At 48.6% G+C, this 137,873-nt stretch overlaps 13 protein-coding genes across 17 annotated transcripts in view; 5 read left to right on the top strand and 8 right to left on the bottom strand.

The window, feature by feature from the left end:
- Window positions 1–4,151: 4,151 nt before the first annotated feature.
- slx9 (SLX9 ribosome biogenesis factor) lies at window positions 4,152–8,497 on the bottom strand. Its single transcript, XM_080519887.1, has 6 exons — window positions 8,260–8,497; window positions 7,275–7,392; window positions 5,526–5,594; window positions 5,029–5,209; window positions 4,811–4,873; window positions 4,152–4,729 (listed from the first exon to the last, which is right to left on the bottom strand). Exons 1-6 carry the CDS (start codon window positions 8,464–8,466, stop codon window positions 4,603–4,605), a joined length of 765 nt encoding a protein of 254 aa, XP_080376013.1. The 5' UTR covers window positions 8,467–8,497; the 3' UTR covers window positions 4,152–4,602.
- Window positions 8,498–9,223: 726 nt separating this feature from the next.
- Window positions 9,224–19,106, bottom strand: LOC308147771 (1-phosphatidylinositol 4,5-bisphosphate phosphodiesterase delta-4-like; the record flags this gene model as incomplete). Its single annotated transcript, XM_080520104.1, has 15 exons — window positions 9,224–11,091; window positions 11,486–11,635; window positions 12,194–12,326; window positions 12,401–12,579; window positions 12,835–12,951; window positions 13,030–13,186; window positions 14,751–14,918; window positions 15,368–15,520; window positions 16,164–16,308; window positions 16,985–17,186; window positions 17,749–17,980; window positions 18,063–18,192; window positions 18,500–18,728; window positions 18,798–18,956; window positions 19,082–19,106. The coding sequence occupies 15 exons, from the start codon at window positions 19,104–19,106 to the stop codon at window positions 10,982–10,984; spliced, it is 2,289 nt and encodes a 762-aa protein (XP_080376230.1). The 3' UTR covers window positions 9,224–10,981.
- Window positions 19,107–27,044: 7,938 nt separating this feature from the next.
- LOC308147616 (ankyrin repeat domain-containing protein SOWAHC-like) lies at window positions 27,045–29,394 on the top strand. Its single transcript, XM_080519866.1, has one exon. The coding sequence runs from the start codon at window positions 27,192–27,194 to the stop codon at window positions 28,794–28,796; it is 1,605 nt and encodes a 534-aa protein (XP_080375992.1). The 5' UTR covers window positions 27,045–27,191; the 3' UTR covers window positions 28,797–29,394.
- Window positions 29,395–29,405: 11 nt separating this feature from the next.
- Window positions 29,406–38,532, bottom strand: dhrsx (dehydrogenase/reductase (SDR family) X-linked). 3 transcript variants are annotated; one of them, XM_080519880.1, is made up of 7 exons: window positions 38,401–38,532; window positions 32,194–32,301; window positions 32,041–32,109; window positions 31,089–31,190; window positions 30,771–30,978; window positions 30,490–30,685; window positions 29,521–29,853 (listed from the first exon to the last, which is right to left on the bottom strand). In XM_080519880.1, exons 1-7 carry the CDS (start codon window positions 38,510–38,512, stop codon window positions 29,671–29,673), a joined length of 978 nt encoding a protein of 325 aa, XP_080376006.1. In that variant the 5' UTR covers window positions 38,513–38,532; the 3' UTR covers window positions 29,521–29,670. The 3 variants fall into 3 exon arrangements, with proteins under 3 accessions (XP_080376007.1, XP_080376006.1, XP_080376005.1); XM_080519879.1 differs by having other exon boundaries at window positions 30,490–30,697; XM_080519881.1 differs by lacking the exon at window positions 30,490–30,685 and having other exon boundaries at window positions 29,406–29,853.
- On the bottom strand, window positions 33,325–35,519 carry LOC308147614 (E3 SUMO-protein ligase ZBED1-like). The gene has a single exon (XM_080519864.1). The coding sequence runs from the start codon at window positions 35,469–35,471 to the stop codon at window positions 33,453–33,455; it is 2,019 nt and encodes a 672-aa protein (XP_080375990.1). The 5' UTR covers window positions 35,472–35,519; the 3' UTR covers window positions 33,325–33,452.
- Window positions 38,533–48,623: 10,091 nt separating the features above from the next.
- Window positions 48,624–61,002, top strand: cd99 (CD99 molecule). Of its 2 annotated transcripts, XM_080519888.1 has the most exons (13): window positions 48,629–48,775; window positions 50,782–50,814; window positions 50,906–50,953; window positions 51,865–51,903; window positions 52,040–52,084; window positions 52,215–52,253; window positions 52,388–52,441; window positions 53,198–53,302; window positions 54,709–54,765; window positions 54,836–54,856; window positions 58,901–59,017; window positions 59,107–59,154; window positions 59,253–61,002. In XM_080519888.1, exons 1-13 carry the CDS (start codon window positions 48,715–48,717, stop codon window positions 59,279–59,281), a joined length of 696 nt encoding a protein of 231 aa, XP_080376014.1. In that variant the 5' UTR covers window positions 48,629–48,714; the 3' UTR covers window positions 59,282–61,002. The 2 variants fall into 2 exon arrangements, with proteins under 2 accessions (XP_080376015.1, XP_080376014.1); XM_080519889.1 differs by lacking the exons at window positions 58,901–59,017; window positions 59,107–59,154; window positions 59,253–61,002 and adding an exon at window positions 56,232–56,627 and having other exon boundaries at window positions 48,624–48,775.
- A 269-nt stretch (window positions 61,003–61,271) lies between these two features.
- On the bottom strand, window positions 61,272–73,418 carry LOC308147613 (uncharacterized protein). Its single transcript, XM_080519863.1, has 10 exons — window positions 73,284–73,418; window positions 71,730–71,875; window positions 71,520–71,601; window positions 71,013–71,148; window positions 70,731–70,933; window positions 70,519–70,655; window positions 69,743–69,884; window positions 69,367–69,648; window positions 62,071–67,036; window positions 61,272–61,949 (listed from the first exon to the last, which is right to left on the bottom strand). Exons 1-10 carry the CDS (start codon window positions 73,392–73,394, stop codon window positions 61,945–61,947), a joined length of 6,210 nt encoding a protein of 2,069 aa, XP_080375989.1. The 5' UTR covers window positions 73,395–73,418; the 3' UTR covers window positions 61,272–61,944.
- A 402-nt stretch (window positions 73,419–73,820) lies between these two features.
- cbsa (cystathionine beta-synthase a) lies at window positions 73,821–81,281 on the bottom strand. Its single transcript, XM_080519865.1, has 14 exons — window positions 81,150–81,281; window positions 78,021–78,298; window positions 77,819–77,925; window positions 77,132–77,266; window positions 76,940–77,019; window positions 76,639–76,843; window positions 76,458–76,549; window positions 76,230–76,355; window positions 75,595–75,679; window positions 75,402–75,507; window positions 75,104–75,316; window positions 74,908–75,016; window positions 74,658–74,742; window positions 73,821–74,541 (listed from the first exon to the last, which is right to left on the bottom strand). Exons 2-14 carry the CDS (start codon window positions 78,287–78,289, stop codon window positions 74,411–74,413), a joined length of 1,743 nt encoding a protein of 580 aa, XP_080375991.1. The 5' UTR covers window positions 78,290–78,298; window positions 81,150–81,281; the 3' UTR covers window positions 73,821–74,410.
- Window positions 81,282–82,922: 1,641 nt separating this feature from the next.
- LOC308147626 (splicing factor U2AF 35 kDa subunit-like) lies at window positions 82,923–87,033 on the bottom strand. Its single transcript, XM_080519890.1, has 8 exons — window positions 86,984–87,033; window positions 86,068–86,155; window positions 85,779–85,845; window positions 84,423–84,472; window positions 84,207–84,305; window positions 83,654–83,787; window positions 83,358–83,450; window positions 82,923–83,257 (listed from the first exon to the last, which is right to left on the bottom strand). Exons 1-8 carry the CDS (start codon window positions 87,025–87,027, stop codon window positions 83,146–83,148), a joined length of 687 nt encoding a protein of 228 aa, XP_080376016.1. The 5' UTR covers window positions 87,028–87,033; the 3' UTR covers window positions 82,923–83,145.
- A 758-nt stretch (window positions 87,034–87,791) lies between these two features.
- acp2 (acid phosphatase 2, lysosomal) lies at window positions 87,792–94,456 on the bottom strand. The gene is made up of 12 exons (XM_080519612.1): window positions 94,321–94,456; window positions 92,900–92,995; window positions 91,954–92,040; window positions 91,815–91,875; window positions 91,653–91,744; window positions 91,471–91,569; window positions 91,260–91,349; window positions 89,938–90,021; window positions 89,810–89,858; window positions 89,628–89,716; window positions 89,252–89,534; window positions 87,792–88,524 (listed from the first exon to the last, which is right to left on the bottom strand). Exons 1-12 carry the CDS (start codon window positions 94,411–94,413, stop codon window positions 88,376–88,378), a joined length of 1,272 nt encoding a protein of 423 aa, XP_080375738.1. The 5' UTR covers window positions 94,414–94,456; the 3' UTR covers window positions 87,792–88,375.
- Window positions 94,457–96,801: 2,345 nt separating this feature from the next.
- On the top strand, window positions 96,802–106,262 carry LOC308147726 (insulin receptor substrate 2-like). 2 transcript variants are annotated; one of them, XM_080520043.1, is made up of 3 exons: window positions 96,802–99,546; window positions 99,646–100,148; window positions 105,133–106,262. In XM_080520043.1, exons 1-3 carry the CDS (start codon window positions 96,923–96,925, stop codon window positions 105,135–105,137), a joined length of 3,132 nt encoding a protein of 1,043 aa, XP_080376169.1. In that variant the 5' UTR covers window positions 96,802–96,922; the 3' UTR covers window positions 105,138–106,262. The 2 variants fall into 2 exon arrangements, with proteins under 2 accessions (XP_080376169.1, XP_080376168.1); XM_080520042.1 differs by lacking the exon at window positions 105,133–106,262 and having other exon boundaries at window positions 99,646–100,361.
- An 11,940-nt stretch (window positions 106,263–118,202) lies between these two features.
- On the top strand, window positions 118,203–122,120 carry lig4 (ligase IV, DNA, ATP-dependent). Its single transcript, XM_080519968.1, has 3 exons — window positions 118,203–118,316; window positions 119,029–121,099; window positions 121,289–122,120. The coding sequence occupies exons 2-3, from the start codon at window positions 119,037–119,039 to the stop codon at window positions 121,950–121,952; spliced, it is 2,727 nt and encodes a 908-aa protein (XP_080376094.1). The 5' UTR covers window positions 118,203–118,316; window positions 119,029–119,036; the 3' UTR covers window positions 121,953–122,120.
- Window positions 122,121–124,737: 2,617 nt separating this feature from the next.
- LOC308147413 (NALCN channel auxiliary factor 1-like) overlaps window positions 124,738–137,873 on the top strand; it is a 16,045-nt gene continuing 2,909 nt past the window's right edge. Inside the window, exons 1-3 of the mRNA XM_080519545.1 lie at window positions 124,738–125,887; window positions 136,944–137,118; window positions 137,577–137,873. The exon at window positions 137,577–137,873 is cut by the window's right edge and continues 2,909 nt beyond it. Coding sequence (XP_080375671.1) covers window positions 125,177–125,887; window positions 136,944–137,118; window positions 137,577–137,873 — 1,183 coding nt within the window. The 5' untranslated portion in view covers window positions 124,738–125,176. The remainder of the gene's footprint in view (window positions 125,888–136,943; window positions 137,119–137,576) is intronic.

Raw genomic sequence — 137,873 nt, forward strand, 5'->3', positions numbered from 1 at the left:
GCATCACACTGAACACCGTGGAGCACGGTGGAGGAAGCATCACACTGAACACCGTGGAGCACGGTGGAGGCAGCATCACACTGAACACCGTGGAGCACGGTGGAGGAAGCATCACACTGAACACCGTGGAGCACGGTGGAGGAAGCATCACACTGAACACCGTGGAGCACGGTGGAGGAAGCATCACACTGAACACCGTGGAGCACGGTGGAGGAAGCATCACACTGAACACCGTGGAGCACGGTGGAGGAAGCATCACACTGAACACCGTGGAGCACGGTGGAGGAAGCATCACACTGAACACCGTGGAGCACGGTGGAGGAAGCATCACACTGAACACTGTGGAGCACGGTGGAGGAAGCATCACACTGAACACCGTGGAGCACGGTGGAGGAAGCATCACACTGAACACCGTGGAGCACGGTGGAGGAAGCATCACACTGAACACCGTGGAGCACGGTGGAGGAAGCATCACACTGAACACCGTGGAGCACGGTGGAGGAAGCATCACACTGAACACCGTGGAGCACGGTGGAGGAAGCATCACTCTGAACACCGTGGAGCACGGTGGAGGAAGCATCACACTGAACACCGTGGAGCACGGTGGAGGAAGCATCACACTGAACACCGTGGAGCACGGTGGAGGAAGCATCACACTGAACACCGTGGAGCACGGTGGAGGAAGCATCACACTGAACACCGTGGAGCACGGTGGAGGAAGCATCACACTGAACACCGTGGAGCACGGTGGAGGAAGCATCACACTGAACACCGTGGAGCACGGTGGAGGAAGCATCACACTGAACACCGTGGAGCACGGTGGAGGAAGCATCACACTGAACACCGTGGAGCACGGTGGAGGAAGCATCACACTGAACACCGTGGAGCACGGTGGAGGAAGCATCACACTGAACACCGTGGAGCACGGTGGAGGAAGCATCACACTGAACACCGTGGAGCACGGTGGAGGAAGCATCACACTGAACACCGTGGAGCACGGTGGAGGAAGCATCACACTGAACACCGTGGAGCACGGTGGAGGAAGCATCACACTGAACACCGTGGAGCACGGTGGAGGAAGCATCACACTGAACACCGTGGAGCACGGTGGAGGAAGCATCACACTGAACACCGTGGAGCACGGTGGAGGAAGCATCACACTGAACACCGTGGAGCACGGTGGAGGAAGCATCACACTGAACACCGTGGAGCACGGTGGAGGAAGCATCACACTGAACACCGTGGAGCACGGTGGAGGAAGCATCACACTGAACACCGTGGAGCACGGTGGAGGAAGCATCACACTGAACACCGTGGAGCACGGTGGAGGAAGCATCACACTGAACACCGTGGAGCACGGTGGAGGAAGCATCACACTGAACACCGTGGAGCACGGTGGAGGAAGCATCACACTGAACACCGTGGAGCACGGTGGAGGAAGCATCACACTGAACACCGTGGAGCACGGTGGAGGAAGCATCACACTGAACACTGTGGAGCACGGTGGAGGAAGCATCACACTGAACACCGTGGAGCACGGTGGAGGAAGCATCACACTGAACACCGTGGAGCACGGTGGAGGAAGCATCACACTGAACACCGTGGAGCACGGTGGAGGAAGCATCACACTGAACACCGTGGAGCACGGTGGAGGAAGCATCACACTGAACACCGTGGAGCACGGTGGAGGAAGCATCACACTGAACACCGTGGAGCACGGTGGAGGAAGCATCACACTGAACACTGTGGAGCACGGTGGAGGAAGCATCACACTGAACACTGTGGAGCACGGTGGAGGAAGCATCACACTGAACACTGTGGAGCACGGTGGAGGAAGCATCACACTGAACACCGTGGAGCACGGTGGAGGAAGCATCACACTGAACACCGTGGAGCACGGTGGAGGAAGCATCACACTGAACACTGTGGAGCACGGTGGAGGAAGCATCACACTGAACACTGTGGAGCACGGTGGAGGAAGCATCACACTGAACACCGTGGAGCACGGTGGAGGAAGCATCACACTGAACACCGTGGAGCACGGTGGAGGAAGCATCACACTGAACACCGTGGAGCACGGTGGAGGAAGCATCACACTGAACACCGTGGAGCACGGTGGAGGAAGCATCACACTGAACACCGTGGAGCACGGTGGAGGAAGCATCACACTGAACACTGTGGAGCACGGTGGAGGAAGCATCACACTGAACACCGTGGAGCACGGTGGAGGAAGCATCACACTGAACACCGTGGAGCACGGTGGAGGAAGCATCACACTGAACACCGTGGAGCACGGTGGAGGAAGCATCACACTGAACACCGTGGAGCACGGTGGAGGAAGCATCACACTGAACACCGTGGAGCACGGTGGAGGAAGCATCACACTGAACACCGTGGAGCACGGTGGAGGAAGCATCACACTGAACACCGTGGAGCACGGTGGAGGAAGCATCACACTGAACACCGTGGAGCACGGTGGAGGAAGCATCACACTGAACACCGTGGAGCACGGTGGAGGAAGCATCACACTGAACACCGTGGAGCACGGTGGAGGAAGCATCACACTGAACACCGTGGAGCACGGTGGAGGAAGCATCACACTGAACACCGTGGAGCACGGTGGAGGAAGCATCACACTGAACACTGTGGAGCACGGTGGAGGAAGCATCACACTGAACACCGTGGAGCACGGTGGAGGAAGCATCACACTGAACACCGTGGAGCACGGTGGAGGAAGCATCACACTGAACACCGTGGAGCACGGTGGAGGAAGCATCACACTGAACACCGTGGAGCACGGTGGAGGAAGCATCACACTGAACACCGTGGAGCACGGTGGAGGAAGCATCACACTGAACACCGTGGAGCACGGTGGAGGAAGCATCACACTGAACACTGTGGAGCACGGTGGAGGAAGCATCACACTGAACACTGTGGAGCACGGTGGAGGAAGCATCACACTGAACACTGTGGAGCACGGTGGAGGAAGCATCACACTGAACACCGTGGAGCACGGTGGAGGAAGCATCACACTGAACACTGTGGAGCACGGTGGAGGAAGCATCACACTGAACACTGTGGAGCACGGTGGAGGAAGCATCACACTGAACACTGTGGAGCACGGTGGAGGAAGCATCACACTGAACACCGTGGAGCACGGTGGAGGAAGCATCACACTGAACACTGTGGAGCACGGTGGAGGAAGCATCACACTGAACACCGTGGAGCACGGTGGAGGAAGCATCACACTGAACACCGTGGAGCACGGTGGAGGAAGCATCACACTGAACACCGTGGAGCACGGTGGAGGAAGCATCACACTGAACACTGTGGAGCACGGTGGAGGAAGCATCACACTGAACACCGTGGAGCACGGTGGAGGAAGCATCACACTGAACACCGTGGAGCACGGTGGAGGAAGCATCACACTGAACACCGTGGAGCACGGTGGAGGAAGCATCACACTGAACACTGTGGAGCACGGTGGAGGAAGCATCACACTGAACACCGTGGAGCACGGTGGAGGAAGCATCACACTGAACACTGTGGAACACGGTGGAGGAAGCATCATGCTTCTCCTCTCCATCCAGTCTACCATCATTCCTACCTACTTGGTTCCTACCCATCATTTCCTACTTGGTTCCAAGCTGCTTAAATTCGACCGCCTTTCCTTACCATGTGGTTCCTTACCATGATCCCTACTTCTGTGTTCTACCCGTTTGGTTCCTGCCTGTAAAAACCTGTTGAAAACAATGAATGTGCGTCCCATTGTGACGGCCCGCCACACACAGCCCCATGAACTAAATGTGGAACGTGACAAAGCGTGTCTGTTGGAAGTCTCTGCAGAAGACGGAGAACACGGTGAGCCGAGGACCAGTCGGCGTTCCGCAGTGAGAACCGAGCTGCGTCAGGGGGAACGTCCGGCGTTCTGCAAAAAAAAACCCAACCTGCTAACAAAGAGAGCTGATGACTTTAATTTGACACTGAGCATCTCATCAATTATTCATCGGCACTAATGGCTGACGGAACACCGGCAGTATTGATCAGGTTCTCCCTCCACCGCCCAACTCTGGTTCTTCACCTCCTCTCTGGTTCCTCTGCTGAGCTTTCATGGACTCGTCGAGTGAAAGAGCCTGTAGGAAACCAGCGGGGTTCTTCACATCGTGAACTTTAATCTGAATCGGCACACGACCCGTCACACGGTACAAGTTTGATCAAACTCAAAAGAAAAAATATCCAAACCTAATTTGCCTTTAAAGGCGATAAATCAGTCCGTTTATGATTGAGAATTTGAGTCTCTAAAGAATCTAAAGTCTCTAGAATATATATAAAACATCTCCAGAGATCAGACGTTCTTCTACCGGTCGTCAGATTCAAGGCCTTGAGAGCCGATCGATTCCTCCGCAGGGAATCATTCTTCTTCGTCCACACCGAGAGACGAGAACGTTCGGTTAGTGTGGAAGCGTCCGGAGCTCCTTCTCCTCCGAGGACCGTCCCTTCACCTCCGGCAGGAAGTGGGCGGAGCAGGAAGTGGGCTCCTGGCGGGAGTTTGGCTCGTCGCGCTCGCTCGTGTTTCGCTGGGCGGCAGACTCCGACGGACCGCTAGCTGGGCCTGTGCTCTTCCTCCTGCCTCATCCTCTTCCTCAGCTGCTCGCCGATGTCCAGCAGGGGGTTGGTTGTCGTGGACAGCGTCTTCAGGGAGTCGGAGAAGAGGCTGCGCTCCGCTTCCCTGCGGGTACAGCAGAGTTGGCGTTACGCGGCGCGAGCGCTACGATGCAAGGCGCGGCGGGGAAAAAAAAAATCGGCTTACAGTAGTGTCCGTTTCTGGGCGGGCTTCATCTGGCTGAAGTCGGTGGGCGTGGCTCTCTTCACCCTGACAGGACGACAAACCAAACAGTGGAGGTGAGCGAAGGAACGTGAAGCTCGGCAAACTTGTTTCAACGCCAATTCGTAGCGTCATTTTGGGATCCGTTTTGGCATTCTGACTTCTGGGCGTCACGTTGGACCTCCTCCCTCCTCCTCACTCACGGTTTGGTTTTCCTGCTCTTGCGGCGAGCGGTGGGCCCCCCAGCGGCGGCGGCGGGGGCGATCAGCTGACAGAGCTCGGGCAGGGCGTCGGCCAGCGGCCGCATGTCACCGACCACCGGCGTGGCTCGTCTCTGAGCCTCCGCCCGCTGCCTCTCCTTGGTCTGGATGATGGTGCCGATCTCTGTAGGGGCAGAGGGTCAGACCCGCGTTTTAATTCTCGCCCGCCGTCACTTCCTGTCCCGTTCCTGGAAACCGCCGGCCTCCGTTACAGCGGCGCAGACACACGTCGGCCATTAAGCGCTAATTATACACCGCCGGCGGAGTCGAGTTTCCGCCACTTCGTCTGGATTATTGGACGCGAGACGGCGGGGCGGCGTTAGAATTACACTCAATGGGGAGGAACCGACGGCCGCGTTCTGCGCCGGAACCGTGCGGAACCTCCAGCCAGGCTGCGTCTGAATCGGGTGGAGAGAATAAGAGGAAGAACATAAACTCACTGCTGAGCCAGCGATCCCTCCTCTCCTTCATCTTCTCCTTCTTCGACTTGGTTTTCTTCTCTTCAGGGTCTGTCGACACACATTTTGTTGGGAAAACAAAATCAACAACAGTGTTCATGATTTCTGAGGCCTCGTTTACGTTCCATTTCCACGGAAACCACAGAAAGACGCTGAAAACGATCTGGTGTCGCTTGGTTTTGTAATAAAACCACACATACATGCACAGAAGAGCTTAGTTTCCCCCGCTTCCATGGAGACGGAATCAAAGAGTTTTCAAAAAGTTGCGCACCCCCTCCCCCCCCACCTGCATGGAGACAAAGTTAGAAAACATTCAAACAGCTGCACCCCCCCCCCCCCCACGTTTCCATGGAGATGGAGTGTTTTCAAAAAGTAGCATTTTCGGCCATTTCTATTAAGATGGGAGTTTGAATGTTTTCAAAAACTTGCATTCCCCCACCCCCGTTTCCATGGAAATGGAGCGTTGCATTTTTCTCCGTTTTCCTGAAGATGGAGTTCGAGTGTTTTCAAACCCACCCCCCCTCCCCCACCTCCACCCCTGTTTAAGGAGTTAAGTTACGTCTTCGCCCCGTTTCCACAGATCTGCACCGCTTTCAAAAAGTTCAGCGTTTTCGCTTGAAGTCGTTAAAAGTGTGAGCGGGGCGTAAAACCCTCCACAGTCAGACGTCGTTATCCACCGGGGCCGAGGCCACCAGGTCCATCAGGGGGAGGAACCGGGAAAAAATTTGCTTGTTTGTTGTTTTTATTAATTAAAAAAAAAAATGTCAACATTTGAAAACAGAAAATATCCTTGATGGGTTTTCGTTCGGTTTATTGATTAGAAAGGAGATGGAATGTGTCAGAGGGTGCAGGAAGGTGAGGAGGATGTAATCGCAGCTATCTGCCGCCCGTCTCGCACTGGAAAGACGACGCCCCACACACACACACACACACACACACACACACACACACACACACACACACACACACACACACACACACACACACACACACACACACACACACACACACAGAAACCTGAGCCCCCCCTGCAGACCTCAGCACATCACTGGTTGTTCTCTGCGCGGTGGAAGATAGAAATCAGCCTGTCTGAACATTGCAGATAAGATTTGAACACCAGTCAACACGTTAACCGTCCACTCCGCTGCTCCACCGCGCCGCCAAACCACACCCACGGCGCCCCCCCCCCCCCCCCACAGAGGAACTCTTACTGACGGGGGTTCTGCAACCTTCGTAAACCAAAGGAGACGTCGTCGTCATTTGACGCCAGAGATTTGAGTTCCACAGGTCGTCGTCACTCTTAAAATTAAATCGACACAAATGTTAACGCGAGATTAAAATTAAAAAAAAGAAAAAAGAATGAAAATGCTCTGACCTTGTGTAGAGTGGAAGTGTCGTGTCACACCGACAAAGCTGTATGCGCCACCAAGTGGTCGTATCAGGAAGTACACCACCCTTCAATGCAGGGTTGAACTATTGAGGCAACTTTTTGAAAATGCGCCGTCTCTGTGGAAACGAGGAAAACGGCTTTCCTTGAACCCACTGGTCATGAGCAATCGGGGGGTGTAGTAATTAGTTCAACGCCATCTTTAACTTTTTTGTTGTGGTCCGTTTTCACTTGGAACGTAGTCACAGAAATGCAAAAGTTGACACTCCCAAAACAAAGCTTCCCTTCCGTTTAGGCAAAACGCAGCGCGATAAATAATTTGAAGGGTTTCCAGGACTCCCTACCTTTCTTCACGGCAGGTTGAACATCTGGAGCGTCAAACTTCAGGGTTTGGACCAGAGCTTCTGGAGTGATCCTGGTTCCTGCAAAGATCCCCGAGGGCAAGGAGATTCCCGTCAGGGCCTGTGGAAATAATAAGCAAAAATTACAATTATATCTTTCTTTAACTTTCCACTACTACGACCGTTTAATTAGGGCTGGGCAATATATCGAATATACTCAATGTATGACGGACGGTTCTCTGTGAGATATAGAAAACTACTATGTTGTGGATATTCCAGTGTCACTATCTTTTAGCAGCGTCATACTAGTGTGATTGCATGCATCAAAAGTGTTGATTTCTGGCTAAAGCAAAATACCAACATATATAATTTGCGCATTGTGATATGGCATAAGAATATTGAAATATTGATAAAAGGGCACATGGCCCCGCCGTACTCTGAAGGTACAAAATTAAATCTGGATATTGAAAACGCGTGTCGTTTGTGAGAAACCAAACCAGGTGAAAATGTGCTGGAGACACACTGAGTTCTGGTTATTTAGATCGTGGAAATATTGTCAATAGAAATTAATGGAGGGGAGGATCCTCATCCAAGATGGCTGCCACAATGCTACATGAGCTACTGCAGTTAATAGTGTATAATGAATGAGCTTATGTCTTTGTACATATATGTCTGTGTCTATGTCCCACACACACACACACACACACACACACACACACACACACACACTCACACACACTGAATGACTACAGAATCTCTACACAGTATCCTTGTATGTTTAATTTCTTTCAATGTGTCCATGTTTGGGTTGCTTCTCACGAGACAGTCAGCACTGGACAGTCACCAGAGGAAGTCGGTCACGCATTAACAGGGGAACAACTTAATTCGAAACACCGCAGCTTTTTAAGATCCATCGCGTTTGGGCGAGTTAGTGGACGTCAACGAGATGCCAATGACTATTTTGGACTAGTTTGGAGAAATCGCTGACCTGCGGAGCTCCGTCCAGAGCCTGGCTCGTATCTCCGGTGCCTCCGGGAGCCCCTCCGCCGCTTCCCGGAGCCCCTCCGCCGCCGCTCGGAGCTCCAGCGGACAATCCCGGAGGCTTCGCGCCGCTCCCAGAGAGGCCGTCCGGGCTGAGCAGCTTCACCGCGTCCTGGTGGAGCTTCTGCCGGACGCGTTTAATCTTCCCCACCATGTTGACGTGGTTCAATCACAGTCGCACTGCACGTGTGTATCGGAGAAGAGAGAAAGCACCAGGAGCCGAGAAACTTCCGGTTGTAAGCGGGACACTTCCGGTTGTGAGTGCCACACTTCCGGTTAGCTGCCAAGCAGCGAAACACACAAGAATCAAATTGCACGGATCACCAGCCACAATATTTCTAAACTGTTGCTATTTTAATGTAAATGCTCCATTCCGGAATTATTTAATTTAACTTTATTTAATTTTATTATTGTTTGTGTACCTTTGACGCCCCCTAGCGTTTGGTTTGTATATCGTTCTCTACAGGAGTTTGTATTTTGTATTCAATAAAAAAAACCACCAAAAAAAAAAACCTACACAACAACAACACAATGTTGGTATAGTTCACGAGACAGGTCTTGGTCTTTTGGCTCAGTGAAAACGGGGAAATGCAACTTTTTAAAAACACTCGGGGGGGGGGGGGGGGGGGGGGGGGGGGGGGGAATATAACTTTTAAAAGTCGTCCAACTCTGTTTCCATGAAAATGCAGGAAAGCGCAACTTTTTTAAGATGCTACGACTCCATCTTCATGAAAACAATCAACTTTTTTTTTTATTTAAGAAGTCATACAAATTCTTATAGAATCAACCAAAAAGCATTAACACCAAAAATACTCATCAAGTATTATTTTAGTGATTTATACCGAAAGGTGAAAAAAAACAACCCACAGAGCTAAAAAGGAAGTGAAGCCGAGGTCTTTATTTGGGTTGGATGTGGCAAATGGATATAAGCTCAAATCTATTATAAAACAAAGAGCCGTATGAAGACAACAACGTGCCAGACTGTACAGCACACATCAGTGCGGATACAAAAATATAGCGTATCAAAACACATTGACACAGATGGGTAATAGAATCTGTACAGATCACAGAAATCCACCAAACATAAGCAAAAACTACACAGCGACAAAGAGGAGATTCAGAAACAGGTCAAGTCTGATGACGTTTTTTCACATTTCTCTACAGAAAACATTTGAAAGGGAGGAACTTTAAAGCTTTTTCAGGCCCCGTGTACAATGTTTTTAAATGAAATGGGGAACTTTTATAGCGTTCAGAGTCACTGTAGGCGCAACCTTTTTGGAAAAATGCTACGACTCAGTCTTCGTGGGAAACAAAGCTTTTTGAAAAAGCTTGAAAATGCAACTTTTCTGAAATGCTGCTGTAGTAAATAGTTGTTCTGCACATGCTCAGTAGATGGACGATAACAAGTAAACGAGGCCTGAGCTGAAGACAGCCTGGAAGAAACAGCTGGATTACACATCTGCTGAGATCAGACGACAGCAGTCTCTAAAACTCAGGATTATTGTAGATCGGAAGATTTTAACCAACAAATCAATCGATTAATAAGATAACACTGTTTATAAGTTTTACATATTTACCAAAACTGTTACATTTATGAGCCATTTTAGCTTTTCTGACTCTTTTATTTATTTTTATTTAAGAGTAACTTAAAAAGTTTGAGATAGGAGTGACAATATAAACACATAAAATGATTATGAACATAGAATTCAGTGAAAGCAACATGGAACCATGACAGTAGACCGTAGAACCAGAACCTCTTCACTTCCTCTTCCTCTTGATTCTGATTTTATTCTTGGAGTCCTGAAAGTTGTCTGATTTCTGAACGTTAAGAATTCCCAATTTTTTCAAGACTTTTTTCCACGAACAGTTGTAATTTCGAACTCAGGAGTCTGACGTTTTTACCCCTGAATTCTGATTTTTTTATTTTCCCAGAAATTCTGACTTCCTCCCGGAATTCTGACTTTGTTATGGAATTCCAACTTTCTCCGGGAATGTTCTGACTTCCTCCTGGAATTCTGATTTTGTTATAGAATTCTGACTTTCTCCTGGCATTTTCCAACCTTTTCCTGGAATTCTGACATCCTCTTGAAATCCTTACTTTCTTCTGGAATTCTGACTTCATCCTGGATTTCTGACTTCACCCTGGAATTCTGACCTTCTCCTGCAATAATGACTTTTTCCTGAAACTCTGACTTTCTCCTGGAATTATGACTTTCTCCTGGAATTCCAACTTTGTTGTGGAATTCCAACTTTTTTGCTGGAATTTTCCCGACTTTTTCCTGGGCTTCCAACATCCGCCTGAAATCCTGACTTCCTCTTGGCAGTCTGACTTCATCCTGGATTTCTGATTTTAATCTGGACTTCTGAATCTCTCCTGGAATTCTGACTCATGTTAGTTTCATTTGGTCCTCTGCTCCTGGTTCTCTGCTGGATTCCCGAAGGAGGAAAATCTGTGGTTGTTCAGGTTCCGTGGGAACGTTCGGAGGCGAATTCCGACACGAGGAGCGGCTTGCTGAGGAAATACTGACAGACGCATGCGGGGAAACATCTGGTGGCACGTTCTCCTCGTTCCCGCTCGGGAAACACGAGGAGCCACTTAACATTTGGCCGAGTACGAATTCACATGGAATACGGAACATGAAACACTCCGTGAGGGACTGGGAGCGTTCTTAAGGATGTTCTGGAAGTTTCTCCAGCTCGGTTATCCTGATGTGAACAAACAGAGAAGAAGGATGAATGCTGGTTCCGTCTCTGGACAGCAGGTGGATGTGACGATAACCTGAGAAGAAAAGAAACCAGCGGGATCAGCGACTTCTCACCAACTTAGAGACGGAATGAAGGCAACGTTTCCATGGCAACCATTTCGAGTGAAGCGCGCAAGACCTTCAAAGTGTTTGGGTTGAGCGTTTCTGTTCGCACGACACACGGTGCTCCCTGGCCACCTTTCGAAAATGCTAAAAGGGCAACTTTTTGAAAATGCTCCAGCCCCGTCTCCGTGGAAACGGGAGACATTCGAACTTTTCAAAAATGCACACTTGCTATGAAAACAGGGGGGAAAAACAGAAACTTCCCCAAAACACTCAACACAACTTTTTAGAAAAAATGCCCCATCTCTGTACAAACAGGAGGTAAACGCAACTTTTTGAAAACGCTTCCACTCTATCCGGCCTCACCTTGCTGCACGCAGCTCAGGGGAAGCGTGAACTGCCCCACAAAGTCGTTCTTGGAGGTCTTGTCGTAATCCTCCACCACGAAGCGCACCATGGCGAGCTCGGGAGTGTGGACGGTGAAGCGCAGCGTGTCGTACCACACCGGGTTGAACCCTGTGCACAGAGGAGGAGCCCTCAGCCTGGAGAACGTCTGAAGAGGATCACAGTGGATCTGAAGGGGTCTGAGATGATCTGAGGTGGATCTGAGGAGAACCCAAGTGGATCTGGATGGATCTGAGGTGGATCTGAAGAGGATCTAAGTGGATCTGAGGTGGATCTCAGTGGATCTGAAGAGGATCTGGATGGATCTAAGTGGATATAAAGAATCTGGTGGATCGCAATGGATCTGAAGATGATCCGGGTGGATCTAAGTGGGTCTGAAGAGGATCTGGTGGATCTTAATGGATCTGAGGTGGATCTTAAAAAGATCTTAGTGGATCTGAAAAGAATCTGAGTTGGACCTGAAGAGGATCTCAGTGGATCTGAGCTGGATCTTAAAAAGATCTTAGTGGATCTGAGGTGGGTCTGAAAAGAATCTGAAGTGGATCTCAGTGGATCTTAGTGGATCTGAGGTGGATCTGAAAAGGGTCTGGGTGGATCTTAGTGGATCTGAGGTGGATCTGAAAAGGATCTTAGTGGATCTGAGTAAATCTGGGTGAACATGAAGCGTACCGTTGTTCTCAATGTATCTGGTCTCCTGCTTGGCCTGGTCCAGAGGAACCCCATGGATCTCCACCCTGACCTGAGGGTCCACGATGGAGTCCTCCTTGATGTTGACTTTGGGCAGCTGCTGGCCGCTGATCACCTTCACCACAGACACCCAGTATGAGCGAGCTCACTGATGGACGGACACGTGCGGCGCCCCCTGCCGGCGAGTACCTGTACGGTGAGCACGACGGGCCGGTGGCCGTCCCGCCGCTGCGGCGTCTCGGGGTCGAACCTCTTCTCCGAGTCCGTCATGAAGCCCGGCTTCAGCACGTAGCCACAGCAGCCGTTCTGCCGGAAGAGGCCGTCGTTCAGGTCCATGCCCTCCCCCGCCGTCTGGAAGTTCAGAGCCACTGGACAGAAAACACATTCTTATTATCGTTTCGCTGAAATATTCTATTATTGTTTTCTATGTTTACGCGGAGGCAGAAGCCAGGCGTTCTCTCATGTCTCCATGGAGATGGATTGTTTCCAAAAAGTCACGTTTTCACCTCATTTCCTTGGAGACGGAGCTTTTTTTTTTTTTGGGTGAAAACGAAAATCCAAAAGGCGACAAAAACTTTACGGTTTCTGCTCAACAGCGCCATGTGAGCGAGCGACGCCCTCACCGATTTGGCAGCCGGCGTTCCACATCTCCTGCGGGTTGAAGTTGGAGGAGTCTGTCCGGAAGCCCGTGGGGTAAACTCTGGTGAGCTGCCTGGAGTTGTGATGGAGGAAGTCCGCTCCTGCGCGGAAGGAGGAGACGGTGAAGGCACCGCATCCGAGAAGACGGTGGCGTGGGGGGGGGGGACGCTCGGACTCACCGGCCTCTCGCAGGTGCTTGCGAGCTTTGTTCTCGGTGAAGGACGCCACCTCGTAGAACTTGGAGTGGATGCGGGCGTGCTTGAAGCTGCTGAAGTGGACGCTTTTGCAGTAAACCACGCAGGCCGACAGCTCCTTGGACAGACGCTGCTTCGACTTCTGCGAGGAGGGAGAAGGAGGAATAATCCCGACCACCTCGGGACACTGGTTTGAGTAAAAGTGCTTTTGGCGCCTGTTCACGTTTGCCTTTTAGGGCTCGCCGCTTGTGATCGGCTCACACGAAACGCACGATAACGCCAGATGGAAAGGAAATAGTTCACACCTGACAACACCAACTGCAACCCGTGCTACATGCTACATGCTAAAGAGTTTTGGGGCTCACACACCAGCGATGCTACATGCTAAAGAGTTTCAGGTCTCACGCACCAGTGTTGCGACATGCTACATGCTAAAGCGTTTCAGGTCTCACACACCAGTGATGCTACGTGCTAATCATGACTAAAGTGTGACTTATACACTCATTAACAGCGAGCTCAGTCCCTCGTCCAAGAGTACAATACAACAATACAATCTACTCTCCACTCTGTATTCTGTGAACTGTAAGTAGCGTTGACGCAGAGATCCTGCGGCGATGGTTTGTGACAACACATAACCTTTGCTTTTTGTTTGTGTATTAGGTATGAATGACACTTTATAGCATTTAGCAAGTACTCGTATTGGTACTCTGTATCAACAAGTAGCTTAAGGTTAGTACTCATACTTCTACTCGTCTTTTAAAAAAAGTGGCGCCGGTGCATCCCAGGTGCAGATGATATAAATACCGTAGCGTTGTATTTCCCCTCCATATATCAGCTGTGGAGCCGCCTGCAGACGGAGGCAGACCTCAGGTGTAAGTGATCCGGCAGGTCGGAGCAGGAACGTTGCCACGGTGGCTCCCGTCGGGGCTCCAGCCAAAGCCGTGACGGGCTGCGGAGCCCCAGCGGGTCTCACATGGCCATCAATAAACATGAGCTGCCACATGGTGAACGCGCCGCCCCGGAGAGGAGATATGGGACCGTTTTTTTTTCTCATGAAAATGCCGCCGGTCGACGGTGTGTCGGTGTCCCCGAACGCCTCGGTCCGTCAGCGGTGTAAACAGATCACTGGATCTAACACCCAGTGTCGGCCTCCCGCCCTTCAATCTGCTCCATTTTGCATGAGCTTTCACAGAAAGTTTCCGCAATCGGTTGAACGGAGCCGCCGTCTGAAAACGCAGACTTCAGGTCGTGGAGGTGAAACGCTTCTCGGCCTCGGGCTTACGCCACAAATGCGTTTCCATTTAAGAAAACTTTTGCGTTTACGCAGCAATGTACTGAAAATGACGTCTGCTTACAGTCCAAGAAGAATATGGACTGGTCATCTTGACTTTCCGCCCGTCTACACCGCAATGCAGTTGGAGAACTTTCACAAAGTTCCACCTTGGAAACCATTTTCCCAAAAAGTAGCATTTTCAGTGGCGCTCTGCAACCGGACGCCCATCCTGATGCGTTTTGAAAGCAGTTTAGCAGGAATTAGACTGGGTCAGACGTCAGGACGTCGCAGACTGCAATCAGAGTAATGACTGATTGGACTCAATCAGACGGAGTGTATTTATTTTTGGGTTAATCCCCCCCGCGTCTCGTCCACACGTTCTAATCCACTTCCTGACCGGCCTGAGCCGATCCCCCTCTGGCGACGCACCCACCTTCAGCCGGCGGCGGACGCTCTCCCGGTGCAGGTTGTCTTCGTCCATGTCGGCCCCCTCGTCATCGTCGCTCATCTCCCCGCTGAGCGCCTCCTCCACCGCCCCGTTCAGACCCTCCTCCAGACCGCCCATCTTCTTGGCCTTCACCAGGATCTTACCCTTCAGCTCCTGCAGATCGTTGGGTCGCAAGTGAAAACACGCGGATTTAGCATTTTGATGTTTCCCTCATTTTGGCTTCAGAGAAGTTTTGAAAACAATGTCTGTTTCCATGTAAACGTCAGAACCACTGAAGACGAAGTAGTTAGCATGGTCGCTTCGGTTGTTCTTGTAATGAAACCACACACATGAGTAGAGAGAGAAATACGCACTAAAACTTAACAATGGGATTACGCAGTTTTCGAAAAGTAGTCAGAGTCACAGTATCTTCAGTAAGTTGCATTTTCAGCAACGAACACCCATAACCTTTGTTTTCACTTAAGAACGTCGTGTAAACGGGGCCTTAACAAACATCTGGAGACATAAAACATCTCGAAAACAGCATTCTGCTCCAATTACAAGACGCTTTGTGGAAATGTGGTAAGTTGCCGGACGTGGCACCGCGCGGCTCCTCGGCTGACCTCAGGTGAAGGCAGTCTGACGGGGGCTTTGCCCTCCAGCGTGCTCTTCAGCAGCTTGTCTCCCAGGATGAGGTTCAGGTGCTGGGCCATGACTCTCTGCTGCTCCACGTTGCAGTGGTTCTCGATGGACAGGATCACCGGGTACTCGGAAACCTGCGGGCGGGGCAGAGACAGTCTGTAACCGGATACCAGGGAGCATTATCGGAGGAAACTAATACACCTTGTGGACGGCACCTGGCCCAACGGGCAGGACGTGGGCGCGGCGTGGTGCATCGCGAACTGAAAGAGACTATAGAGGTCTGCACGGTGTACTGAAGGACCAGGGACTCACAGAGACCTACAGCTCTGTCCCCGCATTTGAGACAAAACATAATCTTTTTGTCTGAAACGGTCGATGGAAGACTGAAGCACTGCATGAAGGAAGAAATAAGCACCAATACCGTTGTAGCTTTCAAAATATCCGCCTCCATATGGCCACTGCGACAACACATCATCAGCAGGGTAAAACTATCCTGTCTGACGACGGCGTCACGCAGCTCACGTTCCCTATTAGGAGGTGAACAATCCAACGCTTGGTGGATTCTGCTTCACAATAACATGTAGCCGCGAAGCCGGCGTGGCGCTAAAGCTTCAATCTGAGGCCCCGTTCATAGTACGTTTTTAAGTGAAATACGAAAACTCCTATCACTGTTGTCGTGTAAACAGACCCCCGAAATGCTGCGTACTTTGTACATTTTCACTAGAGTTCTCCTCTTGACAGCTTAAGACCTCTTCGGTCCCCGGACTCTTGGGCTACCTTGAAGGCGTAGTTTCCCACGGCGCTGACTACGTCCTTGAAGAGGATCTTGGAGGTGAAGGTGTGTCCGTGGTAGACGATGGGTTCGCCGTTGGCGCCGTCCCAGCAGTCCACCTCCACACAGCGGCAGCCCCGAGTCAGCGCTCTGAACCGGAGATCATCTGTTAATGCTCGCCGATTAATCACCTCAACACTTCCTCCGGGTCTTTACTGGTGACAGGTGTTGGATTAACGTGACGAGGGGTCACCCAGGATCATTCCAGGTCGGGAAACCTCTGCCAGCTTTGCCGTTTAACACTCTCAATATTCAGAACCTTCATATTAGTTCAACACAAAAACCAGAGTCATGGAATTTTAAAATGACCACTTAGAATGATACCTGTTAGCTCGAGTTTCTCTCAGCCGTTTTAGCTATTTTAGTGAATTTTGTAGCCGTTTTGAGGAAATGCAACTAGATTAAACCATAGATATAAAACACTAGATGCCTCACGGCACCGCCTGTGACATGCCTACAGCGCCGCCATCTTGGGGAGGTCTCCCACTCATGCTAAACAAATAGAATTTTAAGCAAGTTCTATCCATTCTAGCCATTTTTAGCAAGTTCACTTGTTTTAGAGCAATTCTTAACCATTTTTGGCTAATTTTCTTGCTTTTTTTAAAGCCAAATTTTAGCCATTCCTATCTATTTTAGCGGTTCCGGCAATTTTTAAGCTAATGTTAGCTGTTTGGGCCATTTATTTATTGCAATTCTAGCTACTTGCACCATGTAGCGACTGCACCCGGTGGTTCCGGCCCAGTGAAGGTGGTTGAGAAAGGTCTACCTGATGTAGCCCTCCACGCTGCTCTGCCCTCTCAGCTGGTCCTCCATCAGGTAGGTGTTGTGGGACGAGGAGATGAAGTAGTGGCACAGCGGCTGGCTCATGTCCTGGAAGACGGGCCTCCTCTGGGGGTTGAAGATAGAGCCCTCAGCCGAGCCCAGGTACATCAGGAAGCCGTCGAATGTCATGGCGTCCAGCAGCTTGGCTGGAGGGAGACAGAAGAGACTCGCAATGCAGCAATACCACTTCCTTAAGTTTGAGTAATAACCTCCAGGTACTTGCTGATACCGAGTACCAACATGAATGCTAACCTTTAGCTACTTCTCGATTCCTTGTACAGATATGAATACTAACATTTAGCTACTTGCTGATTCTTGGAACCAATATGAATATTAAGCTCTTGCTACTTTCCCATACTGAGTACAGATATGACACGTACTTAATAACTTAATACTTAATAAATGCCAGAAAGCCTCATTTATACTATATACGCAAATGATGTGCAATGCCGTGAGCAACCTCTGCACATCCGTTCATGTTTCCCCAGTTTCTTTTTCGTGGATGGCTGGTGCACGCTGATGAGGTTTAATTCTTGCTCAATCCCCTCTCCTCACATAGACGGTAGCCTGTGATTTGGAAATCTGCGCAAAACATACCTACGAGTGACATAATACCCACCGGATCGTATTGGGAATTGGGAACCGAAGACACCAGGTTCGGTATACGCGCAACCCTGGAAGATCGCATCCAGACGACGTTCTCCTCACCCGTGTCGGAAGGTTCGTATCTCCGGATGAGCTGCTCGGCTCTCTGCTGGACGTCGCCGCCCTCCAGCTGCTCCTCCCGTAGGAAGTCCTCCAGGTCGCTCTGCGACAGCTTCTGGCCGTCCGACGAGAACTCCTGGAAGACTCGCAGCACGTCCTCCCGCTGGGTCAGCATCTTGTAGAAGAGCACGAACTCGTCGTCCTCCAGCGTTCCCGACTGGGACTTGTCGGCCATCTGCAGAAGGAGAAGGTCGTCATGTTCAGGGCGGCGCTAATCTGGCGCCGCCGGCCACCGCGACCGTGCGCCACAGCCTGACCGTGAAGAGACGGTGGGCGTGGTGCTCGTTCATGTCCACGTTCATCATCTTCAGGAGGTCTCGCACTTCCTTGAAGTTCATCCTGCCGTCGTTGTTCTTATCGGCCTTCTTGAACCAGTCTCCGATCCACCTGGTTCCACGTTTAGGAATGAAGACGAAGGAGAACAGACTGCGGCTCCACAGCCCGTAGATATGACACGAAAATCAACATTTGATCTTGTTTTAATTAGCTTGTTCTCTTGTGTCCTCCCATTGTTAATATTTATGGAGTATTGTTCTCTACGTGTGTGGTTTCGTTACAAAAACAATCTAACATCCTTTTTCAAAAACGTACAATGTTATACGATAAATAATTTCCCAAAACGAAAACGCAAAAGTGATGCGTCTTCACTGAAAACGTTGTCGCGGTAACGGGGCCTATGATCACAGGAGGATACTGGTCCAGTTTCTCCCTCTCCCCCATGTTCTCCAGGTTCTCCATCAGCTTCTTCATGCCGTGGATCCAGGACCGGGCCTCCTCCTCAGACTCGGCCACCAGGTCCAGGTTGGCCCGCCGTCCTCTGAAGACCAGCGTGAAGCAGCGCTCGGCCGGGAACTCGTCGGCGATGCTGAGGAGGACCTCGCTCTGGTGACCTTCTCTGATGGCCTCCACGTCGCTCACGGAAACTGCACAGACACGGAGAACGTGTGAGGAGGGGGCAGTTTTGGGTTTCTGGCCGGTGGGGTTCCGCTTACAGGTGGAGTGGGCGTTGCCGGCTTTCTTGGACTTGTACCAGATCGTCATGAAGTCGTCCTGCAGCTTGAAATATCGCTGCTTCTTCCAGGTCCGAGACTTGATCTTCCTCATCACGGTTCCCACCAGCATGGACTGGAGGTTATCGTCCCCCTCGATCCCTGCACAGAACCAGAGAACCATATGGAGAACCACAGGGAGATTATGGCACAAACATAAAATCTGTAAAGATGAATCCCCTGGGTCATGACGTGAGGTGGGAACAAGACGTTTGGAGGAAACTTACGGACGCCACTTCCTGTGAAAGCCATCGTTCTTGTCACACGGAAATCTGGAAAACCAGCAGGCCAGAGAAAGTCGATGAAGTTTTTACGTCTTTAAACCAAATCAAAATAATCTGCACCATAAAAATTGTAATAGTTCATTGAAAATAAAAAATTGGCACAAACGAACATTTAGTTTGGAGTAAAAGTTACGAAAACACTTAGATTTTTTTCTTGTAATTTGATTGTCGATCTGCCATCTTTGTTCCTCACATTGGCAGAAATTGAGATACTTCAGCTATTTCTACACACTGCCCTTAGACCTGGTCTGTGGCTCCAAAGACTCAGTTCATGACTGTAATGACTCAGTCCATGGCTCTAAAGACTCAGTCCATGTCTTGAAAGATTCAGTCTGAGGCTTTAAAGAATCAGTCAAAGGCTCTAAAGAATCAGTCAATAGTTCTAAAGAGTTGGTCCGTGTCTTGAAAGATTCAGTCTGTGGCTCTAAAGACTCAGTCAATGTCTTTAAAGTCTTAGTCAATGTCTCTAAAGACTCGGTCTTTGGCTCTAAAGACACAGTGTGAGGCTCTAAAGACTCAGTTAATAGTTCTAAAGACTTGGTCCATGTCTTGAAAGACTCAGTCTGTGGCTCTAAAGACTCAGCCAATGTCTTTAAAGTTTTAGTCAATGGCTCTAAAGACTCAGTGTGAGGCTCTAAAGCAGGGGTCTCAAACTCCAGTTCTCGAGGGCCGCAGCCCTGCACGATTTGCATGTCTCCCTGCTTCCACACAGCTGATTGCAATGAGCAGCTCGTTATCTGGCTTTGTGCTGAACTTGGTGATGAACCATCAGGACATTCAGGGGAGGGAGACGTGGAAAACGTCCAGGGCTGCGGCCCTCGGGGATCTGAGTTTGAGACCCCTGCTCTAAAGACTCGGTCTTTGGCTCTGAAGACTCAGTTAATAGTTCTAAAGACTCGGTCCATGTCTTGAATGATTCAGTCTATGGCTCTAAAGACTCAGTCAATGTCTTTAAAGTCTTAGTCAATGATTCCAAAGACTCAGTCCATAGCCTGAAAGACTCAGTCAATGACTCTAAAGACTCAGTCACTGACTCTAAAGACTCAGTCCATAGCTTGAAAGACTCAGTCGATGTGCTTCCACCCAAAATGTGGCTGTGAAAACACAAAAGCTTCCCGAAATGAAAACGCAACAACGGTGTGTTTTCACTTGAAGCGTTGTCATGGGAACGCCGCTATCCTTCCACGGTCTCCGATGATTGTCTGTGTGGACAAAATTAAGACGCGTCTCATGACGTATTCTAACTTTTTTAGAACGGCGGGCTCTCCTCCTGTGTTCCGGCTGATCTCAGGCTGAATAGCTGCTCTCTCTTGTTTTCACTGCGTTTTGTCCAGCCGGCACATTTTGTCCCGTCCCGGTTGATCCTTCTAATCCAGCATTGTCAGAAACAGCGCTGCTAACTCATCAGCATTAAGATTTACCGCTTTTATTTACAGAAACACCTCAACAGAGAGAGAGAGAGAGAGAGAGAGAGAGAGAGAGAGAGAGAGAGAGAGAGAGAGAGAACATGAACTAACTAAAATAGTTATATTAGATTCCATTTACGCGACAATGTTTCAAGCAAAAACACATTGTGTTTATGTGATTGTTTCACAAAAGTTGCATTTCCTCCATTTCACACAGAGACGGAGCGTTTTCAAAAAGTCATTATTTTTATCAATTCCCACAGAGATAGTCGGAGTGTTTTGAAAAAGTTGCATTTTCCAACCAAGAAAGATTCTCCTCGACAAGAAGCATGAAATAAAGCCAAAGGATAAAAAAGGTGAAAAAAATTGTACCTGTGATGAATGAATACAACCTCAATTTTTGTTTGTATAGCAATTTCTTTTTCAAACACCTTATTTTCTTAATTTCAGAGAATTTACAGGCTTTGTGGCTCCATTTAATGGAAAATCTGGAAAACTGCTCTTTTGGTCACAAAGGTTACAGATCCCTGATATACAATGATGATCGTATGAGGTCCATATTCTAAAGACAACCAGTCAAAAATGGAGATAATTGGGAGGAATTAAAAAAAAAAGAAGATCATCTTTAAGAGTGAATCTGAAGACCTGAGAAAGATTACCGGGAGTTAAACCTGCAATAGAAAAGCAGGGGCTCATCAGAGGAACCAGGAGAAGCTGGAAGAATGGAACGACATGGAGAACCTGATGAGAAACATCTGAGAGAGAGAGAGAGAGAAGAAGAAGAAGAGGAGGAGGAGGATGAGAGAAGGAGTGAAGATCTGACCTGCTGCAGGATCATCGCCGCGTCTCACTGCCTCCTGCAGAGTGTCTGGACGCACTGAGTATTGGAACCCCGGTCTGAACCCTCTGCCTCACTGAGAGAGAGGGAGAGAGAGGGAGAGAGAGAGAGAGGGAGGTCTGAACCCTCTGCCTCACTGAGAGAGAGGGAGAGAGAGAGGGAGGTCTGAACCCTCTGCCTCACTGAGAGAGAGAGAGAGAGAGAGAGAGAGAGAGAGAGAGAGAGAGAGAGAGAGAGAGAGAGAGAGAGAGAGAGAGAGAGAGAGAGAGAGTGCGACTTTGCCCCTGAGCAGGGAGATGGAGTGTTTTCAAAAAGTTGTGTTTTTCCATTGTCATGTGAATGGACCCCAAACAAACTTTCGCGTTTTCACTTGAAATGGTTGCCGTGGAAACGGGGCCTCGAGCCCATTAATACAGCAGGTTCCAGACCGATGAGGGACAATATAAAATGCGTTCCCCACGTGATGGGGGTCTGTGTGTGTGTGTGTGAGAGAAAGAGAGAGACCATATGACCCAGAGATCTTCCTCCTCCTCCTCCTCCTCCTCCTCCTCCTCCTCCTCCTCCTCCTCCTCCTCCTCCTCCTCCTCCTCTTCACCTTCACTCCGTCACCGAGGCCGTTTCAACCTGAGAGCTCGCACACGTTCAGGAGTGTTGAGCTCCGCCTGCTCAGGTTCACATCAATAATCCAGGGTGGCGGCTCGCTTTCAGATTAGATTACACTGCCAGCCAGACTGACTGTGACCTCGGGCCAGGACTACATTACCCAGCAGCCACTGCGGCTGTCGCCAAAACACAACCATCCAGGATTATGCTCTCGTCTCTTGAAAATCCACAAAAAAACATTCGTAGCTCGCTTGCTTGTCCACGTAGCAACACAACAAATACCTCATTTAATCTTCAAGTTTGTTTTACATGGGGAAAAAATGAGATTAACTCATAAAAATCCACATTAATGACTAAGACATGAATACAAAGTGCTCATTTATAGATTTTCAATAAAGCATTAACCCTTATTGTCTTTCCATTTAGCCTTCATTCACCGGTAATTCATTCAGGAGTGATGTATTTTTTGAGTGTGTGTGATATTTTTCTTCTCCTCCTGAGACTGATACTGTATGAATGAGGTAGTGGTGCAGAGTCCCGGAGGACCTCCCTCCTCTTTTCCAGCAGAAACGTGATCTCAGGAGGGTTTGGGACAGCTGCACTTCGTCTGTCCTCCTGTGAGGACAAGACATGGACGTGAGAGCTTCTGTTGCTGCGTCCTCGCACAGCAGGAACAAGACCTACGTCTACCTGTGGACGTCCCAGCAGTTCCAGGTACACTCTGAACTTCACAGGGCATTGGAGCAGAGGCTGGAACTAAACGTGTGTGTGTGTGTGTGTGTGTGTGTGTGTGTGTGTGTGTGTGTGTGTGTGTGTGTGTGTGTGTGTGTGTGTGTGTGTGTGTGTGTGTGTGTGTGTGTGTGTGTGTGTGTGTGTGCAGCAGGAGCAGGTGGAGTGGGACGACCTGAACAAACTCCTACAGCAGCGAGGCTTCAAGTCCGTCAACTTCACCGACCCGGTCGAGAATAAAAATCTCCCAGGTAGGAAAGAATCCACGCGTCGTTTTCGCGGTTTGTTTTTTTTGTTTTGTTTGTTTGTTTGTTTCTTCAAACAGTTGTGCGTTCCCCTGTTTCCAAGGAAATGAGGTTGAAGCGTTTTCTAAAGAAAATGTTGGTTTTTCTCCAGCTTCAAAAGTTGTGTTTTCCTCCATTTCAATGGAGACAGGAGCATTTTCAAAAAGTTGCTTTTTCAGTTAACAGTGTCGCGTAATAATCCGAATAAAAAATAAATAAAAAAACATTTTCCAGAAGAAAATGCAAATGTGAAAGCTGAAGATTAATTAAAGCTGATCTCCTTAGAACATTAATAACATATAAAATTCCCCATTAATTTTAACATGAATAATATAGAAACGATCCCAGTTGAAATGAGGACAGACTGGATGTGAATCACCAGTTGTTTTTCAATGCAGAAAGTGACATTAAACTGAAAAAAACCAACAATAAAACATTCAAAAGTCTGACCAAATGATGCACGCATCATTAGAAAACAGCTGCGTCCAAATATATATTTGAAATAAGTTGTCTCTTTCCTTCTTACTAGATATATTTATGTGGCTACACATTGGACAAAAAGAGCATAAAGAAATATTGTATTCCCATTTTAACTTCAGAAGTATGGCTTTAGCTCTGTTCAGTGGCAGTGTTAGCAGATGGTCTAAAAATGGGTCCAAGATAAGAAAGTGTTTATGGGATCAGAACACATCCACTTCACAAATTAAGTTGTATCGTGACATACCAACATGTTTTGTCATTGATGAAGAACTGATCTCCTACGCTGTCAGATTTGGTCCTCTTGGATAAGAAGTCGTGCGGTGAACTCCGGGGGACGTTGAGGACGGTGCTGAGCGACTGTGAGAGGAGACAGGCTGTGATCCAGGAGCTGGTCCAGTGCAACAGGCAGCTGAAGTGAGACACAACACTCGTCAAACACTCATGAAGAACCCCTGACAGAGTGCTGAAACACCCCAAAAAACACTTCTGAAACACCCCTAAAACACCCTGAAGAACACTTCAAAGACACCCATGAAACACCCCAAAGAACACTTCTGAAACACCCATGAAACACCCCTAAAATACCCTGAAGAACACTTCTGAAACACCCATGAAACACCCCAAAGAACACTTCTGAAACATCCATGAAACACCCCTAAAATACCCTGAAGAACACTTCAAAGACACCCATGAAACACCCCAAAGAACACTTCTGAAACACCCATGAAACACCCCTAAAACACCCTGAAGAACACTTCAAAGACACCCATGAAACACCCTGAAGAACACTTCAAAGACACCCATGAAACACCCCAAAGAACACTTCTGAAACACCCATGAAACACCCCTAAAATACCCTGAAGAACACTTCTGAAACACCCATGAAACACCCCAAAGAACACTTCTGAAACATCCATGAAACACCCCTAAAATACCCTGAAGAACACTTCAAAGACACCCATGAAACACCCCAAAGAACACTTCTGAAACACCCATGAAACACCCCTAAAACACCCTGAAGAACACTTCAAAGACACCCATGAAACACCCCAAAGAACACTTCTGACACACCCTGGAACACTCCTCAAAGAATCTTGAAACACTCCTGAAAGAATCTTGAAAGAATCCTGAAACTCCTAAAAGAATCCTAAAACACTCTTAAAACACTCCTGAAGAATCTTGAAACGCTCCTGAAACAATCTTGATAGACTCCTGAAAGAGTGTGTGTGTGTTTCAGAGAGCAGGTCCAGCACCACATGGGCCGAGCTGTTCGTCAGACTCTGAAGGTCACAGACCTGCAGGTTCTCCTGGACCAGGTGAAGACCCAAATCCAGGACCTGGAGGACCGCTTCCTGTGCAGAACCATGGAGAACCAGGTCCAAACCCAGCAGCTGCAGCAGGAGAAGGAGGAGGTCCAGGTAGGAGGTCTGAGGAGGTGAGAGAGTTTGTGTTGGCGTTGAAGAAGACGTCTTAACTTTCCTCTCAGAGACGAAGTGAGGTTCTGCAGCAGAAGCTGCGAGAGCAGAAACAGGAAGCGGCTCGGCTCCGCAGGAAGCTCCACTTCGTCGTCAGAGAAGAAGAGTCCAGAAAGACCCGACAGGCCAGGACCTTCCAGAAGGTCTGCAGGAGGGGAGTCCACCAGAGTCCTGCAGACCAGCAGTAAGAACCAAGCTCTCAATCCTCAGCAGCATCAGTCCCTGGGGGCAGAACCACATTCTCCCGATGTTCTCTTGCGTTTGCAGGATTCTGAATGTGATGGACTTCTATGAGGTGAAGCTGGCTCGGGTTCTGGATGAACTCAGGTAGGACCCGTGAAACCAAGTGTCTCAGAAGGTGTTTAGAACGTCTCGACCTACGGTCTCTCTGGTTCCAGGTCAGGATCTGATGGAGGAGGAGTGAAGGAGACCGTTGTCAAGGTGACGGTTCCCCACCTTCATGATCAGGTTCTCCAGGGAACTGTGGCTCCTTCTCGGGTTCACCAGGACCAGCAGCAACACAGCAGGTCTGACAAGGGCTGGGAAGACCAGGAGGTCCAAACAAGGTGTGTTTCTGTCCCCAATATGAGTCAATCTCTTCCTGAGATAGTAATCTGAGATGGAAAAAGTGTTTTTTCTCTCCTCCTGGTCTCAAGTTCTCCTCATATTCTCCTCGTGGTCTCCTCAGATCTTCGGAGGGCGTCAGGGAGCAGAGCTCAGAAACCATGAAGAACCTGAGAGAACTGCTGGACCTGGGTAACCTGTAGAACCTGTATAACCTTTGCTTGTCCTCCTCGGAGCTCCGCCTTCACTTCTGTCTCTGTGTGTCAGCTGCTGCTGATGAGGAGGTCCACCAGGAGGACCACCAGCAGGACCACCAGCAGGACCACCAGCAGGACCACCAGCAGGACCACCAGGAGGACTTGCTGGTCTCCTGCTTGGAGCGCCACCTGGAGGATGAAGAACTCCAGAGGTGAGCTTCTTCATCTCATCTCCACCTGGTTCCTCAGAACTTCTGCTCACTGTGTGCCCACCTCCTCCTCCATCTTCTTCCTGTATCGTCCTCCTCTTCCTCATCTTCTTCCTGTATCGTCCTCCTCTTCCTCCTCTTCCTTCTTCTTCTCAGCATCATCGTGAAGCTGAAGCAGCACCAGGAGTTCTTCCCCAGGTTCTACACACTGATGAAGGAGATCCTCAACACACTCGGTAACACACACACACATCCACACCGACACACACATACACCCTAACACACTTGGTAACACACTTGGTTGCCACAGTAACAGAGGATACTCATGCTGCCGATGTTGGTAAGGATGTTAAGAACGCTAATGTCACTAAGGATGCAAACGCTACTCATGTTGCTAAAGATGCTAATGCTACCATTGATATTTGTTTCCTACAGTTTGTCAAATCTATTAAGTGTGTGTGTGTGTGTGTGTGTGTGTGTGTGTGTGTGTGTGTGTGTGTGTGTGTGTGTGTGTGTGTGTGTGTGTGTGTGTGCGTGTGTGCGTGTGTGTGTGTGTGTGTGTGTGTGTGTGTGTGTGTGTGTGTGTGTGTGTGTGTTCCAGGTGTGAGTCAGCTGGACGACATCCTTCCTGCTCTGAAGAGTTTGACTCAAACTTCTCACTGAAACTTTGTTCTTTGCGTTCATATAATTAGAAGAAAGCAAACAAAAGTGACATACAGCAACACACACATACGAGTGTATCGTGACACACACATAATACCATAGTGACAAACACAAAGCAACAGACACACATAAACATAACAACACACACACACACCCTCACATTTACTTACACGCCCACAATCATGCACTAACATAAAGTAACACACACACTTGTGTCTTAAACATAGGTTTTTCTTTCTTTATGACGTCATATAAATAAAGCTTATTTGAATATAATCTCTTGTTACATGTGTGTGGTTATGTCTGACGTGAAAACGTCATCAGGTATCGTAGTTTCAACTACTTTGTTTTAAATAAATCGCCACCGTCCCCCGTCCTCAATTAAATGGTACATTCCGAGATTACATTTTTGAGCCGTTACCTTGGTGACGGTGTTCTCGCCACCCCCCCTCCGTCCTGAGTTGAATGGTACAGTCCTGCGTGCTGAGCCGTTGGCATGGTGACGGTGAACGCTCGAAGTGGATCGGGCAGACTCGGCAGAGTTCGGAGGAGCGAGACCAGCACCGGGAGCACTTTGAGCCGCGTCCCGGTCTCTGCGGGGCGACATGGAGTTCTCCCAGGACGTCCTGGTGGACTTCCTGCTGCGGGGCGGGGGGAAAGTCTCCAACTCGGCTCTGCTGGAGCACTTTAAGCCGCTGTTCCCGCGGGATCCGCATGGCAGGGCGTCAATGCGGGACACGTTTAAAAAGTGCGTGGACAGCGTGGCCGTGGTCCGGACTGAGGGCGGAGTGAGGTACGTGTGTCTGAAGAAGCGGTTCCGACCTCCCGTGGAGGAGAACCGGACCGGAAGTGACCCAGAAAAGAGTGTTAAAGGGGAGACGGCCTCGTGCGCGAGCCCAGGTGACGACGCGGCGCGGACGCCTCGAGCCGCCGCACCTGGATCAGATTCCGGAAGTGACGCGCAGGTGTGTGTTCCGCATGCCTCCACCTGTGCGTCGGAGAAAGTGTGTGAGGAGCAGCGCCAGATGGGGAACCGAGAGAGTTCCAGACACTCGGACCGGCGGTCCAGGAAGGAGGTGGTGGTCCTGAGGCCCCCTGACATACCAGACATACCCGTCATCGCCGTGATCCAGGCGTCGCCGCTCCCCGCTGAGGAGACCGTCTTCAACCTGCCCGGACCTGTTCAGACCGGAACAACCCCACCTGGGGCCTCTGGGCGCGGGCTCACCTGCGGAGAGCGGGGAGCGGCGGACTCCGGGGACGATGCGGCGGACTCCGGGGACGAGGCCCACCTGGACGCCGGGGACCTGAGCGGCGAGGACTCCCCGAAAGGCAGCCGCAGACACTTCATCCAGGTCATGATGAGCCGCTCCCCCGACGTGAGGCGCAGCATGGTCCTCCGGAACTGGGACCCGGAGGGCCTGCGCGGCGAGGACGCCGGCGACTCCGCCTCCCTGGCGTCCTCGCTGGAGGAGGAGCGCGCCGCCGTCACCCTGGACCCGGTGGAGCACGAGTGGATGATGTGCGCGTCGGACGGCGAGTGGCGCAGCCTGCAGCGCCTGCTGGAGGGCGATCCCGGCCTGGTGCTGAAGAAGGACTTCGTCACGGGCTTCACCTGCCTGCACTGGGCCGCCAAGCACGGGAAGCCCGAGCTCATCGCGCTGATCGTCAACTTCGCCCGGCAGCACGGCGTCCCCCTCGGCGTGGACGTCCGCTCCAGCTCGGGCTACACGCCGCTGCACGTGGCCGCCATGCACCACCACATGGAGGTGGTGAAGCTGCTGGTGGGCGCCTACAGCGCCGACGTGGAGGCCCGGGACTACAGCGGCAGGAAGGCCTGCCAGTACCTGAAGGACGGCGTGAGCGGGGACATCCAGGACATCGTCGGGGTCTACCAGAGCGCCAAAGACCGGAAGAAGACGCTCCGGGACGACGACGACGACGGCGGGCGCTGGAGGCTGTCCAAGGTCCTGCAGTCCAACCTGAAGCCCCTCAGGATGCCTCAGGCGGGGGACTCTGTGGACGGAGAGGGAGACGGACCCGTCCTCCGGAGGAGGGCGTCCCTCAGCAGGATGTATCCCAGGCTGCAGAAGCTTCGGAACAGGACGTCGCAGCTGCTCCACAGCGCCACCTTCCACGGAAGAGACGACCTGGAGGCCTCCAGGAAAGGTTCCTTCCGCTTCCGACCCAAGACCAATTTCTTTGGGTGAGGAGACGACGGCGGAACGTTCCAGACTTCTGGTCGTTTGGGAATCGAACCGATTCCGCGACGAGATAGAAAAACTACAAACTCTGGTTTCTTTGTGTTTCGGGTTTTCGGACTTTTTGTCTCTTTGAACTAATCAAAGCGTCTTAATCAAAATGTAAAAACTTTACTTTTGGTGATTCAATCATGATCAACGGCACTTTTCTTTCAGATTCAGGCTCCGTTTCCACGACAACCGACAAATGTTTTGTTTTCATTTCTGAAAAATTTCACATTTAAACGGCATCAATGCGTGTTTCCATGGAAACGACCAAAACACCCGTTTTCAGTGGCTCCGAGCGCCGTTGTCGCGTAAACAAACCCTCAAAACACCGCGAACGTCGTCGTGTAAACGTAGCCTTCAAATGGACAGGCTACGGAAACATTTATGGCGATAATGTCAAAACAATAAATTTGTTATTTACCTTTCGAGTACGGTCGCCATCTTTTCGCGGTTTAATCTCCGCGATGAGATTAACGTGGATTGTTAACGTGGACTGGGTAGACTGCTACCAACACACACCAGGGAATACAGGAGTCTTGTAATAAACACTTTTATTTTGGCTTTCTTTGACATTCCTTCAAAACAAAACACCGAAGGCACTTTTATTTTGAAAAACTTCCACGTGTTTAAAATAACACACGGATTGAAAAAAGGACGGAGGGGAATGTTTGTGGGATCAGTTCGCCTTCAAACCGCTGGTTTTTCCTCGTCGATTCCGCAAACGGAGGCAGCTTGTTCGGTGGCGCTGCCACGCTAACGTTAGCGCGATAGCGGCTTTATCCCAGGATGGATGACTTCACATTGGATCTCTGGGGGGAGGGGGGGGGGGGGGTGTTCAGGCCTCCTGCAGCCCACAGAGCTGGCAGCTCTTCTTCCACAGCTCGGCCTGCAGCTCCGCGTCGTAGGACAGCGGGGACGACGGCCTCCTCTCCCCGTTGTACAGGTAGCAGGCGCCCACGCCCTCCATCTCCGCGGAGACGGCGGCCAAGATGGAGATGGACGCTCCTTCAGCCGGAGTCTTGAGAACCGGAGACAAACGGACGAGGAGCTGGTGAGTAATAGCTGAGGGACATGTGAGAGACACTTGGAAAACAGGTGAAGAACATATGAAGGAACCATGAGGAACGTGTGAGGAACAGGTGAAAAACACTCAGAAAAATAGGTGAGGAACATGAACAAGTGAGGAACACATGAGGAACATTTGAAGAACAGGTGAGGAACATGTGAAGAACATCTAAGGAACACATGAACAGTTGAAGAACACATGCGGAACAAGTGAAAAACATGAACATGTGAGAAACATGTAAGGAACACATGAGGAACAGTTGAAAAACACATGAGGAACATGTAAGGAACATCTAAAGAACACATGCGGAACAAGTGAAAAACATGAACATGTGAGAAACATGTAAGGAACACATGAACAGTTGAAAAACACATGAGGAACATGTGAAGAACACTTGAGGAACATCTAAAGAACAGTTGAACACATGAGGAACATCTAACGAACAGTTGAACACATGAGGAACATCTAAGAACAGTTGAACACATGAGGAACATGTAAGGAACACATGAGGAACATCTAAAGAACACATGAGGAACATCTAAAGAACGCATGCGGAACACGTGGGGAACGTTGTGTTCCTGGACGCACCCTGAACAGGACCTTGGCCACGGGTTTCTTCAGGGCCTGGGCGAGGCTCCACAGGTTGTCGTAGAGCGCCGTGTCCACCATGCCGGGGTCGACGGCGCTGACGGAGACGGAGAACCCCCCCGAGGTCAGCTGCTCCTGGAGGCGGTAGGTGAAGAGCACCAGGGCCAGTTTGCTCTGAGCGTAGGCCCCGTGGGAGCTGTAGCAGGCCCTGGACACCGGGACACGGAGGTCACACAGCGGTCCCCTGAAAGAACGTCTGACCCGGCCCTCCGACCCCTCACCTCCGGTTCAGGTCGTCCATGTTGATGACGCCGGCGTAGTGCGTGGCGGAGGACATGTTGACGATCCTGGAGCTCCGCCCAGGACGTCCCGACTTCTTCAGGTCGTCCAGCAGCAGGTTGGTGAGCAGGAAGTGACCCAGGTAGTTGAGGCAGAAGTGGAACTCAAAGCCGTCCTCAGTCTGGAGCTCGGGAACCAGCATGGTGCCCGCTGGTGGACGGGAGGCGTCACTGCAGTGAGCAGTGTGTGTGTGTGTGTGTGTGTGTGTGTGTGTGTGTGTGTGTGTGTGTGTGTGTGTGTGTGTGTGTGTGGCAGCTCACCGTTGTTCACCAGTACATGCAGTGGTAAACGCCTGGACTTGAATTTCTGCACAAACTGTCGCACCGACTTCAGAGAGGTCAGATCCAGGAAGACGAACTCCACTGGAACAAAAATAAGATTTAAAAAATAAATTAAAAAAAGCCAAAGTGTCCAAAACAGCTAAAAACACTTGGAAAAGTAAAAGAAATTTAAAAAAAAGGCAAAGTACCCAAAACAGTTAAAAACACTTGGAAAAGTAAAAAATAAATAAATAAATAAAAAAGCCAAAGTGTCCAAAACAGCTAAAAACACTTGGAAAAGTAAAAAAAAAAAAAAAAAAAGAAATAAAAAAGCCAAAGTGTCCAAAACAGTTAAAAACACTTGGAAAAGTAAAAGAAATTAAAAAAAAAAGCCAAAGTACCCAAAACAGTTAAAAACACTTGGAAAAGTAAAAAAAAAAGAAATAAAAAAGCCTAAGTGTCCAAAACAGTTAAAAACACTTGGAAAAGTAAAAAAAAAAAAAGCATTAAGCTGTTCTTCTAATTTTAGATTTTGTGGCTCCAGACATCATGACAGTCACGATGCTAACAGGCTAACAAGCTAACACCAAGGTCTTCAATACAACTCAATTCACATATTTCTGACTAAAGTTAGTCTAAACAGAAAAAAGTATTTTTTTAAATTGAAATTTGAAGCTGCTGCTTTATAATTTTGTACAGAAAAGTTTTAATATCTGTATTTTACATAAAATTTGTTTTTGTCTCATTCAAGAATAATTTACAAGTTAAATTGTGTTTAGTGGTGTGTGTGATTGAAGGATTAAATAGTTTTTAGAAGATAAAACCGGTTTTAAAGGTCAATTCCAGTCTGAATCATTTCTCTCGAGTCAGACCGAAACTAGAGATTATTAATCCTTAATCTGACTTTCTGAGCCTTGCCGTCTGCGTTTAATCCAGTTTGGGGACAGATTACCTTTCCCCTCCGCGTCCTCCTGGCGGATCTTCCCCACGGCGGCGGCGCCCTCTTCTGGCTCGTTCCCGGCTGAACATGACGCAGAATCACACCGACTTTAATCCCGGAGCTCCTTCAACATGTCGGCCAGACTCTCCGAAACACGGGTCCTACCTATGATAACATGCATGCCCAGGTGGGCCAGGCTCCGCGCCGTCTCAAAGCCCATCCCTCTGGTGCCCCCCGTCACTATGGCAACCCTGCCACTCTGCCTGGGCAGGACTGTGGAGCAGACAGGGAGCACATGACAAGTGTGTTTCCAGGAAGTGGACAAATATCAGGGGGGAGTCAAATTAGCGCGACACGCCAGGTGTGATTATCCGACTCACATTTTAACTGAGTCTCAAAATTTCAAGTGGAAACTGTTTATCCCCCCCGTTGTTGCAGAAAAGTTTTGCGTTTGCACAGCGTTTCAACTGAAAATGCGTCGTCACTGTGTTTTCGCTTTGAAAAAGTTCCGCGTTCAAGCTGCAACATTTCAAGTGAAAACTTTTAGAAAAATTGGCCGTGGCTGGTACGTAGCAGGAGCTGCGTTTCAGAAAAGTTTAGCTTTCCACCCGTTTCCACGGAGATGTGCTGTTTTCTAAAAGTTGATATTTAATGATTCCACCGAGCAATTTCAAAAAGTTGTTTCCATGGAGAAGGATCATCTTCAAAAAGTTGCATGTTTTCACGAAGATAGAGCATTTTCAAAAAGTTGTGTTTTCACAGATAGCACATTTTCAAAAAGTTGCATGTTTTTTACGCATTTTCAAAAAGTTGTATGTTTTCACAAAGATAGAGCATTTTCAAAAGTTGCATGTTTTCACAAATAGCACATTTTCAAAAAGTTGCATGGTTTTTTTTACGCATTTTCAAAACGTTGCATGTTCTCACGGAGATACAGCATTTTCAAAAAGTTACATTTGCATGGAAACGAAGCGCTTTGAAAGATGTGTTTCCGTGCGGATAGAGCTCTTTTCAAAAACTTTCCAAACCCCCCCCTCCTTTTGCATCCCGACTCAACCGCTTCTAGATTTGAGGTTAAATTCAAATATTTTGGGAGGAACTCCAAAATTAAATGAGACAAAAAAACCACACAGGAGAAAAAGAGTTTTTTTTTTCCGAGAACAATGTTTATATGTTTGTTTTTAAAAGTGTTACCTCAGGGGTGTCAAACAGACGGCCTGTGAAAGTAACTTCAGTTCCTGATTTGACCTCTCGAGGTCACATTGTCTACTCCTAGAGTGAGGCTGAACCTTGGGAAACATGCTGAAGGTTTCATGTCGTGGAGACGGAAAGAATCATTCAAATGAAATTTGACACCCCTGGACTGAAAAGTCGTACCGTTCGTACGGCTGAATATTTGTCCCATAAAGTCAACAAAGCAGCCGTCAGTCCAGAGGAGGGACCCCGTCCGCCTCGTCCCCGCACGGCTCGGGCTCGTAGTAGCTGCGCAAGTTCTCGTACAGGAAGACCTGCTGGTCCACCAGGGCCGGGGCGATCCGGTTCCTCTTCCCGCACAGGGCGGCGCCCGAGGAGCTGAACAACCGGTGGCAAGGAGCGCTGGTGGCGGGGATGCACCAGTACTTCTGCAGAACCTTGGAGAAGGTGGGGAACAAGGGCGTGTGGCTGGACCACCAGAGCAGAGGGTCTTCGTTCAGACCCAGAACCCTCTGGGACTTGTAGTTGCTCAGCTCCTCCACCACCTGGGCGTGCAGCTCCTCTTGGCCCTGGTCTGCGTCCGACTGGCAGAAGATGGCGGCCAGCGGGTTCTCCTGGGTGCTGCTGGCCGGAGCGTCTCTCTGCAGGGCTTGCTTCTTGCTGAGCGGCTCGTCGGACACCAAGGAGAACTCGTCCAGACAGGGCCGCTCCGAAATCTGCTTCTCGAGGATCGCCTTGGTCTCCTCAATGACGGCGATCTCCACCTTTGAGCGCTCCTGAGTGGACAGGAACGGGAGCTTCTTGTACCGGGGATCCAAGAAGGTGGCGATGTTGAGGAAGGTGGAGATCTCTTGGGACAGCTGGGAGTCCTGCGAGTAGGTGCTGAACAGGACCCTGGAGATCACCTCCTTGGTCATGCTGATCTCCTTCAGGTCCTGTTCTTTGACTTTCAGGGTGGTGCTCAGGAGCATGTGGAGCACCGGTTTCACCATGCTGATGGTGGGGTACCTGCAGGAGCTCATCATGGTTACCACGGCCTTGAAGGGCTTCAGGACTTCAATCAGAGCGTCCAGCAAGGCCCAGTCGGCCCCGTCGAAGCTGAACCGCTGGCTGCTGGGACTCTCCATGAGCGTGGCCGTGACGGCGACCTGCTGCTCTTTGAGTTTCTGTAGCATGGCTAGCGTGAGCAGCCAGGACCGCCCGCGGTCCGTGATCAGCGAGCTCGGACTCAGGCCGTACTGCTTCTGCTTTTCCCTCAGAACGTACACCGCCGTCTCCAGGAAGTGATCCACCAGTTTGCGGCAACACCCCAAAAAGCCGTCGACCCTGGGCAGCTGGAAGGCTTCGTCCATGGCGCGGTTGATGGTGTGTCCGAGGCAAGGCATTTTGACCGAGAGCTCCAGCAGCGAGCAGGCTTTGACGATGTCCTCTGAACCGTTGGTGGTGGCGCCACTGACTTTGTGAGTGATACCCCACTCCACGAAAGCCTCGTACATGGCTCTGGTGATGTTCTCCGCCGTGTTCTCCTCCTGCACTTCGAAGGTCTTAAGGCACCGGTTGGTCAGGGAGAATCCGGACGCGCCGTTGTAGTTGACGGAGTGGAGCGAGAGCGAGATGTAGGTTCTGCTCTGGGTTTGGCTCTGCCACAGGTCAGTGGTGACGCCGCAGTTCGCGACCGCCGTGAGCTCGCCGAAAACCACGTCCCTGGTGCGACAGTACATCTGAGGAACCATCTTGATTGCGAGGTCGTTTTTGCTCGGGGGCGAGTATCCCGGGTCGACGGCGCTCATCAGGTTCCTGAAGGTCGGTTCTTCCACTATGGAAACGGGATACAGTCCCTCACAGACGAAGTTGATGACGGCCATCGTCAGGTCGTTGTGTCGCCGGTTCTCGTAATCTAAACACGGCCTCGGGTTCAATTCCTGCGGCTGCTGCTGGGGACCGACGGGCTCCGTCTTGATCCTGGAGTACGTCGTGGCGAACACCTCGCGCATCTGGTCCGTGTTGCTTTTCACCAGCTCGCCGAACTCGACGGGATGGTTCTTCTCCAAGTGGTACGACAGGTTGGAGGTGTTGCCGGAGTACGCGATTTGGCTCATGCATACACGGCAGTATATCCGCTTCCAGTGTAAAATGCAGCCGTCGGCATCTGTGTCGAAGCCAAAATACTTCCACACTTTGCTTTTTGCCCGTGGGTGTGCGACTAGATTGAGGCCGGCGCAAGAAGGTCCTGAACTTTTACCCTCCATGGCTGTTTGGGTGGCGTCCCTTACTGGGAACCTAACGAGAATAGTGAAATAAACATTTCAGGATGATCACAACATGAGAGACACTCGGAGACGGGGTTTTGACATCCTCCAGTCTTGTTACAACACAAACGTCACAGGAGTGAGAAACCGCGACGTTGTAGCCGGCCATCAGGAACATTTAGAAAACTGCCTCAGGATCATTGCCGTTTTTAATTCTCAAAGACTGACTTGGGGCCTGTTTCCATGGCAACGATTTGACGTGAAGATGCAAAACTTTTGTTTACCATGACAACGGAGTCACTGAAAGCGCAACTTTTCCAAAACGGCTTGTGGCCGGACATGCTATCGAGATCCGTTTTCAGTGTTTCTGCCGTTGCCGTGTAAACAGACATCGTTTTCAGAGCGTGTAAACACAAAACATTTCTGAAACATTTTGTTTTTAGTCCCAGAATTTAGTCTTTATTTGAAACATTTAGTCTTTAGTCTCAACATTAAGTCTTTAGTCTCAACATTAAGTCTTTAGTCTCAACATTTCGTCTTTAATCTCAACATTAAGTCTTTAGTCTCAATATTTAGTCCCTTACTCACAACATTAAGTCTTTAGTATGAACATTTAGTTTTTAGTCTCAACATTTAGTCTTTAGTCTGAAGATTTAGTCTGTAGTCTCAACATTTCGTCTTTAGTCTCAACATTTAGTCCTTAGTCTCAGCATCAAGTCTTTAGTCTCAACATTTAGTCTTTAGTCTCAGCATTAAGTCTTTAGTCTCAATATTAAGTCTTTAGTTAACATCAAACTCACCTGCAGGTATTAGTTTTCCATCTTGATGCTACATGGTTCCTCTATAAACGCTTCTTAAACTAAATATAAACATAAATATAAATTAGAAATATAAATATAAATATAAATATAAATATAGTCAAAGTGCATCACATTAAGTCCCTGAAACAGTTTGTTTTCCACACTTGAAGAGGAACGTTCCAGCATGAGAGCTGTGATCCGTCCAAATCCAGGTTGAAGTGGGAAAACCCGCTTTCACAGTCACAGGCTCTTGTGTTTTCACACAGTTGGATATTCCAAGCGGGGAAAAACCGGCTGGAGTTTGAGTTTGTGAATCCAATTAGCCTTAAGCGCCAACATTCTTTGAGCGATTCCGAGTGTAAATCTTAAATCTCCGCGTCCACACACAGTCTTCTTTTGTCCTTCTGCCGTCACATGTCTCACGGCTTTTCTCCCAGATCCACGTCTCCAGTGCTTTTACTCTGTTTTGCCTTTAGTCTTTTTAGTTTCAACAACTTGTTTTTAGTCTCAATGTTTTGTCTTTAGTCTTTTTCCTCTCAACGTTTTGTCTTTAGTCTTTTTAGTCTAAACATTTTGTCTTTAGTCTTCATTCTCTCCATGTTTTGTCTTTAGTCTTTTTACGCTCAATGTTTTTAGTCTCAACAATTTGTTTTTACTCTTTTTAGTGTCAAAATGTTGTCTTTAGTCTTTTTAGTCTTAGCATTTTGTCTTTAGTCTTTTTTCTCTCAACATTTTGTCTTTAGTCTTTTTAGTCTAAACATTTTGTTTTTAGTCTTTTTTCGTCTAAACAGTTTGTCTTTAGTCTTTTTAGTGTTAACATTTTGTCTTTAGTCTTTTTAGTCTAAACAGTTTGTCTTTAGTATTTTTAGTCTAAACAATTTGTCTTTAGTCTTTTTAGTGTTAACATTTTGTCTTTAGTCTTTATTCTCTCAACGTTTTGTCTCGATAATGAAAGATAAACACACAACATGAATTCAGGATAAAAAACAAGCTGTTATGTTCCAGAAAGTAAACGTGACGAGTCCATGAAGTCAAAGGGGTTAACCTCAGCATAAAGACACACACACACACACACACACATATATATATATATATATATATATATATATATATATATATATATATATATATATATATATATATATATATATATATATATATATATATATATATATATATATATATATATATAAAATGACAGATGCTTTTTAAGATCGATTCACATCTTTCTTCAGGCTCATGATTGTTGAAGTTCTGGTCTGATGAAGAGTCTGATTTTATTCACATTCACACTGATTAATAACATTCATTAAACTGTGATTACAAGTTCCACTTTGATTCCATGTCAATTACACATCATTATGCATCAATTATACATTATTTACCCATTAATAACACTGTTTGCATGTGAATTACACATTAATTACATGTTACTCAGACTGTTAATCACATTAATATGCGTTAATTTAATTACAGAGGAAACTAACGTTCAGGTGACAGGTGTGATAAGGACAGTGTCTCTCTCTCTCTCTCTCTGACAGAGAGAGAGAGACACACACAGTGACACTGTGTGTGTGTGTGTGTGTCTCTCTCTCTGTCATTGTCTCTCTCTCTCTGTCACTGTGTGTGTCTCTCTCTCTCTCTCTCTCTCTGTCACTGTCTGTCTTGCTCTCTCTCTCTCCGTCACTGTGTCTGTGTGTGTTACTGTCTCTCGCTCTCTCTCCGTCACTGTCTCTCTCTCTCTCTCTGTCACTGTGTCTCTCTTGCTCTCTCTCTGTCACTGTCTCTCTCTCTCTCTCTGTCACTGTGTCTCTCTTGCTCTCTCTCACTCTCTCTGTCACTGACTCTCTCTCTCTCTCTCTCTCTGTCACTGTGTCTCTCTTGCTCTCCCTCTCTGTCACTGTGTCTCTCTTGCTCTCTCTCGCTTTCTCTGTCACTCTCTCTCTCTCTCTGTCACTGTCTCTCTCTTGCTCTCTCTCGCTCTCTCTGTCACTGTCTCTCTCTCTCTCTCTGTCACTGTGTCTCTCTCTCTGTCACTCTCTCTCTCTGTCACTCTCTCTCTCTCTCTCTCTGCCACTGTCTCTCTCTCTCTCTCTCTCTCTCTTTGTCATCCCCCCATCCCTCCATACCTGGCAGGGTGAAGGACTTGTTGAAGACCTGGTACAGAAGCACCTTGATGCCGCACATGTAGAGTCTGAGCAGCGGAACCAGAACAGTGCCCAGATCCGACCAGCGCCACATCCTCCTGCTTCCTCCGTGGTGTCCCCGCGTAAAGCGTCCGGCCGCCCCGCGCGCACCGGATATATATCACAAAGTTCCGCCCGCGTGACGCGGGATCACGGCAGGCAGATTATTCCGGATTAAAAGTATACAAATGCTCAAGTGTTTATTTTCTCCCCGAGGCTGTGAAACACTGCTCGGCTGTGTTTTTACATCTGTAGGTCATTTTAATTCGTGACAGAATAATAATCATTTCATTTGAGAGGACACGCAGAAGAGAATCCTCACATCATAGTGGAAATTCACAAAAAATCCCCCTCCGTCATTACAAAGGACACATTAAGAAACAAACAACAACGTTCCTATGACCACAATAACATTGATTCCACTGTCAACAGCACAAAAACAACTCAAAGGAATCTGAAAGTATAACCAAAAAATAAAACTGCCTTTACAAGTACAGAGGATGTAGAGTCATTATAGAGGATGTAGAGTCATTATAGAGGATGTAGAGTCAATGCAGAGGATGTAGATTCATAGAGGATGTAGAGTCAATACGGAGGATGTAGAGTCAATATAGAGGATGTAGAGTCAATACAGAGGATGTAGAGTCATTATAGAGGATGTAGAGTCAATACGGAGGGTATAGAGTCAATACGGAGGGTGTAGAGTCAATACAGAGGCTGTAGAGTCATTATAGAGGATGTAGAGTCAATACGGAGGATATAGTCAATACGGAGGGTGTAGAGTCAATACGGAGGGTGTAGAGTCAATACAGAGGATGTCGAGTCAATACAGAGGGTGTAGAGTCAATATAGAGGATATAGAGTCATTATAGAGGATGTAAAGTCAATATAGAGGATGTAGAGTCAATATAGAGGTTGTAGAGTCAAAACAGAGGATGTAGAGTCAATACAGAGGTTGTAGAGTCAATACAGAGGATGTAGAGTCAATATAGAGAATGTAAAGTCAATACAGAGGATGTAAAGTCAGGACACTGAACTTCTGAAACCCATATTGAACTTTTCTTCAAATCGGATTAGAGCCGGCAGTGAAACCGAAGCACCAGGACAACGAGGCTTTATCGTGTTGAACTCCGGTCCTCGAGGGCTGCAGCCCTGCATGATTTGCATGTGTCCCTGCTTCCACACAGCTGATTGTAACGAGCAGCTCGTTTTCTGGCCTTGTGCTGAACTTGGTGACGAAGCATCAGGACATTCAGTGGAGGGAGACGTGCAAAACGTGCAGAGCTTCGGCCCTCCAGGATCTGAGTTTGACACCCCTGCTTTATAGTGAAGATATGACAGTGAGATGTGGAATCGTCACACGTCGTCTCACATCCACATCATCTGCAGAACTGATCAAATCTTGTGGTGTATTTTAACCCCCAGCATTAAATTAAATTGTAAAATTAACTCAAACAAATCGATTTTTAAAGCTTTTTTTTTGCCTTAATTGAGAAACGAATGGACAAGAATGGCAGAAAACTTAAAACGCATTCATTATACATGTCTTTCAGGGTCCAACTGTGTCTTCTGGGACACAATTGGACATGCAAAGCCACAACTAAAGCGCTTTTTATGAATATCTAGGACGTCACGGACGTCTTGTCTGAAAGTCATATGAACATCAATGGAAAAAAAAAAGAAAAAAAAAAAAAGTGCCACTCCACTGGGAATCAAATCGACATTAACAAGAGACCCCCCCCAAAAAGTTTTTTACAAATCATGTTTTAAAGGGGGGCTCCTGTTTCATTAAGGGGGGCTGAGCCACCCTCCTGTAGTTCGCACCCTGATCCTACGTTTTCAACAATTTTGGTACAAATCATGACCAAAAAAAAAAAAAAAGAGCCAAAAAAAAATTCTGTTATTTTCTGAAAATGTGTATTTATTTAAAAATGAACTGAATTTCAGAAAAGTTTCGCCTTTACATGGCAACGTTTTCAAAAAGAATGTTTGCTTATGTGGGAAATGGCAGAAACACGGAAAACGACGTCGTCGGCATGCCAGGCCACAAGTTGGCGCTGGTGGTTGCTTTTACAACGACGCCCCACACACACACACACACACACACACACACACATAAACATTAGCAATGGGAGGACGCAAACGTTTTCACCAGTTATCTGTTGATTTGGATGAGACCAGACTGAAGATCAATCGGTTCCAACTGGATTCTCCGCCTCGGTTTTGAAGCGGTCTTCTGCATCGCGTGACATTTCATGTGGCCTCTTTCCGTTTGAGAAAATCTGCCGACGTTTTGGAAAATAAGGTCAAGCTCTTAGATTTGTTACGCATGTTTACCAGTTGATCTTTCCTGCAGCAGAAGCAGGAGCGTTCTGAAGTTGGTCCATGTGTTGTTTCGGAAAAGTTTCCGGTTTACACGACAACGTTTCCAGTGAAAACGCATTGGGGTTTTTTTTGGAAGTGTTTCAGGTTTACGTGACGTTTACAGTGAAAACGCGTTTTGTTTCAGAAAAGTTTCCGGTTTACACGACAACGTTTTAAGTGTAAACGCGTTGTTTTTGTTTTGGAAATGTTTCATGTTTACGCAACAACGTTTTAAGTGTAAATGAATTGTTTTTGTTTGGGAAATGTTTCATGTTTACAGGACGTTTGCAGTGAAAACACATTGTTTTTGTTTTGGAAAAGTTTCATGTTTACACAACAACATTTCCAGTGAAAACGCATTGTTTTTGTTTTGGAAAAGTTTCATGTTTACACAACAACATTTCCAGTGAAAATGCATTGTTTTTGTTTTGGAAAAGTTTCATGTTTACACAACATTTCCAGTGAAAACGCATTGTTTTTGTTTTGGAAAAGTTTCATGTTTACACAACAACATTTCCAGTGAAAATGCATTGTTTTTGTTTTGGAAAAGTTTCATGTTTACACAACATTTCCAGTGAAAACAAATAGTTTTTGTTTTGGAAAAGTTTCATGTTTACACAACAACATTTCCAGTGAAAACGCATTGTTTTTGTTTTGGAAAAGTTTCATGTTTACACAACAACATTTCCAGTGAAAACGCATTGTTTTTGTTTTGGAAAAGTTTCATGTTTACACAACAACATTTCCAGTGAAAACGCATTGTTTTTGTTTTGGAAAAGTTTCATGTTTACACAACATTTCCAGTGAAAACACATTGTTTTTGTTTTGGAAAAGTTTCATGTTTACACAACAACGTTTTAAGCATAAATGCATTGCTTTTGTTTTGGGAATGTTTCATGTTTACATGACGTTTCCAGTGAAAATGTATTTTTGTGTCATACGTTTCATGTTTACACAACAACATTTCCAGTGGAAACACTTAGTTTTGTGTATTTGTTTTGGAAAGGTTTCGTGTTTACACAAAAAGAATTTCCAATGAAAACACATTGTTTTGGTTTTGGAAAAGTTTCATGCTACACAATAACATTTCCAGTGAAAACGCGTTTTGTTTCAGAAAAGCTTCAGGTTTACATGACAACGCTTTAAGTGGAAACTAATTGTTTTTGTTTTGGAAATGTGTCATGTTTACGTGACGTTTCCAGTGAAAACGCATTTTTGTTCCATATGTTTCATGTTTACACGACAACTTTTCAGTGAAAACACAGTTTTGTGTATTTGTTTCGGAAAAGTTTTATGTTTACAGGACAACGTTTCCAGTGAAAATGCATCGTTTTGTGTTTTCGTTTTGTAAAATGTTCACGTTTCCATGACAACATTTCCAGTGAAAACAAATTGTTTTTGTTTTGGAATAGTTTCATGTTTACACGACGTTACCAGTGAAAACGACGTTCTAGTTGACGGACGACCAAGATGGATCGTTATTACTGTTGTTACTCAACTCAAGACAAACGCGTGACCGTTTCCAGAAAGTGTTGTTTTCACCTAAGCGTTTTCAAAAAGTTCCACCATTTGGAGCTGTTCGCATAAGTTGCGTTTTCAGTTTTTCGGTGAGATTCCAGCGCAGACTGTTAATTGTCAACAACAAAAACACAATAAAAGATCTAATCTACTAAACAGCAACACTACGAACGAGGGTGTGCGTGTGTGTGTGTGTGTGTGTGTGTGTGTGGGGGGGGGGGGGGGGGGGGTGTAATGACCATGAGTGTCCACCAGGTGGCTGGAACTTTTTGACTGACTGAAGCGGAGTGTCTGCTTACAGTGTGTGTGTGTGTGTGTGTGTGTGTGTGTGTGTGTGTGTGTGTGTGTGTGTGTGTGTGTGTGTGCGCACGTGTGTGTGACACACTGGGTGTGGCTCGTGCTCGCACACGTGTTCACACTGTGTTTATTCACCAACCAACCGGAGCGTCTTTTTGTTCTTTACACCTCCAGAAACCTTTTGAAAGTTTTTTTTTTTCCTTCCATAAACTGCGAAGAAATACAACAAACACGTGTTTACGACTTCTTCTGACCCCGATTCGGTTCTTGATGATTAATTTGTTCAAAACAGTTTTCATTTTTTTATTTAGTTTTGTTCCTGGCAGAGGTGGAATACAATCTCTGTGTTGACAAACTAATGGATTAAACGCTGTTTTGTTCACGTTGTACAGTTATTTATTTATTTATTTATTTCAGCTCACAGAGAAATAAATGGTAAATCGTGTTGCTCATCTTTTACATTCCTCAGGTTGAAAACTGTTGTAAAATGTCTCTCCAGCTACAGTTTGTAAAAGTTCATGCTGCAAACCGTCGGATAAGAAATAATCATGTGCAGCTGTGCTCGTCTTGACTTTTATTGATGCAGCAGCAGCCTCAGACCAAACATCTCCTCTGCTTGGTGTTACGGTGTGACGGTGTGACGGTGTGGCGGTGTGGCGGTGTGACGGTATGACGGTGAGGCGAGTCCCGGCTTTTATACGCCACGCGTGCTGTAAAACTTGTCTTGAAGAATGTCTTGACAATTGAGAAACGAGGAGCCGCCCTGAGAAATATTTGTTTTCACACGAGCCAAACACCTTATATCACCTCGGACTTTAAATGCAACCTAATGTGTCATTTTTTATCGGCGGAATAACATTTTGGGTGTCCGTTTACACGGGCTCCATGTAAACGGACACCCAAAATGTTATTCTCCCGATAATTTGATAATTTTTGATAATTTAGTAACTTTTGAGTAATTACTCAATTACTCTAGGAGTTATTAATGACTAAATGACCATTTACGTCCATTAGTAATTCCAATTTTTCATAAATTATTTCCAGTAATCTATTACTTGCTACTGCAATGGATCTATTACTCAGTGATTTTCAAAGATAATAACCAACCATGAATCTCAACATATAGCGTGTTTGGTTCATGTGAAAACAAATATTTCTCAGGGCGGTTCCTGGTTTCGTCTTGGAAGCCACTGATTGTTACGTGTGCTTGTTTTTGTGACAAGTTTTACAGCACGCGTGGCGTTTAAAAGCCGGGACTCGCCTCACCGTCACACCGCCACACCGCCACACCACCTCACCGTCACACCGTCACACCGCCACACCGTCACACCGTCACACCGTCACACCGCCACACCGCCACACCGTCACACCGCCACACCGCCACACCGCCTCACCGTCACACCGCCACACCGCCTCACCGTCACACCGCCACACCGCCACACCGTCACACCGCCACACCGTCACACCGTCACACCGCCACACGTCACACCGCCACATCGTCACACCTTCACACCGTCACACCGTCACACCGCCACACCGTCACACCGCCACACCGTCACACCGCCACACCGTCACACCGCCACACCGTCTCACCGCCACACCGTCACACCGCCACACGTCACACCGCCTCACCGCCACACCGTCACACCGCCACACCGTCACACCGCCACACCGCCACACCGCCTCACCGTCACACCGCCACACCGCCTCACCGTCACACCGCCACACCGCCACACCGTCACACCGCCACACCGTCACACCGCCACACGTCACACCGCCACATCGTCACACCTTCACACCGTCACACCGTCACACCGCCACACCGTCACACCGCCACACCGTCACACCGCCACACCGTCACACCGCCACACCGTCTCACCGCCACACCGTCACACCGCCACACGTCACACCGCCTCACCGCCACACCGTCACACCGCCACACCGTCACACCGCCACACCGTCTCACCGCCACACCGTCACACCGCCACACCGTCACACCGTCACACCGCCACACCGCCACACGTCACACCGTCACACCGCCACACCGTCACACCGCCACACCGTCACACCTTCACACCGTCACACCGCCACACGTCACACCGCCACACCGTCACACCGCCTCACCGCCACACCGCCACACGTCACACCGTCACACCGCCACACCGTCACACCGCCTCACCGCCACACCGTCACACCGCCACACGTCACACCGCCTCACCGCCACACCGTCACACCGCCTCACCGCCTCACCGTATTTCTCTTTCCCAAATTTAGAGACTAAAAATGTATCATCTTTAAAGACACTGTGTGTGTGTGTGTGTGTGTGTGTGTGTGTGTGTGTGTGTGTGTGTGTGTGTGTGTGTGTGTGTGTGTGTGTGTGTGTCGTAAAAACTTGTCACAAAAACAAGCACACGTAACAATCAGTGGCTTCCAAGACGAAACCAGGAGCCGCCCTGAGAAATATTTGTTTTCACACGAACCAAACACGCTATATGTTGAGATTCATGGTTGGTTATTATCTTTGAAAATCACTGAGTAATAGATCCATTGCAGTAGCAAGTAATAGATTACTGGAAATAATTTATGAAAAATTGGAATTACTAATGGACGTAAATGGTCATTTAGTCATTAATAACTCCTAGAGTAATTGAGTAATTACTCAAAAGTTACTAAATTATCAAAAATTATCAAATTATCGGGAGAATAACATTTTGGGTGTCCGTTTACATGGAGCCCGTGTAAACGGACACCCAAAATGTTATTCCGCCGATAAAAAATGACACATTAGGTTGCATTTAAAGTCCGAGGTGATATAAGGTGTTTGGCTCGTGTGAAAACAAATATTTCTCAGGGCGGCTCCTCGTTTCTCAATTGTCAAGACATTCTTCAAGACAAGTTTTACAGCACGCGTGGCGTATAAAAGCCGGGACTCGCCTCACCGTCATACCGCCACACCGCCACACCGTCACACCGTCACACCGTCACACCGCCACACCGCCACACCGCCACACCGCCACACCGTCACACCGTCACACCGCCACACCGTCACACCGCCACACCGTCACACCGCCACACCGTCACACCGCCACACCGCCACACCGTCACACTGTCACACCGCCACACCGTCACACCGTCACACCGCCACACCGTCACACCGTCACACCGTCACACCGCGACACCGTCACACCACCTCACGCCACACCGCGACACCGTCACACCGCCTCACGCCACACCGCCACACCGTCACACCGTCACACCGTCACACCGCCACACCGTCACACCGCCACACCGTCACACCGTCACACCGCCACACCGTCACACCGCCACACCACGTCTGCAGAGGAGACGTTTGGTCTGAAGGTGTTGCTGCTGCTGCTGCTGGTTGCCGGCACTGTGCCGGGAACAGGTGAGCGAGATTTGTGTTCAGGATTTATACCGACTTATAGTGTTTTATCAAGAAGGTGTGTGTTAGTAAGAGATCAAGCTCTCACTGTGTCCTTCAAAGTAAAATCTGTACAAATCTACTCTCTATGTATGTGATGAATGAAAATCCTGACGTCTGTCTTGGTCATGTGACTCTCTGACGGCCTGATTCATGCTTTAATATAGAAATGTACGTTGATCCAAAGCTCGTCGACTGATTGATCAGATTGACTTACTTTGAGATGTATCCAGTTCAGGGACCTCCGGGAATGCCGGGACAACTGGGACTTCAGAGAGCGGAGAGATCGGCGAGACTGGAGATACAAGGCAGATCTTCTCTTTTTACTCACTCATTCACATCAGTGTAGAGAGAGAGAGATGTTTGTCTATTGTCTGCATAGCAATGGAATTTAATAGTGTTTCCTGATACGATTCCAGACAAGGAAGTATAATGTGAAGGGTGTAGGTCCGAAGACAGAACCCTGAGGAACCCCGTGTTGAAAACACCTGGCTCAAGAGGTTTAATAGCAGCAACCTTAAAGGGCTGTGGGGCATAATCTGTTACTAAAGAGGAATTAATGAAGTATCTGTGGAGGGTTTAAAGGACAATATCCAACTATTGGAACTGGATTCTGAACCTTGGTTGATATTCAGAAAGTGACTTAGTTTCTCGTCCTACAGATGGAGGCATGGCAGATTCCAGCGTGGCTTTCGGTGATCGTCCAGGTGAACTAGTCTTCTCTATACTCTGGATGGATGGATGGATGGATGGATGGATGGATGGAGGTCCATTAAAGGTCCAATATTATGCAAAGGAAGGAAGGTTTGTCATCTCCATCCAATTTTTAGCAAACGTGTGTTCACACAGACAATCCAGAGGTTTTTCCCTTCATGACATCACAAGGGGAAATAACCACTCACTCTGCTAGTGGGTACTGACTTTGACCCTCCCACAGGTAGAACAAAAAAAAAGGATAGATATTACATATATTCTGAATGAATTCAGTACAATATGAAAAACCGTAGGAGTTAGCTAGCATTAGCAATAGATAAATCAAAGGTAAACTTTAGCGTAAACTACCGGGAAGCCGCGTAACCCTAATTTAAATTTAGCGTCACTCACAAATCGAGCAGGAGTATTACTGTATTAAAATTACACCAGAAGTAGATGTTTAGTCTTGATATGAATCAATTCCCTCTTGGTGAGTAAAGATACTTCTAGTATTTTCACATCTACATTCTGTCCCTTTGTGTCTCTATATATTGAGATGTGTTGAATCAGTTGCTTTGATGTGGACTAACGGCGAGATCACGGGATGTTGCAGCGGTTGCCGGCGCTGCGATTTGCTTTACCGCTGTTCCTGATGCCCGTCATGGCGGTGTTCTCCGTCTCGCCCACAGGCTGCAGCGGCGGCGTGAGGCAGAAGCTGGACGAGGGGCTGAGGCAGCTCCTGTGTGGCACATCCAAGTGAGGGGGAATCAAACCATCACGTCTGATGTGTTGCTCCAAACCACGTTCACCGTGGGGGGGGGGGGGGGGGGGCTTCATCTTAAAAGCATCAATAAAAGTCAAGACGAGCACAGCTGCGCATGATTATTTCTTATCCGACGGTTTGCAGCATGAACTTTTACAAACTGTAGCTGGAGAGACATTTTACAAGTTTTGAACCTGAGGAATGTAAAAGATGAGCAACACGATTTACCATTTATTTCTCTGTGAGCTGAAATAAATAAATAAATATTGCTATTGTTATTTTTTACTTGAGTGAAACAAATTTTGTTTTCACCCATATTTATTTCTCTTTTCCAAAATTTAGAGACTAAAAATGTATCGTCTTTAAAGACAGTGTGTGTGTGTGTGTGTGTGTGTGTGTGTGTGTGTGTGTGTGTGTGTGTGTGTGTGTGTGTGTGTGTGTGTGTGTGTGTGTGTGTGTGTGTGTGTGATGGTTACCATGGAGCCCTTCGTTTTATTTGGCTGGACGCAATAAAGAGGTCAGACAGCTGATTGGACACTAGAGGGCGCTCGAGCTCCATCGGGTAGGAGACGTTGGGTCATTCGAGGGCTGAACGCTTCATAAAGTCTCTGATCCAGTTTGAGCTTCAGATATAACCTGGAAAAAGATTCAGTCAAACCTTGAAACTGGAACTTTCAAACATGGACAACGTGAACAAAACACCGTTCAATCCTTCAGTTTGTCAACACAGACATCGTATTCCACAAAATCAATCAAAATTAAAATTGTTCTGAACAAAGAACCGAATCGGGGTCAGAAGAAGTCGTAAACACGTGTTTGTTGTAGTTCTTCGCAGTTTATGGAAGGAGAAAAAAAAAACTTTCAAAAGGTTCCTGGAGGTGTAAAGAACAAAAAGACGCTCCGGTTGGTTGGTGCGTGCGCGTTCCCGCGCTCAGGGCCGCGCACGGTGAATAAAGACCGTCTGAACACGCGTGCGAGCACGAGCCACACCCAGTGTGTCTCTCTCTCACACACACACACACACACACACACACACACACACACACACACACACACACACACACACACACACACACACACACACACACACACACACACACACACACACACACACACACACACACACACTGTAAGCAGACACTCCGCTTCAGTCCCGAGTCCAAAACAGTTTCCAGCCGACATGAAGCTCTTTTTAAGGATAATTTCTCTCCTGCTGCTGCTTTCTGGAACATTCTCACAAGGTAACAAACACTTTTAAAGAGTTTTTCGTGACTTTAATCCGAGGTGAGAGACCGGAAAAGTTCAGATTTGTTCTTTCAAAGTCTTTAAACCCTCGCCCGTGTTCACTTCAGGCTTGGACAGGGGAGCCGCAGACTTTTCTTATATAAGTCACTCTTAATCTGCCTCTTCCACTCCTAACATGGCCAATACACGGAGAAAGATCACACACTGCTATCTTAAACGGACAATCTATAAATAATATCATATCTGCACGCATGTAGCGTTAAAAAAAGATCACAGATTGGAAGTTTCCCAGCTGGAAAAAAAGGTCACGTGAACGCCTCTTGGATCTATACTTTGAACAAAGTGGTTTTAATTATTAAAAAAACAAACAATTTTACAAAAAGCACAACTGCATATGTTTATATGTGTTGCTGAATGACCCTGACCTGAGTTAACATGAAACAAAAGTGCGCATTTGAGATTAAAAAAATAAATATATATTTATATAATAATTACAACAATCCAAAAAATAAAGGCAGGATGGAAAAAGTTAGATGTTAAAATGCCAAAATTGGACTTTTGAATTGACTTATTGACACCCCAGAGAAGCACGTGATGGAAAAACACCAAAAAAATGATCCACGGTGGAGTAAAACTGGGTCACTTATCTGGAAATATTAAAGTACAAGGAGATTATTCAGTATTTGAGTAAACTCGTGGAGGCCGAGCAAGAGAAACAAACAACTTCCAAATATTGTTCCTTTTGCTTTTAAGACCAAGAAGCACAAGTTTAGTACATTTGTATAAACCTGCCACATTGTGATACTGGGCAACATTATCATAGATGTTCTCTTATTTTAGGCGCCGTCTCCGCAAACGATGTTTTCAAGTGAAAGATTTGTAGTGTTTTGGGTGTCCCGTTTCCACGACAACGGCACCCGGAGCCACTGAAATGTGCTGCTTTTTGTTGTAAAAAGCTCGGCGGCAGCATTAAATCCAGCTGCACGGTGACTCAGATCTTAGGCGGCGAGCGGGGAATATTAAACGCTGAATGACGAGTACGTAACAAGTCGAGCGTCGCCTCAGGAGGAACAGGATGGCAGAGGAAACCACAGCCTCGCTCTCGCTGACATGCAGAAGCTCAAAACCCTCCTTCTGCACGGCTGCGCCCGGGCGGTTTCAATGAACCGGTGAAACCAGTTCATGAATCTAGTCCACGGGTTTTCTGCAGCCACGTGTTGCCCTTGCAGCTCTGGACTTCTTAAAGCAGGACAATTATATTTAGGCCCCGTCCACACCAGCAAAAACAATGTTGGGTTGTTTTTCCAACCACAAGGCACCATGAAAACAAATCAAGACGGCGTAGTACATACGCCAGGCCTGTAGGTGGCGCTGTATTTCTGAACGGAGAAGAAGACACGGAGCATTAAAAAAAAAACGTAGAGATGGACAAATCCACCATGTGACCTTATTACAGGAGCTTCTGCGTGTATTTATTTATTTCGTGGTTTGTATGTAGGTATTTTACCAACTTTTCACGAAAAAAACTCGAAAGCCAAATGGCATGAAATCTTCAGGGACGATTTGGACCAATCGATTATATTTTGGGTCGTTAACAACAAACTGTTTAAAAAAAAAAAAAAAAAAAAAGTCCCATAAAAAGCGGATGAGAGAGGCCCCTCATGCAGATCAAAGGGGATCAGCATCTGTTGCCATGGAGACGCTCCAGCGGGTGACTTTCATTCTGACCACTTCTCCCCGAGAGTCGCTCCTTCCTCTCTGGTCTCAACAAACATGGCCGCCCACAACATGAGTCACGCTCATTCTGACACATCATAGCAACACACACACACACACACACACACACACACACACACACACACACACACACACACACACACACACACACACACACACACACACACACACACACACACACACACACACACACACACACACACACACACACACACACACGCTCTGATCCTCCCCTGAACGTTCTCATGTTTCGTCCCCCGCGCAGGCTTCGACCTGGCAGACGCCTTCGATGACCTCGGTGAGTAGTTGTGCCATGAAATAAATCCCGTTGTCGTGGCGACAGAAGACACGCTGTTCCTCACGCTCGCCCTCCGCTTCTCTTCCTCCAGCCCCGACGCCTGCAAAGCCTAAAGTGGACAAGCCCAAAGATGATGGGGGTGGGTTTGTTCTCGCGCACCGACGTGATTTATTAAGCACCGCGAATAAACACAACCCTGACCTCCGAGCAGCGCCGCCTTCAAGTGATGGTCGGGGTGTCAGTGGGAACAGCTGTCCTCTATATCACATTGACATGTTAATATCATGTTACTATCGCATTAATATCATGTTAATATCACATTGATATCATGTTAATATCACGTTAATATCACATTGATATCATGTTAATATCACATTGACACCATGTTAGTATCACATTGATACCATGTTAGTATCATGTTAATATCACATTGACATGTTAATATCACGTTAATATCACATTGATATCATGTTAATATCACGTTAATAGCACATTGATATCATGTTAATATCATGTTAATATCACATTGACATCATATTAGTATCATGTTAATATCACATTGACATCATGTTAATATCACGTTAATATCACATTGACATCATGTTAATATCACATTGATATCATGTTAATATCACGTTAATATCACATTGACATCATGTTAATGTCACATTGATATCATGTTAATATCACATTGACATCATGTTAATATCACATTGATATGTTAATATCATGTTAATATCACATTGACATCATGTTAGTATCATGTTAATATCACATTGATATCATGTTAATATCACAAAGATATCATGTTCATATCATGTTAATATGACATTACTATCATGTTAATATCTCATTAATATCACCTTACTATCATGTAAATATCATGTTAATATCACATTGACATGACCTTAATACCACGTTACTATCATGTTAATACCACATTAACATCACACTGACGTCAGGTCATGTGGGCGGGGCTTACCCTGCGGTGGGCGGGGCTTACCCTGCGGTGGCGCCTCTCCCGCTTCAGCGTGTTTCTTTGTGTTTCAGGCGACTTTGGCTTCGACCTGGAAGAAGCTCTGAAACCAGGTAAGTGTGGGATCATCTCTCAGGATTGAACGCTTCCAACACGAGGAGACTCGGAACGGCGGCGGCGAGAATAAAACACGCCGAGATTACACTCAGATTATGTCACGTTGTTGTTTTGTTTTGTGATTTGCTGCAGACGCACCAAAGAAACCGGCTGATAATCTCCCGAAGGGCGGAGGAAGTGAGTCCCCAGATTATTTATTCACCTGTTCAGCTATGGAGGAGGTCGGGATTACATCTGTGTGTGTGTGTGTGTGTGTGTGTGTGTGTGTGTGTGTGTGTGTGTGTGTGTGTGTGTGTGTGTGTTTCAGGTGACACCGACCTGGACCTGTTCGATGCTCTCGGACCAGGTAAACTGCTTTTTCCCCTCCTCTTGTGTTCGTTCAGTATCGTCCTCCTGGAGTTCAATGTCTGATTGTAGTTCAGTCCGTTTTTTTCAAAAAACGACACCTAAATATAAAAGCACGTTTCTTTCCGTCCACAGACGACAACCCCAAACCGGACAAACCTGCCGTCAAGCCCCCGAAGAGCGGAGGAGGTAAAAGATGTTTAAAACGTTTATTTGACCCATTTCAAGCCAGTTCAAATGGGGAAAAAAAACAAACTTCCCCCGATGCTCGGAAACAACGCTTTTTGAAAATGGCGACCAAAAGTTGACCTCTCTTGAGAACGCTCCATCGCCGTGGAAACCAGGAATAGCGCCATGACTTTGGGTGGGGAACGTCATTTTTTGAAAACACTCTGTGTTAAGGAGGGGGAAAAAAAACAGTTCTGTCGCCGTAGAAACAAGGGAAAAACACAACTTTTTGTAAATGTGACACTTCCGCGGTGGCGGATACCTTTTGAAAACACTCCGTCTTGAGTGGGAATGGGAGGAAATGCAAATTTTGGACTTGCGCCGTCTCCATGGAAAAAGCAACTTTTCGAAAAGGTTGCGTTTCCATGGAAACGGGGGAAAGAGGCAACTTTTTTGGACTCCGTAGAAATGGGGGGGGGACAGAATTTTGAAAAGACTAACTTCATCTCTATGAAAACCAGGGGAAACGCAACTTTTTGAAAATGCTCTTCCTCCGTGGAAACGGGGTGGGGGGGGGCTACTTTTTGACAACGCTTCGTCGCCACACTTTATTGGACTCGTTTACATTTCGGTTTCATTCCAAACACGGTGGGCGCCGACTCGTACTGGCGACATCGTCTTCGGTCGTTCTGATGTTTCCTCGGGAATCGTTTTCAAAATGTGAAACTTGTTCGGTTTAACTCGTTGGTTGTTAAAGACGATCTCTGGTTCTGACAGGAGGTGGCGGAGGAACGCTGAGCGACTCGGACTTGTTTGACATCACCGGTGGAGGCGGAGGCGGAGGCGGCGACGGAACCTACAAGCCTGATGGAGGCCATGGAGGTAAAAAAAAAAAAGGAAAAGATCTAAAGATTCAAAGGAATAAATGACTAACATTTAACACAGAACCTGACGTACGAACTGCTTGCTCCCGGAGCATGTTGTGTAAAGTAGTTCCTCTTCTTCGTGGAGGGTTTTGTTGTGTTCAGTCACTGATCGCCGTGCCGCTTTTCACAACTTCTCCTGGCGTTGGCCGTAGTAGAAAAAGTCCCGCGGAGTCAGAAACGCCGCCCAGCGAGACTGGAGGTTTGGGCCGAGCATGGAAACAATTACTCGCCCCTCCAAAAGGACGAGAGGAGCCACAGGCCTTCAGCGGGAATGAGAAGCACATGTCTGGAGTCCAGTTTTTATTTTTTTATTTTATTCTCGTGAGCGGTGGGGGATGGTATGGACTCGCTGGAACCAGCAGAGGGCGGTAGTGCAACTGCCATTGAACCCAAGTGAAGAAGAGGAGGAGGAGAAGGAGGAGGAAACAGTCGTCAGGGACGACGAGAGCGGTGTGAAACAATGTTGATAGATAAAACCAGCAGTTGGCGGTAATGAAACTATGTGGATGCAAACTGCCGTTAAACCCAAAAGAAGAAGAAGAAGGAGGGAAACAGTCATCAGGGACAATGAGAACATTGGAAGAAGAAGAAGAAGAAGGGAAACAGTCATCAGGGACAATGAGAACATTGGAAGAAGAAGAAGAAGAAGAAGGGAAACAGTCATCAGGGACAATGAGAACATTGGAAGAAGAAGAAGAAGAAGAAGGGAAACAGTCATCAGGGACAATGAGAACATTGGAAGAAGAAAAGGGAAACAGTCATCAGGGACAATGAGAACATTGGAAGAAGAAGAAGGAGGGAAACAGTCATCAGGGACAATGAGAACATTGGAAGAAGAAGAAGAAGAAGAAGGGAAACAGTCATCAGGGACAATGAGAACATTGGAAGAAAAAGAAGAAGAAGAAGGAGGGAAACAGTCATCAGGGACAATGAGAACATTGGAAGAAAAAGAAGAAGAAGAAGGAGGGAAACAGTCATCAGGGACAATGAGAACATTGGAAGAAAAAGAAGAAGAAGAAGGAGGGAAACAGTCATCAGGGACAATGAGAACATTGGAAGAAAAAGAAGAAGTAGAAGGAGGGAAACAGTCATCAGGGACAATGAGAACATTGGAAGAAGAAGAAGAATCAGTGAAAAATAGGAAAATGTGGCATCTTTTCGGTGTTTGTATTTCCAGGCTAACTCGGTATCAAACATGGGTCCTCCCGATGTGACGTGACGGTGTAAACCACTACCCCCCCCAGCCCCCACCACCACCACCACCACCACCCCCCCCCCCCCCAGCCCCCACCACCACCACCCCCCCCCCCCCAAAAAAAAATCCCTTCTGAACTTTTCTCCCCCGGTTGTGTTGGATTCCAGGTGGCGGCAGAAACCCCAACCATGACCCCAACTACGACTCGGGCTACGACGACCGCGGTACGTTTGGCGTCAGCGCTAACGTTTGGTTCCCGCCGTTCTCCCTAATCTCTGTGTTTTCTCTCCACAGGCAGCGCCGACCAGCCTCAAGGTAAACCCACATTTCTTTTAGCTCACTAGAGCCGTACTTCCCAAAAGTGGGTTTTTTTTACGTTTAAAGTTTAACAGCTGAAAGGGTAACTTTTCAAAAATGGCGCCCGACGCGGAGCTCTACCTCATTGGAGGTAAAAGATCTGAGCGTCTCCATGGCAACAGGTTGGGAATCACCAGTTAAAATCCTGTGTCGGTGTTTTGAACGACACCACAAAGTGAAGTCGAAGCGCAGGTTGACTTCCTGTCTTTGTGGTGCGACTGTATCACCGTTTCCTGTTTCCCTCCCGGATGGACGATACTTTTAAAAACAAGTTTCCGTCCCATGTTGTCAGCTGGACATGTTTCGGTCGGTGTAGCGTCCAGTCTGCCCTGTGGAACGAATTAGAAGAATACTAACACGGCAACGTTGCTCTGAAGTACTGTTAATGCAACTTTGTGAAAACGGCTGCCGAGGTGGAACTTTTTGAAAACAGTGCAACTCTGTCTTGATGTAAATGGCAGGAAATGCAACTTTTGAAAAATGCTTAGTGTCGATGGAAACTGGGGGGGGGGGGGCTTTTTTGAAAATGTTCCAACAGAAGTCTTTGTAGAAACGGGTAAAATGCAACTTTTCGAAATTGCTCAAACTTTGTCTCTGTGGAAACGGGGGAAATCACAACTTTTGGAACAATTCTTAAGACTTATATCTGCAAATATGGAGGAAAAAGAAAACTTTTTAAAATTCTTAAGACTATCTGTCTGATTATAGAGGAAAATACTTTTTAAAAACAACATTTTAGACTCCATGTCTGTGAATATGGAGGAAAACAACTTTTTAGATATTCTTACTTTATCGCCATGACTTGAAGGAAACAGAACTTTTTGAAAATTCTTAGACTTATGTCCGTGAATAGTGAGGGAAAAGAAAACGTTTTGAAAATTCTTAAGACTTATATCCACGAATATGGAGGGAAAAAGAACACTTTTTGAAAATTCTTAGTCTATCGCCGTGACTGGAAGAAAACAGAACTTTTTGGAAATTCTTAAAATTCTTAGACCATCTGCCTGATAATAGAGGAAAACACTTTTTAAAAACAACATTTTAGACTCCATCTCTGTGAATATGGAGGAACACACAACTTTTTTGAAAATTCTTAGACTTATGTCCGTGAATAGTGAGGGAAACGAAAACTTCTTGAAAATTCTTACTCTATCGCCGTGACTGGAGGAAAACAGAACTTTTTGAAAATTCTTAAGACATATCCACAAATATGGAGGGAAAAAGAACACTTTTTGAAAATCCTTAGACCATCTGCCTGATTACAGCGGGGAAAAAAACACTTTAAAAAGTGGCTCCTCTGGCTAAAACCTGCTTCGATTGTGTGTCGTTGCAGGTCCAGACCTCCCGTGGCTCCAAATCCTGAAGATGCTAAATGCTAACGCACCCGAGGAGCTCTTTAAGTGGCTGTCCGGCTTAAAACAGACCGTCGCTCCTCTGTTACAGAGGCTCATGGATCTGCTGGACGCTTTGCCGTTCAACGGCTGAACGTTTACCGCCAAAAAAATAGAAAAAGTCGCTGCTTTTTTGAGGTCAATCGCGGTTTACATGACGTCACAATTGGGTGGTTGTGTTTTGTTTTTGGGTTGTTGTTTGTTGTTGTTGGTGTGTTTAAGTCGTTCTGTACCAAGTGTTCGGGAGTGTCCAGTCCTCAGGGTTCTTTTTTGAAAAATAATTCTTCAGGCGTGCGCACGCCGAGGGTGAAGCGAGAGACGATGATCTGCGCGGAAACGTTTCAAGTGGAAACATAAAAAAATTAAATAAAAAGGAAAACGATGTAGTTAGTCTGCCAGGCCACACGTTGGCATTGTTGGCTGTTTGTGTAATGAAGCCGCAGACACGTGTGCAGAGAACGATACGCTGTAAACAACGCCAGAACAGGGAGCGTTTTCAAAAAGTCGTGTTCTATCCCATTGATATGGAGTTGGTACGTTTTTCAAAAAGTTGCGTTTTCTCCCGTTTTCAAAGAGTTTTTTTCTATGTGGACAGAGCATTTTTGCAAAGTAAATTTTTTTTGGCATTTTTCTACAGAAAATGCTCATTCTCTTTTTTGGAAATTTTTCAATGGGGACAGAGCATTTTCAAAAAGTTACAGGGTTTTTTCCCCCCATTTTTCTACAGAAACAGCATTTTCAAAAAGTATTTTTTTTCCCATTTTCCTATGGGAACAGAACATTTTTGAAAAGTTCTACAGAGATAGCATTTTGAAAAAGTTGTCTTTTTTCAGTTTCCTTATGGAGAGAGAGCATTTTCATAAAGTTGTTTTTTTTCTTCCTGTCTCCACAAAGACATTATTGGAGCATTTAAAAAGTTGGGTTTTTTTCCATTGATCTATGGAGACACAATTTTCAAAAACTTTTTTCAAAACTGGAGCGTTTTCAAAACTGTTGTTCTGTCAGTAGCCCCGTTGTTGTGGAGACAGACTACGAATCCAAAACGCTTGGAACGTTTAGCGTTGCCACTTGGAACCGTTGTGAACGAGTCCCGACCCTCCGGGTGGAGAACTCTTGTTATATTTAATGGCGGTGGAAGTTTTCAACAATCGGCGTGTAAAATCACAACCTTGAGAAATGCGTGCCAAGAGAAAGAGCACTGTTGTCTGGAAGAGCGTGATCTCCTCGTTCGGAGGTGTTCCGACGTTCCCGTGTCGTGACTCACTCCCGTGTTCACGCCCTTTCTTTAAATCCGCCCTGTGACTCGGCTCCTCTTCACAAAACACTCCCGCCGGCTCTCCTCTGAAACAGGAACCCTTAAAATACTTGGAAAAAAATAAACGCATCAGAAGGATGTCGGACCGTTTTCAAAAAGTTGTGTTTGCCTCCTTTTCCACTGAGATGAAGTCAGCATTTTCCCTGTTTATGCGGTGACAGCTGGAGCGTTTTCCAAAAGTTGCGTTTTCCCTGTTTATACAGAAATGGGGTTAGAGCGTTTTCAAAAAGTTGCATTGTCCCCGTTCATACAGAGATTGAGTTAGAATGTTTTGAAAAAGTTGCATTTTTTCTATTTGTACAGATTGAATAAGAGCGTTTTGAAAAAGTTGCATTTTTTAATGTTTATACAGCTCAAGTCAGTGTTTTCAATAAGTTGCGTTTTTTCTGTCTATACAGGGATTGAGTCAGAGCGTTTTCAAAAAGTTGCATTTTTTGTGTTTATACAGGGATTGAGTCGAAGCGCTTTGTAAAAAAAGTTGCGTTTTCCCCATTTATACAGAGATTGAGTTAGAACGTTCAAAAAGTTGCATTTTTTTCTGTTTATACAGAAATTGCCTGTTTTTTTCTCCAAAAAGTTGTGTTTTCTGATTACAGAGATTGATTTGGAGCATTTCCAATAAGTTGCGTTTTTTTCTGTTTATACAGAGACTGAGTCAGAGGGTATTCAAAAAGTTGCGTTTTCAACCATTTTCCCAGAGTTGGACAGTTTTTTTTTAACTATGTTTTCCTCCCTTTTCACTGAGACAGAGTCGGATCATTTTTTCCCCCTAAAGTTGCGCTTTCTCGTCTCCACGGAGACGGCGCACTTTCAAAAAGTTGCGCTTTCATTGTCGCGTTTGCCCGTTTCCACTTGAAAACGGAGCCTCGGCTCTCCAGACGTTTTCCAAAATCTCCTCTTGGTAAGATGAATGAATGAATGAATACATGAATAAATGAAATGAAATAAAATGAAAATGAATTTATTTATTTTTTTATTTAAAAATGTAATTAAATTAAATTAAAAATAAAGTGAATGAGTGTTTCTTCTTGGCACATGACACCTCCTGTTGATGACTCACCCCTCTGAGTCTGCCCCACCCGAGTGGGGTGTGTGTGTGTGTGTGTGTGTGTGTGTCAGCCTCTCTCTCCAGCTTCTTCACATTCCTCAGCGTTCTCTCACCAACACATCATCCAGCCTGCAGCGTCACGCTGCCCCCTGGTGGACAGCCAGCTCAAACTCCCTTAAAGGACTTGTTTGTAGGACATTCCCTGTGTTTGAACTCACCTGAGCCGGTTGTGACTCCGCCCCCTCCAGAAGCCGGCTCCGGTCAGATCGCGGGGATCGTCAGCGCGGTGGGCGTGGCCCTGCTGGGCGCGGCGTCCAGCTACTTCGCCTACCAGAAGAAGAAGCTGTGCTTCAAGCTGCAGGGGGGTGGGTGGTCTTCCTCGTCTTCGTCGTCCGCGTCAGAATCCCGCCGTCTCACGCTTTTTTTTTTCTCCCTCCCCCCCCCCACCGTCCAGGTGCCGATCCAGAGAAAGGTCAGAGGGGGACGCACTCGCAGCCTCAAGGTGAGAAACGACGCAGAGTCTGTAAAAATAAGAGTCGAGTGTGAGCGCAACTTTTTGAAACCGCGCAACCGATTTCTTTTATTTGTGTGTGTTTGCAGTCCTCAGCAACCTGCTGCAGTCCAACTAGAAGGCCCGGTCCCTCCTCTTCCTCCTCCTCCTCCTCCTCCTCCTCTTCCTCCCAGCGGTTCACGTCCAGCGCCCCCGTGTGGTCGACTTCAACTCTTGGTGGAATTGTGTACATACCTTCGGTTTACTGGGTTCAGCAGGGAGAACGACTTGGCGTCGCTCGAGTCCACGTTCACTCGTTTTAACATTTTTCAAAAAAAAACATTTAGCAACACTTCCATTAAAACTTTTTTTTTTTTTTTAAGTTTTCTTGCAAGTATCACGTTTCTGGATTCAATCCAGCTGAAGGAGCTTTTTAATACGAAGGTCAACTGCAGGACCCCCCCCCCCCCCCCCCCCCCCGAGTATCGTTAGCTTTTGGGGGGGTCCGGTTCACACGACAACGTGAAAACACAACGTCCGAATCATTTCGGGGGTCCGTTTACGCGACTACGGAAAAAGATCATGTCGTTTTGGGGGTCTGTTTTCACATTGTCATGTAAACGGACAACTTTCGTATCGTTTCAGGGGTCCATTTACGCAACAACGGACAATTTCCGCATCGTTTTGGGGGCTCGTTTACACGACAACGGAAAACTATCGTGTCATTTTGGGGGTCTGTTTTCACATCGTCATGTAAACGGACAACTTTCGTATCGTTTCAGGGGTCCGTCTACGCGACGACGTGAAAGCACGTTCGTATTGTTTTGGGGGTCCGATTTACGCGACAACGCACAACTTCCGTATCGTTTACGCAACAACGTGAAAACGCAAAAACATACATATCGTTTCGGTAGTCCGTTTTCACATTGTGGTGTAAACGGAAAACTTTAATGTCGTTCAGGAGGTCCGTTTATACGGCGCCACTGAAAATGCTACTTTTTGAAAACGCTTTTCACCCTCGTCTCTGTGAAAACGGCGGGCAAACTGCTGCGCCAACTGCGTCATTTTTTAGCGTTCCTGCCATTTCCGTGTCGTTTTCAAAACGCCACCGTGTCAATGTGGCCTCGGTTTGTCGCGCTACGTTTTCAACATGTTCCACCCTCGGGGGGGGGGGGGGGGATCTTCACCTGCTAGCTTGTTGTCGCTAACCGCAAACAGCCAACAGAACGGAAAATCCTTGACATTATGACAGTTTGATATTAAATGTGCTTTGAACTATTTATGCTTTGAGGTCTGGAAAAGTCAACGTGCAAAAAATTTAAAGACTTTCATGTCAGATATCCAACTTTTTACTCAATATCGTTACGTTTTTTACGACGAATTACAATCTTATAACCATCTTTCAAACTTTGTTGGCTAATTCTCTTCTGGACACGATTAGAACTCTAAAAACACAAGATTCAATATGAGGCTCATTTTAGTCTGTAAATTTGTAAAGCTTGTAAAGAAACTCAAGTTCTTTCTCGATGCAGCCTTGCAATGCCACTTGTGACCACAAGGTGGTGCAGCGTCTCAGTGTTCAACAACAAAAACAAGCAGATTTTTAAAAGGTGTTCTAAGAAAAGGACACTTTGGTTTTTTTTTTTGCTGCACTGAAATTTAAAGGTATTTTTTTAAAGTAGGGTTTTATAGACACATGAGGGTGTTTTAATCTAGAAAAAATAAACAACCAGGGAATGAATGATTCTACTTCATTCGATCGTTTTTGTTTTGCCATCATTTACACGATGCAGGAATTAATGAATGTGTTTTTTGTGAGTGGATTTGAAACGTGTTGAATAAAGCGATGTTGTACAGCGAGTCTGTTCCGTGACTTTTGACGCCCGAAAACAAACTCCAGCGGGTTAAAAGGAGTTACAAAGAGAACCGCCGTGCTACATGCTAAAGGCTAGCATCTCGTCGGCACTGATGTGAGACTATGAACGGATGAATGTGACAGAATAAACAGAACCACTGAAATGACTTCCATTTGAAATAATTTTATTTTTGTCACCGAGAACCAAATATAAACCCCGCTTCACCCCCCCCCTCCCCCCCCCCCCCACCCCATATAATAATAAGCCATCGGATTTCTTCAAATATTTACAAAAGATAGAAAAAAGAAAGATAAATAAATAGAACCTCCCAGAAGCAACAAACATGGTGGAGTTCACGCCTGCTGCTTCAGTCAAAATGGATTCAACTTGAATATTTGTGAAGAAGTGATGTTTTGCTGTGTTATTGCTGAGTGGAGGTGAAGGTTGGAGGAGAGTGGCGCACACTGCCCTCTACTGGTGATGCCTGGTGAGGACAGGCAGTGCTCCACTCCTAATTACATACATTGTTTTGTTTTTAAAGGATGAAGCGATCCTACAACTTTTAGGCTTCGTCTAAATCGGTAGATTCCAGGATGTTAAAACAGCGTTAAGATCCTTGTTTCAGTGTACGAACACAACACTTCAAGTTCAAGGTGAGAGAAATAATCAACAGTGCAAAAAGCAAACAATGTCATTTATGGCTTACTGATGTGAAAACGGGAGAATAATTTTTTTTTTTTGTCGTCGTGTTTTTCTTGGGGTTTTTTGTGTGTGTGTGTGTGTGGTTTTTTTTTTTCCTTCTCACAGCTTTCAAAAGCTTTGAAGCCATTAAGTCTCCAAACCAGGCGAAGCGGTTCCAGAGCAGGCACTTCAGTACGAGCCGTCCCAGCAGGCCTCCGGCCGTCAGGCACAGGCGGCGGCGGCGGGTCCCAGACACCAGCCGCCGTCAGTCTGAAACGAAAACCGCAGGCCGTCAGCGTCGGCGTGAACAAATTCTTCACGATAATGAACAAAGTCCCTTTTGATTTTCGACCCGAGTCGCGAGACGACATTAGTGGCGACGCAAACTCACCGTCGTTATCGGAGTCGAAGCCGAAGAAGGTGGAGCAGGTCTTGAGCGCCAGGTGCCTCTGCAGCTCCGGGGCGCAGTGGAAGGTGGTGAAGCAGCTGGCGCAGCGCTGCCGCCGCGGGGGGGCGGGGGAGGCGGCCGGCTCGGGGGCGGAGCTGGCCGGCGGCGCCTCGGAGAAGCACATCTCCTTCCGGCGCTTGGGCATGGTGGTGAACTTCTCGTCCAGGTACACGGTGGGAGGCAGGCGCAGGTAGGGCTTCTTGCTGTACTGCTTCAGCGTCTCGCTGCACACCGAGAAGTCCCCGCCGCACGGCCCTCGCCGCTTGGCCACGCGGGCCTGCGGAGGAGGCGCCGCCCCCGAGGAGCCCCTCTCCAGCTGGGCTGGATTCTCGGCTGGCTTCTCGGACGCTGATGGATCACCGCCGTCGCCGCCTTGTCCCTTGACGTCAGTTCCGTCGTCTTTACCAACGACCTGACTCTGCCTCTTTGCTTTGTCCGACACCTTCACAGCTTTCGATCTCTTGGATGTTCCCAAGGAACCTCCTGAGGCTCCTCCCTCTTCAGGAGTCGACGACGCCGCTGCTCCCCCTCCGGCTCCATCCTGACGCTTCTCGCCACGTTCTGACGGGACAGGAGTCTTGCATGGCCGTTTCTCCTTGACAGACTTTTTGTCCGCCTTTTTATTCGAGCTTTTATTTGCATCTGAAGATGATTTTTCTTTTCTCTTCTGTGGCTTCTTGGGTTTTTCCTTAGACTGTAGGTTCTGGAGTTTCTCTGTGGTGGTTTGTGTTTTTTCTCTTCTTTTCTGTGGCTTCTTGGGTTTCTCCTCAGACCGTAGACTCTGGGGTTTCTCCTCAGACCGTAGACTCTGGGGTTTCTCCTCAGACCGTAGGCTCTGGGGTTCCTCCTCAGACCGTAGGCTCGGGGGTTTCTCCTCAGAATTTAGGCTCGGGGGTTCCTCCTCAGAATTTAGGCTCGGGGGTTCCTCCTCAGAACATAGGCTCGGGGGTTCCTCCTCAGAACATAGGCTCGGGGGTTCCTCCTCAGAACATAGGCTCGGGGGTTCCTCCTCAGAACATAGGCTCGGGGGTTCCTCTTCAGAATTTAGGTTCGGGGGTTCCTCCTCAGAATTTAGGCTCGGGGGTTTCTCCTCAGACCGTAGGCTTGGGGGTTTCTCCTCAGACCGTAGGCTCGGGGGGTCCTCCTCAGACCGTAGGCTCGGGGGGTCCTCCTCAGACTTTAGGCTCGGGGGTTTCTCCTCAGACTTTAGGCTCGGGGGTTCCTCGGTGGTGGTCAGTGTGACGGGAAGCTCGGAGTCACCTGGTTCTGTTGGTTTGACATCATTGGACGCTTCAACCCCAGCTGCTGCTGCGTTGGACTCGGGTTGGGCAACAGTGGCAACAGTCTTGGTATGTTTCTTGAAAGCTGACGAGACATGATGGTTGTTCTTGATCATCCTGGTCGTACCCTTGTGACTCTTTGTATGCGACTTCTTTAGTCTGGCCATGTCTGGCTTTGGCGTTTTGTTGACACACTGCTGCAAATTGCTGGGTGACACCAGTTTTTCTTCACCATGTCTCCTTTTAAGAAATCGCCTGAGCTTGGATTCATCTGCTACCATCTTGGCGGGTTTCACTGGAACCGGGATCTGCCGTCCCGTCTCTTCTTTCTCCTCACTACTTGCTGCAGACTTTGTGGGCGACCGAGCAGATCGCTTCTGATCCCTGCGCTCGACTGCTGCTTCCCTGATAGTTCCCTTGTGACTGGTGGCGTTTTCATCCCTTTTGGTCTTCGGAGGACGGCCTCTTCTTTTGGGACCTTTCTCGTTGACCCTCACCTTGACCTTCAACTTGTGCCTGACCTTCCGAGAGCGCTTTATCAAGAACGTTGAAATGGCTTTGTGCACTTTAGGAGGCGTACTGGTCGCTTTTCTGAATTGCAACCTCAGACATGGACCGGAGGTCTTTGTGGACGTGTCCTTGTTGGAGAGGTTCTCCAACACGTTTGAATTTTTGCCCTGGTTTTCCCTCGAGGCTCGGGCTGCGGGCTTTTCTTTCCGCGGCTCCCGTTCGGGTCGTTCCAGTCGCTTGTGGGATGAGGTTCGGTCAGCGTCTTTCGATCTCGGCCGTTTTGTCCCGGCCGGTGCGTGGCCGCGTCTGTCCACCGTTTGAACGTTTGTGTCCTTACCCTGCTGGGCGTAGTGCTCTCGCTCGTGAAGGTTGAGAGCCCAGAGGCAGATGAAGAGACGGGAGCACCCGGGGAGGCAGCACTCTGCCTGGAGCGGACTGTGCTTCCTGGTGTGTCGCCTCATCTCTATGCCCGTCTTGAACCTGGCGGTGCAGCCCTGATGGAGGCAGGGGTATCGGGGACTGAGCCGGTGTCTCTCCACGTGATGCTGGAAGTGCTCGAAGCTCCACAACACCCTCTTGCAGATGGAACACTTGCCGCTCCCCACACTGAAGGCCAGCTCTAAAGGCCCGACGTCGCCGGGGTGATCGTCAAGGGCGTGGTAAAGCAGCGCCACGTGGTTCTTTGACAGGTCTTTGCGCCAGGAGCATCCGTCCGCCGGACAGAGAACCTTCGCCCCCGCCGCTACTTTTTCACCTTCAACCACCTTCCGGTCTTGTTTAGTGTTGGTCGTCTTCAGGACCTCCGGAGATGCTGAAGTGCTCACTTGACCTTCTGAGGACTTCCTGTGTTGCGGCGTTGCTGCAGAGGGAGCCGCATCTTTGTGTTTTCGAAGCTTGTGATTTGTAGCACTGTCGCTTTTTATTTCCTGAGAGTTTTTAGCCTTCAAGTTGCGTTTTAATCTCTTTAACTCCTTCCTTCTGCCCGTGTGTCCGTTTAACTTGTGAACTGTGGGCTTGGAGCCGAGCTGCATCTCATCCACGGGTTTGTTGTTCGATCTTAAAGTTCTTGATTTGGACCTTGTAACCTCCGGCGGACTGTGTGGCTGTGAGCGTTCTGAGCAGACGGTGGATTTCCTCGGTCTCCCTCTTTTCCCTGACGACACGCTTCTGGGCTGAACTTTGGCAGAGGTATCTTTGGTGTCGGAGAGTCTTTTCGCCTTGACTTTGTTACCGGGCGGCTCTTTCAGTCTCTTCAGCTTCTCGATGTGATCCGACAGGTGCATCATGGCCAGGAGGTCGTCTTTGAACGCCACGCCACAGAACATGCACTCGTCTCTGCGGTAGTGGAACATGGCGTGCTCCACCACGCGCCGTCCCTTGAAATCCTTGCTGCAGAAGGTGCAGCAGTACTCCAGTTTGGATTCCTCCGTCTCCGGCTCGCTGTCCTCCGCCTCGCCGTCCTCTGGGATGAAAGAACCAACGTCCTGCCTGCTCCCTTCTCTCCATAGGACAGACGCTTCCCGTTCTGGGACCAAGCAGCTGGAGGTAGATGGCAGTTTGTGCAGATTTTTCATCTCTTCGGCAGCACAGTTTCCTGAATCTTGCCTTCTGTCGTTCCCCAGACCTCCAGCGAGCCGCTCGGGTGAAAGTTCTCGAACCATTTCCGTTACCAGTGTGAGAGCGGATAACTCGTTCTGGTCTGCGGGACGACCAGACGTGATCTTGGAGATGTGGACCGCTCCTTTAGGTCGGGTTGACGGCGACTTCTGCTCTCCGTCGCCACCTTCAGGAGCTACTTTCCCAGACTGTGAAGGTCCCGTGTCTGTGACTTTATCTAAAACCGTAGGGCTTTTGTCTCCCGGCGAGGTCAGTGAAGCCTCGTCCCCACCGGCTTTGCAGACTTTGTCCAACACTGGGGACTGCGAGGCGATGGTGACTTTCATTTCGACAGCGGGCTCTTCACAGTCTGTACTCAGCGCCGCCGGGGACTTCTCAGAGATCTCCCTCGCCGAAGACAGCTTCCGCAGGACAGCTCGAGCGGCCGGAGGCTGCAGGGCCTCTTCCTCTCGCGCTCCCTCCACTGTTTCCGGGCGTCCGCAGGGCTCTGGTGGGGGATCTTTGAGAGGGTCTTTGGGAGGACTTCCCTGCACCGAGGAGCGCGTGATGGTCGACACGGAGCCGTGCGCGTTCAGGCCGACGCCCTTCCCTTTCGGCTTGCGCGAGTAGCAGTGCAGCTGATGCACCAGCATGGCGACGTCCCTCGCTCGCAGGATCACCTCTTTGCCGTGCGCGGCCCTCGCGGGCTGAGGCGCTTCCACAAGCTTCACAGTGGGTTTGTACAGCAGCACCTGAGGAAGTCCCCGCTGCCGGCTGGAGGACTCCTCGGCGAATGTTCCCAGCAGCTCGTTGTCGGGTAAGGAAAGCTCCAGAACAACCTGAGGAGCAGCGGCCGCTTTCACGCCGTCCAATGAAAAGTCTTTCTGGTGCTTGACGCCGTTCTCCTTCGACTTGACCTCAAAGTTCTCGGCCGGCTTGTGTTTGACGCTGTTCTTGAAGGGAACACCTTCGGACCTGTTGATCGCGGAAGATCGATGGTGCTTTTGGTCTCTCAAGCCGTGTTTCTTCATCTTGAGAGGGACGCTGTTCTCCTCGAGAGTTCCTGAGTCTTCCAGGAGCCACCTGGGTTTCCTGATCCGCCGCTTCTGTGGGTTCTTCTCCGAGAGCCGCGTGGTCCGTCTGTGCTCCCCGTTGTCCCGCAATCTGTCCAGCTGCCAGAACGAGCGCCGCAGAGGTTCAGACGAGGCCTCCTTCAGCGGCCGTGACCTCTGGTGGCCCCTCTTTTTCCCAGCATGCTCAGCCTTCAGTCTCTTGGACGTTTCGTCGGCGTCGTTTTTGTGGTGCCGCTTCTTCTCCACGGCCTGAAACGCCCTCCTCCTCTCTCTCCGACAGGCCGACCGGAACGCGGACTCTTTGGTGCAGTAGTTGGAGATCCACTTGTCCTCCATGATCTCCTCCAGGGCGGCGCTGACCAGCTTCTCGCTCATCAGCTTCAGACAGTTGGTCCGCAAGGCGATGAGGTTCCAGAACTCCGGGTCGAAGCACAGGTCCTTCTTCAAGATCTGAGGGAGGAGAGGAGAGTGGAGGTGAAGGAGTCTGACTTCAGTCCACATGGACAGACGCCCCGAAGCTCCAACATTAAATGGCAAGAAACATCTTGTTTGTTTCAAAAAAAAAAAAAGTGTATACCACACAATAAAAAAAAAGTCAAATTTCCGAACTAAAAACTGCTTAAACAGTGAAGATAGATGGAATTGCTAAAAATTAATGATATAGCAAAAACTACTCCAATAGAAATGAAATGATACAGGAAAAAAGGTCAAACTAAAGCTATTAAAGTTCAGCTTTTTTTCCAAGGAAAGGAAGGGAAATAAAAGGTTAAATGAAAAAAGGACGAAAGAAAATAAGGAAAAAGATAAGGAAAATTAAATCAAAAAATGAAAAGATGGATAACATGAAAAATTTCAAAAAGAAAAAGTCAAACAAATGAAATATGAATAAAAGGAAAAGAAAGAAAATATGAACAACTGAAAGAAGATAACGATAAGGGGGTACTTTAACATGAGGAAACATCACAGCCGCTAAAAGAAGCTAAAGTGGCTAAAACACCCAAGATGCAGAAAATTAAGCGAGAAAATTCATGGAGAAAAAAAGGGGAAAAATCTCTAATTATACAGTGGTATGAAAAAGTTTGGGCACCCCTGTACATTTTCATGATTTTCCTTTATAAATCATTGGTTGTTTGGATAATACATTCCAGTTAAATATATCTTATAGGAGACAAACACAGTGATATTTGAGAAGTGAAATAAAGTTTATATGATTTACAGAAAGTGTGCAAGAATTATTTAAACAAAATTAGGCATGTGCATAAATGTAGGCACCTTTATATCGTATTGATTTTAATACCTTTAGCACTAATTATTGGAACTCAAAATTGGCTTGGTAACCTCAGTGACCCTTGACCTCCATACACAGGTGAGTCCAATCATGAGAAAGGCTATTTAAGGAGGCCAATGGTAAGTGTTTCTCCTCTTTCAGAGATTGAAGCTCTCAGTTTCAACTGGGAGGAACATTGTGAGGAAGTGGAAGACCACAGGCACAGTTCTAGTTGAGGCCCGGCGTGGCAGACCAAGGAGAATCTCAGATAAACAGAGGGCAGGATGGTGAGAACATCACAGTCGACCCACAGAGCAGCTCCTGCAACATCAACCTGCTGCAGATGGTGTCACTGTGCATCGTTCAACTATTCAGCGCACTTTACACAAGGAGATGCTTTATGGAAGAGTAGTGTGGAAAAAGCCTTTTCTCTGCACACGCCACAAACGGGCTGGCTTGAGGTCTGCTAAAGCACATCTGGACAAGCCGGCTTCATTTTGGAACAAGGTGCTGTGGACTGATGAAACTACAATAGAGTTATTTGGGCATAACCAGGGGCGTTCTGCACGGCGGGAAAAGAATTCAGCATTCCAGGAAAAGAAGTTGCTGCCTCCAGTCAAATGTGGTGGTGGTCCCATCATGCTCTGGGGCTGTGTGGGTGATTCCCAGTGCAGGGACTGGGAATCTTGTTCCAGTTGAGGGGCGCATGGATTCCTCTCAATATCAGCAGATTGTGGAGAACAATGTCCAGGAATCAGGAACAAAGTTGAAGTTGCGCCGGGGCTGGATCTTTCAACAAGACGATGATCCTAAACACTGCTCAAAATCTACTAAGGCGTTCCTGCCGAGGAACAAGTAGAACGTTCTGGAACGGCCATCTCAGTCCCCAGACCTGAATGTTATTGAAAATGTATGGTGTGATTTAAAGCGGGCGGTCCATGCTGGGAAACCATCAAACCTGACTGAACTGGAGAGGATCTGTAAAGAAGATACCTTCCACCACAATCCAGACCCTAACTGGAAGCTATAGGAAGCGTTTAGAGGCTGTTAGTTCTGAAAAAGGAGGATTCACAAAATATTGAGCCATTTTTCTTTTGTGATGCCTAAATTTATGCACATGCCTAATTTTGTTTAAATAATTCTTGCACACTTTCTGTAAATCATATAAACTTTATTTCACTTCTCAATATCACTGTGTTTGTCTCCTATAAGATATATTTAACTGGAATTTTTTATCCAAACAACCAATGATTTCTAAAGGAAAATCATGAAAATTTACAGGGTTGCCCAAACCTTTTCATACCACTGTACCTGCGACACTTTATACATTCAACCTCAGTTTTTATTTGTATAGCAGTTTCTTATTGGCTGTTTTTTTCCTTAAATTAAGATAATTAGCATGTCAGACTAATTTCATTTGTTGGGGGGGGGGAAATAAAAAAAACACTCTTGGCCATACAGGTTTCAGTCCTTTGCTTTAGGCGTACATTTGATGAGGACGTTCCTTTCCTACCTGCAGCGTCTCGAAGCGAACGTGGTTCCCGATGGGGCAGCCGTCCACGTGGTACTCCTGGTCGGGCTGCATGTAGAGGAGGTACACCGTCTTGTAGGACTCCACCGTGCGCTCCAGGAAGAAGACGAGCAGCGCGCAGGCCCGGCACACGTCCAGGTCGCCGGGCAGCAGTCCGGCCACCGTCTTGTAGATCAGGGCCTTGGTGGCGACGTCGCAGGGGAGACGGGACTGCAGGGCGTTGGCGCAGAGCTCCACGCAGAACTGGATGCCGGCGTCGCCCGCCTGCCGGCAAAACAACAACATCAACACGACTCAATCCGGCCCCGGGGGGAAAATAAACGCAGAGATCCAACGCAAAGCCGAAACTGCGCCTCACTTCTTGCAGTATGGCTCTGATGAAGGGGAAGATGGAGTGGACGTTGGTGGCGGACAGCATCAGCCGCTGACTCTCCTGCAGCAGAGCTTGCGTCGACGTGTTTAAGCGGCCGTGAAGCTTCGTCCACACAAACACAAGGTCGCTGCACAACAACGGAGACGGAAACAGGCGCTTAGGACACGTTGTTTTTAACCGGTTGACGCAGTTTTGTTTTTTTACGGCAATGAAACCAACAGAGAACAATACACTAGAAACTTTAGCGACGGTAGAACACGGACGTTCGCGTGGACAGTCGACCAAGTCGGATCGCTACTACGGCGACCTTCAAAATAAAAGTACCAAGTCCCAGGAGAATATGGACTGGGACATTGTTCTTGTTGTGCGGCTACTGAGCATGTGCAGAACTAATCCGGCAGCATCATTTCAGAAAAGCTGCATTTTCCACGGTTTCCATGGAAAACTTGAGCTCTTTTAAATTGGAGGAATTTATTTTCCAGATACAGTGAAGACAAACTGCCCCCATTGGTGTGACAGCACCTTGCATGGCTGCAGCCTCCGTCGGTGAGTGAACGGGTGAATGTGATGAACTATGTAAAGCACGTTGGGGGGGGGGGGGGGGGCTGCTCACACTATATGAGCCAAACCCAAAATTTGTTCTCGTTTCCACAGAAACCCGAGCGTCTTCTACCCCCACAAAAATCCCTGTTACAGTTTCCTATTTCCACCGCGGTGCCGAGATCAGACCCCGTCCACCAGAACCCGCGGCGCTGACGTACCACAGGTAGTAGAGGTCTCCTCTGCGGAGCTGCTGCGACAGGAAGGCAGCGCAGAGCGCCAGCAGCAGCTCGTCCTCCTCCTCGCACTCCAAGCTACAGATGATGTGCACGGCGTCCTTGCCGCTCAGAACGGCCACCTTGGGGGGGAGAGACGGAGGACGAGAGTGTGAGAGGTCGGGAGACGCCGGGGGGAGGGGCCTCCGTCCACCCACCTCTCGGTGCAGGCGGTCGTGCTGCGACGTCTTGTGGAGCCACGTGAGGTAGACCTGGAGGAAGAAGGAGTGCTGTCCGGCGGCGGGGTGCCGGGCGCAGCACCTGGCCAGAGCCATTGCCTCCGCCACGCGCCGGCGGGACAGCAGGTAGTGCACCCGGAGCTCGAAGAAGACCGGCGGCTCGGAGCCGATGCACCCGTCCACTGGGGGGGGGCAGAGGGAAACGCTCACAGTCTGGACGGCCGGCTGGGACGTGGCGCCGGTGGCCGAAACTCCACTCACCTTCATTCTGAGGTAAACTGGACTCGCTGAGAATGGCCTGCAAGGCCGGGCTGGCCCAGGGGCCGCCGCCCCGGACCAGACGCTCCACCTGAAGGAAGTGCACGCTCTGCAGCTTTGACAGGACCGAGTGACACGTCTGCAGGAGGGACGGACGACACGTCAAGGGGACAGTGACCATTGAAAAGTATCACCTGGTTTCATAAAACTCAGTTTATACACGGAAGCAGCATTCGGAGGTAAAGTTGACGTTTCCCAGGTGGAAGTATCGTCAATACTTTAACCTCAGTGAGGTGAAAGAAGGACGTCCACGCGGAGGGGACATTATGTACCCTCGCAAAGCATTTGTCAACTTGTATCTAATGAAGTGTCTCTCAAGGGCACAGCGTGCTACAAAAGTAGAGGCCAAACAACACTGTTGTTGACACTGCCGGTGACGTCAACAAAGAAGGACACGAACTCCAGACGAACGCGGACAACTGGACATTTTCTGACCGACTTCCTCCTCACCTGGAATGTTTTAGAGAATTGTTTCAGTGGCTCCTCGTCGAAGTCCTTCTGGTCAAAAAAGAGCAGCAACTCAAAAATGCTCCTGAGGAACAAACGAATAAAAATAAATAAGAATTTGCGTTAACTTTCTCAACACATCACAGTGCTGGTAAACCTTGTTTTTGTGTGTGTGTGTGTGTGTGTATGACTGGGGTACGACTGTGTACTTACAGAGCCAGGCTGCTGAGAGTACGCAGCACGTGCTCACAGTTTGACGCGAAGCCGGTCGAGGCCCGGGCAAAGTAGCAGAGCGCCACCTGGAGGATCCTGAGCTGAGGCAGCGGCAGTTGCCAGCGCGAGGCGTGCTGCTCCACCAACTGCAGTGGGGGGGGGGGGGGGGGGGGGGGAGAGAAACCTTCAGAGGACCCCTTTGTGTTTTAAACAAGTTGTGACTGATGGTGACGGAAATATTCTGATTGCAAGGCTCCAGTGTGCCTCTACCGCCCCCTAATGGACAGAAACAGGCCTTCCCGGTGCTGTGATTCAACCAGAAAACATATTGTGCTGTCCAAATGGTTTTATCTCTCAAAAAACCAGTGAATAAATACATTAAAAAGTAGTTTGTAACTATTTTATTTGAGGAAATTGTTCACTTTTCTCATTTATGACAAAAAAAACCATTTGATCACAACTCAACTTTTCTCCATTGTATTCAGGAGATCTACTTTTCGTAACGGTATTACTTCAAGTGTCATTAAATGGTGTAAATGTTCCAGCCACCACAGAACTGAGCATTCGGCTGTCTGAGGACACGTCCACAAGACAAGTGTTTTGTCGCGTCACGCCGCTCAGAGCGTTTGAAGATGCAACTTTTTGAAAATGCTCCCGACTCCCATCTCCGTGGGAAAAGAAAAGAGAAAAAAAAAAAATCAGAGAAACCGTGTGATTTCATTTCAAAAACAAGCAATAGCGCCAACTCGTGGCTTGGCACGCTCGCTACATTGTTCTCAAAACGCTGCCATGTAAACACGAAACGTTTTCACTTGAAAACGGGGCTTTAGTTCCCGGATGCAACTCGCCTGATTGCAACACTTGTAATTTAACTTTTTGTTTGTGTTTTTTTTACAAGCTTGATAAAAACATCAACATTAGATTGAGCTTGTAGAGAAGTGAGACCTTTAAACCCTGCAGGACAGAGTTGGACACCCGTGCCGTCTGTCCTCGGCTGGCTCAGAATGCATAAATACCTCCGAGTGTGAGACATAAGCCGAGGGACCGTGTGATCAAGACACGTTACGAGACAGACAAGACCAAAACATAAAGAGGACTTTTAAGTCCACGTCTGTTGCCAATAGCACGAAGTGAGTTAACTTTACACGCACTTCGCAACGCGGGCCGAGATGTTGTCACTCCGACCGACTTAAACCACGAGGAATGATGGATAAACACACGTTGGAGACGCTGTCAGACAGATTTATTGGAACATTTAACGCGCTAACGAGGCTAACTGGGAGTGTAAACTGAGCTAAGCTGGGCCAAGGCGAACAGCCTCACGTCAAACCCGCAACCCGGGGGCTTGTTGGCGGAGTGTCGCAGGCCTGCTGCTCCCGTAAGCCCTTCTAGAAAGTCGCTAATGTCAAAAATTGAGAATTTAAAGGCGTCGGTCGTTCCAAACGAGGGCTGGGTGGCGAGATGCTAACGGGCTAACATGCTAACGCTAGCACTCCTGGGGGAGGGGAGTCGCTCTCGGACGAGCTCCACAATCGGCCACCGAGTGGGACTCACGGCGCAGAAGTCGGAGCAGAACCGCTGGCTGTCGCCCCGCTGCGGCTCTCCGCCGAGCAGACCGTGTAGTTGCGTCTCCAGCCCCTCCAGCTCGGCGCTGTCCTCCGCCATACTGCCCGTGAAGCCCCGCTCGTAGCTGCTAGCCACTCCACATACGTCCACATACGGCGGGGGCGCTGCTTTAACGCGCCGGGGCACACCGGAGGGACGTCAGCGGCGGAGCGGACACCGCCGAGCCGGCAAGCCCCGCCCACGCGGTGTGACCAGGTGCACACGGCACGCGCAGCGACCCACATGGCAGACACAAACATAATGACTGGTGATGTACTTTGTGGCAACTTCGTTGAAAAGGAGCGCGTGACGTTTACTTCGATTCAGCGGTGGAGGAAATGAGTTTGTCTCATTCTGAGTCTTTCAAATAATATTCATATAAACTATGTTTTTTAATTAACATTGAACGTAAGACGTACACACCCACACACTATAATTTCAACTTTTTTTTTTTAAAAGGAAAAAAAAGGGAGTTCAAATCTTTCTTCAAACTTTATTCATCCCCTTGGGGAAAAAAATGCTGCAATACAATATGTTGCCGTCCAGAAACATCGGAGATTAAATAATCCAGACGACATCACAGTGACATCACTGCCACCAGTTTCATCATCCACAAATGCCCTCGCTCCGCGTCCTCTTTGTGCGTCATCCACAAATAAAAAAAGCAGCCAACAATGAGAAACACTACAAGAGAATAATGTGCGTATATACAGAGCAACTCAACGGGTCTAATTCCGACAGACGATTGGTACACAAGGCAGTGGTGATACAGTCAGTCATCGGACACATAAAGCAACACACAGGCGTCAAGTTAAAACGTACAAAAGATTTTCTTTGAGTTCTGAGCATACATTTAATAAGGAATAATCATTTCCTGTAAATAATACAGAAGCCATCATCAAATGGCACAATGCAAAGATTAAAAAAAAAAATGAATCAATCATTTTGAAAATGTAAAATGGAAGGAAGAGTCAATCCAACACTTCAAAAACACCAGAGGCGTTCCGATCACCCGCGTTGCCTTTCTTTCTTATGTAAAAAAATGTACACGTCGCTCCGATTGCCCCGGTCGGCGATCACATCTCGTCGGTGGACTCGGACATGGAGCGCTCCCGCCTCTCCCGGCCCGTCACGAAGTTCAGCAGGTCGACGGCCGTCACCACGCCGAAGACCATCTGCTTGAGGCTGGCGCTGCCGTCCGTCAGGTCTGCAGGGGATGGAGCGAGAGGATTTAAACACAGTGGAATGAATCAGAAAAATAAAGCCCTCCTGTTCAGACATGACGGTTCTCAGAGGAGGAAGAAACAAGATGGCTGCACTCACACTGAATCTGTTCATGCACCACCAGAGCAAAGTGGTCCGTCTCCAAGATGCGAGACAACTTTCCCAAGTTGTCAATCAGTCGGATCTGAGGATGAAGAGAAGAAGAAGTCCAACGTTTAGGACTCAAGAGACGTCCGAAGTACGGAAGGGGGGGGAAATCAACCAGATTCTGAGCAGTTTCACGCAATTGCCACAAGATGGTGCTACACCCTGGCATTACTGTGGGCTTAATTGGGGAGACAGGTCTGACCTGCTTGAACTGCTTGTAGAGCACTTTGCTGACCGGATCGGACAGCTTGATCTTTCCAGCAAGGATGGAGGCCAAGATGTTCCCTAAAGTCACCATGCCCAGGATTAACCTGCGGAGGTGGGGGGGGGGTTTTACAAAAACAGGTAAAGAGGACCGTCTCGACACTTGGACCTCGTTGAACCCCGTCGACGCTCACCCAGCCTCGTCCACCACCGGCGCCTGGTCGAAGCCCTTGTCCTTGAGGATCTGGATGGTCTTCTGGCAGCTGACGGTGGGCAGGACGGTGAGGGGGGCCGACATGTTGAGGCCCTGCAGCTTCAGGTTCCACCACCACGGCTTCTTCACCATGAGGTCTTCCTCCCGGAGGAAGCCCTTCTGGACCATCCACTTGTCATTCAGGAACTTGGACCTTTTTTTGGTACGCGGGAGACAGTCGGGAGACATTCAGACGTCTGTGCCGGCGGCGCTCAACGACCAGAGGTTGGGATTCTCACATGTAGTTGCGAATGGAGTCCGGCAGGATGACCACGCAGCGCTGACCCTCCTTCAGCTCCCTGGCCACGTTGACGGCGGCGGCCATGGCCGTGCCGGAGCTGCCCCCTGTCGCGGGGAACAAAAGTCTTCATCAAAACGCGGCCGGGACTTTTTGGTTCCGACGCAGGCGTAGGGAAGGCGTAGGGAACGTACCACACAGCAGTCCTTCCTCTCTGATCAGCATACGGGACATGTTGAAGGACTCCTCGTCGTTGGACTTGTACCAAGTGTCCACAACCTGGGGACGAGACGATTCAAGTCAATATAGAAAACTGTACCGGTGTTTTGGCGCTCAAGAGCCAGTGGAAACATGGAGGGGGAGAGGGGGGGCATTTTTCAGAAAATACGACATCTCTTGTGAAAACAGAGGCAAACAACCCCGTGGAAGCAGGGATGGGTGGGGAGCAACATTTTGACAATGCTCTGACTTCTGTCTCCATGGAAACCGGGAAAACAGAACTTTATAACCCCTTGACGCCGGAATTGATTTACAATTATATTAAACATATTATGTTAAGACCGTTACTTTGACCACAGAACATAGTGTAGGGCTAAGGGTAAGGCTCAGGGTAGGGATTGTGGTGAGGGTTTTTAGAATTCTTTCCACTCGAACATGATCTCCAACAGTCCTCCAGCTGGATTGAGTTATATCCATGCCCCCCCCCCCTTTATTCATGTTTACAGCGTATTGTTCTCTGCCCATCTGGCTTCATTATGAAAGCGCCAGTGGCAACTACATCCCGTCACGTAAAGCGTGACTTTAAAGCGTGGTTATTTGAAATACTCACCGAGCGGTCGAGCACGGTGGGAATGAAGTCGTACCCGATGCCCTCCACTTCGTACTGCGTCTTATCCGTCTTGTTGATCTCGTCGGGCTCAGCCAGGATGGAGCCCTCGGGGTCCACGCCGACAATCTGCGCACACACACACACATATATGACACAAGGCGGCGGTCACGCGCTTGCCGGCGGCTTCGCCTCATTCACGCGGCGGAACTCAACGCCCAAGAGTCTTACTTTGATGTTTGGGCATCTCTCTTTCAGCTTGCGGGCGATTCCCGTGATCGTCCCGCCCGTCCCCGCGCCGGCCACCAGCATGTCCACTTTACCTGTTCCGAGACGAGTCAGACGGGTTCAAACGTCTAATTTGAAGGGTTTAAAAAAAAAAAAAAAAAAACAGACCAAAAGGTCTTCCCACCGCCGCACTGCTCCAGGATCTCCTCCGCCGTGGTGTCGTAGTGAGCCAGCGGGTTGCTGGGGTTGCGGTACTGGTCCAGGATGTGCGAGTTGGGGATCTCGTTCTTGAGGCGCCACGCCACGCCCACGTGCGACTCGGGCGAGTCGAAGCGGGCGCTGGTGGGCGTGCGGACGATCTCCGCCCCGAGGGCTCTCAGGACGTCCACCTGCAGGGGGGGGGGGGGGGGGGACGGGAGGAGAACAGGGTTTCACGCATTGTCCGCGCAACGCATCGCGACGCGCATGAATGTCGTCATACCGACCTTCTCCATGCTCATCTTCTCGGGCATGACGATGATGCAGCGGTATCCTTTCACCGCCGCGGCCAGCGCCAGGCCGATGCCTACGAAACACGCAGGGCAGGTTTAACGAGGTCAGTTGACAGACTTTTACATGGGTTTTTTTGTTGTGTTGTGTTGTTTCCCCCCCCCAATCAGCCACACGTGATGAATTACCGGTGTTTCCGGACGTGGGCTCGATGATGGTGTCTCCGGGCTTCAGCACGCCGGCTCTCTCGGCGTCCTCCACCATCCGCAGGCTGATCCGGTCCTTCACGCTGCCGCCGGCGTTGAAGAACTCACACTTGGCCACTGCAGAGACAAAGTCCCACGATGAGAACCCGATTCAGACCCCGCTAACGTTTCAACTGAAAAATCATCAGGTTTTTTTTTTTTTTGGTTTCAGGAAAGTTTTGCGTTCGCCGCTGAACACGTACTTCCTTCGCTTGGAGCGTTTTCAAAAAGTTGCACTAATCAGCCTTGAACTACTTTAAATAATCTAAAACCCGGATCCCAACTCGGAATGTTCTGGATGTAAAATGAACACAGGAAGGTTTTTGTGCCGCCTGTTCTCAGTTTGATTGGTTATTTATTCACCTGGAGTCTCTTTTCCCTTGCTTTCAATTCAAACTTTGATATTTGTTATAAATATAAAAAAAATTTTGGGTCCACTTTTGGAAATTTCTCATTTTTTCACCACGGCAGACGTCAGCAGGAGAGGAAAACCACACCACGACTCCTAAATCAACTTTATTAACCTCTCTGAATCAAGCCGGACCGGTTTTACCGGTGAATAAATTGCCGCGGGCCTTTTCGTGTGGCGACTTGTCGTGTCTTGGCCGGAGCGCGTTTTGCACAACTCACATATCTCGCATTTGAGTCCGAAAACTTTGGGGATCTTGTTGATGCGCACCATGGGAGTGTCTCCGATCCGGTCCAGGATGTTCGGCAGGATGGGCGGCGAAACTTTGCTAGGAGGAAGCAAAAAAAATGTGTTTTTTAAATAAATATTATTGCGGCTCAAATGAAAAAAACAAACAAAAACATAATGGCGGCTCCCACTCACTTTGGCGCTTGCGTGTGCGGGGAGTCGGCCTTGGAGGCTCCCAGGCTCCACTTGCAGCGGCTGGGAGCGTCGGGGCGGATCCACTTCCTCTCGGGGGAGGAGCTCTTGGTGGCGATGTGGATGGAGCGCTTGGCGTCCTCCGGCTCCACCGCCGAGCCCAGCTTGTCCACGCCGTTGAGCGGGAACTTGCCGTCGCCGTTGAGGAGCTTGCCGGCGTGCGGGCACGCCGGCGCCTTGATGGGCTCTTTGGTTGAGGGAACCGACGGCATGGTTTCGACCTGGAAACGGGTGCGAAGGAACGTTTTCAAAATGGGCCAAAGAAAAGAAGTTGTAATTTGACACCAGTTTCGTTTGATAAGAGGAAACGCATTCAAACAAAAATCCAAGCTTTTTCCTCAAAACACACAGAAATATGTAGATTCATCCTATTGGGGGGAAACAAGAACTCAAATACTGAACATTTATTAAGCAGACTAGGTGTAACGAAGTTCTTTTTAAAACAACGGGAGGAATTGGAGGCGACGACCGTCACCACCATGTGTGAGCATGTAGAAGGAACTCCCTGCCTCGCGAAAATACCATGCCATTAAAAAGGAACACAAACAAACACCACTCCTTTCTCACATAAACGCCGAGTCACTCAAGGTGACAAAAGGAAACGCTTCGTCATGCTTGGCCAGGAGGCGCAGTGGCACGGAACCAGAGAGAGAAGTGTCCCATTGCATGAGAAAGTCGAGACGAGAAGAGAGAGTGATGAAGGGTTTAGTCGTGATTGAGTCAGTCGGTTGAAAGAAGAAAGCCACCTCATCAGAAGTTCCTGAAAACGGAGCGGTACTTCACACTCTGCCATAACCCAATGACCCACAAAGGACTAATTGATTACCTGCTGCGAAAAAAAAACAAGTTAAACATTATCTCCAGCAGTACACCAAGATTCTATTATCAAGATTAACAGCAGGAAGCGCCTGGCTGATTTCGCAATCGGCTGGATTGACTCATAGGAATTTTACAAGCGCAAACGAGGCCAACGATTTGTTTTTATTGACAGAGTTTATATCCTGGTTCTGGAAAAAAGCCTCCTGGGATGACAGGAAAACTGGAGTTACACCAGCGTCCTAACAGGAGCTCGGGATCCGCAACAACAGATGTCTTGATCCGTCCAAACAGATCTCTAGATCGTCCAAACAAATGACTTGATCCGTCCAAACAAACCTCTAGATCGTCCAGAGGTTTGTTTGGACGATCTAAACAAATGTCTTGACATGTCCAAACAGACCTCTAGATCGTCCAAACAAACGTCTCCATCTATCCAAACATATCTACATCCATCCCAACAAATGTCTGTCCATCTCAACAGATCTCTAGATTGGCCAAACAAATGTCTCGATCCGTCCCAACAGATCTCTCGATCTGATCGGACCGATACCTTTCCAAACGTGTTTTCCGTGCTTATTACCACTTCCAGCAGTTTCCTCCATCAGCTGAACCTGCAGTAATGCTCTGCACACACAGGGGCCAGCTGTTAAAACAGGGCCCCCACTTTGATTATATGGTGAGGCGAGACGGGTGTCCACAGGGCGGACAGGCTGCTTCTCGTTAAGCAAACAGCTCGCCATGGGAAAAAGAAAACGGCACACCAACTGTCTGCTGCACCACTTTGAAACATTTTGACTTCAGTTGGGCCACAATCAGAAAAGATTAGTTTTAAATCTAAACCCGGGATGTTCCCTTCCCAGAACCCCACGTATTTGCCCTTGATGAACATTGCATTTGGTTAAAAGTATGGCAGGACAAGTAGGGGGTCATTGAGGTTGGGCTTGCAGGCTTCATGGAACAATATGATCCCACAGAGCCGAGAGACTTTGAAGATTTACAAGGAGTGCCAGACCGGAGCCAAGAGTCCAATCCTCAAAGATCTCCTGATCAGAATAATGAAAAATCCCCCCCGTTTTTTATCTGCTTAAGTTATTGCATCGGTAATCACCTTCGGTATGTCGGCGCTCTCCAGGAATAATAGCAGGCCTGATCACTGCTTTGCCAGCAACTAACCAAAGTGCGGGGCCATAGTCAGGCACTGAGCCATCACAAATGAAGTGAACAGCAGGAATGCCGACCATAGAAGCACTGTGTTAAAAAAAAAAAAAAAAATGATAATAAAAGGACACTGACACCTGAAAGTTCACCAGGTCACTCTGGGACCTTTAAAACAGATTTAAAAAAACACACCTTCCTCGACATGTAAATACTTTTGGCCCTTAGAGTTCTTGATAGTCATTGTATATAAGATACCTCTATTCTTGTCTAACTGTTTGCACATTTCTTGTCTTTCCTACTCATGAGTGTCCTTCAGAGCTGTAAATTTCTCCACTGTGAGATCAATAAAGGCTTATCTTATCTTATATCACACAAAAGTTTACTTTGAAATACATCCTGCTTTTACTATAAACTTCCCAAAAGTTGTTGGTTGCATTTGGATGAGAAGAGAAGGAATTACTGATAAAGAGGAAAACTGACTTTAGAATTAAAATGATTCGGGAATGAAGACAGGGGGTGAAAATTATAAATAATGAGTTGAGGGTGAAGACAGGAGAGAATACAGAAGAAACGTGTGATTTAACGGTGAGCAGAGGCGAAGGTGTGAACTCTGGACAGAATAAAGTGGTTAAATAAAAAGAAAAATGTGAACTATAATGGTTAACAAAGACTGGGGGAGAATAAATAGGACGAAAATGTGAAATTAAATGGTTAATATCGGCTGAACTGTGAGCTATGGCGAGAAGAAAGAAAGAAAAAACGTGAATTATGAATTGAATAGAGGCTGGGAGAGAAGAAAGAAAGAAAAATGTGAATTATGAAGGTGAATAGAGGCTGAAGGACAGTAAATAAAGAAAACATTTGAATTATTACATGTGAATAGAGGCTGGCAGTGAATAAATCAGAAGAAAAATGGAGAATAAAGGCCGAAACTTGAGATCTGAGGAGGATAAAGAGGCGAAAAGGAGAAAACTGAATTGTAACGATTTGGCTCCGCTGCGCAGTATTGCATCAGCAACGCGTCTTCAACGTCTGGCACGCACGTGCGTGCGCTCGCGGCGCGTCCCCCGCGCGGTTCGCGTGGTTTGCACTCACCTGGAGACTTCCCACCTGCAGAAATGTGAAGTCGGGGTGTAAATCTCGGCTTTTGTCTCCGGGGTTTGCGGGCGAGCCGAAGACAGGCGGCGGCGGAATGAGCCGAAGGGGACCGCGGGCACGCCGCTTATCGTCGGCGCGCACGTGGCCGCGGCGGGGTGGACCGCGCTCCCATTGGCTGCCGCGGGGGCGTCTGTTTGGCCGGCTCGGCCAATGGGAGCGCGGGACGCAGCGCGGAGCCATCTGTTTACCTTTTATTGACCCGACACGCAGGCGCAAGCGCCCTGACGCACGTGACACGGCGCAGAAACCCAACCTGGGAGGTAAAGTAACCTGTCAGGAGTCCAAACCGCGGGACGTTTTGTCCACGTTACACCTTTTAATCGCCGTCATTGCACTTTTTTAATTTTCTTTATTTATTTATTTATACAGTTTCGCTTCATTTCACCACGTTTCACACCCAGAAACGTAAACAAACCCATTTAAACAAGTAAAAAAACAAAGAAAACTTCTGTATTAAACATAATTGATGATATATTTTCACAAATTTTCACTACAATTCTGTATAAGTTTGCAGATACAGTTGTAAAGTTTGATTCTTCAATAGGAAAAACTCACCCGGAACACGTGAACTCCATTAATAATCTTCAAAAAGTGCAGACAAGGCAAAAAAGACAAGGTCATGAATATCTTCTCAAGTCTGATTATGTCTCCAAACTTCATTTTTGTCCAAAATAAAAGCACATTACATTCAGAAACATTAACAACTGAGTTAATAAGTAAAAAGAAAACAATTTTTAAACTTTCCTTTCACTTCAACATAATATTATGATGTTTTGTAACATTTGTTCCCTCTTCCACAAGAAATCTGTATTTTTTGTTTGTTTACTTAAATGCCATTTAAAACTTCATATTCTCGCCTTGTCCCATGCAGGAAACCTGACCTCAATTAAGAACCATAAAAAGAAACAAGCAAACAAGACTATAAACTAAGACTATAATTGTCTTATCAATCCCATTTCTGCTCTTTTATAACCTTTGTTTGTCTATAAAAGCAAAACATGAGAACATTATGTAAAGTCTTCTATATTTATGGGGGAATTATTAGTCCGATCACCTTCAATCCAAAGTGAAAAACAACATTGACTCATCTGCTTTCTCTTTGGAAACACTGAAATGTTTGTTTTTTACTGTATAAATAATTGATTTTACAATGTTTGCTTCACTGTCAATAACTTAAAAACAACAAAGGACAGGCTCAGGATGATCCAGCAGCTCTTATTGTTGCATCATTCACCCTTTTAAAAAGAAAAACACCTTTTATTACCTTCAAATTATGAAATATGGCTGATTTTGCTCGATTTTATAATAAATACTCAGTAACTTCCAAAAAGTTGCATTTTTCTTGTTTCCAGTCGGAAAGTTTTCCTTCAAAATGTTATTTTCCCACATTGTTTTGGAAGGGAGTCTTCCTAAAGTTTCGTTTCCATGGAGACAAAGTCATTGTCATCTGAGTTTACGCAGTTATACCATTTTCAAAAAGTTAAATGAACAGCGGCTCCAATCAAACATCTTGCTCGTGTAAACAAACACCCAAGACACGGCGCAAGTTTTTAGTTTTCACTTGAAAGTTCTGCTCTCAGGTCTTGTCTGCAACTCTTTAGGACAAATATTTTTAAAAATCAGAAATGACGCTCGACCCTCCGGGCTGAACCTCGAATCGGCTCATATAAATCCGTTCTCCAAAGTGGGAAAGGAGAGAGAGGAACCAGCTGCAGTTACAAATCTGTTTTTATTGAGAAAGCGACAAGCTCATTTTTAAAAAAAAGGGAATAAAAGAAAAAAACAAAACACAATTTCCAAGATTTCACCAAAAAAAAAACAAAAAAACAAACAAACGAGAGAGAGAAAAGAACGGTCGTCACTGCTGGGGCTGAGAACAGTGTGTGAGGAGGAGGAGGAGGAGTGGGGGTGGGGTGGGGGGGGGGGGCTTCTTTCAGAACCTTCCGGAGCGCTCTCGATCCCTCGACCTCTGCGGCCTCTCGCGTTCCCGCCGCCGGTCCCTGGAGCGCGAGCGTCGTTCCCGGGAGCGCGAGCGGGAGCGGTGCCTGACGGGGGGGCAGGAAAGAAAAAGCGAAGCCGGTTATCACTTGGTTGGTCGGTCGGTTTTGGTTTCCCCCTGGTCGAAGCGGGGAGTGGGGTCCTCACCTTTTCCGGCGGCGGCCGTACAGCTCCCGCCGCAGCTCCCTGGAGATTGGCTTCAGGTGCATGAAGTTGCAGAAGCCGCCGCGGGTGCACTCGCTGTGGGAGAGACGGCAGCGTGAAAACGTGGCGGCCGCGCCACGAGGGACAGCTAATCTTTATCTGCTGGGCTTCGTATCGCCGGCAGACAAACAAGCGTGGAACGCCATAAACCCGGAGTGTGTGTGTGTGTGTGTGTGTGTGTGGTGGTGGTGGTGGTGGGGGGGGGGGGGGGGGGTTTACGGCGGCTCGGCTGAACTCACCCCATCTCATACTGGCGGCAGCAGGCTTCCCTGAAGTCGGTGACGGGGGACAGCTCGGCGTGGATCGGCTGGCCGTTGAACCAGCGGTTGTTCAGGTCCATGACGGCTTTCTCCGCGTCCTCCTCGCGGCGAAACTGCGGGAAAAACCAGGACGAACACGTCAAGTACTCCTTGACGACTTCCAATTTCAACAAGACCACTGCAGCTAATGGAACCGGGCAGCTGCTTTTTTTTTAGTGCCCCGTTTCCACGACAACGCTTCAAGACATTGTCCACATACCGAGTTTCCGCGGAGACGATTTATAAAGTTTTCCTTGAAAACCCTGTCGCATAAACGGGGCTAAAAAAATGTAAATCCAGGTGCAGATGATCATCGGGCACTTTATTACGTTTAAAGGACGGATAGACTGCTATTCTGTTGTAGGCCTCGTTCACGGGCAACATTTTGAAAACACTTAATTAAAAAAAAAAAAAAGTCTTTTTAAACTGAGCCTCTTTTGGGAAAGCGCTCGGATTGGAACCCCCCCCCCCCTTGTAGAGCGACTGAACCAACCTTAACGTAAACATTGCCGACGAGGTGGTCACCTAAGTTGTCACACACGTTCATCTCCTCCACCTCGCCGTACTTCTCCTCCATCTCCGTGAACACCTCCTGTTGGGGGGGAGATGGGGGGGATGGGGAGTGGGGGGGGACAAGGCACAGGCGGCTTCAGACGCCGGGCGGTCGCCACAACGGAGCAGCAGAGAGGAGCGGCAAAGAGTCACTGACCTCGAAGAACTCGTCGTAGTGCTCCTGCATTTCTACGTCACTGACGGCACCTGGAAAACGACAGCGGTCAGAAACAACGCCGCGCCACAAAGAAGAACGACTGATGGGAAACTGGCCGCTGAGTCGGTGTCAGGAACTCTGCAGGACCTCAACAGTTGGGGTTTTCGTGTGACGGCAGTGAGTTCACGTATTAAGAATGACCCATTTTTCATTATTGTCGAAAACACACACGTCTTCAAAAGGTTTGTCAAAACCTGAAGTCTTTCAGGTCCCATTTACACGGGGATTCTCAAGGATAATTGTCGGAGGTTTTCTTGCGTGACGCAACAGCAGTTTACACTGAAAACGCTACTTTTCGGGGTAAAAAAAAAAAAAAAGGCCCAACTGGTCATGGGAACAAGGAAAGCGCAACTTTTTAAACAAACGCTTCGACCCTGTTTCCCCTGGAAATGCACATAATACTCCCTCTAAATGAATGTCCCAGTGGACAGGGCAAAAAAAACCAAACTCAACTTCTGGAAACAGCCCCCTCTCCGTGGAAACGAGGGGAAATGCTACTTTTTTATTTTTTTTTTATAGGAAACCTCACATTTTTCCCCCTCAAAAATACAACTTTTCTGAATTGTCCTTCCGTGAAAACGCTGCTATTGGTCATACGCACTGCAGCCGTAGTAAACAGCTCTTCTGCACGTGCTCAGTAGCATGTCATGACTCCACATTCTCCTGGGAGTTGGCGCTTTTATTTTGACAGTCACCGTGATAATAACAATCCGACTTGGTCCACTAGAACCTCTGGGAACTGATCCTTCACATTTACAGCGTATTGATCGTTACAAAAATAACCAACGGCGCCATCTCGTCGTTTTCAGTGTTTCTGCTGTTTCCGTGAAAATACACATTATTGTCAACATGTTGCCTCGTATACGCGCAACTTTTCTGAAATAAAACACTATAACTATGCGTTTTGTTTCTTTTTTAAACGTTGAAATGGGATATTCACAGGAAAAAGAAAACAAAAGGCAGTTTATTGACAGATATGGCGGTGAAATAATGTTAAAAACAAGTGAGACAATCCTATAAAATCAGTGCCATCGTCCTTCATGGTCAAGTTCTGTTGTCACGTCTTTCATTGTCATTTCAAATTCGCCCAGTGCATAAAATCTGACTTGAACCTTCAACAACGAACTGTTTGGTTCATTGTTGAAGGTTTGCGTTGGCATGTGTGTCTCTTGACCTTGCAAGAAGGTTGTTTATTCCGTGAAGTTGATTAAATGGAACGTCTTAAATGTGTGAGTTCGGGATTCGAAGAGTCTCTGGAGCTTGAGTCCCGTTTCTCCGGGAGGTTCTGGGACTTACAGCGGGAAGCGTCGGCCGTCTGAGCGCTGTTCTGGGGATTACGGTAGATGTTCTGAATCAGGATGGTCTGCAGAAAACAGTTAAAACACAGTTAAACTTGGTCTCTGATCCGCTGGAGACATGAGGCGAGTGGAACAGACCCCCCCCCCCTTCCCATGGGAATCCAGAGAGTCTGTGCGTTTGTCCACATCCAGCCGCTGATAAGTGGTGCGAGTCCCGATAAGCCCACGGCAACCAAAGTCTGATAGTTCAAGAGTCAGAGTCACGACTGCGAGACGCTCTCACTCACCTGACTGAAGGTTGGCTTGTTGTGCAATCTCGAGCATCGATCTCCATGTCTGCATGCTCCGATTTTAAAGTAGAAGGAACAATTGACCCTGGAATAGAAACAATGGACACATTTTATTCACAGCCTCCACCTCCGGGTCTGGTTTTACAGAAGGTCTCCACCTCTGAAGATGCACTTTTAACTTTTAAATAATTTAAGGACCACGGTAGATCTGCACTGAGTGATTAAAAATAGATTATCTCTCTTAGATTTGTGACAAACTAAGCCTTCAGATATAAAACTTCCAACAGTATTTAATCCCAGTATTTGTAACCAAAACATCAGTTTGTATTTCCATCTACGACTTAATGTTTGCTCGAAAAGCCACTTTGTTGAATAAAAAATTTAATAATCCCAGAGATGCTTTAATATTACCAATTAGCTTCATGCTACATTCACGAGCAGCCCAGCTCTGCGAAATAACCGACTCTGTAATCCCACAGATTATTATTCAATATGCCCCATCACTCTGTTCAAACAGATGCATCGTTGTATGTTTTATTTATGGGGCAGCATGTTGGAGAAAACTGTAAGCTAATGGTTAGCGTCGCTCCATGAGTTCCATTCAAATGCGTTAGCCTCTCGTTCGAATCGCGTTAGCTTCACGTGCAGTTCTCGTTAGCTTCACGTTAGCCTCTTGTTCACTTCTCATTGGAATCTCGTTAGCCTCTCGTTCACTTCCCGTTAGCCCCTCGTTCACTTCTCGTTAGCTTCCCGTTAGCTCCCTCGCGCTAACGTCGGATCAACTGTGAGCCCCAGCACGTCTGCGGAGACCAAATCGAGCCCGACCAGCAGCAAATGCTCCCCGCTGCACATACGCAGCATCTGAAGACCCCCCGGAGGATTAAAGTAAAGTCAAATATGAAATAAAACTCACTTGTCTTTCTCTGTGCCGAAAATGGACGCCAGGTACTCCGCCATTTTCTTCTTCTGCTTCTTCTCCAAGAATTTTTGGCGGTTTGGTCTTCACAGCGCTGCCATCCCCACACAGCGCCAATATTTCCAACACTGCGGCGGGGTACGGTACTGCAGGCTCCAATATAAACGTACGGATATCTTTTTTTTTTTTTTTACCTGTTGAATAAAAGAAAAGAAAAAAAAAAACACCCTTTCAATTTCAAATTAAAAGGTCATTATGGCACTATTTTACAAGCCAGTTTAAGCTGCGGGGTCCCACGACAACATGTGGCTTCCCGCTCTTGCGCTGCATAAACAAATTGCTTTATATCAATAGATAACATTCTTATCGAGTGACATTGAAATCAACTCAAGTTTCGTCTCTCAGTAGTCGTGCTAATGTTTCGGCCTGTTTTTTATTCTTTCTTCCACCCCCACCTGCCAATCCAGAATACAGTTAAAACCAACACACACACGCAACATACAAAAACCTTTGTTTTTTTTTCTTTGACTCGTAACCATTTTGTCAAAAGGTTTTGGGTGTTTTCCTCCGCTGAGTCACACCTGGTCAAATACATGGTGTGTGTGTGTGTGTTTCAGCTGCTGACTTTCTGATCCAAATGTTTAATTTGGATGCAGTTCCTAGACTCTGAACCAACAAAAAAACCTACCTGAAGGTCATAAACTGAACAAATCGTCCACGTATTCACATTTATGCGAAGCCTTCCGCAAACAAACAGTCACATTAGTGCTTCGCGAGGCCAAACATGACGCATGGCGAGTAAATACAGCACTTTTATTTCAGATTGTAGAAAGACGAGAGCAGTATTTACATCTCTTTACTGTGTGGTCCATAGCAATGTGTCAATAAAGGTTTGTTGGAGACTGAAAATGTTCCCATCACATTATATGAATCCAGATAGCCGAAGCTTTTTGAGCGTAGCCTCGGGTCATCAATCTAAATCAGACATTTTTTTTTTTTTTTTAAAGTTCAATCAATGTATGTCAGAAATCTTCTCCGGGGTGTTCCTGTATTTCAAAAGGCACTTCCTTCAGTCGACATGTTCAGTCCTTTCGCAGATTTTCACATCAAGTCTCAACAAAGGATTTTTTATTTTTTTTTACATCTGCGCCTTGTGAAATGAACGGCACTTTATCGAACTACGAAATTAACTCCACTTAAAAAAAGGCCGGAGTTCTAACACTGAGCTGCAGAGAAAATTGACGAGGGTGCTCATTCTTGCTTTTTAAAGAGTCCGGACTTTCAAAATAAAAAAAACGGAGACACGGCGGAGCGTCAGAGTCCGTCGTCCTGGCTGCTGTCCCACGACTCCGGGCTGGTGGACCTCCGCGGCAGCAGTCGGTGCTTCTGTCAGGAGTCGTCGCCGCCGCCCTCCTGGTTCAGCACGTGCTGGTAGCCCCGCGCCGCCATGGGCTCCCTCCTCCAGCAGACCACGGCGAGGAGGAGGGCGATGAGGAGGAGGAGCGCGCCGGCAGACAGAGCCAGGATGAGGAGGATCTCTGCAGGGAGGAGAGACACGTTTAGTGGAGCTGCTGCTGCTGTTGTTTATTAAAAATTAAACCACGCTGAGAACAAGACGCTAGCGAGTATTAACATATTAACAACAGGAAAACATGGACATGGATTGTTGTCATGGCTACCGTCGACTATAGTTGCACCCCCGCTCCCCACCGTTTCTATGGCGACTGATTCTGAGCTTTTTTCGGAAAGTTGCATGGTTGGGGGAATTTTCAAAAAGCTGCAGTTCCAAGTTTCCATGGAGACAGAGTCGGGGTGTTTTCAAAAAGTTGAGTTTCGCACCCACTTCCATGGAGACGTTGTGCTTTACACCCCCCCCCCCCCCCCCCCCGTTACCCCAGAGACAAGAGTCAGAACTCTTTCTGAAAGTTAAATATTCCCCGAGTTTCCACGGCGACCGAACGTTTTCAAAAAGTTGCACTTCCACCCGTTTCCATAGAGACGGACCATTTTTGAAAAGTTGTGTTTCACCCAGCTTTTTCCGTCGCGATACACGTGGGGTGTTTTAAAAAAGTTGCATTTCTCCCCCATTTCTATTGGAGACGGAGAATTTTTGAAAAAGTTGCGTTTCCCACCCCGTTTCCCCGGAGACAGCGTCAGAACTCTCTCCCCCGAGTTCCTACGGAGACCGAGCACTTTCAAAAAGACGCACTTCCACCCCCTTCTCGCTTCCACAGAGACGAAGCCACTTTCAAAAAGTTTTCAGACCTTTGTCCCGCCCCTCCGAGGGCAGCTGGCACTCTTTGTCACGGTCCTGCGACACAGAGGGCTGCGTGAGGCGGACAAAGTCCTCCAGGGGGCAGCGCAGCGGGCAGCCGGGCAGCTGGACGGGGTACGGCGCCGCGCCGCTGTCGTTCCGGAAGAACATGGACACTGAGGCCGAGCCGTTGTCGTCGCGGTGCAGCTCGAAGATGTGGCAGGAGGCGTACGGCGGCTGCTTCCCGCTGTACACGTTCAGGCTGGACTGCAGGGCCGCGATGGTGGTGTCGTGCTGGGGGGAGGGGGGATCAAAGGATCAAAGGTCGAGCTTTAACGCGAGGAAACACACACACACACACACACACAAAAAGGAGGAGGAGCTCACCGCGGAGAGCATCTTCAGTTTGAGGCGCTGCTGCGGGTCTGGAGCCGCCATCTTGGAAAGATTCTTCACTATCTCCCCCAGCAGCATCCCTGAAAGACGAAATATGGACGTCAAACATGGACGTCCAGCAGAGGCGGGTGGACTCCAGAGGACAAACTCCAGAGGGCAAACTCCAGCCTTACCTCCCTGCAGCCGACTCTTCTCCACCCGTTTGTAAATCCCGAACATTATCTAGGAACATTCCAGCGTTAATCCTCGTCTAATTTTAGTCGGAATCAGGTTGAACAAGGTTTTCTTTTTTCTTTTTTACCTGGAAGCTGAAGTCCTTGAGGACGCGCAGCTTCTGCTGGACGTCGGGCGTGACCCAGTCCGGGGGAGTCATGTTGTGACGGGACTGAAAGCAGAGACGCTAGTGAGATTCTTTTGCGATTCCCGTCGACTTGGCGGTCTGCGGCCATTAAAACCCAACGCCCAGGCCCCGATTTCTCAGAAAAGTTTACATGGTTTCGAAAGTCAGCGGAAAATGGTGGAAAACAATGTAGTTAGCATGCCAGGCCACTAGTGGGTGCCGTTTTGTTTTAGTCATAAAACCACACACACATTAAAAATGGGAGTACGCAACATTTATATGGACAGACGACCAAGTTGGACCGTTATTAGGTATATTCGGGGGCGTTTTTCAAAAAGTTGCACATCTATTGAGACAGAGATGTGCGTTTGCAGTTTCAGCTGCGGCAAAGCGAGTGTTTTTCAAAAGGTTGCTTGTCCCCCATTTTCATAAAGTGGCATTTTATTTCCCCAGTTTCCACCGAGGATGGACATTTTCAAAAAGTCATATTTCCCCCCGTTTTCAAGGAATCTGAGCATTTTTGAATGAGTTGTGTTTCACTGCCCCATTTCCATGGAGACGGAGAGTTTTTTAAATGTTGCGCTTTACCCCGTTTCCATGGAGATGGAGCAGTTTCAAATAGTTCTGTTTCTGTGGAGCATTTTCAAAAGGTAGCTATTTTAGTTTTTTCACTTTCCAACATTTTCAAAAAGTCATGTTTCCCCCATTTTCACAGAATCCAACCATTTTGAGAGAGCTGCAGAGTTTTCAAAAAGTTGAGTTTTCCCGCATTTTCAGAAAGTCCTGTTTCTACAGATTTGGAGTGTTTTCACAAGGTTGCATTTCTACCCTTTCCACGGAGTCTGATGTTTTTTTCAAAAAGTAGCACCCCCACACTCCCCGTTTCCATATTTCAAAAAGTTCCACCTCGGAAACCCCTTTCTTCCCTTTTCAGTGGCTCCAAGCACCGTCGTCATGGAAACGGACTCCCAAAACACTTCAAAATCCTCCCAGTTTTCGCCTGAAATCGGGTCACACACGCGTGAGATTTTCGTGGACTCACTGCCGAGTCACGCCGACTCAGCAGTCTGCGCTCGCTTCCCCGTTTCTCTGACGAGCGGTCAAACCTGAAGTCGCGCTAAACTTTCTCGAACGGCCTCGACTCGGAGCCAGACTGCTGGTTTGTTCCTCAAACGCCAGCGGGGGTCACGTGAGGGAAACTTAACACTAACCACCAGCTTAATGTGTGTGTGTGTGTGTGTGTGTGTGTGTGTGTGTGTGTGTGTGTGTGTGTGTGCTCTCACCTCACAGAAGAGTGTGTCGTACACCCCCCACATCGAGTCCACGCCGGTGTTTTTCAGTCCAGTTTTGTTGTTCACAAACTCGATGAAGTCCTGAAACGCACACAGAGAAAGACGCCGTCAGACATACAAGTATCCGGTGATGGGAGGACGGTGACCTCCGGTATCGTGGGGGGGGGGGGGGGGGGGGGCATTGGAGGACAGTACCCAGTACCCAGTACTCCGCGGTGATGTTCAGGACCTCCTCCGTGTGCTCCGTCTCGTTCACCAGCTGGGTGTAGCGCGGGCAGTCGTTCCGGGGAAACAGCAGAAGCTAAGGAGGAGAAAGGTTGGCGTTCAGACGGGGGTTCCCATGCGGGACGTTGTGGAGCCCCCCCCCCCCCGGGAGGTACGAACCCTCTCCTCGCTCTGAGGCACCGTGTGCACGGGGATCGGCTGCCACTTCAGGCTGGGGTTGAAAACCTGGCCCCCGCTGGGAGGGTAGAGACCTGGGGGAAGCAAGGGGGGGGGGGTGAGGAAGAGGAGGTGAGGTGAGGAGGAGGAGGGTCGTGCTCGCACCTGCCAGGTTGGCCTCGGCGCTCATCAGGGTGCGGTCGTAGTCCGTGCTGCGAACCGAGATCTGGACAGGAGACATTCAAATCAAAACCCTTGCAGTGGCATCACCGGCCCACAGGCGACCTTCGACCCGGAGGCCCACCTCGTGTCGGTCGTAGGATCCGTTCAGCAGGTTCCCGTAGCGAGACCTCAGGAACTGGCCCAGCTCGAAGTGCTGCCTCATCCCCTCCTGCCAACGAGAAATGACACGGAACCGTCCCCATCAGCTGGAGAGCTTTCAGCCGCCGACATCGATACTTGTTCTGCCAGGAAGTAAAAATTAATCTGAACTAACTTAATGGATTTTAAAGACGTTTACCAATATAATGAGACGTAGCTATTATTATGCCGCTTCTGATGGGACTATAAATTATGTATCGAATCATATCACACCGTATTGAACTGTATCATACAATATCAAACCATATCCGGGTATTCTATGGTGAACTGTGTATCAAGATAAATATTGGATCGTGACACATGCATCGAGGTACATATCGTATGATGACCCATGTATTGAGGCATGGATCATATGGTGATTGAGGTACGCCGTGTATCGTGAGCCATGGACCAAGGTATGTATTGTATGGTGATTAAGGTGCGTATCGTGTCGTGACACATGTATTAAGGTATGTATGGGAACGCACATATTGAGGTACCGTATGATGATCAAGGTACGCCTCGCATCGTGACCCATGTACCGAGGTATGTATCGTATGGTGATCGAGGTATGCCTCGTATCGTGACCCATGTACCGAGGTATGTATCGTATGGTGATCGAGGTATGCCTCGTATCGTGACCCATGTATCGAGGTATGTATCGTATGGTGATCGAGGTAGCTATAGTATCGTGAACCATGTATGTTATTGCCATTTTCCTGACGATATCCAGCCATGACTCGTGGTGGCTTTTCTGAAGTACTCCGCTCTTGAGGATCACTGGTGACTCTAAATCACCCGCCAGTGAAAATTTCATGCAAACTCCCAGACGGCTCTGGGGCTTGTGTGTAACAAAACAAGCTACTACATAGGTTTTATCCCGCTGTTACCTGCGAGAGCTGGCCGAAGCCCTGGGGCCAGCTGCTCTCCTGGTACGGGTCAGTGGGGTAGGCCCGGACCGGAGACCTGTCGCCATGTCGAAACAGCTGCAGGGAGACAGGAAGGACACGTCAGGGGAATCCACGTTTACAAACGTGGCCGCGAACTTTTTGAGGACGGTCTGAATCCAGCAGGTCACGCCGACGCCAAAGATCCTGTTGGGTGTTTGCTCATCAAATAGTTGGAGGTTCTTCACGGGCTGTCGTGACGAGCCACTTTCACACCTCGCTCATAAAAAAAAAAAAACAACATGCTCCTTCTGCTTCGACGTGACAGCCTTGATATACGGTCCCCCGATCCATCCCCAAACTCTATTCCAAGGGTTGGATTATCGCTTAATCTCATCTCATCACTGTGAGAAAGCCGCAAATAGATTATCGGGGCCCTTTCTGAGAAGCAGGGAGAAGCCACTTTCATATAAAATTTTTTTTTTTTTTTTTAATGGAGTCATTTTCATGGAAGACCTTGGTCACATCATCTCTTTCACGTGATTAAAAACCCCGGCTGCTTCACTTTCTCACATCCGTGACACAATCCTCCTCTCACAAAGAAGTGAGCCGTGTCCGGGGCGTGAGATTGTTGGATGGCGAAATTAAATTCACAAAAAAACAAAAAAAAAACCATATAATAACCAGGAAGAGGTGGGGAAAGTAACCTGTGTGTGGAAAGAGTGCGTTGATTAATTTACTTATGTGTGTGAACGGACGTGTTTGCATATGGATATGTGCGTGTGTATGGATGCGTGTGATTATGTGTGTATATTTAGATTCGTGTGTAGATTTGCACAGATCTGTGTGCGTGTGCGTGTGAAGAAGTGTGTGCATAGATGCGTGTGTGTAATAAGTAGATATGCAGGAATGTGTGTTGTTTTTGATAAGGCAGGTCAGACTGGAAGGATCTGATGTGCTTTTCCTGTAAAAACAGTCAAAACAACCAAACGGGGCTTTTTAAGTGTCGCTTATTCTACCTAGCAATAATAAAAAAAAAAAAACTACACAGCCGTTCCTGTTATTCCTCTGGATTTGATCCCGCCTTCACCAAAGGAATCATTAGAAATATAAACATTTTATGACTGCTCCCGTCAGCAGGTTGAACCAGGTTACGAGCAGGCGACGTGACCCAAAACACACTAAAACTACTTCATACATTAAAAAAAACAGCGAGCCGAATTAATTTTAAAAAGCCGCACAATAATATGAACCGGGTTTTTCCGTGAGAATGCACGCGCCGAGGCCAGGAAAACAAAGAAGACATTGAATCGCTTGGTTTTTGAGCGGAGTTCCGCGGTGCGGAGCGGAGAGACGCTCACGGTAACCCCGTCCCACACCGGCTTCCGTACTTCTGTTACTCCGCGGTGCCTCTCGCGACTCACCACGGTCACAAAGACCAACGTCTCCTCGGCTGCAGCCGGAAAGCAGACGGACGCCAGAGACAGGAGGAGGAGAAGCGCCGCTGTGGGCGCCATGCTGAAGTCTGGACCTCCTGAGGCTCTCGGAGGAGGTGGAGGAGTCAAGTCGCCTCCTCTTACGAGGTCGCACTTCCGGTGTGCGGCTTCTGCCTCTGTCCGCTAGAGGGCAGTGTTGATCCGCCGCCTCTCAATCCAATTTCACCGTATTATGCATCATGAAAATTGGCTTGATATTGGAATTTGAGTCATTTTAAGTTGTAATTGTTTGGTTTTGTAAAAATATAGACATCGTCTGTGTTAAGAAAAGGTTACAAAGTTTATATTCATGTGTTATTAAGACACTGTTTTACCCATACAATGTGTTCAATTGAAAATGGAAAACTTTAGTGGCGTTTTGGGTATCCAGTCACATGGCAACGGTGCTGAGCCTCTGAAAGCGCAACTTTTTGAAAGCATTCTGACTTGTAAACGTAAAACGTTTCTGAAATAAAAAATGCCAAAACGAGTCGTTTGCACTTTTGAACATTGTCGTGGAAATGGGGCCTAAAATGTATGTAACACCCTTTTATACGTACGAGAGAAACCTAAAAGAATACAAGATTGTAAACAAACCCTAAAATGATGCAAGAAAAAAAACAAAAAACAATCTACTTTATTTGCATAATTTCAAATGGAAAAACAGGACGCAAACACATCAATCACATATATTTACAGTACAATGTTAGGTTGTAGTAAACATGGGCGTTAAAAACTGCGGATTATAGCTCGCAGGGCAACAGAAAACAAACACTGAAGTCCTCAAACAAATGTAGACGACGTTGTTTTTGCCTATTCAGCACTTAGTTATTACATGTCCTCGTTGCACGTCAACAATAATCTCTTTGTTCACTTTGTTTTGCCCGTTGGCTGTTGGTGTCTGTGCTCGGATGCTATTTAATCCCGGCACCGGAGGCGTTTGTGTTTTCGCTGATATGCCAGATTATAAGTGGACGCTATCGCTGAAAACACATGTTCATCTTAACCCCCCCAATCCCCAGAAATTAACTCTTGAACAAAAACAGAAAAATAGGCAAACCGTCAACAGGATCACGGTATTAAAGAACAATAGCGATTAGATCGGGATTAACCTTAATCTGTGGTGTCAACGCAGTTGTCCAAGGGGACCGATATGCTTATTAAGAGGTAATCTATGCAGTCACACCTCGAGGTGTAATCTGGGGGATTATGAAAGGCAATCCAAGTGTGTGTGTGTGTGTTTTTAGGCGATTGAAGATCAGAAGCCGTAATTACCGGGATGATCTAATGAGCAGATGTCACGTAATGAAGACCTCCACAGCCTCAAAGTGCCATGGGACGAAGACCTCCACAGCTATTTGGGCCTAGTTTGGATGTTTCATTGAGGATTTGCAGGCCCAGTCCAGATGATGGCAGCATTCTGCAGACTGTGGTCGCCCACGAACCTCTGACGCATTTATCCGTCCCCTCTCTGCTTTTTCATTCAATGATCAGCATTTTATTTTTATTTTTTTCAATGAATATCCAGAAAAGAAGCTCAAAAATGACACACAAGCACAATAAACCTCCCTTTTTCTTTAATCTTTTTCTTTATTTTTTTATTTACAAAGAAAAGACTCTTGAAAAAGACATTCCTCCACTATGTAATGATCAATAACGACTGATATCGGGACACAGTTGGGGGAGGGATGGAGAAGGGTTTTGAACGGGAAACACAAGCCTCTGATTGGAGAGGAATACCCACAGGTTTAAAAATAGGCCACAACACTCCTTATATAACAAGTGGGACGTCAGGCTTGTTTACAGTGCTGCCGCCTCACAGATCAATGCTCACAATCCCGCATTGTGCATTTCCAATCCTTATAATCCAAATTAATCACATTTAGTCAGACAATACAAGCAATGTGGTTTGACATTTGAGGGGAGGTTGTCCAATTTTGTGTAAAAAAAAAAAAAAAAAAAAAAAGGGGGGGTGGGAAAGATAGAAATAGTGCGTACCAATTGTGTTATGATTTGAACGTGCATATTCGTGTTTTTGAGGTATTTTTGTTGATATTTTGAGGTTTTTTGTTGATATTTTGAGGTATTCTTGAAACATTTTTTGATATTTTTTGAGGTATCTTTGAATTATATTTATATATATTCTCTGAGCTATTCTTGGGGGTATTTTTCCTATATTTTTTTTCTGTTTATAAGAAGGTTGTTTGGGAGAGCAGCGGGTGGGCGGGGCTCGCGCCTGTGAGCTGGCCCAATGAGGAGCGCCGCGGCGGGTGATTGACAGGCACGGCCCCTGCCGAAGCCCCGCCCCCTGACTCCGTGTTTTCTTGCGCTTCCGCGGCGCGCGGAGGAAGTCACATGTTGTTTTTCTCCGGGATCACATCTCCGCCGCTCGGCTCCACCGTGGACAACCGTCCCTCCGCGGCTGACATGGATTAACGAGGAGCGCGGATAGAACGATTCGGCGAGGTATTTTTTATTTATTTTATTTTTTTAACCCCCCCCCCTACCTACCCACCACCCCCCAGTTTTCAGTGAGATTTACGCCGGAGAAATGGCCAGTCCTCCTTCTCCTCTCCCCCCCGCCGCCGCCGCCGCCGCCGGAGCGCAGCCGCTTTCTAACGGGACGAGCGGCGTGAAGAAGTGCGGCTACCTGCGGAAGCAGAAGCACGGGCACCGGCGGTTCTTCGTGCTGCGCGAGCCCACGGAGCGCTGCGCCGCGCGGCTGGAGTACTACGAGAGCGAGAAGAAGTGGCGGAACAAGTCGGCGGCCAAGCGCCTCATAACTTTGGACTCGTGTCTGTGCGTGAACAAGCGCGCGGACGCCAAACACAAGCACCTGATCGCCCTCTACACCAAGGACGAGTACTTCGCCGTGGCGGCGGACAGCGAGCCGGAGCAGGAGAGCTGGTTCCGGGTCCTCAGCGAGCTCATCTCCGAGGGGAAGCTGTACGACAGCCCCGCGTCCACCTCCTCCCTGGTGGGCTTCGAGGAGTCCAGCTACGGCCTCCTCGGCCCCGCCACGGACGCCTACAAGGAGGTCTGGCAGGTCAACCTGAAGTCCAAAGGCCTGGGCCAGATCAAGAACCTGACCGGGGTGTACCGGCTGTGTCTGTCCAGCCGGACCATCAGCTTCGTGAAGCTGAACTCCGAGACGGCGGCGGTCAACCTGCAGCTCATGAACATCCGGCGGTGCGGACACTCGGACAGCTTCTTCTTCATCGAGGTGGGCCGGTCCGCCGTCACGGGGCCCGGGGAGTTCTGGATGCAGGCTGAGGACTCGGTGGTGGCGCAGAACATCCACGAGACCATCCTGGAGGCCATGAAGGCCATGAAGGAGCTGTCGGAGTTCCGGCCGCGGAGCAAGAGCCAGTCGGCCAGCACCAACCCCATCTCGGTCCTCACCAGGCGCAACCCCGGCAACCTGCCGCTGAGCCACGGCGGCCTGGCCAGGAGGTCCAGGACGGACAGCGTGGCCACCACGTCCCCCGGGAGGAAGTTCGCGTCCTGCCGGATCCGGACGGCCAGCGAGGGCGACGGCGGCGTGACGCGACCCGTGTCCATGTCCGTGTCGGTGACCGGCAGCCCCACCAGTCCCGGCGCCGGCAACCACCTGAGCAGGTCCAACACGCTGAGCAGCGGCCGCACCTGCAGGATGCTGGAGTCCACCTGCAACCTGCACCACAGCCGCTCCATGCCGGTGTCCAACTCCCCGCCGGCGGCCTCCAGCCCCATCAGCACGTCCCCCAGAGGGGGTGCCGGGGTCTCCACCCCCGACAAAGCCCGGAGACCCTTCAGCTGCAGCACGTCCATCTCCGGTTCCCTCGGCGACGCCGGCTTCATGCTCTGTGACGACTACGGCTCCAGTCCAGGCGAGCCCCGCTTCCTGTCCCTGACCCGCAGCGACACCCCGGACTCCCTGTCCAGCACCCCGCCCTCCCGCGACGCCGGCGACCTCTGTGGCTACATGATGATGGAGGGCGCCGGCGGCGGCAGGTCCGGGTGCGACGGCTTCGCCTGCGACAAGGCGTACAGGAAGAGGACGCACTCCCTCACCACGCCGCGCCAGCAGCGGGTGGTGGCGCCGTTGTCCTCGGCCTCGCTGGACGAGTACACGCTCATGAGGATGGCCCGCGGGCAGAACTCCCACTCCGCCTCGCCCAAGGTCTGCTACCCCGAGGACTACGGCGACGTGGAGATCGGCTCGTCCAGGAGCTCCAGCAGCAACCTCGGGGACGACGGCTACATGCCCATGACGCCGGGCGTGGCGCCGCAGTCCGGCAAGGCGGACAACTACGTGGCCATGAGCCCCATGTGCGTCTCGGCGCCGAAGCAGATCGTGAACCCCAGGGCGCACCCCCAGACCAACAAGGCCAGCTCGCCGGGCAGCAGCTCCCTGGAGGACAGCGGCTACATGAGGATGTGGTGTGGCTCCAAGTCCTCGGTGGAGAGCCCCGACAGGCACGGCGAGTACATGAACATGTCGCCGGGGAACCCCCCTCCGCTCCAGACGCCGCCCGACTACTACCTGGGCGTGATGGCGGGCGAGCCGGCGTCGGCGAGGCCGGCCCACCCGAACGGGTCCCTCACGCTGCCGGCCATGCTCCAGGCGTCCAAGAGTGACGGGGACAACCAGTACGTGCTCATGAGCCCCCAGAGCCTGAGGCAGAGGGAGTCGGACTACTACTCCGTGATGCAGCCCAGCGCGTCGCCGGTCCGCCACGGCCGGGCGGAGAGCCTGGCCTACCGGGGGCGTCTGGGCCGGCCCAACAGGCTGTCGCTGGACACCCTCCGGACCCTGCCCAGCATGAACGAGCACCCCCTCCCCGGGGAGCCCCGGAGCCCCGGCGAGTACATCAACATAGACTTCGACAGCATCCGGTTCTCGCCGCCCGCCGCCGAGAGGCGGCCGGCGCGGCCGTCGCTGTCCGACTACATCAACCTGGAGCTGGGCTCGCACTCGCCGAGGGAGGCGGGGACGCCGGCCGAGCGCCTGGACACGCTCCCGGAGCTGTCGCTGTGCTCGGAGGAAGAGGAGGAGGAGGAGGAAGAGGAGGGGGTGTACCAGAGAGAGAAGGAGTCCCAGGGCCTCGGCGACCAGGCGAAGAGTGACTACACGGAGATGACGTTCGGGATGACCAGTTCGCCGCCGCAGCTCGTCCCCCACAGCGCCGGGAGGTACGCGTCTCCGCTTTCTTTTTACTGTCGTTTGGGTTTCGCGCAGAAGACGTCGCGGCCGCCGCCCGCGCCTTCTAACGCCCCCGTTTTGTCTTCCAGCATGCCGAGCGGCCGGGAGCGAGGGCTCTCCCCCGACGACCGGGGCGTCCCCGAACGCATCGGGGTCTTCCTCCTCGGCGCCGCCGCCTCCCCGGCCCTGGACCCGGACTGCGCCGCCAAGGTCATCCGGGCCAACCCGCAGGGCCGCCGGCGCCACAGCTCGGAGACCTTCTCCTCCACCGCCACCGTGACGCCCGTCTTCCCGTCGTACGCCCGCGGCGACGCGGTGAAGCGGCACAGCTCGGTGGAGAACATCTCGTCCCGGAGCAGCGAGGGCTCCGACGAGGAGTACGGCAGCCCCGTGACCCGCGGGAGCTCGGCCGGCGGCTACCCCGGCGGCCTGAACTACATCGCCCTGAACCTGCTGGACGGCGGCGGCGTGGAGAAGTGCGACGACCTGGTCGGCTTCAAGCCCGCCAGCAGCTGCAAGGGCGGCATCAATGGATTACACGGCTCGCCATATGTCTGTTTGGGATTCAAGGAGGCCGCTACCACTGCCAAAGGTACGTGGCGTTTATGTGTGGTGGTTTTTACAGCTGCACGGTGGGGAAGAAGAAGAAGAAGAAGAAGAAAAAAGTATCCAGTTTGAATTTGGATCTAGAGGAAAACATGTTTGTTTTCCTCTAGATTCAAATTCAAACTGGATTCGTTTGGTTCCGGTGGTGCGTTCAGGGGCGGCTCCGAGCTCGTGGCATATAATAAGTAGGACACGCTGCTTTAACCCCCACCCCCGCCTTTTTTTCTGCTCGGTGGCGGTTTGTCCCGCGGGGACGTGAACGCGGCTGCTGCGAAACGTGACCAGGCAGGAGAGCTGCGGCGTAAACAAGCACCGTGACGGAGCAGGAGTCCGCCTTCGCTGCTGCGGACGCTCAAAATACACAACGTGTGAATGAATGAAAGCCCCCCCCCCCCCCCCGACATGTGAGGCCCTCTGCCAGTGTTGGGGCCTGGGGGTCACGCTCAGCATTCCTGACAGCTGTGGGAGGGGGGAGCCCAACAACGACAGCGGCTCCTTTATTGAGTTTTATTTTGAAGGGAGAAAAAAAACAACATTGTATATGGGTCAGTATTGAACAAAAAAACAAAAAAAGGGATGATGTCATCGCAGTTTGACGTCAGACCAGTGGCGCGTCAGACGACTCTGGATCACGGAACACTTTAAAAAAAACAAACAAAAAAAAAAAACGACGACGTCCCGTAAATCAGGCCTCGCTTTATTTTGGATTGACCTTTAACCCCCCTGCCTGCAGTGTGGCCGCTTTGTTTTGATCCGAGCTGCGGCGGCCCGCACGTGTCCTCCGCTCTTGTTTTGATAAAAACTGGCTTCGGGTAGAGGAGTCCAGCACATGCATGTTGACTCCCCCGTTACGTACGCAGGCAGAGCGGCGGGTTGTTTGTTTGTTTTGTTTGTTTTTTTCCCCCCCTCCGTCCATGAAGACTTGGCGGAGGCTGTTTTGTTTTCCAGGACTGGCTGCGTGCAGAATGGCGCAGGATGGCACGTGCAGCTCGCCGTCCTTCTGCCTCATTAGGCCGCTCACTTAGCAGAAGTAAGACAAGTGGAGATGTTGGGGGGGAGGGGGGGGGTGAGGGGGGGGGGTGGGGGGGTGTTTAAAGCAACAAACAAACTGGCTAGGTGAGGCCCCACCGCTCCAACCGCCGTGCATTCTGGGATCGCGGCTTGTTTACCGAACGTTCAATCCCGCCGTGAAGGAAGCGGGGTGAGCGAGGTCCTGCCGGGTGGGGTGGGGGGGGGACCTCCCGTTTCTATGGCAACCGATACAAGAAGCGTTTTCGAAAAGTTGCGTTTTACCCCCCCCCCCCCCCCTTTCTACACAGCTTTTGAAAAGTTGTTTTCCTTCGTTTTACATGGTGACGAGTCGGGACCATTTTACAAAAGCCGCGTTTCAAGTAAAAAAAAAACAATTCCTTTTTGCGTTTTTGTTCCACGTTCACACGGCAACGATGTCCGTTTTCATTGAAATGGCAGAAACATTGAAAATTGATTTCAATAGCATGTGGGGGGTTGCGGTTTTCTCCCCCTCGTTCACGTTTCAAATAAAAATGCATCTTTTTTTTTTTTTTTTGCGTTTTCGTTTCAGAAAAGTTTCGCGTTTACACGGCAACGTTTTCAATGAAGACGCATGTCGGGTTACGAGATGGTGGGGGGGGTACTTAAAAAAAAAAATTAATTTCCACCGCAACTGATTTGAAAAGTTCCGTTTTCCTGTGTTTACATGGCGAGGGCGTCTCGCTGCGTTCCGTGGGGGAGGGGGGGGGGGGGGGCAGATCAAAGTACATCGACCCCAGACGCCGCAGCGGAATTTAGCAACAGAACCCCAGAGCCGTGTGACGGAGCTTCTCGCCCACAAACGTGACGGCGCTGCTCCCAGGCCGAGCCGGCGTTTGCGTCGGGGTCAGGAGTTTGTTTATCCCCCCCTTGGTTCTGCCCCGGCCCATGTGACCCGGAGCCGGTGTTTACCTCTGCTCCGCCGGCCGGCCGGCCGGCCGGCCGCGGCTCAGCCAGGTGGATGTTCTGTACCAGACTCAGATTAGCCAAGTCAGCCGTCTCCGCGACTCCCAACTCCTCGCCTGGCTAATACCTTTATCTGGCGGCGGCGTCACCGTTGTTTGCTTTGGTTTAACTAGGCCCTTCGTGACATTGAACCCGCGGCATGTAAACAAGCGGGAGGCTTGTGTGATGCAGTGAAGGGCGAGATGCCCGCGGCCGACCGGCGGCTTGTTTACACAACGAACGCGGCGCTTTTGTCGCGGCGTGTACCTTTTAGGTGAGGACAGTGTTCGGAGTCACTGGAGATGCAAAAAAAAAAGGCTTCGACGACTCCTTGGAAACGGGGGGGGGGGGGGGGGGGTGGGGGGGGGTCGGGTGCAACTTTTTGAAAATGCTTCAAGTACGTCTCCGTGGAGGTGGGGGAAAAAACGCACATTTCTGAAAACGGTCTTTATGGAAACACAATCTTTTTAGAAACATTCCGACTACATCTCCATGTAAATGGGGGACGACGCAACTTTTCAAAAACGTACCTGCTTCCTCTCTACGCAAACGGGGGGGTACAACTTTTTTGAAAAACTTTCCGACTACATCTCCATGTAAATGGGGGACAATGCAACTTTTCAAAAATTTACCGGCTTCCTCTTCATGCAAATGGGGGAAGGGTGGGATGCAACTTATTGAAAAACGTTCCGACTCCGTCTCCATGTAAATGGGGGACGACGCAACTTTTCAAAAACGTACCGGCTTCCTCTCCATGCAAATGGGGGACAATGCAACTTTTCCAAACAATGTTCCAGCTACGCTTTGTGGAAAATGCAACTTCATGAAAAACGCTCCGTTTCCATGGAGACGGCGGAAATGCTGCTCATGCACATCGGCCGTGGTAACGAGTTGTTCTGCACATGCTCGGTAGATGAACAATAACAATGGGACTTGGCGCTTTTATTTTGACGGTCACCGTAATTACGATCCAATTTGGTGCTTTTATTTTGACGGTTAGGGTTTTGGCGGCAGATGGCCGCTCTCTGGAGGGGTTCTGGGTTAAACACCTGCCACCCTGTCCTCTCCTTCACACACACGCAAAAACACTCTCATTACCCCGATTACACGCACGCACACACACACAGTCAACATATACGTGCTATACGTCCTCTCTCCTTCTAATGATGCCTCCGCCATCTGCCGCTCCACCGCAGATTACAAACATCCATCTACTCAAATCCTGCTTCCTGGTAACGTCATGCAGTCACGGCGGCGAGGATGTCCCGAGTATGGATGCCGCACGCACTCCCGCCGGATGTGCGTGTGTGTGTGTGTGTGTTTGCGCGCGTGCGTGCACTTGTTATGATGTTCAGCCACGCATGGCTAACGAGTCCATCAGGAGCGGCTCCGCTTGTTTTTCGCCGTTTCTCCGTGGCACATTTTGTCCCGCCGCTACCTGATTGTAGCCATCAGCCTGATTGTTTCCACTCACACACACACACACACACACACACACACACACACACACACACACACACACAACACACACACACACACACACACACACACACACCAGCTGCACCGTGGTTAATTTATTCGACGTCAACAGAGGCAAACGGCAGAAAACCCCAGAAAGGCTGCGTTAAACGCGATACGTGGAGAACAAACATGTACACGTAGCACCGCGAGGTCTTGTGTCACAGTTTCCAGGCAGTGTGTGAGAGTGAGGAAGAGGAGGAGGAGGAGGAGGAGGAGGGAGGGGGGAGGGGTGAGGGGTGGAGTAAAGTAGGCCGGGATGTTCCAGACAGAAGCGCTCGCTGCGAGATAACTGCGTGGCCAGCGTTCCCCACATTTAGCCAGCCACGGCTCCAGATGAGATTACAGCCTCTGCAGGCCAGATTAGATGCCCGATGGGGGTGGAGGTGGAGGTGGAGGAGGTGGAGGTGGAGGTGTTTTAGGGTCAGAAGTGGATGCACCAGTTTTCATACCGCTTAGAATAGAAAACCAGTCGAAACGCTGCATTTCGGTGGATTTCTTTGAGTTTTTCTGCGCTCGGAGGAAACCCTCCTCCTCCTCCACCTGCACGCCACAAACCCCCCCCATCCACCCCTCAACCATCAGCCCCTGCTCGTCGCCAGCCCTCCTCTGCCTGCGTGTCCATAGCAACACGGCAGAAGACCCCCGCCCCCTCCCCCACATTATGTAATTACGTCCTTCAAGAGCTTCCTGCACGAATAATATATATATATTTTTTTTTAAATCACTTTGCAGTGCTTCGTTTCTGCAGTAAAACACGTGAATGTTTTCGTGTGTGTGTGTGTGTGTGTGTGTGTGTGTGTGTGTGTGTGTGTGTGTGTGTGTGTGTGTGTGTGCGTGTGCGTGTGCGCGAGTGCCACCACCCCCCCCCCCCCCCCGTCTCCTTGAAAACACTAATCTGTGAATGAGTTCAGGCTGTACACGACCCCGGTGACACTCTGTTCTCGCAAAAGGTCCGTCGGTGTGAAAACACACCTCGGCTCACTCCTCCTCCTCCTCCTCCTCTTCCTCCTCCTCCTCTCCTCCTCCTCCTTAGGAGAACCCGTCTCCTCGGGACACAACTTCACTGAATCCCTGCCAGCATGGCATTGCTCTCTGCGGGCGAACGAGAAAAATAAAATAAAAAAAGAGAGCGGGTGTACCTCAGGGCTTCCTGCTAGATCCCCTGCTGTTTGCCACACCACACACACACACTACATATATATTGAACAAATGTGAATTTGTCTATGAAATTGTCTATTAATGGAAAATGTGTTGGGAAGCGTACAGAGATGGTTTTTTTAAGGGGAAAATGTTACATTTTAACACAAATATCTATTTTCAAACCTTATTTAAATATTCATGTAAATAAACATTGTCATTGTTTGGTTTTGTTTTAATCACAAGCTTACGGAAACTAAAAAAAAAAAAATATTTCATTAATCCTGTTTTTTTTTTCTCTCTCTTTTCTCTTCCAGACTGAAGGATCCGTCTGTCCTCCGACTTGGCGTCTTGACTGACCTGCTGCTCAACTCAAATACTCTCCTTTTCCCTTCTGCGGGCTGTTTGTTGCCCCCCCTCCCAAAAAAAAAAAGAAGAAGAAGAAGACTGTACGGACTCTCGGTGTCTCACAGAACCATCAGGTGGAAATCTATGCATGTCGGGAATATGCTGATGACAGATGTGTGTGTGAGTGTGTGTGTGTGTGCGCGTGCACTTTCAGAGGCCATTTCCCCTGTGACCCACATCCCGGCACAAGCACAGAAGCAAAGATAGTCAGATAATAATAAATAAAAACAAACAAACTCTAATGGTACCCAGATACTATTTATTTACTTGAGGATAGTTGTAGGACCACCTGCATGTGTGTGTGTGTGTGTGTGTGTGGGTGTGTGTGGAATCTATAGGAACAGCCCAGGGAGGGGGGGTACCAAGGTACACGGAGTATATAACTATATTTAGAGTAGATATTTTATTTATTTTTTTCTGGATGACGAATGTCTGCAAAGACGTACCCGAGGCCTTAATGTCGATTCTGTCCTTTATGTTTTCTATGAGAAGATTCTATTCTGTCTGTCTGGACCTACATCTCTATATTGTTATTCTCTTGTTTACCATCCCAGATATATATCTACATATATATATCTATATATATTATTTCACAAGCTGTACAGTCCAGCGGAGCTGCTCTATAGGTCCTGACGCGTCAAAAGTATTTTCTTAAATTTCTTATCGATCCTAATCCTAGTTTTATTTTTTTCGTCCAGTCAAAGTGGACCGGAAGAGGTTATATTTCTAAAAAAAACAACAACAAAAAACCATGTCTTTGAAGAGTTGGTTCTTTTATTTTGAAAGTCATGCATGCTGACCCCCCCACAAGCATCTGAATGCACTGTACCTCCCCCGCATCCTTCAGTTACCTCACACACTCCTACCTTCATACCCTCGGCCGCCCCTGCTGTACCCCCCCCCCCGTGGTCACATCGGGCTCCATCGTTGTCAGCACAGACGATCACATACACACACTGTTATTTCAGGTTAACGCTACAGGCTAACGGACTCCGTGATGTTAGCCGCCGCCCGAGCTAGCGAGTACTACTGACGCTCTGTCTCCGGGAGGGGAGGGCGGGTGGACGACCGTCTTGTAGCCCGACTTGCTACCGCCCGTCGTTTTTATTTTGAATCGCTAAAAACTGCGTTTTTTTGTTTGTTTTGTTTTTGGTTTTTTTACTTGAAACGTTGCCATGGAAATGGGGGGCCTAATGGGCTCTTCTTTGATCCCAACGACGAGACGCTCCGTGCAAACGGGGGAGGGCGGGCGGGACGACCGTCTCGTAGCCCGGCTTGCTAACGCCCGTCGTTTTTTGGGGTTTTTTTTCAACCGTTTCAAAATGAAATGAAACGGAATCGCTAAAAACGGCGGGGGGGGGGGGTTCCACTTGAAACGTTGCCATGGAAACGGGGGGCGTAACGGGCTCTTCTTTGATCCCGGCGACGCCACGCCCACCTCGCTGCATTTCAGGGTAAATTATTTCTAGGTTTTATATCACTTTTTTTGGTTTGTTTGTTTTTGTGGGAATGCACTCGGCGGGTAAATAATAAAAAAAACAAAACAAACGACAACGTTTCAAGTGAAAACACATTGTTTTTAGTTTTTTTCCCCCCCCGTCTCAGAAAAAGTTTTGCGTTCTGAAAACCACATCCGTTTGTTAATTGTCGGTACGGCGCGTTTCCGCATTTTCGAAAAGTGATCCCTCCCCCGACAACACAACAGGATTCCGTACGTCTTCACTTGAAAGCGGCTGCGCCGGGGCGGCCGATTGTTAAAAAACGTCACGTCTGAATGTATGGCGGGAGCGCCGCCGCCTATTTATCTTCTGGAAACGTGTATATTGTGTACATAGACAGAGTTTAACAGAAACTACAGATCTATCGATTCTAGAGACGAGCTAGTTTTCACCTACGTTGCGATGATATTCCCGTGTAAAGACTTTTACCGATTTTTCAAAGGGGACGGGTTTGTTTGTTTGTTTTTGGCTCTGGGGGCTGTACAGTGTATTGTACGCTTTTCTCCCTCACAATCTCTGACATTATTTATATATAAATATAATTATAAATATATTAAAAAGAAATACTATTTGTCTATTTTATTATAGAGCTCTTTGCCTACATAAGTAAAGTCTAGTTTACAACTGTGGAACCAAATGTAACTTTGTTTTTTTTTTGTTTTTTCTTTCTGTTTGAGCCGTTTGGCTCCGTGTACATTTCTCTCTGCCAAGTGTTTTTTTTTGTTTTTGTTTTTGTTTTTTTAAATCGCTGGGAAACTTTGTCATGTCTGAAAGCGCTTCAACCCCATTTTTTGTTTTGTTATTTTTTGTTGTTTTTTTTTTTTTGCCGACTCCGTTTGAATGTGTCGTCGTCTTCCATTGTACATAGATCAATATACTGTTTTATCGTGACGCTCGCAGGAGGTGATTCTGATGATTTCTCACTTCTGGTAGTCGGAGTATTGCTTTTTGTCTGTATTAATTATGGGATAGCTACCTACAGAAATAAATGGATTTATTTAAAGAGGTACAACTTTGTCCTTGGTTTTCAATTTTTTGTTTTGTTTTTTGCCATTTATGTATTGATTTATTGGTTTGTATTTATGTTTTTTTTGCCCAAAATTGACTCGTTGACTTGAGACTCGAAAACATGTTTTTTTTTCAGCTTTTAATTCGAGCGGCAACAAAAATCTTCAGTTTTCAATTCCCTGTCCTCTGAGGGGTGGTGATGTCATGACTCTTGGTTGTTTTGGGGGGGGGTCAAAGGTCAAGGGGCGGGTGGGGGGGGGGTCGCACACACAGTTGTAATGGTGTGGTGGATTAAATAACTGGTGACGAATGTGCTCTACCGGGTGTAGTTCTAGGTCACTCTGTGGCTCGGGGGGGGGGGGGGGGGGGGGTGGGGGGTCAAATGGCTTCCTGTGTCGGCGGCGACGGAAAATCGAACTCTGCAGACAAAAAAAAAAAATTGGAGTTTGGAGTTCAGACGGAGGCAGGAAGCTCATACCGAGCCAACCACTTCCTGCCAAGCCACGCGTCTAAAAAGAAGAAAGAAAAAAGGGGAGAAAAAAAAGAAAAAGAAAAAAAAAAAGAAAGGCGGCTGGAGGTCAGCGGGTTCAAACCCCGGCTTCGGTATCCGGGAGGGAAACGTTTCACGTTTTCACAAGGTCACGCCTCTCGCCTTTGATGGCCGGGTTATTGGGGATCCCAACGCCTCGCGTTCTCACGAGCAAAAGGGGGGGGGGGTTGCGTTCGTACTCGCAACCCTGAAGACGGTACAAAATCTCTGCAATACCGAGAAAAGAACAATCGTGGTCGTTGGTAACCGGGGTGACCTTCGGAGTTGTTGTTTTTTTTAATTAATTGACAAAATTGGGACTATATATGTCAGTGTGTCTCCGCCCCTCTGAGAGCAGTTTTCGAAAGTGGGTCACACTCGCTGTTGCCGCCGCCGCTCGGGAAGGGTTTTTCCAAGCCGGGGCCCCGGCTGGGGGGAAAAAAAAACCCCTCCTCAGGCTGATTCGGGGGAGAAATAATGGGGCCAGTGACTCCCAATCCCCATACCCCCGCCCCCTACCTCCCCCCCAGCCAATCACAAGAAGCTCCTCTTACAATTACGCCACCTTATTTTCCAGTGTGGCTGCATTCTTCGGATATTCAGGCTACAGGTTTAACGCCCGTGTGTGTGTTTTTTTGTTGTTTTTGTTAACGTTCTCGCTTGATCATCAACACACAGTCCAAGAGACTTTCCCCCTTGGACAAGATGTCCCATTTCATGAGGCACACCTCTGAAATGTCAATGCACAGATTTTGTTGAGGACATTTTTTTCTCTCTCTCTCTCTCTCTCTCTCTCTCCGGTTTCAGCGAGATAGTGCGTGCAGGAACATTGTGTTCCTGCTGGTGGCTCGGCAGTGGGGCTCTTATGTAAGGCTGCTTTCTGCCCCCATGACAGCCTTACACTGCTAATTAATACACAGCAGCTCCCGGTCTGCCATCCCGTGTGTGTGTGTGTGTGGTGTGTGTGTGTGTGTGTGTGTGTGTGTGTGTCGTCAGTTGGGGATGTGTTGCCTGTGAGGAAGATTTAAAAAAAAAAATCGCTTTGTTGTTTTTTTCTCGAAAAGTTGCGCTTCCCCGCATTTTCACGGGGAAAACCTCACGATGAACACTAGGGGGCACCATACATACGATTGCACACAGGTCCTGCCCACCGCTGCTCTTCATCACGCTGGCGCAGAGGGAAGACTCACGCCGCCTTATCAGCCGCCGCGCTGTCACGCCTCGTAAACATGTTTTCCAGAGGAAACTGGCGGGGTGAAAACACCGCTGTGAAAGAGTGACGAGGCAGATTTTTAAAGAGGAGCTGGTGGGCCGAACGCGCCGCCGACAGACGCAGGCTGGGTTTGATTTTTTTGGGGGGTTGTTTTTTTGTCCTTTTGGACTGGAGCCGGTGAATCATTCTGGAAACAGGAAGTGAAATTCTCTATTAATAATCGCTGGTTCAGTCAAACGTGCATGAAAAGAAGCACATCAGAGCCTCACGGGTTTTTACACAGCCTGGATTGGTGATGAAGCACCGTCTTCAATATAGCAGTGACTCTACACCCCCTGTATTGACTCTACATCCTCTGAATTGACTCTACATCCTTTGTATTGACCCTACACCCTCTGTATTGACTCTACATCCTTTATTTTGGCTTTGCATCCTTTGTATTGGCTCTACACCCTCTGTATTGACTCTACATCCTTTGTGTGGACTCTACATCCTTTGTATTGACTCTGCACCCTCTGTATTAACTCTACATTCTCTGTATTGACTCTTACGTCCTCCGTAGTGACTTTACAACATTTGTATAGACTCTACACCCTCTGTATTGACTCTACATCTTTAGTATCGACTCTACACCCTCTGTGTTGACTCTACCTCCTCTGTATTGACTCTACATTCTCTGTATTGACTCTATGTCCTCCATAGTGACTCTACAACTGTTGTATTGCCTCTACACCCTCCGTAGTGACTCTACACTCTCTATATTGACTTTATATCCTCTGTATTAACTCTACAGCTTCTGTATCGACTCTACAGCCTCTATATTAACTCTACATCCTCCGGATTGACTCTACATTCTCTGTATTGACTCTACATTCTCTGCAATGACTCTCTGCTTCCTTAACTAAAGTTAAATTACGAGAGCTACAAGATCCCAACCTCTCTAATATCGAAAACGCTCCGTCTCTATGGAAACAGAGGGGGGCGGAGGGGGATGTAACTTTTCAAAAACTACCGACAACGTCTCCATGGGAAACGGAGGAAAATGCAACATTTCGGAAGACACGTTTCCGCATGTGCCACCCCCCCCTCGCTCCCATTCCACGGGGGATGGGAGTTGGAGCATTGTCCAAAAAGTTGCACCTTGGGGGGGGCCACTTTCAAAAAGTTGCACACTATGAAAACTCCCCATTTTAGCTTGAAACTGTCACGTAAACAAGGCTCAACCTGTGCTGTGAAAAAGGCACGCGGGTCCAAATATTCCAATAAATATTCCAACTAAGAACAATTCCCTGGAGTCTCTAAAGGACCACATTTGATTTATGTGCTCTAATCCGTCTTTGTCGTGGAAGCAGACTTTCTTTCCCGTATTCCCCTGCCGGGTTGAAAACCCCACCGCACACGTTAATCCACACGTGTGGGGAAAATAGAGTCCGAAGCACGGCATTCGCCGTCACAATCAAAAAGCGCGGCACGCAGGGCCAGATTAGGAGTTATGGGCGAGCGTGATGCACACATACCGCCGCGCACGGAAATCCTGCTCGGCTTAATCCCACTTTCCATCTGTGTTTCTGTCTCCCGGCAAACCGTGAGCCCCGCTGACGTGGCACTTATTTCAGGAGGAAGCAAAGAAAACTTTTTGAAAACTGTCACAAGTTTTCGGAAAGGCGCTGACTTCCATGGAAACGGAGGGAAGTGCTACTTCCATTTTCTTTTAATGCAACTTTGAATGGAACGTTGTCGTGTGGAGGGGGGGCGCAACTTTCTGAAAATTCTCCAACTCTGTATTGAACACAACTTTTTGAAAAATGCTCTAATTCTGTCTCCATGCAAGCGGTTGGAAATGCAACTTTTTTGAAAACTCTGCGAGACTGACTCCATGGAAAATGTGGGAAAACACAAGTTTTAGAAAAAGCTACACACACACACACTGTGACGCACTTATTCACATACACACTTGGAGACGTACACAAACACACATTAACGCACAATGCGCACATACCACAAACAGACACACACACACACACACACACACACACACACAGAGTGACGCACTTATTCACATACACACTTGGAGACGTACACAAACACATATTAACGCACAATGCGCACACACCAACATACAGACACAGACACACACAGTGACGCACTTATTCACATACACACATAGACGTACACAAACACACATTAACGCACAATGCACACACACACACACACACACACACTCTTACATTGTTTACGTCTCTGTATCTGTTTTTTAACTTTCTCCTGCAACATTGTGTCTGTTTCTATACGTTTCTCACAGTTTTGTGTCTTTTTTTTCTTTTTTTAATGCCGTTTTTAAACGCGTCCCTCACAGTTACTCCACCGTTTCCGTGGCGACAGAAAATCGACACTGCACGGCGCGCTGTGCGCAACAAACACACAACCGCAGGGGGTGTGGAAACCTTTACTTTACCTTTGCTCACTGCGGTATTTGCATAAGATACAGAGTGAATCCTTTTGAACTTTTCAAAAGAGGCCGTCCGCAGCGGTTGGGAAAGCAATCCTATTAGCGGGAATGGGTTAGCGCCTATAGGAGTCTTAGTCAGCAAGCTGGGGGTCGGGTGGGGTGGTGGTGTTGGGGGGGGGGGGGGGGGGGGGGGGGGGGTCACACCGGGGTCATGTTTGGATGCACGGCAGCCCAGTGAGTCATTCTGCAAGCATGCCAGCCGCGCGGCTAAAGCTTAGGGAACATGGCAGAAGTCGGCGGGGGGCTTATTGGTCGGCCGCGGCACGCAGAAGACGCCGTACCCAGAGACCGCCGAAAACCGCCGCCGAGAAAAACCAACCCCCCCCTACCAAGTGGGATTATCTTCCTATCAACCCGAAGGTGACCTTCAACTTTGCACCACGTGTTTACACGCCTGTGCGGGTGTTGTGAGGGAAATAACATTTTTAAAAAAACAAAAAAACTTCCAAAGGTCTTCGGTCGGCCCGAGGGAGCCGTTGCCAACGCCCCGGTTGGCATGGCGACGGCAGTGAAAACACAAGTTGGAGCACGCTGGAGCTTCTGGAAAGAAAAAAAATCCCCCATTATGTAATATGTAATAACTTTGCAAAACGTGTAATGATGTTGACTCTTGAGCGCGTTTTTGTAATGAACTTGTGACACGTCGCAGCAGTTTTTACAAAGCGCGGGTGTGCAGAGCCACATTATGTCATGGCGGTGCGATACGGAATCATGTAATGAATGTTTTTGTGTTTTTATGCTTCGTATCATCGATAATAATGAGATAAAATAATACAGATTACATGTTTATGACTTAAAGGGTCGATGTGATCTAGGGAAACAAGTATATATGAGAGGGCGGGGGAGGGTGAATGTGTGAATGGCCTTGGTCGTGTTATAGATCGGGTATATAAAGGGATATTCAGAGGGCTCTGGGCCAACCCGACCGGCTGTGAGCAAATGTTTGTTTACAAATGAGCAGATTGTGGTTGCTCCAGTTGCCCATTGGATTACGGTCACTGCCAAATATCTCACACTGTCCTGATCCAAAGAAAACAATTGAAAACAAACAAAAAACTAACAAACACCCAGTGACGCCCAGTGCAGCAGTGAGGGCGTCCAGGATCAGGATCAGGCTCCCTGGTTTGAGTCCAAACTTGACCCCCCGGTGTCTTGTAAGATCTGCCGTGTCATTAATTCGTACGTTACGTAAGGAGTTGTTGTTGTGCAGAGCGTCTTAAAGCAGCGCCGCTGATAGCAGAAGGTTGCATAAGTGGCCGCAGAGCAGAGCAGAGCAGGCTGTCCTGGAGAATCAGGGGAAGGTGAGGCGACACACAGGAGCAGCAAACCCTGAGATAACGAGAGAACGAGCAGGGACTCATTAACATGAGTCTGCTGGAAGAGACTCATTAACATGAGTCTGCTGGAAGAGACTCAATAACATGAGTCTACTGGAAGAGACTCAATAATATGAGTCTGGTGGAAGAGACTCAATAACGTGAGTCTGGAAGAGACTCAATAATATGAGTCTGCTGGAAGAGACTCAATAACATGAGTCTGGAAGAGACTCAATAATATGAGTCTGCTGGAAGAGACTCAATAACATGAGTCTGCTGGAAGAGACTCAATAACATGAGTCTACTGGAAGAGACTCATTAACATGAGTCTGCTGGAAGAGACTCAATAACACGAGTCTACTGGAAGAGACTCAATAATATGAGTCTGGTGGAAGAGACTCAATAACATGAGTCTGGAAGAGACTCAATAATATGAGTCTGCTGGAAGAGACTCAATAACATGAGTCTGCTGGAAGAGACTCATTAACATGAGTCTGCTGGAAGAGACTCAATAACATGAGTCTACTGGAAGAGACTCAATAATATGAGTCTGGTGGAAGAGACTCAATAACGTGAGTCTGGAAGAGACTCAATAATATGAGTCTGCTGGAAGAGACTCAATAACATGAGTCTGCTGGAAGAGACTCAATAACATGAGTCTGGAAGAGACTCAATAACATGAGTCTGGAAGAGACTCGATAACATCAGTCTACTGGAAGAGACTCAATAACACAAGTCTGTTGGAAGAGACTCATTAACATGAGTCTGGAAGAGACTCAATCACATGAGGGAGCCACCGGATTGAAGCAGCAACCCCCAAAGTTCACTTCAGTTCCCCCACTTTAAGAAAAACACGTATAAAAATGTGAGCCACCGCTTCTTTTCTTTGCTTTGCTCTTACGACTGATCCGACGCTCCACCTGAACTTCCCCCGGAGAGGAATGTGTGTCACACAGTCTGTCCCTCTGTGTCCCGCCTGCGTCCCATTTGTTTTGCCGAAGGCGCTGTTATCTCACACGGTAAGCCAAAGCGCCGGTCCGTCCCCCCCCCCCCCCCCCCCCCCCCCCCCGGCCCCCCCGGCCCCCCCGGACCCCCCGGAGGGTCACGGCTCCGCCGCTGTTACGGCACATGATGTCACCGAGCCAGAGCGTGGCCCGGGTCAGCCGGCTGGGGTTTTTTTAATGGGCGAGGGTCATTTCATAACAGCGGCGGGAGGGAGACAGGCTGTTCCAGAGGAGGGAGGCAGCGGCAGACGTGTGTTAAACAGGTGGAAAAAGAACAAAAATTTAAAAAATTGAGGGCTAATTTTAGATTTTCATCAAAAGTGTCAGATTATATGCATTTTTTTTTTTTTTTGTTGGTTTAAATCTCCCCGCCTGTCTCTGTTTTTAATACACTCCGGGGCAGTTGGTGCGGTACAGCCTGTACCCAACGTGTCCTCAGATGCCTCGCGAGACGCCGTCGGTCCCCCGTCGGTCCCCCGGAGGGAAGTCGCTGCGCCGGGACATGAAGATACACACGGGAAGACAAGAGCAGTCCAGGTCAACGACGCCGTGACAGCGTGTACCTTCTAATTAGAAAGCCCCTCCCCCCCCCCATCGGCGTTGGCCTCGTAAATCAAAGCGTTGAGTCTATCAGTGCGCGTTTCGAAAACAAACGCGAGCGACTGTAGTGTCCGGGAGTAATGGGGGAACGACGTTCCTCGACCCAAAAAATATTTTAAAACAGTAAAATGAGGTTTGATACTTTTCAGTAATGCTACGCTAGGCCGCGTTTACGTGACAAAATGAGCCACACCAGTGAAGGTGCAACTTTTTGAGAACTGCCAGACTCAGAGGAAACAGGCGAAAACGCAATTTTTGGAAAAAGCTCTATCTCCATGGAAACGGACAAAAAAAAAAGAAGCATATTTTCAGGAAAATGCTATGGCTCCGTGGAAAAGGTGGAAAACGCAACTTTTTGTAAAACACCTCTGTGGAAATTGCATCTTTTGCCGAAAGTGGAAAAATGCCACTTTAAAAAAAACAAACAAAAACAAACAAACACTTCAACTCTGTTTCATTGGAAAGAGGGTTGAAAGCACACTTTTCATTAAAGTGCTGTGTCGCCATGGAAACGGCGGGAAACACAACCTTGTCTCTGTGGGAATCGGGGAAGACGCAATTTTTCAAAATAAGCTACCTTTTGAAACATCCCGACTCGGTCTCCGTGGAAACAAAAAAAAACAACACAACTTTTCAGAAATGCTCCATGCTTCGTATTTGACAATCCGTGCACTCCCATTGTTAATGTTTATAATGTGTCATAACCCAAAACAAACAGCACCATCTAGTGGCCTGGCATGCTCACTACACAATTTTCAGCACGTTTTCGTGGGAAATGTTTTAGTGTATACTTTTTTCAACAGTCCCTTTAGAAATCTGCAGTCGTGATGTCAATAAAACTAACAGTAGCTCTGCTTGTCATTTCAATCACAATACAGCCGAGTCTGCAGTTTTGAGTCCCGAACACTTTGGAACGGCGTTGGCGAGACGTCGCAGCGAGCCTGTTGTCGCGGTGGAGTCGTGGTAGTTGAAACCTCTTTTTAAAAAGCGGCGCCGAAGTCCCGGCTCGTGTGTGTTTTCCCTGGTAGGAAAGTCAATATTGGCTCCTTGATGTCGCCATCCGGGCTCCCGACAGGGAGGCTTTGAGTCCGAGTAAATAATCAGAGGGAGGCCTTCCAACAAAACATGTCAGCACAGGAAGGGAGGAGCCACACCTCCACCCTCTCCTCCATCTCCATCACTCCGTTTACACCTTCTCCCTCTCTCTCTCCCATCTCCTCCTCCTCCCCCCCCCCACCTACAGGAACGCGCTGACGCGTGCCACGGACGCAAGTGACGTCACTTGTTTACTGTTCCTGCAGCTCTGCTCGTTGCAGTGCAGATCGCGTCCAGCAGGGGTTATGTAAGTGTGCGCTGCAGTGCCTGCGTGTGTGTGTGTGTGTGTGCGTGCGTGCGTGCGTGTGTGTGTGTGTGCGCTGCAGCCCCCACCACATCATGCAGGTGCATGCAGTGAGGGTTCACCACTGGAGCAGATAGTAACCCCCCCACCCTTCCTCCTCCTCCTCTTCCTCCTCCACTGCAGCAGCAGTGGCAGAGAGGTAAACAACCCCCCCCCCCCCCCCCTCTCTCTCTCTCTCTCTCTCGCTGCCCCTTCGGTGTGGTGTCGCCCCCTGCTGGCAGCAGGAAACCCGTCAGGCCCAAATATGGGCTGCACTCTGATAGTAAAACTCCAATCAAGCATAATTTGCAGACTTTGTTCAGTGCAGAACATCGATGATGTGTTCAAGAGTTCCTCGTCATGATTCTGAACCGGATGACCTCATTACTTCAAATATGATTCATCCGTTCATGTGTTTTCATCTCATTGCAATGTATTTATTCACTCACGAGCTCACTTCTATTATGTGTTTTGTTTACGTTTTAATCCACTTTTAACTGAATTTATTATTTTTAATTTACATTTCAAGACTGTAGGATTGTCGAGACACCGCCATCCTCAAACAAATTGTCCACATAACTGAGGAGCTCATTATAGTAAGAAATGTAAGAGTTATATGATTCCCCCCAGTCTATTCTATTCTATTTCATTCTATTCTATTCTATTCTATCATCTGTATTAAGAAAATCTTGAAATGTTATTATGGCACTAATTTTAAGATGGCATTGAGCTGTATGTGGCCCCAGAACTAAAAACGCGTTTGACACCCCTGATTTGAAGTTTGTCTTTGTTGTGACGCAGAGTATATGTGAAGAAGATGTCTATATTTTAATTTCAAAACAACAACTAATAATTATGACGAAAAATGACTTCCATCCCAACATAAAGCCAATTTTAATAGTGCAAAATACAGCGAAATGTGCAAAACAAAAAAACAAAACAAAGAAATAATAAAAAAAACAAAAAACATTTAACCATCACGGTGCTGGTGCCTTTCCTCCAGGCTGGTTATCGGTATTCCTCCAGGTGTTCATGCCTGCGTTGGTGGACTCTTTTATTGTGTGGAATCCAAACAACGCAAGTTTCGAATATTTGCCACCAGCCGCTGGAATGATTTCTTTACATGTGACAGCGTGCAGCTGGAAGTGTACCAGCTTATTTTCACCACTGAGCTCCCATCATCACATATATATCACAGATATATATATATATATATATATATATATATATATATATATATATATATATATATATATATATATATATATATATATATATATATATGGGAGAAACGCCTTCTTTATTCCAATAAGTCTTATCTCTAACCAGCAGCTGATTACCGACCGTGATAAACAAGACACTGTGGCTCCCCGACGCCCCCTGCTGGTCTCCAGAGGAATTACTTTACATGGTTTAATTCATAAAATCAGACAGGAATATTCATTTATAAAAAACAAAACAAACGTATTCCCTTTATTTAATATACAGATGAACCGTGAAATAATGGTGCATCTCACAGTTTTGGGACTATTGCACGAGATAAATCATCGAATGTGGAAAGAATAATTAAAGCAATTCAGTTAAATTTTTTCGTAAAGCGTCAAATACAGCACTTCATTTCAAGGTACTTTTACAGAGAAAAATCGATGATTTTACATGAGCAGTTACAGGAGATGGAGGAAAAGATAAAGTCTCTTTAAACAGGAAAAATAAGATTCAGAGGTAAAGACTTCCAGCAAACTAATGACATGAACGTCATTGAATTAAATGAATTACAGTAGTTTTCAAATAACATAGACATTATAATTACGTAAAGAAAATTTCTTTATTTTATTTTATTTCTTTATTTTTGTATATTTACGTCCGGAACATTAGTTACGTACCTGTTTCCGGGGGAATCCTTTCACTGTCGTCCCCGCCGGCTCTGTTTTGAGGAAGTGCCAAAATGCTTCTAACTGGGAGAAATATGCTTTAATTCCCGTTATTTGGGGATTTTAAAAGACGTCATTCCCTTCAATTGGAGGATTTAAGCACTCGGTAACAGAATCATGTTTTGTATTTACTTTTTTCTTGTCCAAGTATTTATATAGCTGAGCTGAATTGTGACGCACTTTTGAGTCTTTTGTTTGGTTTATTGAGTCCAGAATATTTCGTGAAACTGTTCGTAATATCACGAAATGACTGAAGCGTTTTAATTGGATCGTAAATCACACTTTTACCTGTTAAAAGTCTTAATAACTTCGACAGCTGTTTTCCACACTATGGCGAAGGCACGAGCAGGCGTATTCGTCCCCTGATTGGCGGATTGTCTCAGATTCATGCCTTCGCCATCATAGGGAAGAAACAAGTATTTTTTTTTTTCATATTTGGAACCTTTTTCAAATCCTTAAGTAGAGCGACATATTTGTTTTTCCAAAAAGACCACTTATACATATATCGGGACTAGTTTGAACTGTCTACTGTATATTTTTCTCCGTATAGTTCTATCAATTCCAGGATTGTTTTTTTTTTTATGTCAATTGTATTTTCAATCTGAATCTAAAATGTAAAAATAACACAGCTTAAGTATTCATCCACCAGGGATACTCCTGCAGAGACTTACCATCTTATTTTCAAGAGGGTCCAAATATTTACAGACACTTTTCATGATGATGTCGGAACAATAACGCACTGTGGCCCGTATCACTATATTTGAATATGGAATGCTGATTAATCAATCAAGCTGATTGCGATTTCCACTGTGTTACAGATTTCAGCATGGAGGGAACTTCCAAAGGTGCCGTGGGAGCTCTGCCGTCCGTCGCCGCTCAGGTCCCTTTCCTCGACTTGTGCGGCATTCTGGAGAAAATCCAGAAGTCTAAACTCCGTCCTGACAAGTCAAAGATCCTCCGGGATTTCATTGACTCGTGGCGGAAATTTCATTCTGCCCTCCACAAGGACGACCCCAAAACCGCGGACTCGTTTTATGCGGCCATGCGTCTTATAGTCCCCCCCTTCGAGCGGGAGCGTATGGCGTATGGCATCAAAGAGAGCATGCTCGCCAAGCTTTACATCGACGTCTTAGGGCTTCCCAAGAACGGCCCAGAGGCCAACAAACTGCTGAACTACCGCGCTCCCACCACGTCCCAAGGAGACGCCGGAGACTTTGCAAGCATGGCGTACTTTGTGCTGAAGAAGCGATGCACGAGCCAAGGAAACCTCAGCATCAAGGAGGTGAACGACTTCCTGGACTCCGTGGCCATCAACAATGCCAGCAAGAAGAAGGACCTGGTGAAGAAGAGTCTGCTGCATCTCATCACTCAGAGCTCGGCCCTGGAGCAGAAGTGGCTCATCAGAATGATCCTGAAGGACATGAAGCTCGGGATCAGCAAGGAGACCGTCCTCCAGGTCTTCCACCCGGACGCCGCCGAGCTCTATAACGTCAACACCGACCTGAGCAAGGTGTGCCTGCAGCTCCACAACCCGTCTGTGTCCTTGAGTGACGTCTCCATCGGACTGTTCTCCGCCTTCAAGCCCATGCTGGCCGCCGTGGCCAACATCCGCAACGTGGAGAAGCAGATGGGCAACAGCCCTTTTTACGTGCAGACCAAGCTGGACGGCGAGCGCATCCAGCTGCACAAGGACGGAGACGTGTACAAGTACTTCAGTCGAAATGCGTTCGAGTACACGCAGCAGTTCGGGGGGTCGCCGCTGGAAGGCTCGCTGACGCCGCACATCCACAACGTGTTCAAGAGCCACGTGGTCAATTGCATCCTGGACGGAGAGATGATGGCGTACAACCCGGCGGCCGACACGTTCATGCAGAAGGGGAGCAAGTTCGACATCAAGAGGCTGATGGAGGACTCCGAGCTGCAGACGTGCTTCTGCGTCTTCGACGTGCTGCTGATCAACGACCAGAAACTGGGGAAGGAGACGCTGATGAAGCGCTACGAGAGCCTCCAGACCGTTTTCACCCCGGTCAAGGGGCGGATGCACCTGGTGCCCAAAGCGGAAGCCCGAACCATGCAGGAGGTGGTTTCTGCTCTCAATGACGCCATCGACAGCCGAGAGGAGGGCATCATGGTGAAGGACCCCTTGTCCATCTACAAACCTGACAAACGAGGGGAGGGCTGGCTGAAGATCAAGCCCGAGTACGTGGACGGTTTGATGGACGAGCTGGACTTGCTGATTGTTGGCGGCTATTGGGGTAAAGGGAGACGGGGGGGCATGATGTCCCATTTCCTATGTGCTGTCGCTGAAGCTCCGAGTCCCGGCGAGAAGCCGTCGGTCTTCCACACCCTCTGCCGGATCGGCTCTGGCTACACCATGAAGGAGCTTTACGACCTCGGGTTGAAGCTCGCCAAACACTGGAAGGTCTACCGAAAGAACGACCCGCCATCGTCCATCTTGTGCGGGACGGAGAAACCGGAGGTCTACATTGAACCCTGCCACTCGGTCATCATCCAGGTCAAGGCCGCAGAGATCGTCACGAGCGACATGTACAAAACCCGATGCACCCTGCGGTTCCCCAGGATCGAGAAGATCCGGGACGACAAGCAGTGGCACCAGTGCATGACCCTGGCCGAGCTGGACCAGTTCAGGAACAAGGCGTCGGGGAAACTCGCCTCACGGCACCTCCGAATCGATGGCGACGAGCCGCAGAAGAAGAAACGCAAGACGCCAGCCAAGCCCAAGAGAGTGGGCGGGCTCGTCGACCACTTCAAGGCTCAGGACCTCTCCGGGGTTGCCAAGGAGACGGACATGTTCGAAGACGTGGAGTTCTGCATCCTGAACGGCACCGACAGCCACTCCAAGTCGGAGCTGGAGAAGGGCGTGGCAAGGTAAGACGGCGCCTGCGATCAGAGGTGTTTATGCTTCATGTAAATCATAAATAGTTTTAAAATAACGACGGGACCAAAAGGCCTCGGGCATTTACGATATTTAGAAGCTCACCGCCAAGTTTTTCAACACACAAATATCAAAGAACCTCCAGATATTGAGGACAAAGTGATTTGCTTTCTTCGGTCCAGGTGTGGAGGGGTGGTGGTTCAAAACCCAGGGCCGGACACCTACTGCGTGGTTGCCGGCGTAGAAAACATGCGCGTCAAGAACCTGATCTCGTCGGACCAGCACGACCTGGTCTGGGCCGCCTGGCTGCTGGAGTGTCTGGACCAGAAGGAGGTGGCGCCCTGGCAGCCCCGCCACATGATCCACATGTCGCCCTCCACCAGGGGGCACTTCGCCAAGGAGTACGACGGCTACGGAGACAGCTACTTCGTGGACACGGACGAGCAGCAGCTGCGGGAGGTCTTCGGCCGCATCGGCCCGGCGGCGGCGGCGGCGGCGGCGGGCGTCGACGTAGCTCGGGTGGAGGAGCGCTACGGCTGGGGCGACCTCCCCACCAGCATGTTCAGACCCTTCACTGCCTACCTGGACGTCGGGGATCCCGCCGGCGCCCCGCCCGCCTCCTGCCTCGACCTCCGAGCGCTGGAGTTCCGCCTCCACGGAGGAACCGTGGCGGAGAGGCTGGAGGAGGGGGTCTCGCACGTCATCGTCGACGAGGAGACGAGGCTCCCGGAGCTGAAGACTCTGCGGCGCCGCTTCGGGAGGAAGTTCAAGATCGTCAGGGAGCCGTGGGTGACGGATTCTATCGAGGCCGGTCACCTGATGAACGACGCCGACTACTTGGTCTGAAGAAACCGCTTTTAACGAGACACGTCTATTTATTCTCCATGAAGAGCACTTTTTAATCAGGGAATTCTCTTAACGCAAGTTTAACTAAACTACCGGAACCCTTTCGTGATCTTAAGCTGCATAGGAAACCGGTTAGCTGTTTTTAAATCATTTACTTTCACAATTAGATCCTGCTTTTTCACGTTTTTAATGCAGTAACGCTAATAAATAAAGTGGTTTTAAACTGACGGGAAGTGGAGCGGCTCATTTTTTTCGTGAGTGAAAGAAGATCAGGAGGTGGTTGTATTAAAGCCGGGGGAAATAAATGGATTTAATGGATTTATCACATTTGTAGCTAAAAAATTATTATTTTGCAAAAAAAATTTCTGGGTTTCCATAGTTGCTGTTGCACTTTTGCTTAAAATCAGGGTTAAAGCTTGCATTTTTTTTAATGACAGAGCCTCATTTCCTTTTTTCTCTTGGGATTGTTTACATGCATTTTAACTGAGGACAATAAAAAAAAAAACAACTGTAGGGTTCCTAACATTTTGTCCTTTTTCCAACTCTTTCATGACGCTCCTCTCGTGTTTTAATCCCAGAGAAACAATGTCGACGTTGCCGCCGCGGCCTGTCGCCCACTCCGGGCTATTTCCAGGAGACGGAGGCTGTGAGTTTGACTGACAGGCGTTAATTAATTAATGAGAGGAGCTGGACCGGTGCTTGTTCTCCAGTGTGAGGCGGCGGGGAGAGAACACCCCGGAGGTGAGGAGGTGAGGAGTTCACCATCAAACGTGTTCGTACAGCTCAATAGTCTCGAAAGTCGTCGGCCAGATTTCAACATAAAAGTGAAGTATTAGTGAAGACCGAATACTTCAGCAGCGTTTCGGGTCTCTGTTTACAGAAGTGTGCTCGGAGCCTCTGAAAACACAACTTTAGGAGAGAACTCCATCTGTGGAAATGAGAAAACTACAACTTTAGTGCTGATACGAGTGCTAACCGTTAGCTACTTGCTAATACAAGTACCAATAAAGTACTAACCGTTAGAGACTTGTCAATACAGAGTACTAACCTTTAGCAACTTGTCAATCCTGAGTACCAATTCGAGCTCTAATTTTAAGGTACTTGCCAATACGAGTACTAACTTTTAGGTACTTGTCAATACAGAGTACCGACACGAGTACTAACCTTAAGCTACTTGCTAATAGGAGTACCAGTAAGAACAGTAACCTTTAGCTACTTACTAATTGTGAGTACCAATACAGAGTACTAACCATTAGGGACTTGTCAATACAAAGTACTAACCTTTAGCGACTTGCTAATATGGGTACCAATACAGAGTACTAACCTTTAGCGACTTGTCAATACCGAGTACCAATTCGAGCACTAATTTTAAGGTACTTGCTAATACGAGTACTTTTTTAGGTACTTGCCAATACAGAGTACTGACACGAGTACTAACCTTTAGCGACTTGCTAATAGGAGTACCAGTACGAGCAGTAACCTTTAGCTACTTACTAATAGTGAGTACCAATACAGAGTACCAACCGTTAGGGACTTGCTAATAGTGAGTACCAATACAAGTACTAACCTTTAGCTACTTACTAATCCTGAGTAACGATACAAGTATCAACCTTTTGCTAATACGAGTACCGACACGATTACTCACCTTTAGCTACTTGCCAATACCGAGTAACGATACAAGGACTAACTTTTATCTATTGGCTCGGCTATGTGTCGCCATAATCATGTTACTCTGACTAACGTTAAATATTTGTACACAATTCATTGTTATTTTAACTCTAAAATGTGGAAAATTAACTGTTGATATTTGACCCGAGAATAAATTTCACACTAATTGCGTGTTGAACCAAATGTTATATCAGATTAATTAATATTTATTTCATGAATCCTGACATCGCATGTCTGCAGCAGAAATACTCTTAAATACTCTTTCCTTTAGTTTGCAATTAGTCTCTGGTCTAATGCGCGCTCCCGGAGACTTGGCAGCGCGCATCACGTCACAGACGCACACCGGAAGTAGAGACATAGCACCTACAAAATAAAGTGGGGTCATATGCTCAAGCTCAGAATAGTTATGGGAAGTTATTGTTTTGACTTTGCTTTTCCTTTTCCTTTGTGCAACGTTCCAAACCTCAGGGGCCACATTCGAATCGCAACCCTCCGACTTCTAGCGCAAATATATGTACTTTATTTTGTGTTCCTTCTCTGCAAATTAAAACCATCACTTATATTGTGCAAGAAATACCGTCAACTATGTATAAAAAAATAAATAGCGGAATAAGAAAGGATGTGCACATGGCCCAATGTTGGCATATTTATTTGTTAAGTATGACAACTAATTATCGTATTTGAATGTTTCTTTGGCTTACAGAACTAATAGTTTATTTTATTTACTTTCTCAAAAATTATATATAATTTGGACTGATGCCCACTTGGTCCTTGAATAATTTGGTTCAACCACAAGAACAGAACTTAAAATAATAAGAAAAATAACACTAATAATGGTAATGATAGCAATGATAACGAAATGAAAATAACAATGACAATTATGCCAATGGTAATAACATCAATAATGTTGGTAATAGCAATACATATCTAATAATTAAATAAAATAATGCCAATAATAAATAATCATAGTAATAATGACGATCAGCTATTTCTAATTTGTGGGACTAATAAAGCTTTATCTAATTTAATGATGACACTAATAATATGATGAAGATAATAAAAACAACAGGAGGCGCTTGGAGAGTTTTATTGTGGAGGGCCTTGCCGGACGTGCCGTCCGTGTTCGCCGCGAACTTCGCTCAGCTTGCCGCGCACTCGCACACCGTCTCCGGGCGAACATGGCGGCACCTTGACAACGGCAGCGGGATGAAGACGGCGAGGTGAAGAGAACGAGGTCCGCCAACCGACCGCAGGCCACTGAGCGCAGCCACCGACGCACCGCCGCACCGCCGCACAGCCATGCGGGGCCCCACCGCACCGGGGCCGGGGGAGACGCTTCAGTAACGGGAGTCGAGGCTGCGCAGAGGAGCGGCGCGGCGCGGCGCGGCGCGGCGGGGAGGAGGACAGCCATGGAGGATGCGGCCCGTCTGATTTCCCACCTTGATGGGAATTACCGCTGAAGGCACCGACCAGCCGCCCGACGCTCCAGCGGAGCCCACGTCGATGACCGTTGCGGCAGAGGAGCCCCCACGGTGGAGTCGGCCGGTTCCCAAAATATGACCAGGGGTGCTGGGACGTGTTGGCAGCAAGAAGACGACGACGGCTTCCGAATCTGGCTCGAGCCCCCCCGCGACACCCAGAAGCCATTCACCGACTCCGAGAGGGCGCAGAGATGGCGGCTGTCCTTGGCCTCGCTCCTGTTCCTCACCGTCCTCCTCTCTGATCACCTGTGGTTCTGCGCCGAGGCCACGCTGCTGGCCCGGACCCGGGACAAGTTCTCCCCGGCCCGCCCCCCCTCCCCACAGACCAGCCCAGCACACAGCAGCCTCAGAGGAAACCCACACGCGAATATTTTTATAGGAAACTCCAGCGAACACTGGTGGCGGCTGGAAACTTGCCACCAGGACAGTTTATCCACAGACTGCCTCGCGCTCGCGGATGCCGACCGCCTGTGCGCGGGCCTCTCTTCCGACCAGGAGGGGACGCGGCCGGTCAACATGAGCGATTTGTACCTTTCCTTTTGTAACTCCTACTCCCTGCTGGACCTGTTCAGCGGCTCCACGAGTCCGGACAACCTGAACTGCAGCCTGGACGTGCTGGGCGGCGGCGGCGGCGGCGACGGCGACACGAGCCGCTGCAGCCTGTGCGTGCAGGCGTACCAGCGCTACGACCAGCACGCGCAGGAGAAGTACGAGGACTTCGAGCTGCTCGCGCAGAAGTACGAGCCGGCGGCTTTCTCCGTGAGGACGTGTATGGAGCGCTGCAAGGTAGGCTACAAGGAGAGGAGGGGGGTAGGAGGGAGGGAGGGGGGGGGGGGGGAGAAAGAGGGGTGGCTACAAGGAGGAGGGGTGCTACAAGGAGAGGAAGGGGTTACGAGGAGCAAGGGATGGCTACAAGGAGAGGAGGGGGGTAGGAGGGAGGGAGGAGGGGGGTGTAAGAAAGAGGGGGTGGCTACAAGGAGGAGGGGTGCTACAAGGAGAGGAAGGGGTTACAAGAAGCAAGGGATGGCTAGAAGGGGGGGGAGGCGAAAAAGAGGGGCTGGTTACAAGGAGAGGAAGGGGTTACAAGGAGCAAGGGATGGCTACAAGTAAGGGGACTACAAGACATTGGGGTTGGCTACAAATAGGAGCGAGTCAGGGGGATACAAGTCCTGAAGGGGGGATGTAAGGGGAGGATGGGGCTACAAGGAGGAAGGGCTGGCTACAAGAAAGAGGGGGTGGCTACAAGTAGGAAGCAGTGGCTACAAGGCGGAGGGGCGCTTCAATGGGAGGAAAGGGCTACGAACAAGGGATGGCTACAATCAAGAGGGGGGCGCTATAAGGAGAGGAAAGGGTTACAAGGAGCAAGGGATGGCTACAAGTAGGGGCTACAAGGCATAGGGGTTGGATACAAATGGGAGGAGATGGCTACAAGGAACAAGTTAAGGGCTAGAGAAGGGGAGATACAAGGAGAGATGGGGGCTACAAGGAGGAAGGGCTGGCTACAAGGAGCAGGTGAGGGGTCTACAAGAAGAGAAGGGGAAGAGGGAGGGTTTACAAGGTCTAGGGGCACTACAAGAGAGAGAGGGTGGCTACAAGGTAGAGGTAGGTGGCTACAAGGAGAAGGAGGATGGCTACAAGTAGAGGGGGGGGGGGTGTTACAAATGGGGGAATGTGTGGTGGACATCTGTTGATCTGGGCCCTGATACGTGCCAGTATAGGTCTTCCTCCTCCTCCTCCTCCTGTCGCCATGGAGACGGATGACAGATTCAAGGAGACTCCCGGCTCATTCATCTCCTCATCCTGCCCCTCCCCTGCTCCCTGCCCCTGGCTGGGGGTGGGGTGGGGTGGGGTGGGGGGGGGGCAGTTGGCGTTGCCCTGGTCCGGGGCCGGTAATGAGCCGGAAAGGGTCTGCAGGCTTGTGCAAACACGTGTGGGAGCCGCCAGGTGTTCATCATGGCCGCCGCACTCCACATGGAGAGCGTTTCATTAAAGTCAAGAGGTGGTTTCCCCGGCCTAATGTTCCGGAAGACTCCTCCGGCGTCTGTTTGCTCACCGCTGGGCTGCTCACCTGGGGGGGAGAGGGGGGGGGTAGTGAAAACCAAGGAGAAACAAACACTCGTTTAGCGCCTCGTTGTCTTAATCCTGGCACTTTCTGAATGTTGTACACAAACACAACACAATCCGAGGCGCTGCAGCTGCTCCAGTTCCGTCTTCTCAACAAATGTTGGTTATTTATTTATTTTTTTTAATTTTCTGGGACTTCCAAAAGAAATCAGGCTCCAGTATGTAGGGAACAAGATACAGGCTACAGCTGTCCGCCATCTTTATGTATTTATTTTTATATTTTTATCAATGAATGTGGTGGTTGGAAGAGGAATCCAGCTTGTGTTTAATCCATCGGGTCTGGTTTTGAAGTGGTTTTCTCCCTGGTTCCTGGTGGTGGTGTGTCTCCTCAGAGGACCGCCGGACGTTTCCTCAGGCGTTTAGAACCCATGTGAAAACGAGGCGATGTGAAATGAGCAGATGTGAAGTCGTCCAACAAAGTGAGCAAGTAAATCCAGGACATCATGAAGAATATGGTTTAATATATGGTTAAAAATGAAAAAAACAAACAAAAAAAAGATGCAATATGCCCACAGTGACACAAACTTTACTGGAATGAACTGGAAAGAGGCGGAAATTTTGCTGGATCGATTAAAAAAACAAACTCCAACTTCTGAAGGACCAGAAACTACAGTTAGCAATGTGGTCCTGATTGGCCCTGATTAGCCCTGATTGGCTCTGACTGGCCCTGATTGGCCCTGACTGGCTCTGATTGGCCCTGACTGGCTCTGATTGGCTCTGACTGGCCCTGACTGGCCCTGACTGGCTCTGACTGGCCCTGATTGGCTCTGATTGGCTCTGACTGGCTCTGACTGGCTCTGACTGGCCCTGACTGGCTCTGACTGGCCCTGATTGGCTCTGATTGGCTCTGACTGGCTCTGACTGGCCCTGACTGGCCCTGACTGGCCCTGATTGGCCCTGATTGGCCCTGACTGGCGCTGATTGGCTCTGATTGGCTCTGATTGGCTCTGACTGGCTCTGACTGGCCCTGACTGGCTCTGACTGGCCCTGGCTGGCCCTGATTGGCTCTGACTGGCCCTGATTGGCCCTGATTGGCCCTGATTGGCCCTGACTGGCTCTGACTGGCCCTGGCTGGCCCTGATTGGCTCTGACTGGCTCTGACTGGCCCTGATTGGCTCTGACTGGCTCTGACTGGCTCTGATTGGCTCTGACTGGCTCTGATTGGCTCTGACTGGCTCTGACTGGCCCTGACTGGCCCTGATTGGCTCTGACTGGCCCTGACTGGCCCCGGGTCCGCTGCTCATCCTCCACATTTTGCTTTCCTCCCCACGACTCCATATTTTCATCTGCTGCTGCTCTTGGGCTCGTTGCTCGACAGTCGGAGGGAAAACAGTGATTTATCAGAGCTGAGTAGAACCTCTCTCTCTCTCTCTCTCTCTCTCTCTCTCTCTCTCTCTGTCTCTCTCCCTCTCTCCCCCTCTCCCCCTCTCCCCCTCCCTCTCTCCTGATGATCACATTACTTCAGGCACACACATATGTCACCCAGAGCAGTGTGACTGTGGCACCGGTGGTGAGTTAATGGCTCCCTGCAAACGTGTCCCTTTAAATGCCTTGACTTGCAACGGAACCAGCTGATGGACAATAACAACAATGGCGGCCGCCAAAGTCCCACAACTTAAAGAAGCCTCACATTGCCACAGTGCCATTAAGATTTAATTGGCATTTTGTGTCTCCAGACGTTAAACCACTGTTTGTTCCCTTCTTCAGTTTCATTTGTCCACCTGGAGTTGGTTGTTTTGTCTCATTCGGTGTATATGCGGAATTGAGTCTTATTTGGAATTCAAATCCCGGGAGTCTTTTGTGTGTCTTATTTTGGGCCGAATGTTAAATTCCGGGGGGAAAGAGATGGGGAAACTTGTTCAAACAGAAAATAACAACAATCCCCCGCAAGAATTGGAGTTCGTAAAGGCGAGAAAGTCATTTCGAGATGCGAAATTTGTCAAATATGACTTCAAATATGTCAAACAATCATCGACAAACCCCCCCAAAAAATACCCCAAACTTTATGTAGGAACAGAAAAACCAGAGAAGTCGGCAGTGTCGAGTCACTTTAACGCCTTGCCTTTTTGGAGTTAATGCAAATGTTTGTAAATCATCTGTATTATTGCATTTATGTGGTCGTACTATCCACATGGCGAATAAGCAAAGGATCTAAAGCTAATCCCCGTCTCAGACGGAACGAATGGAAGGGGGAGTCTTTTCCTCTCGTCTCAGCAAAACATCAGCTCAGTTCACAATGTGTGTGGGGGGGGGGCGGGGGCGGGGGTGGGGGGGGGGGGATCAGCTTGATGAAACTGGAAACAAGCCAAGAGCTCAAAGACATTATACTGTAACTGAAACGACGGGTTTCGCTTCACGTTTTCCAGGGAAAATGTCAAACTGTGTGCCACGACAGTAGTAAACACTTCTTCTGCACATGCTCAGTGGGAGACTCTCCCGGGACTTGGGCGCTTTTATTTTGACAGTCACGGTGATAACAAAACTTGATGTCACCGGTGTCAGGGGTTTCTTTGCTTTAGTCACTGAATTTGCTCCAGGACTTTGAAGAAAATAACTTTTATTGTGTCAAGTGGAATAGAAATAGTACAAACTTTAAAGGTCATTTAAAAAAAAAATGTTTTTTTTTCTTCCTTCAAATCTGCGTCGTAACGGCACCAAAAGACACACGGATCCCACTCTGAATAGTTTCTGATGGATGTTCTCAATGAGGATTTTTTTTTTTTTTTGCGTCTGCAATCAAAGACGGGGGGGGGGGACGAATAATCACACTGGCTGCGGATGATTAATGTTTGTGTGAAGAACGACAGGATCCTTCCATCACAGCAGATCCGTCACGTCAGGTGTGTGCGTGTGCGTGTGTGTGTGTGTGTGTGTGTGTGTGTTGATAAGCTCCTCCCACAAGTCAGTCACTCCCGCTCAGCCCTAATGTGCTTTATCTGATCTGAATGTCCTGGTGATCAGCCTTTGTCAGCCTCTGATTTAATATTCATGTGAGACCCCCCCCCCCCTCTTCCCCCCCCCCCCGAGCCGTTCACCACCGTCCCGCTGCGGCGTATTGCCGGTCTGTCTCGCGCCGCACGCTCGGCTGTGGTTTCCGGTGGTTTCCGCCATTGCGCCTTCCTGCGGTGATTGTGAACGCTGACCTTGGAAGAGGTTTCTTTTTTTTTTTTTTTCACTCCTCCTCCTCCTCCTCCTCCTCCTCCTCCCGTCCCTCCGAGATGCCCGGCCCACTCCACGACAGTAGCCGCTTTTATGAATGGGCAGATGCCCGAGCTGAATGCTAAAGAGGGAGGGAGGGAGGAGGAGAGAGAGAGGGAGGGAGGGGGGGAGGAGGAGGAGAGAGAGAGAGGGAGGGAGGGAGGGGGGGAGGAGGAGGCACGCTGCTGCAGTGCTTCCATATTGTTTTCACAGCGGAGCGTCCAGGGAGCAGAGTCAGATCAGTGGCGGGGAGCGGAGCGCCGCCACCGGGTGGGGAAGGGGTTAACCCCCCCTCCACCCCCCAAGCTAAACGGATCTCGTCACTGTGACATTTCAATTAGAGGCGACGTGCGAAGTCGTTTCCCCCGACATACACTCACGTCGTCAATCAACGCCACTCACCAGAGGTTTACTACCGACTCGCCACACGTTAGCTTAATCAACCTCTCTGGTAAAGAACGCAATAAACTAATAGTTTTGTTGTTGTTTTTTGTTTCCCTCCCTGAATCGGAGCGGTTTTGTTTACAGGCCTTGTCGTCCAACATTGGGTCCACCAATGGGGGGGGGGGGGGGGGATTGATGTTTTCAGTGCTCGTAGTCGTTATAAATCTGATTAAACACACGGACAAAAGTCTTGATTAAGAGGATTGTGTTTATAAATAACTCCCGCGTATGCATTTCTCTACAGCTGCTGTTTGGTCTGAACATAATGTAGAGTTATGTTATTGTGCGATCCTCCCTGGAAACGGATCCGTTTTAAGCAATAGTGGGGGGGGGGGGGGTTTAATTATATTAAAAACCTTCATTAGTTTGTGAGAATATGAAGATGTTTTGCAGCAGGATGTGCTTCCTAACACCTAAGGGTCAGACTAATACCTCCATTCACAGCATCAATTAGTCTAACAGTCCCGTTGTCTGCATTGCTCTTTAAATGGATTATTTCTACGGGGACGGATATAAGCCTGAATGCATATTAAAGTCATGCAGAAGAAGAAGAAACGAGGAGGAGTGTGGGGAGGGGGGGGGGGGTACCCTTCACATTATTGCAGGTCGTCTTCCCTCTGCTCTTTTACGGGATTGTCGGGCTTTGCTTCGATTCTCTTCAACCCCCCCGTTTTAAAAAAAAACAAAAACAACGACAGGCAAGTATACGTTCTGGTCCCATGTGAGTCTCCGCTAAGCTCCCCATTAGGATGATTGAGGATGATGTTCGATGACTCGTCGCCGTGCGGAGTTTCGTTTGACGGTCTGAGACGGTTTCCGCCGTGGGGGGGGGGGCTTTCACGTCGGGGTAGTCGAGGGCTTTGTGACCGCGGGACCGCGAGCCGAGAATTTTCCACCCCTTCATTTAAGTCCAGTAACAGACCTGAAACAGACACTGACCAGACAGGAAGTGAAGGTCCGCTTTAGCCCCTGGTGGCTAGGCCAGTTAGCTCGTGGCTAATGGGTAGCCACAAACAACCGTGATATATAGTCTTCACACAAGATATCAATGAGAGTCTTCCTCACCACTCGACAAGATTTGTTTTCTTTCTGCGTCTAATTCTTCTGCTTCGACTGTTGGTTTACTACCCAGAAGGCATTGCGCTACGCAAAGTTCGTGGCCGTGTTCCAGTCACCCGAACGAAACTGTGTGCCCCTGAACAGAACTCTGGTCTGGATCAAACGGGAATGTGAACGCGTCCTTAGTGCATAGAGACCCCCCCCCAGGGTCCGGACTGGTGTAGAGGGAAAGGATAAACTGGTTTTCATTGAGCGTTTTTGCTGCAGTGATGTTACATCATCTTCCCCTCTCTGCCCTGCAATCGTTCAGCTTCTTCATACAAAAGAAAAGAAGAGAGACTCAGACGAAAGTGTTCGTCTTGTTTAGCGCCTCTCGTCCGTTCCCAATTTAAAATCGTTTTCAAACAGCCGTGTTTTCGGGTCGCGTAGATGGACTGTTGTTTTTCACTCGAAGGCTTGCCGTGTGGACTTGACGTATCCCTGAAGCCACAAGGAGGGGAAGCCCGGGAACCTCGCTGTCGGCCGGGAATTCGCCCCGCGCCTCCGCGGCGGAAAACACTCCCTGCATCCACTTTCCCCACTCTCGATTTCCAAGAAATGATCTCAACGCGCTTCAGAGACGTTGACGCCACATCCCGAGGCGTAGATACAGTCGGGCGACCGTGGGATCAGGAAGGTCTTGTGGTCAGGCGACCCATAATGCCTTGCACCCCCCCAAGCAGGGCGGTTTTGCTGAAGAGCGTCAGGGTTTCTGGAAGCCTGTCGATATAATTGACGGCTCATTAATGGAGTCGTGTTGTCGACCGCCTGTACCTTGAAGCATTTGTTGTGTCGCACCTGTTTACTTCGGAGAAATCGGCACGGCCGTGTACAGTACGATCGGAGTGTCCCACCGTACGTCGCACAGCGCAAACAGGATGCCGGTCAAATGTGTTTTGAGCTCTGCAAAGTCTGTGTGACGTGAAGGTTGCACTGGAATTACAAACCTAATTTGATGGAGGCTCATTTTCTTCACCGGGGAAAGACCGTCCGTCCTGCTGGATTATCCCGGGGTTGCGTCAGTGGCCCGAGGCGGCCACCTTGAATTCCTCTTGTGAGCGCAGGGGAGTGTTTGTCTTATGCTGTGTGAATTGTCAAGAAACCGACAATTCAGTTTCTTTCCAGGAGGCTCGACTTAATTGAAAAATGTGTTGTTTTTTTAAAACTCTTGGTAACAAAGGGCGTGCTCATGTTCCGTCCGGTCCAGATCGGTGTCTCTGAGCCTCGTCCTCTTGAAAACCTCTGTGCCGCTTCGTTTACAAACAGTCTTTTTGGAGGGCGGCGGTGGGAGGACGTGACGCAGTGCGCAGTGCATGCTGGGTAGTAAACAAACAAGGCCAACCGCTTGAATCGGAAGAAGCGGACGCAGAAAGATGCGGGCAAACGTGAGGGAGAAGCAGTGAGGCTGCCCGTTAGCCGCGAGCTAACTAGCCTAGCCACTCAAAGCCACTGGAAACTTTTGTCGAACACCTCCCGAGGTGGAACTTTTTCACAACATTCGGACTCCGCCTTCGGAGGGGTTGGGGGGGGCACACAAGACTTTCTGGAAACGCTTGGACTCGGTCTTCTTGCTGCTTCTGTGCACGCACACAGAATATTTATCGCGCGGCTGTGATAAATATTGCCTTGTGTTTTAGTGCTTCTGCCGTCGTTGTGTAAAGGCCCCTTTACTCCCATAAGAACAAGGAGAAAAGTTTGGTTGCGACGGCAGCCAGCCGCGATGTCGTAGGTCCAGTTTTAACTGTAAGGAGCCGACGGGTATCAGTGATGCGTTCAGGTGCATCACGTAAACCCGCCCTCCGACATGCTAACGAGCTTCCGGGTTCGCACAGTAGTGAGGCTATCGGCTGTGGTTGGCTGAAGCTCCGGCGTATGTAAAAACTTTTAACTCGACACGCTGTGAAGTATCAACACTCCCAGCGGGACACACACACACACACACAAACACACACACACACACACACACACACACACACGGCCATAAAGTGGAATGACAGCGGCGGCTATAAAAAGCACATGAGTCAGCTGCAGAGTGAGATCCCAGTTAGGAGCTGAATGACACGGATCATTACCACTCGCACAAATCAGGGAAACGGCTCTCACACTACCTGCTCTGTTTCCAGGCCCCCGTCCCTTTAAGCGCCGCAATGTGCTGAGTGTGCAGATTATGGGGCCTGGATTCCTCACGCGCCCTCTATCAGGACAGGTGGAAACTAGGGTTAAAAAAAAAAACCACACACACACACACACAATTGTTGATTTGGTCTCCACTGACTGTTTTGTCCCGGAGGTTTTTGAAAACAGTGTTCAGATAAAGAAAACTCACCTTTCACCCAGTGAAGTTTGTCTGCATTCCATCACATTGGCTTTCTTGGATTTCACTCATGGGAACATCTGTTTAAGGCCTCGTTTTCAAGTGAAAATGCATTGTTTCAGAATTGTCTCCCGTCTCCACCGCAACATTTTGAAAACGATGTCCATTTCCACTGAAGTGACAGAAGCTTTATAAGGATGTCGTTAACATGTCGGGCCACAATATCCGCTATGAACATTAACGATTTTTGTACGCGGACATTCTGGTGGACAGACGACCAAGTTGGATTGTTATTAAAAGAATAAAATAAAACTATGTCACAGGAGAATTTGGACTGCGAGTCGTGACAACTCCATTGTTCTGATTGGCCCTCTACTGAGCATGTGCAGAACAACTCGTTACAGCAGTTGTGATGCGAGTGTGCATTAGCAGCATTTCAGAAGAGGCACACATTTTGGTTTCCACAGAGACGGAGCATTTTTTTCAAAAAGTTGCATTTCCCCCTGTTCACACGGAGATGGGAGTTCGGAGCGTTTTCAAAATGTTGCATTTCGAACCGTTTCCAATGAGCTGTGGCTCAAAATTGTACTTTTTTTTTTTGCCCTCTCGTTTCCGTGACAACGGAGTTCAAAGTGTTTTGAAAAAGTTGTGTTTTTCCGGCCATTTTCATGGAGTTAAAGCATTGTGACAAAGTTTTGTCTTGCCCCTGTCTCCACTGAAGCTGAGTTTGAGGGATTCCCCCCCCCCCCCCCCCCCCGCCCCCCCCCCCCCCCAGGCCTCCAGCTTCAGGACCCTGCTGAAGCTCCTCAGGTTCACACCGATCACACATTAGACTGATTGAATCAGACTGCAGGTCTGCTTCCTCACTAACTCAATTTCCTCTCGCTTGCTTCCCTTTTCACGCTGAGCACACACACACACACACACACACACACACACACACACACACACACACACACACACGGAAAGCCAGCGCGAGCGGGGCAGTACCCACCGAGCTCTAATGAAAAGCAGAAAAAGCTGTTACCGTGGCAACTGCCGGCACACATCTTCAGGAGGACCCAGATTCCCTTCTCATCGTATTGTTTTGGTTCTCCTTTGATCGCCGCGGCATCCCTCGGCGGATTATCTCACTGCCACGAGAATTTATGCAAAATCATCAACCCGCCACGTCTCAGACAGGCGGCGGGAAGTAAACAAGTACCCCCGGGGTAAACCTCCACCCCCCCCACCTCCACCAGTGTAACTCTTTATCTGTAACATGTAACCTGGTGAACGTGGAGTCAGATCTCTGAAATCAATGGCGCTGACCTTCTTTTTTTTTGGTCTTTCTGCATTTGAGGGAGGATTGTGTGGCCTGAAAAGCACCAGCAGGGGCAGTTGTGAATCCAGATGCCCCCACCGCGCCGCCACACGTGTGCAGAATATAGCTGTCCTCATCATTATCGTCCCCATCGCCATAATCACATCAGTCTAATTATTCTAATTGCCCGTGCTGCGTTTGTTATCTCCGTATGTTGGCATAAACAGGAAACGTATCAGACCCCCCCCATAGGGGGGGGGGGATGTACCCTACCCCCTCCAGGAGGGCAGTTAATGTGTTTTCTTCAGTTTCAGACATGAAGTCATTAAAACCTCACCGAGGTCCGAAACTCTCAAAACAAACGATGACGATGACATTGTTGTTGTTTTCAGGTATTTTTTTTTTTGAGGTGGGGGGGGGGGGGGGCGTTTTGTTTACTTGTTCTGTGTCTATTATTTGTTTTGATGAGTTTTCATTGTTTGTAATAGTCATTTTGTTTTGTTTTTATGGTCATTTTGCAGGTTTCATCCGTTTGTTCCAGTCGTTTTCACTTTTTCTCGCTTTTTTTTGCAGTTTTGTTTGTGTCTTTATGGCTGTTTTGTTCAAGTTTTACAAGTTTCGTGTTTTTTGTGTAATTGTTCTGTGTCACTTTGTTGATTTCTGTTTTGTTTTTGATTTTTTTTCAGTCATTTTGCAGTTATTATCCATTTCTTTTCAGCTTTTTCCAATTTTTTTGTTGTGTTTTATTCCAGTCTGTCACCATTTTTGCACGTTTTTGTGTTGTGCTCTTGGTTTTTCGCCGTCGGTCGTTTTAGCATCTTATGATTGTCTGTTTCTACTTGTTTCGCGGCCGTTTTAAGTGGTTTCGGGTGTGTTCTGGTTCCGTCGTGGCCTCGTTGTGCCCTCTGACCCCGTGGTAAACCTCCTTCGATGCTGACTTTCATGGCACCGGGTTCACAGATCCGGATCCGGTTCTCCGGCGTTTTTAAAAGCACTTGGAAAGGAAATCGTCACAGCGATCGCAGGCTGGTTTGGTTCGTTTTGTTTCGCTAAGCTTCCCGAGCCCGAGGCTTTGGCTCCTGCGCGTCACCATCTGTCTCCTTATGCACACAAGTCTGTGCATTTGGTAATACCTCCCGCCTCGCAAATAGAACTTGGATGACGACTTGCATTTTGGTGACTGGTTTTTGGCCGCGCCCGGGGGAGGCAATCCACCGGTTTTGCAGAAGAGGACGCCTCGCTGAATTTGGTTAATGATGCCCGAGCAAGCAGTTTGAATGCAAATAGTCATTTTTTGCATGGAAACGGGAACAATTATTGACGCGATCTTTTATTCTTATTTCTTTCCCCCCCCTCCTCAGACGGCCTACAAGCCGTGGCTCTGCGCTCAGTACTTCCCCACCACCACTCAGCGGTCCTGCAAGAGGAAGGTCCCGTGCCACCAGTACTGCCTGGAGGTCCAGCAGAGCTGCCCCTTCATCCTGCCCGACAACGACGACCTGATCCACGGAGGCAGCCCCAGCTTCATCTGCACAGGTGTGTGTGTGTGTGTGTTCCCTGAAGGCTTTCTGATGACATCTAGTGGCGTGTTTCGAGCACTGCAGCACTCGCACCGTCACGTCTCAGCAATTGCATGGGGGAGTTTGGCGCCTGGGGGGATGAAACGGCCTTCGCCAAAACGGACATACCGCTCCTGGTCTTTCCGCATCTGTTGCATTTATTACTTCTTTACCGTCCGACGCCACATCCATCGCCGGCGATTGAAGGTTCTTGGCGGCCGCCGTGCCCGATCCACCTCCACCGCCTCCTCGTTAGGACGGTGGCCACGGGGATTTGGTTCCGCGTGATTCCGACAGATCGAAGTGGGTTTTGGGCCAAAAGACGCCGCCGAATTCGCCGAAGGCTCTCGGGCGACGGGAAGGTTCCCCCTTCCCCGGTAGCATCGTCGTATATACGGTCAAGCTAATCGAATCCGGTGTTGCTCTCTTTCGCAGGGCTTTTGGGAGACCACCCATCGGACGGCGAGGCGGAGTGCTGCGACGTCCGGTGGGACTCCAGAATGGACAATCCTTCGGGCGGCACGCTAAAAAGGACTGCTTCTTCTTGCCAGCCCGAGGGGGCCTCGGTCACCTCCGCCGCCACGCCGCGACTGTGCAGCGGGCGGCTGAAGATCTGCCTGCTGGCCCTCGTCCTCCTACACACTGTCATCATCATTTCAGCCTCCCACAATTCTACGTTGGTGGGCGTGGCGGCCATTTTCTCGCCAGAGGAGAGCGCTTCTAACGAGGAGT

Source organism: Blennius ocellaris (genome assembly GCF_963422515.1).
Source record: "Blennius ocellaris genome assembly, chromosome: 24".
Classification (NCBI taxonomy): Eukaryota; Metazoa; Chordata; class Actinopteri; order Blenniiformes; family Blenniidae; genus Blennius; species Blennius ocellaris.

Excerpts from the sequence above, each read along its gene's own strand:
- slx9 (XM_080519887.1), bottom strand. The coding sequence starts at position 8,466 with ATGGTGGGGAAGATTAAACGCGTCCGGCAGAAGCTCCACCAGGACGCG. Across the intron at positions 7,393-8,259 it reads CTCTGGACGGAGCTCCGCAG|GCCCTGACGGGAATCTCCTT; the intron begins GTCAGCGATTTC and ends TTATTTCCACAG. Across the intron at positions 4,874-5,028 it reads AAGAGCAGGAAAACCAAACC|GGTGAAGAGAGCCACGCCCA; the intron begins GTGAGTGAGGAG and ends TCGTCCTGTCAG.
- LOC308147616 (XM_080519866.1), top strand. The coding sequence starts at position 27,192 with ATGGAGTTCTCCCAGGACGTCCTGGTGGACTTCCTGCTGCGGGGCGGG.
- LOC308147614 (XM_080519864.1), bottom strand. The coding sequence starts at position 35,471 with ATGGAGGGTAAAAGTTCAGGACCTTCTTGCGCCGGCCTCAATCTAGTC.
- dhrsx (XM_080519879.1), bottom strand. The coding sequence starts at position 38,512 with ATGTGGCGCTGGTCGGATCTGGGCACTGTTCTGGTTCCGCTGCTCAGA. Across the intron at positions 30,979-31,088 it reads GCATGTACTGGTGAACAACG|CGGGCACCATGCTGGTTCCC; the intron begins GTGAGCTGCCAC and ends CCCGTCCACCAG. Across the intron at positions 29,854-30,489 it reads TGGCCAAGGTCCTGTTCAGG|ACTCCGGCTGAAGGAGCGTC; the intron begins GTGCGTCCAGGA and ends CCGGTTCTCAAG.
- cd99 (XM_080519888.1), top strand. The coding sequence starts at position 48,715 with ATGAAGCTCTTTTTAAGGATAATTTCTCTCCTGCTGCTGCTTTCTGGA. Across the intron at positions 52,254-52,387 it reads GTTCGATGCTCTCGGACCAG|ACGACAACCCCAAACCGGAC; the intron begins GTAAACTGCTTT and ends TTCCGTCCACAG. Across the intron at positions 54,766-54,835 it reads CTCGGGCTACGACGACCGCG|GCAGCGCCGACCAGCCTCAA; the intron begins GTACGTTTGGCG and ends TTCTCTCCACAG.
- LOC308147613 (XM_080519863.1), bottom strand. The coding sequence starts at position 73,394 with ATGGCGGAGGACAGCGCCGAGCTGGAGGGGCTGGAGACGCAACTACAC. Across the intron at positions 71,602-71,729 it reads ACTCTCAGCAGCCTGGCTCT|GAGCATTTTTGAGTTGCTGC; the intron begins GTAAGTACACAG and ends TTTGTTCCTCAG. Across the intron at positions 70,656-70,730 it reads ACGACCGCCTGCACCGAGAG|GTGGCCGTTCTGAGCGGCAA; the intron begins GTGGGTGGACGG and ends CTCCCCCCCAAG.
- cbsa (XM_080519865.1), bottom strand. The coding sequence starts at position 78,289 with ATGCCGTCGGTTCCCTCAACCAAAGAGCCCATCAAGGCGCCGGCGTGC. Across the intron at positions 76,356-76,457 it reads AGAGATGCCCAAACATCAAA|ATTGTCGGCGTGGACCCCGA; the intron begins GTAAGACTCTTG and ends GTGTGTGCGCAG. Across the intron at positions 75,017-75,103 it reads CCGGTGGTGGACGAGGCTGG|GTTAATCCTGGGCATGGTGA; the intron begins GTGAGCGTCGAC and ends CCACCTCCGCAG.
- LOC308147626 (XM_080519890.1), bottom strand. The coding sequence starts at position 87,027 with ATGGCGGAGTACCTGGCGTCCATTTTCGGCACAGAGAAAGACAA. Across the intron at positions 84,473-85,778 it reads GACGGCCGACGCTTCCCGCT|GTGCCGTCAGTGACGTAGAA; the intron begins GTAAGTCCCAGA and ends GTCGTTTTCCAG. Across the intron at positions 84,306-84,422 it reads ACTACGACGAGTTCTTCGAG|GAGGTGTTCACGGAGATGGA; the intron begins GTCAGTGACTCT and ends CCCCCCCAACAG.
- acp2 (XM_080519612.1), bottom strand. The coding sequence starts at position 94,413 with ATGGCGCCCACAGCGGCGCTTCTCCTCCTCCTGTCTCTGGCGTCCGTC. Across the intron at positions 92,041-92,899 it reads GCTTCGGCCAGCTCTCGCAG|GAGGGGATGAGGCAGCACTT; the intron begins GTAACAGCGGGA and ends TCTCGTTGGCAG. Across the intron at positions 90,022-91,259 it reads ACGACACACTCTTCTGTGAG|TCCCGTCACAACATGACTCC; the intron begins GTGAGAGCACAC and ends CTCTGCTTTCAG.
- LOC308147726 (XM_080520042.1), top strand. The coding sequence starts at position 96,923 with ATGGCCAGTCCTCCTTCTCCTCTCCCCCCCGCCGCCGCCGCCGCCGCC. Across the intron at positions 99,547-99,645 it reads GTCCCCCACAGCGCCGGGAG|CATGCCGAGCGGCCGGGAGC; the intron begins GTACGCGTCTCC and ends TTTGTCTTCCAG.
- lig4 (XM_080519968.1), top strand. The coding sequence starts at position 119,037 with ATGGAGGGAACTTCCAAAGGTGCCGTGGGAGCTCTGCCGTCCGTCGCC. Across the intron at positions 121,100-121,288 it reads CTGGAGAAGGGCGTGGCAAG|GTGTGGAGGGGTGGTGGTTC; the intron begins GTAAGACGGCGC and ends TCTTCGGTCCAG.